Below are 144,179 nucleotides of genomic sequence, written 5' to 3'. Positions count from 1 at the left end.
ACCATCTGTCTCTTCACCACCTGCCAAATTGCCCAAGCAGTCTGAGAGCCCTGGACAGGATCCATCTCAATCTTTACTTCTGTTCTCAGAATCTGTTGGCTTGGAAAGAGGTGGCCAGCCAAGCAGCATTCTAGAGCGTGAAGAAGAGGGAGTATGCAGTGATGCGCAACTGCTTTGTCCCTCTGAATCTGAAGAGGCGGGTGGCCCAGTGCCTATTGTCAGCACACCTCAGTGCTCATCTGATGATGATGAGACTCAGTTGCCAATTTCTGGTGCGTACGGTGCTGGCGAGACAACCCAGGACCAGCCGGTGCTTGAAGAGGGGAGTGGAGATGATGAGGTCCTTGACCCATCATGGCGTCAGCCACAGGAAGGTGGTGGGAGCAGCTCTGAAGAAGAGATTCCCCGAACGGCCAAAAGAGGAGGGAGAGGGCGGGGGCAGACTTGGTTGCCTGTAGCCTCCACTTTGGCACCCGTGAGGAGCAATCCTCTTCCAAAACACAAAACGGGCGCTCCCAGGACTTGCAGTGCGTGGTCTTTTTTTGACACAGTTGCAGATGACATTTGCTTTGTCAAATGCAAGCTGTGTCATCAGAAAGTTAAACGAGGGAAAAATGTGAGCAACCTCAATACCATAAATATGTGGAAACATGTGCGTACAAAGCATGAGGTGGAGTTACAGACACACTGAAGATGTAGGCCAACCTTCAGCAGCACCTACCACCTCTTCAGCTCGTGTTGGGGCCTCTTCCTCCAGCTCACACACAGCTGGTTCGGCTTCCTCACTGGAACGCCATGGAAGAACCACTGCCACTGTTGTCCAGAGACCCAGTGAAATTCCACCCACTGAACCACGTTCTCAGTCATCAGCACACTCCCAGACCACTCACCAGCAATCGGTAGCACAGGCATGGGAGAAAAAGCGGCCATACTCGGCAAACCATCCCCGAGCACTGGCTCTGAATACCGGCATTGCCAAACTACTGGCCCTTGAGATGCTGTCATTCAGGCTGGTGGAGACTGACACCTTCCGGAACTTTATGTCATTGGCAGTTCCACAATACAATGTGCCCAGCCGCTTTTATTTCAGCAGGAAAGCCGTCCCTGCCCTGCAAAAGCATGTGGAGGGAAAAATTAAAAATGCGCTACTAAACGCCGTCAGTAGCAAGGTCCACCTGACCACCGATGCGTGGACCAGTAGCCATGGACAGGGACGATACCTTTCCCTCACTGCCCATTGGGTCAATGTTGTGGAGCCGGGTACAGATCTGGAGAGTGGCTCTGTACGTATTCTGCCAACTCCAAGGATTGCAGGAATGCAGTCTGTACATATTGAGTCCTCCTCCTACTCTAGTTCCTCGGAATCAGCACTGCATGAGCCTGTTAGGCCAGATATGAGCACAGGTGTGGCCAAACGTCAACAGGCCGTCCTTAAATTAATTTCTTTGGGGAATCGGAGCCACACAGCACAGGAGCGCTGGAATGCCATCAAGCAGGAGAGCGATGTGTGGTTTGTGCCAGCGAATCTCCAGCCAGGTTTGGTAGTGAGTGACAATGGCCGAAATCTAGTGGCAGCTCTGGGCCTAGGCAACCTCACTCACATACCATGTCTGGCACACGTGCTCAATTTGGTCGTGCAGAGCTTTCTGAGGGACTATCCGGATCTTGATGCACTGCCGCACAAGGTTCGCCGAGAGTGTGCACACTTGCGGCGTTCCAGCATGGCAAGATCGCGCATTGCATCTCTGCAACGCCGATTCCGCCTGCCAGAACATCGCATCATATGTGACCTCCCCACCAGGTGGAATTCAACGTTACATATGTTGGAGCGGTTGTGTGAGCAGCAGGCAGCAGTAATGGAGTACCAGCTGCATCAGGCGCAAACAAGTCGCACTGTGCGCCGGACAAACTTCACCACCACTGAGTGGACAACTATGAGGGACATCTGCCAAGTTTTGCGTGCCTTCGATGACTCCACGCGGATGGCCAGTGCAGATGATGCACTAGTCAGCATGACTGTCCCCCTTATCTGTCTGCTTCAAAAAACCTTACAAGCCCTAAGTGAGGAGGTTTTTGAAGAGGTCGAAGATGAGGAGTCAGAAATGCCATCTGCTTCTGGCAAGTCTGCGCAACGTGCTTCCACACAAAGGCCCAGGCAGGGGACACTTAGTGAGGAGGATGACGAGGAGTCAATGGAGGAGGAGGAACACATCTCTCCAGAGGAGGGAGGTACACAAGGCTCTAGTAGTCAGTGTGTACAGCGAGGGTGGGGTGATGCTGAGAAGGCTGAGATGCTGCCTCAAGCTGGGGACAGCGTTTCCAGTCCAGTTGGCAGTCTGCAGCACATGGTTGATTTCATGCTGCAGTGCTTGTTAAATGACCGCCGCATCGCCAACATTCTCCACACGGCTGATTATTGGGTGTACACCCTCCTAGATCCTCGCTACCGGGACAACTTACAAAGCCTCATACCACAGTTGAACCGGGAGCGTAAAATGCGGGAGTACCAAGAAACACTTGTGCAGGCCAACATGTTCTCCATTCCCCCCACAATTGTTGCTGGTAGTGCTTTTCAAAGCAGCCATGTGGGTAGAGGCAGTGGAGGAAGCTCTGCACAAAGAGGTAGCAGAGGCAGTGCCGCAGGACAAGGCAAGGCCAGTATGGCCCAAATGTGGAAAAGTTTTGTGGGACCGCCACAAACGGCTACACCATCACAGACGGCTCCAGTCAGCAGGAGGCAACGTTTCCGTCAGATGGTGACAGACTACTTGTCTTGCCCTGTTAGTGTACTCCCAGACGGCTCTTCCCCGTTCAAGTATTGGGTCTCTAAGCTGGATACATGGCCAGAGCTTAGCCAGTATGCATTGGAGGTGCTGGCTTGCCCTGCTGCCAGTGTATTATCGGAACGTGTCTTTAGTGCTGCAGGTGGTGTGGTAACAGACCGTCGCACGCGACTATCCGCCGATAATGTTGACCGGCTTACTTTTCTGAAAATGAACAAGGCCTGGATCTCACCTGAATTTGCCAGTCCTCTTCCAGAATAAATAATTGGCTGGCAACAGGATCCAGGTCTCCTGTTGTGTTCATGTTTCTATGACCTGAACTTTATTTCCTGGGCTACAGCAGCGCCCGTTGTTGCTCAGAAGTGCTGTCCGCACAGACAAAACACTCGCTTATGTGTAAGTGGGGTTCGGTAACGTCAGCTGATCCCCTGCTGTGTGTATGGCAAAGTGTCCTGCTCCCTCCAAACTCAAAGTACCTCAGATTTACACCTGGCTCCAAGTAGGCCTTGGCCTACTACCTGATTTTCCCTGGGCTCCGACACCGCCAGTTGGTGCTCAGAAGTGCTGTACGCACAGACAGAACACTCGCTCATGTGTAAGTGGGGTTCGGTAACGTCAGCTGATCCCCTGCTGTGTGTACGGCAAACTCTCCTGCTGCCTACAACTTCTGACTACCTCTGATTTAATATGTTCTCTGATTTGCCCTCTGTCTCCACTCTGTTTTGAGTATTTCCTCCGGCCTACAACACCGCCTGTTTCTGCTCTCAAGTGCCGTCTGCACAATCAACACTTGTTCCTGTGTTACCTGGGTCCTGTAACATCTGCTCATCTCCAGAGGTGAGTCCGGCAATGTCTCCTGCTTTGTCTACATTCCTACTACTTGTAGTGGAAAAGTGGACAGAGCAGGAGACATTGCCTGACTCACCTCTAGGGAGAAGCTGCTGTTACAGAACCCCAGTAACACAGGAACAAGTGTGGGTTGTGCAGACGGCATTTCAGAGCAGCAACTGGCGTGGTTGGAAGCCAGAGGAAATACTCGGAACAGAGTGAAGACAGAGGCCTAATTGGAGTACGTTGACAGTTAGTAGTCGTCTAGAAACAATCTAAAACTGCCACCAAGTAGGCCTCAGCCTACTACCTGATTTTCCCTGGGCTCCGACACCGTCAGTTGGTGCTCAGAAGTGCTGTACGCACAGACAAAACACTCGCTCATGTGTAAGTGGGGTTCGGTAACGTCAGCTGATCCCCTGCTGTGTGTATGGCAAAGTGTCCTGCTGCCTCCAAATTCAAACAACGTCTTATCTTAAACTTCCTCGAAGTAGGCCGCAGCCTACAAAATGACTATCCCTGGGCTCCAACATCGTCAGTTGTTGCTCGGAAGTGCTATCCACACAGAAAAAAACACTCGTTCATGTGAAAGTGGGGTTCGGTTACGTCAGCTGATCCCCTGCTGTGTGGAGGGCAAAGTGTCCTGCTCCCTCCAAAGTCAAAATACCTCCGATTTACACCTGGCTCCTAGTAGGCCTCGGCCTGCACCATGATTGTCCCTGGGCTCCAACAACGCCAGTTGGTGCTCGGAAGTGCTGTCCACACAAAAAAAACACTCGTTCATGTGAAAGTGGGGTTCGGTAACGTCAGCTGATCCCCTGCTGTGTGGAGGGCAAACTGCTGCCTCCAAATTGTAACTACTTCAGTTTTAAACATTCTCTGATTTGGCCTCTGTCTCCACTCTGTCTCTAGTATTTCCCCTGACCTCCAACACCACCAGTTCCTGCTCACAGTTGCCGTCCACGCATTCCACACTTGTTCCTGTGTTCCTGGTGTTCTGTTACGTGAGCAGATCACCCAATGTGTGTCCGACACTGTCTCCTGCGCTGTCCACCTTCCCACTGCAAGCGGAGGGAATGTGGACAAAGCAGGAGACAGTGGCAGACACACATCAGGGGATCTGCTGACATTACAGAACCCCAGTAACACAGGAACACGTGTGGATTGGGCAGACGGCTGCTGTACGCATAAACTGGCGGTGTTGGTGGTCACGTGAAATCCTGGAAACAGAGTGGAGACAGATGCCTAATTGGATCACGTTGACAGTCTGTTGTAGCCTACAAACAATCTAAAACTGCCACCAAGTAGGCATCGGCCTACACCATGATTGTCCCTGGGCTCCAACAACGCCAGTTGGTGCTCGGCAGTGCCGTCCACACAGAAAAAAACACTTGTTCATGTGAAAGTGGGGTTCGGTAACGTCTGCTGATCCCCTGCTCTGTGTATGGCAAACTCTCCTGCTGCCTCCAAATTCTAACGACGCCTTATCTTAAACTGCCTCCAAGTAGGCCTCAGCCTACAAAATGACTATCCCTGGGCTCCAACATCGTCAGTTGTTGCTCGGAAGTGCTGTCCACACAGAAAAAAACACTTGTTCATGTGAAAGTGGGGTTCGGTAACGTCTGCTGATCCCCTGCTGTGTGTACGGCAAACTCTCCTGCTTCCTCCAAATTCTAACAATGTCTTATCTTAAACTGCCTCCAAGTAGGCCTCAGCCTCCAAAATGACTATCCCTGGGCTCCAACATCGTCAGTTGTTGCTCAGAAGTGCTGTCCACACAGAAAAAAACACTCGTTCATGTGAAAGTGGGGATCAGTAACGTCAGCTGATCCCCTGCTGTGTGGAGGGCAAACTTCTGCTGCCTCCAAATTGTAACTACTTCAGATTTAAACATTCTCTGATTTGGTCTCTGTCTCCACTCTATCTCTAGTATTTCCCCTGACCTCCAACACCGCCAGTTCATGCTCACAGTTGCCTTCCACGCATTCCACGCTTGTTCCTGTGTTCCTGGTGTTCTGTTACGTGAGCTGATCCCCCAATGTGTGTCCGGCACTGTCTCCTGTGCTGTCCACCTTCCCACTGCAAGCGGTCGGAAGGTGGACAGAGCAGGAGACAGTGGCAGACACACATCAGGGGATCTGCTGACATTACAGAACCCCAGTAACACAGGAACACGTGTGGATTGGGCAGACGGCTACTGTACGCATAAACTGGCGGTGTTGGTGGTCACGTGAAATCCTGGAAACAGAGTGGAGACAGATGCCTAATTGGAGCACGTTGACAGTCTGTTGTAGCCTACAATCTAAAACTACCACCAAGTAGGCCTCGGACTTCACCATGATTGTCCCTGGGTTCCAACAACGCCAGTTGGTGCTCGGCAGTGTCTTTGGCACGGGTACTCCCTGTTGCCCAGCCTGGTTCCAGAACGCCAGCTGTTTCCGGGTAGTGTCAAGGTCACTATGCCACCAATCCGTTGTCCTGTCGTCTTGCGGCCGGGTTAGCCAACTCTACGGTGCCTGCAGTTTAGGTGACTCCTATGTGGGCTGCGGGAACTGGCACTGATGGCTGGATCCGTAGTGCCATTGGGACATGGACCCCCTGTAGGACTGTGGGTTTCGGTAACTGCGGCCGGCTTGCGGCCTGGCTACTTTGCTTTGGATGGGTACCTTCTGCTACCCACCCGGGTTCCAGCACTGTCAGCTGGTTCTCGCCAGAGCCTTTGGCCTAGGTGCCTCCATCTCGGTATCCGAAGGTCCAGCACCATCAGCTGGTCCTTGGTAGTGCTTTCTAGCACAGGTACCTCCTGCCTAGTAACCGTGGTCCAGCAACGTCAGCTGTTCCTCGGTAGTGCCATTGGCTCTTGTAGCTTTTGCTACTCATCTGGGTTCCAGCACCGTCAGCTGGTTCTCGGCAGTGTCTTTGGCACGGGTACTCCCTGTTGCCCAGCCTGGTTCCAGCATGCCAGCAGTTTCCGGGTAGTGTCAAGGTCACTATGCCACCAATCCGTTGTCCTGTCGTCTTGCGGCCGGGTTAGCCGACTCTACGGTGCCTGCAGTTTAGGTGACTCCTATGTGGGCTGCGGGAACTGGCACTGAAGGCTGGATCCGTAGTGCCAATGGGACATGGACCCCTGTAGGACTGTGGGTTTCGGTAACTGAGGCCGGCTTGCGGCCTGGCTACTTTGCTTTGGATGGGTACCTTCTGCTACCCACCCGGGTTCCAGCACTGTCAGCTGGTTCTCGCCAGAGCCTTTGGCCTAGGTGCCTCAATCTCGGTATCCGAAGGTCCAGCACCATCAGCTGGTCCTTGGTAGTGCTTTCTAGCACAGGTACCTCCTGCCTAGTAACCGTGGTCCAGCAACGTCAGCTGTTCCTCGGTAGTGCCATTGGTTCTTGTAGCTTTTGCTACTCATCTGGGTTCCAGCACCGTCAGCTGGTTCTTGGCAGTGTCTTTGGCACGCGTACTCCCTGTTGCCCAGCCTGGTTCCAGCACGCCAGCTGTTTCCGGGTAGTGTCAAGGTCACTATGCCACCAATCCGTTGTCCTGTCGTCTTGCGGCCGGGTTAGCCGACTCTACGGTGCCTGCAGTTTAGGTGACTCCTATGTGGGCTGCGGGAACTGGCACTGAAGGCTGGATCCGTAGTGCCAATGGGACATGGACCCCCTGTAGGACGGTGGGTTTCGGTAACTGCGGCCGGATTGCGGCCTGGCTACTTTGCTTTGGATGGGTACCTTCTGCTACCCACCCGGGTTCCAACACTGTCAGCTGGTTCTCGCCAGAGCCTTTGGCCTAGGTGCCTCCATCTCGGTATCCGAAGTCCAGCACCGTCAGCTGGTCCTTGGTAGTGCTTTTTAGCACAGGTACCTTCTGCTTAATAACCGTGGTCCAGCACCGTCAGTTGGTCCTCGGTAGTGCCATTGGCTCTTGTTCCTTCTGCTACCCATCCGGGTGCCAGCACTGTCAGCTGGTTCTCGCCAGAGCCTTTGGCCTAGGTGCCTCCATCTCGGTATCCGAGGTCCAGCACCGTCAGCTGGTCCTTGGTAGTGCTTTTTAGGACAGGTACCTTCTGCTTAGTAACCGTGGTCCAGCACCGTCAGTTGGTCCTCGGTAGTGCCATTGGCTCTTGTTCCTTCTGCTACCCATCCGGGTGCCAGCACTGTCAGCTGGTTCTCACCAGAGCCTTTGGCCTAGGTGCCTCCATCTCGGTATCCGAGGTCCAGCACAGTCAGCTGGTCCTTGGTAGTGCTTTTTAGCACAGGTACCTTCTGCTTAGTAACCGTGGTCCAGCACCGTCAGTTGGTCCTCGGTAGTGCCATTGGCTCTTGTTCCTTCTGCTACCCATCCGGGTGCCAGCACTGTCAGCTGGTTCTCGCCAGAGCCTTTGGCCTAGGTGCCTCCATCTCGGTATCCGAGGTCCAGCACCGTCAGCTGGTCCTTGGTAGTGCTTTTTAGCACAGGTACCTGCTGCTTAGTAACCGTGGTCCAGCACCGTCAGTTGGTCCTCGGTAGTGCCATTGGCTCTTGTTCCTTCTGCTACCCATCCGGGTGCCAGCACTGTCAGCTGGTTCTCGCCAGAGCCTTTGACCTAGGTGCCTCCCTCTCGGTTTCCGAAGTCCAGCACCGTCAGCTGGTCCTTGGTAGTGCTTTTTAGCACAGGTACCTTCTGCTTAGTAACCGTGGTCCATCACCGTCAGTTGGTCCTCGGTAGTGCCATTGGCTCTTGTTCCTTCTGCTACCCATCCGGGTTCCAGCACTGTCTGCTGGTTCTCGCCAGAGCCTTTGGCCTAGGTGCCTCCATCTCGATATCCGAGGTCCAGCACCGTCAGCTGGTCCTTGGTAGTGGTTTCTAGCACAGGTACCTCCTGCATAGTAACCGGGGTCCAGCACCGTCAGCTGTTCCTCAGTAGTGCCATTGGCTATTGTTCCTTCTGCTGCCACTAGGGGTTCCAGTACTGTCAGCTGGTTCTCGCCAGTTTCTCAGCCTTCTTGTACCTTCTGCTACATTTCCAACATCAAGCTTTTTGAAATTGTCTTTGGTAATCCTTATTGATCTCCATGACGACGACCCTGATGACGACGACCCTGAAGACCACACCAAAGAAGACCAGAAATATGACCCTAAATAATAAGACCAAGAGAACAAAGAACATGAAGACAACCACCAAGATACAGAAGAACAAAAAGCAGAAGAAGCAAAAGCAGAAGAACAGAAAGCAGAAGAACATTAAGCATAAGACTAAAAATCAGCATAGAAGAAATCAAAATTATAAGCAGAAGAAGACTAAGCAGTAAATGGGGGTGAGTCCGTTCCTCCTCGTGGTGCCCCTGGAAAATGCCTGCTGCTGCAGGCCAAACTGAACGCGGACAAATCCTATTGTAAATCTTTTGTGACAGGCAGAATGTAAGGTGTAATCTTATAACTTTTATAGATAAGTACTACAGGAATGCCTGTCACCATAAGAAAATGAAGAAAAAGAAGAATAGGAAGAAGATGAAGAAATAGCATATGAAAATTAATAATAGCTGAATAAGAAGAATATGAAGAATGGAAAAAAAAAATTAATGGGAAGAAGGTGAAGAAGATGAATAAGGTGAAGAAAAAGTTAATGAAAAAAATGCTACTGCTGCGGATCATGAAGGAGAAAGTGTGGGAGAAGTACAAAAGAAGGTGAAGAGCATGGAAGTTGTGAAACATACATATCTGACAAAATATAAAAAAGTTAACATAGTGAATATCTTTTTAACTCCGAACGTCTTGAAAAAAAAAAAATTGGAATTAATGCTATGCCATGTGATTTGAATAAACCACTATGCCTTTATTGTCTCCTCCACCTCCCACAATACATTCTACATGACTCTTATTTGTTTTCAATTACGTAGAATTAGCCAACAAGGAAATAAAGGGCTTTTTTAAATTCCGATACCGGAAGTCCCATTGACTTGAATGGGACTTCCGGTATCGGAATCGGCGATACCCGATATTTTTTTCGTATCGGGCGATACCATCCGATACAATATTTTTGGATATCGAACGGTATCGCTCAACACTACTAAGGAACATACAGACAGGTCCCCGACTCTTGCTGCACCATCTCGTCATAAAAGGTTGGGATGTAAGTGACATAAGGCCATGACAGCGCAGTTTATTCTCTGCTTCTGAAAAATAAAGAATTGAATCAGATTTGAAGAATTCAAGGGAGAAAATGGGAAAAAACGAAAAAGGAACATTCGGATATTATTTGTACTGTGCTGTGAGTCCACACAGAACTGGACAGAAGATCAAAACTGCCGGAGACTGAAGAACAGCGCCATCTGGTGGCTGGTTGTAAACACAAACTTTTGGAAGCCTAAATAGTGGCTAGATGCCATTCAGGTACTTGACCAAACCCCGAGGTAACTGCACCGATTGGGCACTGGGCTCACGTGACATAACCACTGCAGGACAGCCCCGGTAACATGAGTGCAGAAACCACTGGAATGGCACCAGAGGTGAGAATAACGTTTTCTATTTTACCAGAGCAAAACATTCAGATTGAGAAAGGGTTGTCCACTACTAGGAGTAACTAACTTCATTAGGGTCGCGGGGTATATGACGATGCGTGGCGGTAGGGGCGTCGGGCATATGACGATGCGTGGCGGTAGGGGCGTCGGGCATATGACGATGCGTGGCGGTAGGGGCGCCGGGCATATGACGATGCGTGGCGGTAGGGGCGCCGGGCATATGACGATGCGTGGCGGTAGGGGCGCCGGCCTTATGACGATGCGTGGCGGTAGAGGCGCCGGGCATATGACGAGCAGAAGAAGAAAGACACGCACTCTTGCTGTGGAGATAGGTGCTGACTGTACGTGGAGGGTCCACAAACAATAATCAGTAGATAAACAGTCGCACTCAAGTGTGGATTAATCTTGCCAAAAAATCTTGAAGATTTTGTGAAATTTTTGGATTTTTATTTTATTTCAAATACATCAAATAGTGTAACACTGCAGACAAAAGAAGTATCCAAAATGTGGGTATAATATCGTAATCCAGGATATGAGTATACTATGGTTACGTTTCGACCTACTAAGAGGCCTTTCTCAAACCATACTCAAGTAGTGTCAAGGAAAAGATTAATTAGAGCATTTTCAGAAGTCCCAAACAGGGGCTGATGGCATGGGAGCAGCCTGAACCTGCATATGACGATGCGTGGCAGTAGGGCCGCCGGGTATATAACGATGCGTGGCGGTAGGGCCGCCGGGTATATAACGATGCGTGGCGGTAGGGCTGCCGGGTATATGACGATGCGTGGAGGTAGGGCTGCCGGGTATATGACGATGCGTGGCGGTAGGGGCGCCAGGCATATGACAATGCGTGGCAGTAGGGGCGCCGGGCATATGACAATGCGTGGCGGTAGGGCAGCCTGGTATATGACGATGCGTGGCGGTAGGGCAGCCGGGCCTATGACGATGCGTGGCACTAGGGGCGCCAGGCATATGATGATGCGTGGCGGTAGGGCAGCCGGGTATATGACGATGCGTGGCGGTAGTGGCGCTGGGCATATAGCGATGCGTGTCGGTAGGGGTACCGGGTATATGAAGATGCGTGGCAGTAGTGGCACCGGGCATATGACGATGCGTGGCGGTAGGGGCGCCGGGCATATGAAGATGCGTGGCGGTAAGGCAGCCGCTCATGATATTTACCACTATTTAGAAACATGCGCCTGCCACTACAGCTGGTATGTTACGAGCAGCCCTTCACATTTTGTGACCCTGTAATGTATACACGGGACGACCTCTTGCCACCATTTAAAGGGATTGTGCAGACCTAGGGTACAAGTCTGCCACCACTCCTGTCAGTGTGCACACTGCCATTATTCTCAAATTGTGGGCGCGGCGGGCACGTGACCATAAGTGTGCAGTTTGCATAAATGCAGCCACTGCAGACTAGACGTATGTGGCCTTTCTCAATACAAGTGAATTGTGTGAGGCCAGACACGTCTAGTCGGAATGTGGCCGGGAGTATACAAATCACATACTTACAGTCATATGACCACCAGGTACCAGTGAATCCTGACAGTGCGCTCTTTTCCCTTCCATCAGAACGCAGATGAATGTTTGTTTTGTTTTTTTTTTAAATATTAACTGCAGTACAAAAAATCCTACTGGAGACCTGCGCAGTCCTCTTCAGTAAAGACGGACCACACTGGGCACGTCAGGACGAGGCACACAGCATGTGAACGAGCCCCTACAGTCACACACAGGACAGGGAGCAAAAGGGATGGAAACACGGCTGAGTTCTTCACACTCATTTAAGAGATTTCTTGTTTCCGTTTTTGATGTGTTTTTTTATTTTCTCATTCATTTGAATGGGTGGAAAAAAGCTTCAGAAAACACCGAACTGTTCCCCTATCCCATCAATGCGGGATAAGTTATTAACCCCTTTAATTTTCAGGTAGTGAACTGTTAGGCCTCCTAAAGGCATCCCTGTTTTTCACATAACCACTATAATGGGTTAAAAAAAAATAACAGATGGTTTATACAGAGAAACTGATCGAACATTGAGGAAAACGCTCCACGTTTTTCACATACAAGAAAAGTTGATGTCTGAATGAAGCCCAAAGATGTGTGCACCACCAAAACCAAAGTGATTGGCAGGAAACAGGACATGTACAATACTTGACTTTTTTTTTGGCTAAAATGAATAAACGAGTGAAAAAAAATTGTTAAAAACAAAGAATTTATGTGCAGCAGATTAAAAAAAACAAAAACCTCATGTGTAGGCATTGCAAGACCTTAGGTATCCATGGTTCTGATGACTAGCAACTAACCGTCACTATATGAGTGGTCGTTTCCTTAGATACCAAAGTTACTGCAACACCTGCACGTGAGGAAAGACAGAGCGAATCAGAAGAACTGTACTACATTACTAATTGGAGGTATTTGCTAATATTATTATTATTACACCTACTACATATTGGGAAAGGATCTTGGAGATGGGAGTACCCCTTTATTTAGCAGAGGTTAGGGTCGGGTAGCAGATTGTAAAGATACTGGAGCTCTGTTGCGCAGAAATTCGGATTACTATGCACATTTGACTCATAAGTAGATGGACGGGCGTACCAGCCAGGCCTCGGCTCCTTTTTGCTTCTCCCCACTGTCTTTGTATCTGGTTACATAGTGGAGACACAGTCTCTGCTGCAGGACGTCACCTCTGCTCACCACCGTCAGGCGAGAGCCGAGGCGGCACCAGAGGGCAGAAGTGAAGAGGAGCCAAGGACTGCGTGGGGGTGCCAGTATGTCTGTCCACCGGGGCACTTTCACACCCAATTTGTTTGTACAAGAATGAAACACAAATATTTGGAGTAACGGAGCGCTGGATAACAATGGATCCATGGAAATACAATCCTGTGGTGCCTCACATTGCCTAGGCACCTTCTTACGGACAGTTTCCCTTTAAAGTGGTTGTGTGGCACTTTAACCACTTCACCAGTTTCCATTTCTGCACCTTAATATTTTCCTCCCCTTCTTCCCAGAACCATAACTTTTTTATTTGTCCCTTCAATATGGCCATGTGAGGGCTTGTTTTTTGCGGGAAAAGTTGTAATTTTGAACGACACCAATGGTTTTACCATATAGTGTATTGGAAAACGGGAAAAAAATTCAAAGTTTAGTGAAATTGCAAAAAGTGCAATCCCACACTTACTTTTTTTTTTTGCTAGGCTCACTAAATGCTATATCTGACCTGCCATTATGATTCTCCAGGTCATTATGAGTTCACAGACACCAAACATGTCTAGGTTCCTTTTTTATTTAAGTGGTGAAAAAGAAAAATCCAAATTTGTAAGCGATCTTGTCATTTTCCTAGATCCGCAGCGTCTCCATTTTTCAGGTTCTGGCCCCGAGTGAGGGCTTATTTTTTGCGCCTTAGCTGACGTTTTTATTGATACCATTTTGATTTTTTTTCTCCTGACACCGTTTACCTATCGGATTAATTATTTTTATACTTTGATAGATCAGACGTTTCTGAATGAGGCGATACCAATTATGTGTATTTATTTGTTTTTATTGTTTTATTTTGAATGAGGAAAAAGAGTGGTTTCAGTTTGTGTTTTTTAATATATTTTAAAACTTTTTTTTTTCCTTGCTTCAATAGTCACCTTAAAAGACTTGAAGCTGCGATCATCTGATCTCCTGTGCTTCAGCCCTTCTATGTGTAGCATAAATCATGAGATTTTCATTGAGAGGCACAGGGGTCTTCTGCAGACCCCCCCGGCTGTCATGGCAACCCATCGGGGCCCCGAAATCAGGTGACAGGGGCGCCGATGGGCATGTTTTATGAAGTGTTTCTGGCTGGTGAGTGCTTGATGCCTCTGTCAGAGATTGTTAGAGTCACATGAAAACTTCTCAGATCAGCTGTCACCTACGGGGTGAGATGCAGGCTCGGCACCGGAGCCCGCATCAAGTGTGGGAACACAACTTTATACGTCCAAGGTCGTGAAGGGGTCAACATTGATGGCCTAAATTGATGGCCTACACTTAGGTCATCAATATCTGATTGGTGGTGGTGCGACACCCAGAAACCCCCGTCGATCAGCTGTTCCCGATGTGGTTGGCGGCCAGAACTGCTCAGTTGTGGAGCTGCACAGCACAGCTCTGCTGACGGTATAGTGGCCGCCGGTCGGGTACTGCACATGCACCACCCATTCAAATCAATAGCAGGTGGATGTGCAGTACCCGGCCACTATTCTGACGACGGATCTGTGCTGTGCAGCTCCACAACTGAGCAGTTCCAGCCGACACCGGGATCAGCTGATCAGCGGGGTGTGCCCAGTGTTGCACCATCACCAATCACACATCTATATTAAAGTCCCGGACAGCCCCTTCAAGAGAAGACACACTGGGATAGGCTTTATTGTTAGCATTTCCGCTGTGACATATTCACCGTCTCACTCTTCCTCCTTCGCCACATTATTTGGTACATAAGTGTTTGACTTCTTTTCCAGTCTTCTTCAGGGTCTCCAGCAATTGGTCCACGGAGTGACTACCGGACTCGATCACCACCTTCTTATTCGGCAAATCAATTTCATACTGAACATCTGAAGGAGAAACAACCTCAATCAATAAATGAATAGCGGTCGGGGGACGTACGATACATGGGCAGCAGCGACATTCACATAAAGGCAAGTTATGTGATTACGCAACACAATCCCCTTGAGATGTAAAGGGAATCCGTCAGCAGGTATTTGCTATGTAATCTGAGAGCAGCATGATGTAGGGGCTGAGACCCTGATACCAGCAATGTTTCACTTACTGGACTGCTTGCTGTAGTTTATGATAATCTAGAACAATTCTGTTACAGGAGGACTAGTGTCATGTAGTCCTCCATGTGTGTGACCTCTGTTTAACCCCGTTCCCACCACTGACTAGCAGCTGTGCACACTGTGCATAGGCAGAAAGCTGCCAATCAGTGGTATGGGTGGAGCTGTCTATTAAGTCGAGTGGGAGGAGATTTGGTTTATCTTTAAAAAAAAGCTAAAATATTGTACTGGAAAAATGACCTGAACTTTCAAAATAAGTACACCAGTTTGATCAGGTCCAATAGATCTTTTTAATATTGTATGCAGTTTGTATTGTGAAATCTGGCGACAGATCTACTTTGATCCTACCTTTTCATATTGCACTCAGAGCTTAGAAATATCAAGAAATCTCAGCATTCAGAGAACTGCTAGATCTGCAGCAGATAAAACAGTGATGATATCAAAACTGCAGCGAGTAGCTTAGTGATACATCGCTAGAATCAGAGTCTGACTTTACATCATGCTGCTCTTAGATGGGGTAGCAAAAATCTGGGGACGGATTCCCTTACAAAAAAAAAGTTGATGCCTGTAGTTGCCACTAGAGGGAGCTTGCTGTATAATGTGTATTCACTGAACTTAAAGGGGTTGTCCAGACTTCCAAAATTTATGACCCATCTACAGGACAGTTGGTGTCCAACGCTTAAAATCTGAATTACTCAACTGTTATTCGCTATTTAATTACCCAAAATTAGATTTGCAGGAAGCTCCTCTGTCCCTTGCAAACTTACTACAACGTTTCTTTTAGGAATTTGCAAAAAATCTTGCAGACTTGACTAGATGAGAGACTTAGGACTGGGATCTAAGCGGTAACATTTCTACTTGTGGAGAACGACGAGCCAGGACTAGCAGCTATTCCTGTCTTAAGCATCCTACTTAACCAAATCAGATCTCATACTTTGCTCTGATGAGGGGCAACACACAGAAACATGTGTCTGCAAATAGAGATTCCGGATTGGCTTTTAGAATCATAGAATCATAGAATCATAGAATCGTAGAGTTGGAAGGGACCTCCTGGGCCATCTGGTCCAACCCCCTGCTCAAAGCAGGATTCGCTAAATCATCCCAGTTAGATGTCTGTCCAGCCTCTGTTTGAAGACTTCCATTGAAGGAGAACTCACCACTTCTCGTGGCAGCCTGTTCCACTCATTGATCACTCTAACTGTCAAAAAGTTTTTTCTAATATCTAATCTGTGTCTCCTCCCATTTTGTCCTAAGTCATGTGACAAGGCTCATTATAGGGTCGATATTGACTTTTAGGATTGCTGCTTCCAATAGGTGGTGCTAAAGTTCAAGTCCTCCTCCTCTCTGAAGACTCAATTTGCATCACACACCAGACTGACCTCGCAATGGGGTATAACCACGCACCAGACTGGCGTATGTGCAAACAGCAAACATAAATACCTGGTGTACCTCTCTTGCCACTCCTACCTTGTGTATGAAAAAGCTCTGTCGTTAACCCCTTCACCCCCAAGGGTGGTTTGCACGTTCATGACCGGGCCAATTTTTACAATTCTGACCACTGTCCCTTTATGAGGTCATAACTCTGGAACGCTTCAATGGATCCCGGTGATTCTGACATTGTTGTCTCGTGACATATTGTACTTCATGATAGTGGTAAAATTTCAGTCAAATAACTTGCGATTATTTGTGAGAAAAATGAAAATTTGGCAATTTTCCAACTTTGAATTTTTATTCCCTGAAATCACAGAGATACGGCACACAAAAAACTTGATAACTAACATTTCCCACATGTTTACATCAGCACAATTTTGGAACCAACATTTTTTTTTTAGGAAGTTATAAGGGTTAAAAATTGACCAGCGATTTCTCATTTTTGCAACACCATTATATTTTTACGGACCACATCACATTTGAAGCCACTTTGAGGGGTCTATATGATAGAAAATACCCAAAAGTGACACCATTCTAAAAACTGCACCCCTTAAGGTGCTCAAAACCACATTCAAGACATTTATTAACCCTTTACGTGCGTCACAGGAATTTTTTTGAATATTTAAAAAAAAATGAACATCTAACTTTTTCACAAAAAAATTACTTCAGGTTCAATTTTTTTTATTTTACCAAGGGTAACAGGAGAAATTGGACTGCAAAAGTTATTGTTCAATTTGTCCTGAGTACGCTGATACCTGATATGTGGGGGGGAACGACTGTTTCGGCGCATGGCAGAGCTCAGAATGGAAGGAGCGCCGTTTGACTTTTTCAATGCAAAATTGGCTGGAATTCAGATCGGACGCCATGTCACGTTTGGAGAGTCCCTGATGTACCGAAACAGTGGAAACCCCCTACAAGTGACCCCATTTTGGAAACTAGACCCCTAAGGAACTTATCTATTTATGTGGTGAGAACTTTAAACCCACAAGGGCTTCACAGAAGTTTATCAAGTACAGCGGTACAATTAATAAATCATATTTTTTCCACAAAAATGATCTTTTCACCCCCAATTTTTATTTTCCCACGGGTAACAGGACCCTAAAAGTTATTGTGCAATTTGTCCTGAGTACGCTGATACCCCACATGTGGGGGTAAACCACTATTTGGGCGCATGGCAGAGCTCGGAAGGGAAGCAGCGCCATTTGACGTTTTTGGCTGGAATTGAGATCGGACACCATGTCGCGATTGGAGAAACCCTGATGTACCAAAACAGTGAAAACCCCCCACAAATGACACCATTTTGGAAACTAGACCCCCTAAGGAACTTATCTAGATATGTGGTAAGAACTTTGAACCCACAAGGGCTTCACAGAAGTTTATAACGCCCGGGCGTGAAAATAAAAAATTCATATTTTTTCCACAAACATGATCTTTTAGTCACCATTTTTTTTATTTTCCCAAGGGTACCAGGAGAAATTGGACCCCAAAAGTTGTTGTCCAATTTGTCCTGAGTATGCTGATACCCCATATGTGGGAGAAAACTACTGTATGGGCACACGTCGGGGCTCGGAAGGGAAGTAGTGACGTTTTGGAATGCAGACTTTGATGGAATGGTCTGCGGGTGTCATGTTGCCTTTGGAGAGCCCCTAATGTACCTAAACAGTGGAAACCCCCCACAAATGACCCCATTTTGAAAACTAGACCCCCTAAGGAACTTATCTAGATGTGAGGTGAGCATTTTGAACCCCCAAGGGCTTCACAGAAGTTTATAATGCCAGGGCATGAAAATGAAAAAATCGTATTTTTTCCACAAACATGATCAATTAGTCCCCAATTTTTTTTATTTTCCCAAGGGTAACAGTAGAAATTGACCCCCAAAAGTTGTTGTCCAATTTGTCATGAGTACGCTGACACCCCATATGTGGGAGAAAACTACTGTATGGACACACGTCGGGGCTCGGAAGGGAAGTAGTGACGTTTTGGAATGCAGACTTTGATGGAATGGTCTGCGGGTGTCATGTGCGTTTGGAGAGCCCCTGATGTACCTAAACTATTGAAACTCCCCATAAGTGACCCCATTTTGGACACTAGACCCCCCACGGAACTTATCTAGATGTGTGGTGAGCACTTTGAACCCCCAAGTGCTTCACAGAAGTTTATAACGCTCGGGCGTGAAAATAAAAAAATCATTTTTTTCCACAAAAATGATATTTTTGCCCCCAATTTTTTATTTTCCTAAGGGTAACAGGAGAAATTGGACCCCAAAAGTTGTTTTGCAATTTGTCCTGAGTAGGCTGATACCCTACGTGTGGGGGTAAAACACTGTTTGGGCACATGGCAGAGCTTGGAAGGGAAGGAGCACCATTTTACTTTTTCAACTCAGAAGTCGCATGCTAAAAGACGCTTTCTATTGTAAAAATAGTTTTTGCATCACCACATATTGAAAGCTATAATTTTTCCATATTTTGACCCACCGAGTCATGTGAGGTCTTATTTTTTGCGGGACAAGTTGACGTTTTTATTGGTACCATTTGATATTTTTTTGATCGTTTTTAATTCCGATTTTTGGGACGCAGAATGAACAAAAACCAGCGTTTATCGGTCGTCCATGACAGCACCACCTGAGAGAGGGGATCCGCTCTTCAGGAACAGGAAACCTACAGATACAAAAGGGCGGCACCTCTCCCATGCATCAGTTGGTTTCCTGTTCCTAGAGGACGGGACTTCCTTCAGATCGTCCATCATGGAGTCGCGGAGGGATTCCCAGGCCAGCTGACCGACCCAGGTAGCGAGGGGGTCTCCTACCTCGGTCAAGCTCGGGTCCCTGGAAGCGCCACGGTGGGGCCGGTTAGGTCGCCACGACGGTGGTAAGAGCAGGTGGAGCCAAGGGTCCGGTGGACAGCCGCCTCCATAATGCCGGCACCAGGAGGTATGTATGTCCCGGACCCCTCCTGGTGCGCTCTCCCCGTGGTCCGGTATCTCTTCCTGTCCGGGCCGGCGGTGGCGCCCGGTCGGTGGGCGCAGGTTGGCGCGCGTGGGGGCTGTGGCCTTGCCTGAGCTGGGGGTGCCGTGCCGGCTCCCTCTGCGCACTCCCCGCAGTCCTCAGACGGGCGGCGGAAGTGACGCGGTGGAAGGGGCGGGGCCGGGGACGCCGAAACCGGAAGTTGGGTGCCGGCCGGCTTCCAGCGTGCGCTGCGTGTGCACGGCGGTACTGGGCGGCGCGCTGTGCCCGGGGATGACCGGAGCATGCGGGGGGAGGTCGCGGGGGGTCCCGGGTGGGAGGTGCCGCGCCAGAACCCTGCTGACCCTGACAAGGAGGCCTTAAAAGGCAGGAGGTGACGCTGCTGGGGTGCTTCTGAAGGCCCAGCGATGGATACGACAGAAGCCCCCATAGAGCAGCTGGACAAGGTGCAGGAGCACCCACAGAAACAGGCCACAGTGAAACCGCATGCGAGTGGCCAGCAGAAGAAGAAACGGACGGGCGAACAAAGCCACAGAAGTTCCTCCAGGCTAAAGGACCCTCCTGCTTCCCTCCGTGATCCAGTACCTGCCTCATCTGCATGGGTAAGAGAACTCCGTGAATGTACCCTGATGCAGTGTTCCCTTATGGGTTTTTTTCGCAGGGGAGGAAAGCTACGGAAAAACAGAAGCACATGGAATGTGCTCTCTGTAGTTGCCCCTTGCCGGACGGCCACCCTAAAAAGTTGTGTCAGCCATGTGTGAGACAAACGGTAGGGGTGGTAGGGGACGTTGGCCCAGGGGTAGATTGACAGGCCCTTACACTCTCCCCCATCCATACAGGTAGCGGAAGAAACGCCGGACTTCACCACAAACCTGAGGGAGATAATCAGGACAGAGATAAAGGCCCTATCTAAAAAGGATTCTTCTAGGAGAAGATAATTTAGTTTCTCAGGTTCAGAGTCCTCGACCGCCCTAAAGATCGATGACTCCTCAGATTCCCCGGCCTCCACTTCGTCTTCTTCGGAGGAAGACTCGAGTCGATTCTGCTTCCCCTTAGACCAGATGGATAAGCTAGTTAAAGCAATAAGGTCCCCCATGGGGGTAGCAGACACAAAGCCGGAACTTTCAGCTCAGGACGTGATGTTCGGGGGTCTAGATCCCAGGAAGCGGAAGGCCTTTCCATTAAATGATAAGGTCCAGAGCCTAATAGATAGGGAATGGAAGAGACCTGAAAAAAGGGGCTCCTTACCTCCTGCCTTCAAGCGGAGGTACCCGTTTGACGACCCAGTGGTAAACAGATGGGATAAGGCCCCTAAGCTGGACGCGGCAGTAGCCAAAGCCTCCAAAAAATCCTCCATACCCTTCGACGACATGGCCTCCTTAAAAGACCCGCTAGATAAGAAAGCGGATTCTTTTTTGAAGGGAACATGGGAGATGTCAGCAGGTGCTCTAAGACCAGCGATAGCTGCCACATGTACGGCCAGATCCATGATGGTCTGGCTAGACCAATTGGATTCCCAACTAAAGGACGGAGTCTCAAGAGCATCTATCCGGAAAACTCTGCCAATCATCCAAAGTGCGGCAGCTTTTTTGGCTGATGCTTCAGCGGACTCTGTGAGGATGGCAGCTAGAACTGTGAGTTTATCTAACGCAGCTCGAAGGGCCCTTTGGTTAAAATGCTGGCCGGGAAATATCCAGGCCAGATCATGACTCTGCTCCATTCCATGTGAGGGTGAATATCTGTTTGGCCCCGTCTTGGATGAACTTTTAGAGAAAGCCGGGGATGATAAAAAGAAGTTCCCCAGTCTACCGAATCCTTCTTACAGACGTCCCTTTACCAGGAACGGCTATTTCCGTAGAAGGCCGTCCAGAGATCAGGGCAGATGGGATGACAAAAGGAGAGGTACAGGTTTCATGTTCGGAGGAGGGGGGCGCCAAGAAGGTCCAGCACGTGACACTAAAAAACCGCCCCAATGACTAGTTGCTGCGGTAGGGGGGAGACTAGCTGCCTTCTACCCAGCCTGGTCCATGATTTCTAATAGTAAATGGATACTGGGGGTGATAGCTGCGGGTCTACGCCTAGAATTCGCCCGGGTTCCCCAAGATCGATTTAAGGTCACCCTGCTCAGGTCTTCCACATCAGAACAAGCTGCCCTGGAGGCCGAGGTGCATGATCTTTGCCGCAAGAGAGTCCTAACGGTGGTCCCAGAGGGAGAAACAGGGAAAGGGTTTTACTCCCCCCTGTTCCTGGTCCGTAAACCAGACGGGTCCTTTAGGACTATAATAAATCTTAAATCCCTCAACGAATTCCTGGTCATACACCCGTTTAAGATGGAGACATTTAAATCAACAATAAAATTGCTGTTTGAAAACTGTTTTATGGTGGTGTTAGATTTAAAGGACGCTTACTACCATATTCCCATTCATGCAGCTCATCAGCGGTTTCTCAGGGTGGCGGTTCAGCTGGATGGATCAGTCCAACATTTCCAATATGCGGCCCTCCCCTTTGGGGTGGCAGTCGCTCCCCATGTGTTTACCAAAGTAGTAGCGGAAGTTATGGCCCATCTACGTGAATCAGACATTCTTGTCATCCCCTACTTAGATGACTTCCTGATCGTAGGGAAAACGGCAAAACATTGTTTGGAACAGCTACAAAGGGCAATGTCTGCCCTAGAGGGGTTAGGATGGCTGCTTAACATTAAAAAGTCTCGGTTACAGCCGGTGAGAGTCCAACAATTCTTGGGCCTGATCCTAGATTCTGAGAAACAGGAATGCCGTCTGCCCCCGGAGAAGCTTGTTCGCCTACACCATCAGGTCCTGAACGCTTGCAATAACCCCACCATGTCCCTCAGGAAATCCATGTCCCTTCTGGGTTCCCTTTCGGCCTGTATCCCGGCGGTCCAGTGGGCCCAGTTTCATTCAAGAACACTACAGGGCGAGGTCTTAAGGCATCAAAGAATCCTTGAGGGTTACTTAGAGGGCCAGCTAACCTTGTCCCGAAACACAAGGGAGTCCCTAGAGTGGTGGCTAGACAAGGATAATTTATCCAAAGGGGTCCCCTCTGGGAGTGTGACATATCCCGCACAATCACCATGGATGCTAGCCCTACCGGTTGGGGGGCTCATATGGGGGAGATCCTAGTCCAGGGCCTATGGGAGCATCATCAGATAGAAATGTCATCTAACCTGAAAGAGTTAACAGCAGTAGAGCAGGCAGCTAAGGAGCTACTTGTGTATCTACAGGGCCATCATGTGCGAGTGTTCTCCGACAATCAGGTCACCGTGGCTTATATCAACCACCAAGGTGGGACTCGTTCCAAACCCCTGATGAATGTGGCAGAATGGTTGTTCTGGCTAGCAGAGCAGCATTTTCAATCTTTAACAGCTCTACATATAAAAGGGAAGGAAAATATCACAGCAGATTTCCTAAGCCGCAATCCACTTAAACAAGGAGAATGGTCCCTAAGCACCTCCATCTTCGACCTGATTGTACAAAAATGGGGACAACCAGAGGTAGACCTCTTCGCTACCAGGGAAAGCAGAAAATTAAAATAATTTTGCTCCCTAAATCCCAGAGAGAACCCCCTGGCGGTATATGCCTTTCTGATAAAGTGGGACTTCAGACTAGCATACGCCTTCCCTCCCCTATCGCTACTACCCCTGGTGATGAAGAAAATCAGGAGAGACAAAGCAAGGGTGATAGTTGTCGCTCCATTTTGGCCCAGGAGGGCTTGGTTTTCTTGCCTCAGGACCATGTCGGTGTCCGACCCTTGGGTCCTTCCGGACATCCCGGATCTCCTATCCCAGGGCCCAGTGTTCCATCCTCAGGTGGCTGGCCTACATCTGACGGCGTGGAGTTTGAATGGACACTGCTGAGAGAAAAAGGCTTCTCCCCAGACCTGATTAACACCCTACTAAAAAGTAGAAAAGTCATCACTACCAAAATCTATGTCAGAATTTGGAAAAAATTCCTGCAGAACTCTGGAGTGGTCGCTGGCGGCTCGGCACCTGTAAACCAAATCTTAGAGTTTCTTCAGAAAGGTCTGGATATAGGGCTCTCCACTAGTACCCTTAAAGTACAAGTATCAGCCTTGGGGGCCCTCTTTAGCTGCAACATTGCGGGTAATTACTGGATCAGTAGATTCATTAAGGCAGCAGGTAGATCCAGGCCAATAGCGAAAGATAGATTCATGCCGTGGGACTTGAGCCTAGTCCTCACGGCTATGACAGAAGCCCCATTCGAACCTATCTCATCAGCTTCCGTAAAAAACCTGTCCCTCAAAGTAGCCTTCTTGGAGCTCTAACCTCAGCTCGTAGGGTAAGCGACAACCAGGCATTATCTAGACGTCCTCCTTATATACAGTTCAAGGACGATAGGGTAATACTCAGACCGGAGCCGGCGTATTTACCTAAGGTAGTTTCCAGCTTTCATAGGACACAGGAGATAGTCCTTCCATCTTTCCTCCCTAATCCAGCTAATGAGAAGGAAGAGAAACTTCACACCTTGGATGTTAGGAAATGCCTCATAGAATATCTTGCAGTTACCGATCCCTGGAAAAAAGATAATGCCCTGTTTGTCTCCCATCAAGGCCCTAGGAAAGGTTGTAGAGCGTCAAAAAATACACTAGCCAGGTGGATTAGAGAAGCGATCTCAATAGCATACACCTCAAAAGGCAGGTCGCCACCCCGGAAGCTGAGGGCGCATTCCACCAGAGCCATGGCGACCTCGTGGGCCGAGAGATCAGAAGTTTCCATTGACCAGATATGTAAGGCGGCTACTTGGTCCTCTCCGGGCACCTTTTATAGTCATTATAGGCTAGACTTGGGTGCTTCCACAGACCTCTCCTTTGGTATAAGGGTGCTGCAGGCTTTAGTCCCTCCCTAAATAGTTATTACTCTCTGTAAGTCTCTCAGGTGGTGCTGTCATGGACGGCCGATAAAGTCTTAGTTACTCACCGGTTAACGGTGTTTTTCGGAGTCCATGACAGCACCCGTATATTCCCTCCCTTTAGTTTGGGTGTGCACTTCTTCCTCTTGTATGTACACTGGTTTTATGTTTTGGTGGTTTTATGCAATGAAAACTATTTTATATAAAAAATAATTATTTTTGCATCGCTTTATTCTGCGAGCTATAACTTTTTTTTATTTTTTCGCTGATGATGCTGTATGGCGGCTCGTTTTTTGCGGAACAAGATGACGTTTTCAGCGGTACCATGGATATTTATATGCGTCTTTTTGATCGCGCGTTATTACACTTTTTGTTTGGCGGTATGATAATAAATCATTATTTTTTGCTTTGTTTTTTATTTTTATTTTTTAAGTGGTTCGCTAAAGGGGTTAACTAATGGGACAGTTTTATAGGGTGGGTTGTTACGGACGCGGCGATACCTAATATGTGTACTTTTATTGTTTTGGTTTTTTTTTATTTCCAAAAAATGGATTTATTGGGGGGAATATTTTTTTTTTTTTTCTAATTTATTTAGCAATTTTTTAAAATTATTTTAACACTTTTTTTATTTTTTTATTACTTTATTACATAGTCCCAGGTGGGACATCACTGTCCTGTGACAGATCACTGATCTGTCACATCACAGATCACTGTGACAGATCAGCGATCTGTCAAAGGCACTACTGCAGACTTCCTCATGCCTGCGCTTTGCAGGCACTGAGGAAGCCAGCTCCCCTGCAGGCCCCCGAAGGCCCCCGTCGCCATCTTGGTTTCGGGTGCCTGCAGGGAAAGAGCCGCCCGCAGCAGCGCTGCACATTGCGCTGCTGTGGGGGGCTCAGGGAAGCACGGAGGGAGCCCCCTCCCTGCCAATGCTTCCCTTTAACCCCTGGTACACCGCGATCATGTTTGATCACGGTGTGCAAGGGGTTAACATGTCGGAGGTGGTCCGTGACCGCCCCTGACACAGTGCCGGGTGTCAGCTGTATAATCAGCTGACACCTGGCCGCGATCACCGGCGCTCACCACGTGGGCACCGCTGATCGTGCTAGCGTACTATCCCGTCCAAGGGCATAGGGGCCCGGGTCCCATGGACGGGATAGTACGTCTGATGTTAGAAAGGGGTTAATACTGTTCAGGTAGAGCTATCCGATAGTGCTATCCATGAAGAAAGTGATCGGATAGAGCTATCCCATAGCTCTATTCCTAAAGGAAATGAACCGGTAGAGCTATCCGATAGCTCTATTCCTAAAGGAAATAAACGGGTAGAGCTATCCGATAGCGCTATCCCTCAGTGATCCTGAGCATAAGTTATTTCACATGGTTGAGCGCACTTGGGATCTGCCCCCAAGGCCCTGCCCATGCCCAATGTTTGGTCCGTAGACCGCGGCTAGGAGTTAGTCCCGCTTTTGACCTTCAGCACTCAGGAGAGGGAAAACCTCCAGTGGAGGAAACCTCTAGGGCACCATAGCTGAAAGGCTGCTCTTCCCTTAAGCTGTAGATGTTCATTGATGAGAACAGAGACCGAACCTGGAATCTGCCTCGATGTGCAGTAGGACACCCACTTGTTCAGTGAGTGCGCCTAGCTGCAGAAAGTCCAGTAAAGTCATATCCAATTGTGGAGAACAGAGACCGAGCCCGGAATCTGCCTCATTGTGCAGTAGGACACCCACTTGTTCATTGAGTGCGCCTAGCTGCAGAAAGTCCAGTAATGTCATATCCAGTGGTGGAGAACAGACACTGAGCCCGGAATCTGCCTCGTTGTGCAGTAGGACGCCCACCTGTTCAGTGAGTGCATCTAGCTGCAGAAAGTCCAGTAATGTCATATCCAATGGTGGAGAACAGAGACCGAGCCCGGAATCTGTCTCGTAGTGCAGTAGGACACCCACTTGTTCAGTGAGTGCATCTAGCTGCAGAAAGTCCAGTAATGTCGTATCCTGTTGTGGAGAACAGAGACCAAACCTGGAATCTGCCTCTTTTTGCTGATGTAAAGTTGTCGTCTCCAGCTGGATCCCATGTTCATTGTGGGTTCACAGCGAGACCCTGCTCTGCCTCACCTGCAATATAAGTGTCACAAAATTAGTAAAACAGTAAAGATTAATATATGTACAAGCAGACAGATTATAATGAGAGGGGCAACAGAAGACATTTACATGTCATCCTTTATCTATAGGTTATAATACTGTACTATGTAATACATAATGGGTATTATTTAATGTCTGTGTTCAGGTATGTTCTACATCCTATCAGTGCTGTGATATGAATAGCACCCTGCTTATTATTTTAGGATCTTCTATGTTTAGATTACAGCTTACTAGCAATCCCTCCCTCATGGTATATATACAGTACTGCACCTTGTTCCTATATCCCCATGAAAAAGCTGTGATTAATGGTGAAACAAGTGTCAGGGTTAGGTGGTGGAGTGGCAGTTTTGGTACTATAGCATGCTTAATTGTACTTAGTACTGACTTGAGTTTTTACTATTAGTTTTCTGTGTTACTAAGGCTTAGCATTTGTACAAGTATTTGCTTATGGCATCTGGTAGTACATTGGATATAGAGCACTTTTTATTCTGCCGTCAGCTCTTTTGATTTTTTACATTTGCACTTTAAGTCAGTATTGCTATGTATAAAATGTGATCATGATTAAATATTCATCTGTTTGCTTTTGCCATGACCACCCACTGTAGTTTGTGTTTTTTATTTGTAGTCATATACTCATCCAATATTGTTATGTATTGTGATTTATTAAAGATGATTTATATTATTCTTTATTGTATTTGTGATTTGAGAATGACAACTCCCATTCTCCTGTAGTCCAGCCAATCTTGGCTCACAGACTGATGATATAGCTTGCATAAAGAAAAGTAACGCATCGATATTTAGGCCATTAGTGCCCAATTCCTAATTATTTAGCCTATTGCCTGTTAATACTAATACATAACATAGATCATAAAACATATTTATAAAGCTCTAAAACCTTACATTCGGTTTTTGTTGGCATAGGCCAGAAGTTCCTGAAAAACAAACTTCATGACGACTTTATATTTCTCTCTGTCTTTGTCCAGGACAAGATGTTTCTCAAAATATTGAGGAGGCGGAGGAGTAGACAAAGGAGGAGTCAGAGGAGGAGGCGGAATAAGTCCTCTGCCCTCTTGTTTTGTAAATGATAGTGTATAAATAATGAGTTGTTCATTAATGGACATTGATTATACTCTGTCGCTCTGAGATTGAGGGCCGGGAAATTTTAAGAAATTGCTTGAACTGCAGTTCAATAATATATTGCTTAGGATGGCAGATTTTTAGTTTATGCAAGTTATGGAGATTAGAACAGATTATATTCATGGTAGTAAGCATTCTTCTTATCAACATGAAGAAAAAAGGAACTTACTGTCCGAGGCGGCGACCACAGTCTAATCTGGCATGTAGATGGTTACATAATCGGGGCCAGGCGTAGAGATGTCGGTGTTTTCGGCAGTGGGTCCATGAGCAACTTCGTCATTTACAATATTTCTATTATCCCAATGTTCTCCTGTAAGGTGTAACATTCAAATTAACATTACTAAAATAAAAGCTTCTATGTTTGTTAAAGAATATCAACATTTTACAGGTTTTATAACGACTAATTTGTAAAGTATGGAAACAGAAGGATCAAACAACCAGTTATCTCCTTATAGAGATTTTATATTAGGCTGCGGTTTTTCTATTACGCATATGTTAGAAAAGCCTGAGAACTTACTGTCAAAGATGATCACATCCTCATCTGAATCTATAGTGTACAACATATAATCAGGGCCTGTAACACAAAACATTGAAATCAGCATTTCAAAAGAAAAATATTCGATGTTTCTTCTAGATTGTTTCCTTTTTGTCTACAGTAAATTCACTGTCAAGATCTATTATGAGATTATTTTTAGTGTAAAATGTTGCTTTTGTGTTTTTTTATGCTAATTTTCAGTTGCGGTTTACATTACTAGGAAATTGTATGAGATTTCAGAAATCTCCTGCGCACATTGCTGATTAGTCATCGGTATTTTGTGCTTTGCAGGTTTCTTTGGACATAAAGCATGTCACTTCTTTTAGTGTTTTTTCATCCATTGACTTCAATGGGTGGTGAAAAACCCCAGAAAATCCGCACCAAAAATGCAAGTATCGTGTTTTGCTGTATTTTTTTTGTGCTAAAACCAGATTCTATGGAATAGGACTTTTTTTTAACACTAAACTTTATCAGCATGCTCAAGAGATAAATCGAGCACGCCAAAACCGCTGCCAGAAACACACAAAAAAGCATCAAAAATGCTGCAAAATGCATTAATGTCAGATTAGTGAGGCTGTATGTACCGTCAGGATCAGCCCTATTCTCTGTATCTGCCTTCGTGGAGTCTTTTCCTGTATCTTTTCTCCAGCATTTCTTTATCAGAAGTCTATAAAGTGATAAAACAGAAGTCATGTAGCAAATTGTAGAGTAAAGTCTATCTGTGTTCTGCAGAATGTTATGAAGACATTTATTTTTCGTCGTCTATTTTGTCTCTCCCGATCTGCAGTCATTTTTGTGATCTATGACAATCAGCATTTTTTTCAATTCTACAAAAAGTCCATTGTGCTCGGACCGGTCAGAGCCGGCTTATGACCCACTAAACATCTTCTCTAGATGTTTCCCTTTCCTGAATCGTGTGATGACCTGAAGATGGGATGTTTCTTCTATAGACTCCCGTGTAGCCCACAAATCAGTATAAGACTTACCCACAGATGATGGTACAGACGACACCGGAGAAGAATCCAAGGAAGAAGTAGACGGCAGGATGTAGAATAACCATAATGAAGTATTCTATTGGAAAAAAAGAATAGACGTCAGATATCTGGAGCTACTAATACAGACATTATATTTTGCACCTCATTTATGTAACCAGACCTAGGATCATTCCTATGAGTAAGGGGACACATACACAACACATAACTGTCGGCCCATGGTTCAGCTGATCTGTTCAGCCGGCAGATATTTCTCCTGACTCCTCCATACACAGGAGCGCTAAGTCTGCCGATCGCACCTGTGTTCAATGTAAGAAAGCCGCTGGTAGATTCCTCTGGCGGTGGCTTATTTAGCTGGGAACAAAAGGATCAACACTTGGACTGTCGGCAGAGCTGCTGATATTTGGGAATTGGTCTGTCACTGGTCTCATGTGTATGGGGGTCTGAACTCTAAGACTGAACAGATCAGGAAAATAGTAAATACCAACAAGTTGGATAAATTCCCCAATTACCTGTAATGCAACCACGGAGCACCACCACCGGGGGGAGCTGTTATGGGAAAAAAGTTTTGCACTTACTGTATACAGATAGGGTATACAGATCACTTGCTCAAACCAAGGACCAGAGCTATCACTGACAGAGGCTACCAAAAACAGCACCAATACATAGCCACCCAAGAACCAAAAAGAGGCAGGAAAAGTTAACCCCTCCATGACCAGGCCAGGGAAAGAAAAGCCAGAATCACACCCCGACCTGGATCATGACATTAATATAAATTTGTAATTATTTTCCCCTAAAGTATTGATGAAGTCACACATGTGAAGATCAGAGATACAGGTGACTTCCTTTTCTCTTACAGGGGATCTCCATTCAAGCTTACAATTTGAGCCTGGAATATGGAATATATCATGGGAGAAGGCTCCTGAAATTACAGCTAACACATGAAGAATCCTCCAAGAAATGCACCATGTGACTTACTAACAATAACCCCATGTTGGATAAATATCTGGGAAAACACTTACTTCCAGGGGCCAAAGCCCGGAATGCTGGCGGCGGATGTTGATAGGAGCGCCTTGTACAAATCTTATTAGCTCAGTCACAATCAGAAGAAATCAAAACAGCAGATTATCCCGGAGGAATATCGCTAGTTGTGTAACACACAGTGAGTCTTTCCAGACAAAGCCTCTTCCTGCAGTGTCATTCCGTATAACTCCTCAGTCCGTGAGGTCACAATGGTGATCTCATTGTGACATCACAGAGGAGCGGAACACGAGTGACATCACAGAGGAGCGGAACACGAGTGACATCACAGAGGAGCGGAACACGAGTGATGTCAGATACTTGTAGCCACTAAAGATTAAGCAGCTTCATTCATTTATATTATATGTGTTTCTTAACCCCTTTATCCCCAAGGGTGGTTTGCACGTTAATGACCGGGCCAATTTTTACAATTCTGACCACTGTCCCTTTATGAGGTCATAACTCTGGAACGCTTGCAAGGATCCTGGTGATTCTGACACTGTTTTCTCGTGACATATTGTGCTTAATGTTAGTGGTAAAATTTCATTCATGTAGCTTGCGTTTATTTGTGAAAATAATGGAAGTTTGGTAAAAATTTTGAAAATTTAGTAATTTTCCAACTTTGAATTTTTATGCCCTTAAATCACAGAGATTTGGCACCCAAATAACTTAATAAATAACATTTCCCACATGTTTACTTTACATAAGAACAATTTTGGAACAAAATTTTTTTTTTTTAGGAAGTTATAAGGGTTAAAATTTGACCAGCGATTTCTCATTTTTACAACACCATTTTTTTAAGGACCACATCACATTTGGAGTCACTTTAAGGGGTCTATATGATAGAGAATGCTGAAAAGTGACACCATTCTAAAAACTGCACCCCTCAAGGTGCTCAGAACCATATTTAAGAAGTTTATTATCCCTTCAGGTGCTTCACAGGAATTTTTTGAATGTTTTAAAAAAAAAAAAAAAAAAAAAAAGAGCATTTAACTTTTTTTCACAAAAAAAATTACTTCAGGTCCAATTTTTTTTTGATTTTACCAAGGGTAACAGGAGAAATTGGACTGCAACCGTTATTGTGCAATTTGTCCTGAGTACGCTGATACCTGAGATATTTGTAGACATCTATTAAATCTCCTCTCAGTCTTTTCTTTTGCAGGCTAAACATTCCCAAATCCTGTAACTGTTCCTCATAGGACAGGGTTTGCAGACCGGTCACCATTCTGGTCAGTCTTCTCTGAACTTGCTCCAGTTTGTTGATGTCTTTTTTAAAATGTGGTGCCTAAAACTGGACACAGTATTCCCGATGAGGTCTGACCAAAGAGGAGTAGAGGGGGATAATGACTTCACGTGATCTATGCTTCTGTTAATACATCCTAGAATTGCATTTGCCTTTTTTGCTGCTACATCACATTGTTGACTCATGTTCAGTCTTTTTCACATGTGCTGTTATTTAACCCTATTCATCCCATTCTGTAAATGTTTTTTTATTTTTTATTGCCCAGATGTAGTACTTTAAATTTTTCCCTGTTAAAATCAATTCTGTTAGTTGCTGCCCACTGCTCCAGTTTATTTATATCTTTTTGAATCCTCTCTCTCTCTTCTCTAGTATTAGCTATCCCTCCTAGCTTTGTGTCATCAGCAAATTTAATCAGTTTACCCTCAATCCCTTCATCTAAATCATTGCTAAAGATGTTGAACAATACAGGGCCCACGACAGAGTCCTGTGTTACCCCACTGGAGACATTCTTCCAACTGGATGTGCAGCCATTTACGACCACTCTTTGGGTCCGATCACTAAGCCAGTTATGAATCCACCTAACAGTTGCCTTGTCCATTCCATACTTAGTCATTTTTTCAATAAGGATTGTTTGAGATACTTTGTCAAATGCTTTGCTGAAGTAAAGATATACTATATCTACAGCATTTCCCTGATCCACCCAGTCAGTGATTCTGTCATAGAAGGAAGTTATTGCGTGTTGTGGCGGCTGGGCCATAACTGTAATGGGGCAGTTTGCAGTCAGACCCAAGCTCTGGAGACTGGGAGGGCCTAGAAGGTCCCTTTTTCACAACTGAGAAGTTCAGTACAAATAAAAACCTTGAGATAGTTCCAAATTCTGTTGAAGTTTTTTTATTGGGGCCATTCAAGTTTTGCCCAGGTTGGTAAAGAAGTAGATATGAGCTATTTAGCTAGCTAGATGATAGATTGATAATTGATAGATGATAGATAGATAGATTGATAATAGAAAGAGAGATAAATAGATAGATAATAGATAATAAATAGATAGAAAATAGATAGATAATAGTACAAAACAGAGAAAAAACGGAGCAAAAAAACACCATCCAGTAAAAAGCAATATATACTTTATTTATTCGCGTAAAAAGATATACGTGCCAGTAATAAGGCCTTTACAATAGAAGAGAAGGGAGAAATACTGCGGCCAATACAGGGGTACGCATGATGACACTGCGGCCAAAAATCATAAATGTGCACATCAGCATTAAAGTGTAACAGGGCAAGTCCTAAGCAATATTTTTACACAAAAGAATGAGCAAATATACAATGAGATGATGCATAACAATAATCAAATCAATATGCCCATGCATAGTATTGTAAGTATCGCTTACCCATAGTCGCTGGTGCGTCAGTGTACCTCCCTGTAACGACTATGGGTAAGGCCTGTTTCACACTTCAGTTTTTGTCCATCAATCAAGATCTGACGTTTTGCAAAAAAAAACGGATCCACCATTTTGTTTGGTGGATCCGTTTTTTTTCCCTATTGAGTTGAATTACCGGCGGATCTTGACGGATGGCCCCTGTAAAGGTAAGATGTCTTCCGGCTCATATATTCGTATGCCTTGGTCAAGCGGAGGTCGACGCACATTCCTCAAAATTATCTTATGTAAGAGAACAAACAGGAATTTGTCTTCGTATCTTAATAGACTCAACTGTAAGAACATTTTTCATACCATAGCTACTCATATATAATAAAACAAAATGTAAAAAGCGTCATTATGCTCAGTGTGTCCTCCAGTGCATTATCAGCATCCCTGATCAAATATAAGGAGATAATAATTGCGAACATACATAACGGCACCTTTGCTTGTAACCAATGGGAGTGCACTCCTAAGACAAAGAAAGAAAGAAGTTAAGAAGGGGAAAAGAAACTCACAGGAGAGGATGTGGGGGAAAAGGAAAAAGAAGAGAGGGGAAGGGGAGGGGTGAGGAAAGGAAAAGCGGGCCTCGGATTTCCGAGCCGACCATTAAGGAGCTTCCTCGAGCAATCGAGGGAGTTCAGAGGTTTCCTTGAATAAGATCCAAGGCTGCCACGCTCGGACCAACCGGGTGTTATCACCTTCCATTTCAGCCAATAATTCCTCCATACGGAAAATGTCTGCAAATTCCGCCAACCATTCTGCCATAGTTGGTGGTGTTGTCGTGCGCCAGTGACGTGGGATAACCATCCGCGCCGCGGTAATACAAAACCTAAGAAGGCTCTTCTTCTGAGTGGATATAGATCCCGGAAGAATTTATAGGATGGCAATCTGTGGGGAGGGGAGAACATATTTCCCGGTAATCTTTTGATAAGCCCGAAACACCTTTTCCCAGAAGGATCGTACAGCAGGGCACTGCCACCATATATGGAGCAGCGTACCCCTCTCAGCTCCACAACGCCAGCAGACATCGTCTACGGACGGGAAAATAGATTTTAGTCTGACGGGGGACAGATACCACCTGGTCAGTATCTTAAAGTTTTTCTCTTGTGCGCCCCCAGCCGGAGACATTTTATGCGTGAAGAGGTATGCTTTGTCAAGGTCTTCACCTGAAAATTTACATCCCATCTCATCCTCCCACGCTCGGATATAGCTCGGAGCCCTGTCCGAGTCTCCTGTGTGGAATTCTTGATATAAAAGAGAAATCAGATGAGAGGGAGGGCTCTGTTGTTGTAGTAAAGTTTCCAGTCGTGTCATGGGGGGAACAGAAGAACGATTGACCAAACGTCCCCGAAAAAATGATCTCAATTGATTGTATTCCATCCAGGAGAGAGCCCCATCGGGGAAATTCTCTCGTAAGGCATCCCAGGATGGAACACTCCCCCCCACTAGAACCTGTCCTAGTCTTAAGTCAGAACTACTATGCTAACCCAGAAATTGGTCTCTGTGACATCCTGGGGGAAAATCCGGGTTGCCAAATATTGGTGTCAGTGGATTTAGGGTGCTAATAAATTTCTTTTTATTTTTAAAACGATTCCATATCTGTAGGACTTCTCGAATCAAGAAGCCAGTGGATTCCTCAGATTCATTTGCACCTAAATCATAACGTCGGATCCATGGAAGATGGCGCAATGGGATACTAAAAGATGTTTGCTCCAATTGAACCCATTGTTTAGAACGGTAGTTGAATTGCCAGTCAAATAAACGTGCAAGTAAGGACGCCCTATGGTAAAGTTCCAGGTCAGGGAGACCCGCACCACCTCTGGATTTTGGAGCAGTTAGGATAGAATATTTTAAACGGGGTCTAGAAGCCTGCCAGATAAAGCGGATTAGCGCAGATCTGATGGTCTGGAAGAATGTCTTCGGCGGTACAACCGGAACCGCCTGGAACAGGTATAAAAACCTGGGAAGAATGTCCATCTTAAATGAATTCATCCTACCAAACCATGAGATAGTTTTCCGTCCGTATTCCCTCAGACGTTTCAGAGTCGATTCTAAGAGGGGCACATAGTTTAATTTGTATAGGTCAGTCATGTCAGTAGGAATTTGAACACCCAAATATTGAATGGCCCCAGTTTTCCATCGAAAGGGGAAGTTTCCCATTATGCTTGTAAGTTCTGCCTGTCCTAAGGAAATGTTGAGGGCTTCAGTTTTCTGAAAATTGATTTTAAAGTTACTGACTGCTCCATATTTTCGAAACTCTTCCATTAGTGATGGGAGAGTGATGTGTGGTTGGGATATATACAGTAAGAGATCATCTGCATAGAGAGGCCTTATAATGAACGCGGTCCACCCAGAGACCGTGCACACTGGAGTTCTTCCTAATCGCCACCTCCAAATGTTCCATAACTATCGCGTACAAGAGAGGCGACAGGGGGCAACCCTGTCGAGTCCCGTTCCCAATGGAAATAGGGTCTGATAAAGCCCCGTTAACCCTAACCCTCGCTGAAGGGCCAGAGTATAGGGCTGCGATTCTGTGTAGGAAACGATTTCCCAGGCCCAGTTGTTTTAGGGCCGAGAACATGAAGCCCCAGTGCACACGGTCAAAGGCCTTCTCCGCGTCAATCGATAACAAAGCCAGTGGCTTACATTTTGATTTAGCATGTGCAGTCAATATGAGAGTTTTACCTATGCCGTCTCTCGCTTCTCTCCCTCGCACAAATCCCACCTGGTCCGAATGTACTACTAAAGGTAGAAGAGGAGCCAGTCGATTTGCCAAGATTTTAGCGTACAATTTTAAGTCGATATTGATGAGAGATATTGGGCGGTAATTAGTTACTACTTTAGGATCTTTCCCTGGTTTCGGTATGACTGTGATAAAAGCCTCTAAGGATTGTGGGACAAACAGGGTGTCGAGTGCAATGGTATTGAACACCGACGTCATGATGGGGCTAAATTGTTCACGAAACATCTTGTAAAAATGAGGGGAAAAACGGTCCGGTCCTGGACTTCTACCAGTCGGAGTATTTCGAATGACGTCGTCAATCTCCTCTAGCGTAAAATCAGTGTCTAATGGCGTCGTCAGGTCTGTGGCCAATGTTGGAAGGGCTGTGTCCCGTATATAAGACTCTATATGTGATTGGGGGTCCAAAGGCGATTGAGGGGGGTAATCTCCATTAATATTATACAATGTATGGTAATACCGCCTCATTATGTCCAAAATTTCTGTCGGGTTCGACGTCGTCTGACCTCTATGTCGTTGGAGAGATGGAATGTATGCGGTTTGATTGCGTGGGTGTAGAAATCTAGCTAACAAACGCCCACATTTATTGGCCTGACCGTATAATATACTCTTAAAACGATTTCTATGGTGACGGTATTTCTCATTTAGTAGTGACTTCAGATCGTCTCTGCATTTAATCAGTCATCGTCTCCGCCTCCTTAGTCATCTTATGTTTCGTCTCCAACCTCAAAATTTTTCCGTCAGGTCTATAATTTCCCTACTTTTTATTTGTTTTAGGCGAGATCCATGTTTGATAAGTACCCCTCTGAGTATGCATTTGAGGGTTTCCCATTTGATAGGCATAGCAGTAGTGTCATGTGCGTGGTCTTGTAGGAATTCTGCTATGGTAGTCTTAATATCAGCCACGCAAGTAGCGTCCTTTAAAAGGTTATCGTTCAATCTCCACGTCCACGGTCGTACCCCTGAATCGGGAGGACTAATGTCTAGAAAGACTGGAGCATGATCCGACCATAAAAAACTGCCGAAGGACGGTTTTGGATCCCAGGCCAGTGCGCAATGACTAAGGAGGAAGAAGTCTATTCTGCCATAGGAGTTATGTGGTGTGGAGAAGAACGTATAATCTTTCCCGTTAGGGTTAATAACCAACAAACCAGACAAATACACATATTTTACCAATAAATTGCATCAATCATGTGCATATGGATTAAATACGCCTATCATCGATAATACATAGATAAAACTCAACAAAAAGATGATTATGAGGCAATGATTGTATCAAATATAACAAGATAAGTTTATTAGAAATTAGATTAAAAACATATGCCAAGATATGGGGAAAGAAGGGAGTGGGCTATGGGCTCACCGCTATGATCATACATCGACATGCATAGCCAGTCGGCAGACAGTACAATAATTGTAAAAGGAAATAGGAATATCTGCTATAAACAATCTAGCGATTATAATATCATAATGTCACAGACAATCCACATAACGATATTACCCGTGCACCCTTAGGTAACATATAGCCAAATGGCATAACAGAAAAAATTCCTTTTCTATAAGTAAAATTACCTCTAAGGGATATGCACAGTAGTACTGCTGTCAGCTGGGGCTGCAGATATTCCTATTTCCTTTTACAATTATTGTACTGTCTGCCGACTGGCTATGCATGTCGATGTATGATCATAGCGGTGAGCCCATAGCCCACTCCCTTCTTTCCCCATATCTTGGCATATGTTTTTAATCTAATTTCTAATAAACTTATCTTGTTATATTTGATACAATCATTGCCTCATAATCATCTTTTTGCTGAGTTTTATCTACCGTTAGGGTTAAGTAGTCTCCAGACATCAGTAAGACGTAAATCGTGTAGGTCTTTTTTCAAAGAGGACAGTTGACGAAGAGATAGGTAAGATTTTGCCGTTGTGGAGTCCAATGTCGGGTTAAGAGTCAAATTAAAGTCACCCCCTAGTATAACAACCCCTTCTGCAAAATCAGCCATTATCTTCAAGAAGGATCTAGCTGTCCGTATTTGGTCTCGGCTGGGGGCGTACCATCCTGCTATAGTATATATTGTTGAAAAAAATCTGAATTTTCAAAATTACGTATCTGCCCTCCGTGTCGACCAATGTGTCCAATATGGTATGTTGAAGGGATTTATGGAGCGCTATAGATACACCTCGGGATCGGGAGTTCGGGTTGGTACTATGAAACCAGGTTGTGTAATAACGATCGTGTATATTAGGAACATGTCCAGTTTTAAAATGTGTCTCTTGTAAAAGCAACACATTTACTCTTTTCTTATGCATGCCATAGAAGATATGTGACCGTTTCTGCGGAATGTTAAAGCCTCTAGTATTTAAGGAGCCCAATATGATCTTCTGCGTGGCAGTCTTACCCAGCATTGTGGATGTAGTCCGGGGTCAAGGAAGTGAATTTCACCTACAGGGATGAGTCGGCTTCGGGGTCCAGTGCCCGCTACTGAGAAGGAAGAGAAAGGCTAGGAAAAAGGGAGGGGTGGATGCAGCAAAAGGCAAAAAGAAAAGTAAATAAAGTTAACAAAGGACAAAGAATAAAAGAAATTAACAATACGAGTGCGGATAGTCACACTCCAATAGAAAATTTAACCAAGTGGAGGAAAACGTTAGTGGCTGCGTGCCTTAATGGCAAAGCAGCGTCTCCAGGGGGCACGTGTACGACAAAAGAGGAGTCGGAGATACCACCTCCCTCGACACCCGACCCCGTAATGATATAACAGTCGTGTTCTTTGCAAATCAAAAATGTAACGGGTAAAGACCATATGCATCCTATCAGAACTATAACACGTATGATACCTGTAACGACTCCCGACTAGCTTCAATATCATTGAGATGGACAGTATATAAAGGTACCCCACCTTGTAACTCTGAACTAGTGTAAATTTTTTAGAATCCACTTCTTTTTTCAAAAACAGGACATCCTAGATTAATAGTCCACTAAAGGACAAAGGACATTGCTAATTTAAGAAATATGAGCTATTTAAGAATATGAGGGGGAAACAGGGGAAGGGAGGTGGGGGGAGAAAAAAAAAAAGGGGGCGGGAGGGAAAAATAGAAGAGGAGGGTCAGTTAATAGCATGAACATACATGAACATTAATTCGGTATTACTTATAGATGTGACCCCTAAGATTTATCCTCTTCAAAAAAAAAAGGGGAAAAAAAAGGCCTGAATAATACAGGATAATCAATCAGCTTCTCCTTCTTCCGGGTGTATGCGTCCCTGTCCATTAGGCCATCTTCCGCGACGGCGCTGTTGTTGAGGATCCAGGCCTCTGCGGGGGTCCTCCATTCGATAAAATGATGGTAAGGATGGCCAATCAGGAATGTCCACCACAGGTATGTCGAGGGCAGCTGAAAAAGCTGGAATACCACTAGGGTGACTCAATCGATGCACTCTGCCTCTCTTCTGAACTTGAAGACAAAATGGAAATCCCCAGGTATAAAGAAGGTCACGCTGCCGCAGTTCATTCAAAAGGGGGCGAAGAGCTCTACGTCTCTGTAAGGTCCATCTGGACAGATCTGGAAAAAGCTGTATGCGAGAATCCAAATGGTGTATGGGCTTTGCTCTTCTGGCTGCTCCCATGACCGCATCTTTAAGTTGGTACTTGTGCACCCGGCATATCACATCTCTCGGTGGGTCTTGTTCGCCGGGACGTGGGCCTAGAGCCCTATGTGCACGGTCTATTTCCAATGGGGTGTCTTGAGGCCTGTCTAACACCGTGTTGAAAATGCCTCTCAGAGTGGTATTCAGCTCCCGGGGAGGTATAGATTCAGGTAACCCCCGTATTCTTATATTATTCCTGCGTCCCCTGTTCTCGGAGTCATCCAGCATTTCTGCTAGGGTCTGTAGTTGTCTAGCTTGGGCGGCTGTGACGTTTTCCTGAGCCTCCATTCTTTCATTCAGGGAGGATAGAAGCTGGTCATGGGATTCCACTTTCTCGCCACATTGTTGGATGTCATCTTTAAGCACAGAAAGTTCAGCCTTATAGGATGATTCCAGACGAGTAATGTACTGCTCCATATCCTGCTTAGTTGGAATATCCTTTAGTTTATTGTATAGTAAATTGAGATCAGCTCCTATGGGTGCTGCGGAGTATCCAGTCAATGGAGACACTGATGTCCCACATGGTGATATTATAGATGCATCTATTCGGTGGGCAGGTGGGGGAGCCGCGCCAGGCAGCTGTCTAGCCTGATATGCAGGTGATTCAGTGTTATCCTCCTGTTCTCCTATCATGGGGTCTGCAACCCCTAATGCTGGAGATCCACCAGTGGTGTCAAGATTGATATCTGGGGGGACACCGCCGTCTCCTCGTGAGTATGGTGTGGGGGGTTCTGTAGACATCCCACCCTGGTCACCTCCCGCAGCTGTGGAGCGTGGTTGTGCTGCTCTATCTACAGGGTTCCCCTGTGAGAGACAGGCCTCCAGGGGCTCAATGATTTTATCCTGGGGAGAGCATCCATTCACCCGTGGGGCTTCAGCGTTTACACAGGTAGGTCTCTGAGGGGTCTCCCCACGCTCCATTGTCCCACCAGGCCGCTCCCTCACCGCTTGTGCTCTGTCTCCTGCTGACAGCGGGGCCCGCTGTACTCCGCGTGCCTCCTCTGTCATGGCGCCCGCGGCCTTCTTCCTTCCCGCTGCTGTAAGGTAGCGGGATATGCTCTGAGAGGTCCTGTCGGGTGCTGCGGGGCCGGCGGATATGGTCCCCCTGCTCCTCCTGGTAGTCATCGGGTTAGAGGGCATTTATAAAGGGCGCTGTTCGGGTCGGGTATCTGTACGGGGATGGGATCTCTCCTGAACGCGTCTTCACTCCTCGCCTGCCATGTCACGCCTCCAGCCAGAAATTTAACCCTAAAGTCTGTTCTGGCGGCTGGAAAAAAAAAATTCTCTCTCTTTCTCTCTCTCCGGGCTGCGGTTCCTTTATGTGAATAAATAAAGTATATATTGCTTTTTACTGGATGGTGTTTTTTGCTCCGTTTTTTCTCTGTTTTGTACATTCGTAGTGGGAGCATTTCCATTTTTCCGCTTGTTGATAGGCACCATGCCTTAGTCTTCGGATTGAAGTTGTATCTTCAGTAATGATTATAGATAATTTGTGCTTATTTTGCCTTATTCGTTCTCATAGATAGATAATAGATAGATATTAAAAAAATGGAGGCAGCACACCATTCAAAGTGAAAAAAATAGAAGTGCTTCTGTTTAATAGCCCATCATGGTGACATTTCGGCTCACACTGAGCTTGTATAGACAGATAGAGATAGACAGATAGATAATAGATAGATCGTCAGATAGATAATAGATAGATGGTAGGTGATGTGCGCTGTAGTTGTGATCCCTCCACCTCAGCCAAAGTGCAAAAACCGACTGGAATGGAGAAGGTCAGTAATATCTGTGTTCAGTTTTGGATTGAGGTGCTAAGGGCCCACCAGAAATCAACTCCAGGGCCCCACGTTTCAGCTACATGTAAATGTGACATCATCCTCAATCACAAATTTGTACCACAATTAGTGACGAGGGAACGTGCTGGGATAAGGTGTTATCTGAGCATGCTCGGGTGCTAACCGAATGTCTCAGGCATGCTCAAATAATATGTTTGAGTCCCCGTGGCAGCATGTCTTGTGGTTGTTTGATAGCCGCAACACATGCAGGGATTGACTAACAAACAGGGAATCCCTGCATGTGTTGTGCCTGTCGAACAGCGACAAGACACAGCCATATTTTTTGAGCACGCCGAAGACACTCGGATAGCACCTGAGCATGCTCAGATAACACCTTATCCCAACACGTTCGCTCATCACTAATAACAATGAACTGAGTAGATTAAAGAAACAACAACCATAACAAAATGAATGGATTGTAACGCCTCGTAGCATTGTTAGAAGCTATCATTTACTGTCTTGTACAAGTCTATAAAAAGTCCCATAAAATGCAGACAGAACAAAATGTATTCATCTGATGCATTCCTCCAAAATGACTCATAGCAGAATAGGAAACTCAAGCGTTTTCAAGCTCAAGCTTCAGCCACGTCACATAATCTACAATCTGCATTCAGTGCACAGCTATAACGGGAGACAGAGTTTATAGGTTAGGTAGCATAAGATCCCATGTAGACCAAACAATGAGCCTGATTGTAGAATGACAGCAGTGACATCCTCAGTGTTAGGGCTCATGCAGACGAGCGTATAAATAGGACGTGTTCTGTCCGTTTTTTTATTATCTGCCCTGCTGAAGTCACGTTGACAGAGCGGCGGCTTCATTTCTGCTCTGCTCTGTTGACAGGGTGGGACTGCCAACATCATCCTGATTGACAGCTGGTTCCCTGCTTTCACACTCCGTCGACAGAGCAGGGCAGAAAAGAAGCCGCTGGCAGAGGCAGCTGAATTGCCGGCATTTGCGGTCTGTGACTGCTCTGTACCAGCTAAGAATGGCACCAGGACAACAGGCAGGTAGGTAGAAACTACTGCATGTGAAGCTGCTAATGCCCTTTAAAGGTGACTTGTCGTTTATAATAAATGTTTGGCTTTTCACCAAGTGTAAATCCCGCCGTTCTCCTGAATCCGGCGCTGTTTTTATTTTGTTCCTGCTCCTCTCCGATCCTGAGATATGGCCCTTTCTTTCCTTTATATAAATCTACTTTATGCAGTCCAGGGGGCGTGGTCCTCACCTCTTTCCTGTAGATGTCTACATGAGGACCACACCCCCTGGGCTACATAGAGTAGATTTATGTAAAGGAAAGAACGGACCATATCTCAGGAACGGAGAAGAACAGGAACAAAAGAAAAACAACACAGTATTCAGGACAACAGCGGCATTTACACCATGCAAAAAAATTACATATTTATAGCAAGTGATTAACTCCCTTGAAATGGAGCTAAACATCAATATCCTTTTAAAAAGGTTGCTAACTTATAGACCAGCCATCTACAGGTCACAGCAGCTAAGCTTCAGTGATTACCTCCTTATAAGAAACTAATCTGACTTTCTAACTAAAAATATTTCTGCCGTGCCGAGTGCTATCCGAGTTTTAATAGAGAGTACTAGGACCAATGTTTTACTATGGGGCAGTGCAAATCAGCGATTTGGCATATATAAGTAAATTTGACACCCGTTACAGGTAGCTTATGACTTTAGGGGTGCGGTTTACAGAGCAAGAGGAAAGTAACTATTACATTGTATATATATATATATATATATATATATAATCCGGAAAGGTAGGAAGTGTTTATAAAAAATATACAAAGATGATATAAAAATGGAACAAAACTATACGGTATATACAACCACACAAAATAAAAGAAATGACGAAAGAAAATTACTAAACCTAGTGTCACGGAAATGGCTCAGAGCTTAGCGGAGGGAGATACTCCTTAGGAAAATGGACAGAACCCACAGCAAGCTATACCTTCCTCATATGTGGGATGCTTGTGGGATGTGCTATGTCTGTTCGAATTTTAAGAGATCCCTAACTTCTAGAATATCTTTGCACCTGGGGGTCCTAGGAGGTAGAAATTGTCATCATGTTTCCTATTGCAATTTTACTATTCTGTAGATATGAAATATGGCATGGATAGCATCATCCATCCGAACAATATTAAGTTGAAGGGTTTAGAGTGGTCATACAGTAATGTGAATGTGTTGTGTTTATCCCCTCACTGCGACACCAAAATATATTTCCCATAAATATTAGATTGATGCAAACTGCAATATTCCTCACTGACCACTGGCTCCAAAGTATCACAGGCAAGCACTTTGAACAGAGGAAGCTTTTGCCTCAAAAGTGTACTTCACCTCTGAGTAAACAAATCCTTGTTCTAGTGACTGGTTCTCAGAGCAGATCTCTGCTGTAATTACCTGGTTGTTGCAGGAGGTCCCAACTTCAATGTAGGTTCAAGTGTCAGCTCTTTCTCACTTCCCAGCTATAATAATCCCATATCTTCAATGTGAGGTCCTACTTCATTGGAAGTTGAAGTGTCAGCTCTTTCTCACTTCCCCAGTTACATTTAATCCGATATGTTCAATGTGATTGGGGTACGTCTCCTCTCCGGAGATGTCTTTTTGAATTTTATTTTTTCTCTATGACAATTAAGCGTTCTGGATTCATGGGAAATCCAACGAGCCTTGCCAAAGTCTACTGGCAGTAAGATATTCCTGTAGGTTTATTGTATGAAAATAGGCAAAGAGATATGGAGGGACATAGTGCAGCAACAGAGGGTGAAGACGTATAATTTATAACTAGACCCTGGATTCTGGGGTCCAAAGAACCTTCTGTCAGATATAAAAATACAAGATTATACCTGCTATATGGTAGGTGGAGGTTCAGTTGCAAAACCAGCATTGGAGCCCAAGAGCTATGAAAGGGACTTATCACTTGCCACAGATAAATATTTTCCCCCCTGGTGTAAATGCTGCTGTTTTCCAGAATACGGCGTTGTTTTTCGTTTGTTCCTGCGATATTGCTCTCTCTACTCCCTGTATATTAACAGGCTTGTTAGTCAAGTGGGTGTAGGCATCAGCTCTTCTTTGTGAGTGCATTCCTGAAGATCACACCCACTTGTAACAAGACTAGATTTACATACAGGAAAGATAGGGCCATATCTCAGGAACGGAGAGGAGCAGGAACAAAGGAAAGACAGCGCCGGGAAAAACAGCTGCCAATGGGAAGAGACACCAGGTCGAGACCCATTACAGTCTACAGCCAGACTTGAAATCTCTTCTAATAAGTGAGGAAGAAGGAAGCTATAGGGGAACTTTTCCAAGGTTAGTGGGAGAGATTTGCATTTGCATGTATTACCATATGGATTTTCTTGCAGTTTTTTCAGTGGTACAAGTGTGAACAAAGCCTAACTATTCTGGACAGAATAGATAACAGGCTCATCAATAGCATTTTTCCTTGTCCATCCGGCAACGTTGTTGTGGTCCGCATGCCGCAGCGCTCCTCCTCCATACACAGAGCAGGAACTGCTGGTTAAATACAACACATTCTCAAATCCATTGTACAATTCCTGTCTTCACCTATGAAAAGAAGTGAAATCCAGCCTGTACCAGCAAACAGCGAGAACTGAACAGGCAGGGGGTGCAGCTATATGAGGCGTGGACAGCGTCGGACTGGCCCACCGGAGAACCGGTGGATTCTCCGGTGGGCCCTGGCACCTGCAGGCATACAGGGCCAGCAGTTGCCTAGGGCCCCCGCTGCTCCAGGGGCCCCCAGCCAGTGGTGTGTCGCACACCATGCAGCTGCTATGGGGGCCCCTGCCAGCGGAGCAGCAGCGGGTGTCAGGAGGCAGGAGCCACTGTCCCCGCTGCTAAAGAGAAATGAATATTCACTGCGAAGCAGTGAATATCATTTCCGGTCTCCACCCCCAGAGGCCCCGCCCCCAGCCCAGTGAGCCGCTCTGCAGACTACAGCTGTAAATCAGGGCCGGCGCCGCCCTCAGTCCTCTCTGCTCCTGGCTCACAGCCAGTGCGCGATGACGTCACTACATCGCGCACCCGCTGTGTGTCTGGCAGAGGGGGCAGCTCCTGACACTGAAGCCGGGATCAGCGTGGGAGCGAGGAGGAGAGGTGAGTATTGTGTTTTGTTTTGTTTTTTATATCTCTCGCTCTCTCTATCTGTCTCTATATATCTCTCTCTCTATCTCTCTTATATCTATCTATCTTTCTATCTCTATCTATTATCTATATCTATCTATTTCTATATCTATCTCTATCTATCGCTCTATCTTTATATCTATCTATCTCTACATCTATCTCTACATCTATCTCTATATCTTTCTATATATATCTCTATATCTATCTATTATGTCTATCTATCTATCTATCTCTATATCTATCTATCTTACTCTATCTATATCTATATCTATTATCTCTATATTTATTATCTATCTAGCTACCATCTATATCTATCTATCTTTATCTATATATATATATCTCTATCTAATATCTATATCTATCTATCTCTATACCTATCTATCTATTTATCTATCCGTTATCTATCTCTATATCTTTTCTCTGTATCTATCTATCTCTATATCTATATCTCTCGCTATCTATCGCTCTATCTCTATATCTATCTCTATATCTATCTTTATATCTATATCTATATATCTATCTCTATCTATCTCTATATCTATCTCTATATCTATATCTATTTCTCTCTATATCTATCTCTATATCTCTCTCTATAGCTATCTATCTATATATCTCTATCTATCTTTATAACTATCTCTCTGTATATCTATCGCTCTATCTCTATATCTATCTTTCTATCTCTATATCTATATATCTATCTTTATCTATTTATCTCTATCTTTTCTCTGTATCTATCTCTCTCTATATCTATATCTATCTATCTATATATATATATCTATTATCTCTATATCTATATCTATTTCTCTCTATATCTCTCTCTATATCTATCTATCTATTTATCTCTATCTCTATATCTATCTCTCTGTATATCTATCTATCTTTCTATCTCTATATCTATCTATCTTTCTCTATCTATCTATCTATCTATTTATCTCTATCTATTATCTATATCTATCTCTATCTATCTATCGCTCTATCTCTATATCTATCTTTCTATCTCTACATCTATCTCTATATCTATATTTCTATCTATCTCTATATCTATCTATATCTATCTATTATGTCTATCTATCTAGCTATCTCTATTATCTATATCTACCTATCTCTATATCTTTCTATCTTACTCTATCTCTATATCTATCTGTTATCTCTATATTTATTATCTATCTTTATCTATCTATCTCTATATATTATCTATATCTATCTCTCTATCTATTTATCGATCTCTGTAGCTATCTCTCTCTATATCTATCTCTATCTCTATCTATCTCTATCTCTATATCTATCTATCTTTATATCTATCTCTATCTCTATATCTATCTATTATCTCTATATCTATCTACCTATCTATCTCTATATCTATCTCTATATCTCTATCTTTCTCTCTATATCTATATCTCTCTCTCTATAGCTATCTATATATTATCTCTATATCTATCTATCTATATATTATCTCTATATCCATCTATCTATCTCTATATCTATCTATCTCTATATCTATCTATCTATCTCTATATCTATCTGTTATCTCTATATCCATATCTATCTCTATATCTATCTATCTCTATATCTATCTCTATATCTATCTTTCTATCTAACACTATATCTCTATATCTATCTCTATATCTCATTATCTATCTCTATCTCTCTCTGTATCTATCTATCCATCTATCTCTATATCTATCTCTATATCTATCTATTATATCTATCTATTATCTCTATTATCTATATCTATCTATCCATCTATCTATCTAGCTATCTCTATCTATCTCTATATCTCTCTCTATATCTATCTATCTTTCTAACTCTATATCTATCTATCTCTATACATATCTCTATATCTAGCTATTATCTCTATATCTATCTCTATATCTATCTTTCTATATCTATCTGTCTCTATATCTATCTCTATATCTATCTATCTATCTCTATATCTATTATCTCTATATCTATCTATCTATCTCTATATATATCTCTATATCTATTTTTATTTATAGCCATCTATCTATATATATTTATCTCTATATCTATCTATATATGTCTATATTATTATTATTATTATATCTGTATATCTCTATCTATTATCTATCTCTATCTATATATCTATCTCTCTATATCTTTCTATCTATAGCTATCTATCTATCTATCTATTTATCCATTATCTATTTTCTATCTATCTCTATATCTAGCTACCTATCGATCTATCTATCTATATTTCTTTCTATATCTATCTTTATATCTATCTCTATCTATCTCTATGAATCTTTCTATCTATATCTATCCATTATCTACTTTCTATCCATTATCTACTATCTATCTCTATATCTATTTCTACATCTATCTTTCTATCTATATCTATCTAACTCTATATCTATATATCTATATAGCATTATTCCCTATGAGGAGGCAGCATTATTCCCTATGAGGGGGCAGCATTATACCCTATGAGGAGGCAGCATTATACCCCATGAGGAGGCAGCATTATACCCTATAAGGAGGGCAGCATTATTCCCTATGACGGGGTGCATTATTCCCTATGAGGGGGGCAGTATTATACCCTATGAGGGGGGCAGTATTATACCCTATGAGGGGGGCAGTATTATACCCTATGAGGGGGCAGCATTATACCCTATGAGGGGGTGCATTATTCCCTATGAGGGGTTGCATTATTCCCTATGAGGGGGGCAGTATTATACCCTATGAGGGGGGCAGTATTATACCCTATGAGGGGGTGCATTATTCCCTATGAGGGGGGCAGTATTATACCCTATGAGGGGGCAGTATTATACCCTATGAGGGGGTGCATTATACCCGATGAGGGGGTGCATTATACCCTATGAGGGGTTGCATTATACCCTATGAGGGGGGCAGTATTATACCCTATGAGGGGGGCAGTATTATACCCTATGAGGGGGGCAGTATTATACCCTATGAGGGGGGCAGTATTATACCCTATGAGGGGGTGCATTATACCCTATGAGGGGGTGCATTATACCCTATGAGGGGGGCAGTATTATATTCTATGAGATGGCTGCATTATATTCTGAGATGGCTGCATTATATTCTATGAGGGGGCTACCACAACTCCTGCTACATAATTAAGACATGTACAACCTTATATTATACCCGGATATTAGCGTGTTTTACCGCATAATTGGTGGTCTGCTATTTAACTCTATGCAGCTACATAGTGGGCCCCAAGAATGATTTTCTCTGGTGGGCCCAAGGTGTTCCAGTCCGACGCTGGGCGTGGAGGTAAATGAAGTACCCGGCCCCGATGTGCAAGAGCCCCCAATGGCTTCTCTGCCATTTGAAAAGATGCCGGTGTTAAAAATGGTGTATAGTAAGAGTGCATAGTAGGTGGGGGCGCTGTAATTGTGCATAGTTGGGGGGCACTGTGAATGATACATAGTAGATGGGGACGATGAAATGGTACATAGTAAGTGGGGACTCTGTAATGGTACATTATAGGTGGGGGGCTCTGTAATGGTACACAGTAGGTGGGGTGCTCTGTAATTGTACATAGTAAGTGGGAACCCTGTACTGGTACATAGTAGGTGGGGGGCCCTGTAATGGTACATAGTAGGTGGGAGGCTCTGTAATGGCACTGTGAATGATACATAGTAGATGGGGACGATGAAATGGTACATAGTAAGTGGGAACCCTGTACTGGTACATAGTAGGTGGGGGGCCCTGTAATGGTACATAGTAGGTGGGAGGCTCTGTAATGGTACATAGTAGGTGGGGGGCCCTGTAATGGTACATAGTAGGTGGGAGGCTCTGTAATGGTACAAAGTAGGTGGGGGCCCTGTAATGGTACATAGTAGGTGGGGGGCCCTGTAATGGTACATAGTAGGTGGGGGCCCTGTAATGGTACATAGTAGGTGGGGGGCCCTGTAATGGTACATAGTAGGTGGGGGCCCTGTAATGGTACATAGTAGGTGGGGGCCCTGTAATGGTACATAGTAGGTGGGGGGCCCTGTAATGGTACATAGTAGGTGGGGGGCCTGTAATGGTACATAGTAGGTGGGGGGCCTTGTAATGTAATTCTATGGGGAGGTGGGCTGTATTATATTCTATTCGGGGCTACATTATATTCTATGGGGGGGCTGTATTATCTTTATTATATTCTATGGTGGTGATCGCATCATACTCTATGAAGGGGCTACATTATACTATATGAGGAGGCTACATTGTATTCTACGGGGGGCTGTATTATATTTTATGGGGGGCTAGATTATATTGTAGGGGGTCTTTATTATACTTCATGAGGGGGCTACATTATATGCTATTGGGGCTGCATTATACTATATGAGGAGGGCTACATTGTATTCTATGGAGGGGCTACATTACACTATATAAGAGGTTGCCATATATTCTATGGAGGGGCTGCATTATACTATATGAGGGGGGCTGCATTATATTTTATGCGGGGTTACATTGTATTCTGTGGGGTGGCTACATTATGCTCTAAGGGGTGGCTGCATTATACTGTACATACCACACTCTCAGCCTCTTAAAGAAACTATCTACCACACTAGACCGCACTATCATCCTTCTGTATGCCGTACATAGGCAGAGAGTGCGGTCTGTACAGTATCTAAGAGGCAACACTCAGTATGTTTTATAGGGGGCCTAATAGGAGGCCGACACTCAGTATGTCTTATAGGGGGCCTAATAGGAGGCCGACACTCAGTTTGTTTTATAGGGGGCCTAATAGGAGGCTAACAGTCTGCATGTCTCATAGGAGGCTTAATAGGAGGCCGACAGTCCTTAGCAGTAAATATGATTGCAGCCTCTGAACTCAATATTTAAATTACTTACGGTCAGGGTCGGACTGGGGTGCCTAGGGCCCACCAGGGGAATTGACTCTAGGGGCCCACCCTATGGCTACCATAAATGGTTTTATTATGTGTTCATTTTTTGGCCTCTCCCACTAAAACGTGTGCCATTTAGCAAGCTGTACAGTGTGCAAAAGAGAACACTCTCAGCCTCCTATATATCGTACACACTGTACTCTTGGCATCCTATATCACGTACAGACCGAACTCTCGGTCTCCTATAACAGATACTTTCTATAAGAGGCTGAGAGTGTGGTATGTACAGTATATAGGATGCCAATATGGCGGTATGTACGGCATATTGGCCTCGTATATGACATGCAGACTGTCGGCCTCCTATTATGCCCCCTATAAGACAGAGTGTCGTCCTCCTATTAGGCCCCCTATAAGACATACAGACTGTCGGCCTCCTGTTAGGCCCCCTTATAAAACATACTGAGTGTCGTCCTCCTATTAGGCCCCCTATAAGACATACAGACTGTCGGCCTCCTATTAAGCCTCCTATGAGACATGCAGACTGTTAGCCTCCTATTAGGCCCCCTATAAGACATACTGAGTGTCGGCCTCCTGTTAGGCCCCCCTATAAAACATACTGAGTGTCGGCCTCCTGTTAGGCCCCCTATAAGACATACTGAACGTTGGCCTCCTATTAGGCCCCCTATAAGACTTACAGACTGTTGGCCTCCTATTAGGCCCCCTATAAGACATACTGAGTGTCGGCCTCCTATTAGGCCCCCTATAAGACATACTGAGTGTCGGCCTCCTATTAGGCCCCCTATAAGACATACTGAGTGTCGGCCTCCTATTAGGCCCCCTATAAGACATACTGAGTGTCGGCCTCCTATTAGGCCCCCTATAAGACATACTGAGTGTCGGCCTCCTATTAGGCCCCCTATAAGACATACTGAGTGTCGGCCTCCTATTAGGCCCCCTATAAGACATACTGAGTGTCGGCCTCCTATTAGGCCCCCTATAAGACATACAGAGTGTTGCCTCTTAGATACTGTACAGACCGCACTCTCTGCCTATGTACGGCATACAGGAGGATGATAGTGCGGTCTGTACGGTCGGTATACAGGCCTCATATGACATATTAGGCCATATAAGAGTGTGGTGCGTGTGTATCTTATCTAGGAGGCACTGACTGAGATTGTGATCTGTGATGCTGCATAGAGTTGAGCGACTTTTGTTTTTTTAGGGTCGCGTTTCGTTTCGTGAAACCCGACTTTTCCAAAAGTCGGGTCGAGCAAGATCGTCCGATTATAGGGAAAAGTCGGGGTCGTCCCGAAACACGAAACTCAATGTAAGTCAATGGGGAATAAAAGTCGGCAGTGAGAGGAGGACAGGAAACACACCTACAGTGCCCATTTGAATGCCAAAAGCATCAATTCTTCTTACTTAAGCTTGTCAACCTTAATTAACTTCATAATACAAGTTACGCACTGAAAAATGGGGGTTATTTGGCTAAAGTTGTGGGGGGGAGGGCTGGCTGCAGGTTTTCATGTGCCCTGGGCGAAAGAGCGCCCCTTTAACACATACCACAACTCATCATGCTCCGATACGGCAGAGAAATAGCGGTATAGTACAATGAAAAATACCTCACTTTTTACATCTCATGACGAGGCCCATCTATTTCTCCATACAGAATCATTGGTCCCATATAATGTTTGAAACAGTATATGATGAGCTCCACATAATGCTACAGTATATGTTGGTCCCCATGGATGAAGCTCCACTGTCTTATGGGCCCAAATAATGCTCCAAACATAATGGGCCCCATTTCTAATGCTCTAGTGTATAATGGGCCCTGTAAATGCTGCTCCAGTGTCTGATGTCCACCTTTGGAATGTTCCAGTGTATGGTGGGCCCCATCTATCATTCTCCAGAGTATAGTGCTCCCCAAAAATTGCTGTCCCAACATTGAAAACAATCAAATTAGTCTCCTCGCTAGGGAATCCCTGTACTAGTCTGGACTCCTCGTCGTCCCCATCTTCCATCTCACTGCACAGTATTTCAACTTTGCAAGTGCTGTGATCCTGAGCAAGCAGGGGGGACCCACTCGTTGGCGACGGCACTGGCACAGGGCCCCTGATAGTACGGTGGTGTGTCTGATGGCGGGTGGGCCGAACCTGCACTTTCATCTGCAGCTTCCTCTTTGTCACCGTGTAAGATGGAACTGTATATGGGAAGGGTAACCTGAGTTTCATCAGGGTCAGATTCAGGTCGTGTAGCATGCGAGGGGAATGTAGTGGTCTGGGTCAATGTACCAGCAGATTCATCGAGCAGTGGTTGGGCATCAGTGCACTTGTGTCGCCCCCAGGAGTACAGTCGCCACAGTGGCATTACCTTCTTCATAGGGAGTGTGATGTCATGCTTGGGAGCAACGAACGATCTCTCTAGCAGGTTAACTGATTGGGCGGCGTTATTCCCACGAGTCATGACCCTCCAAACAGCGTTCATGAAGGCAAAGTGTTTGTTTTACGTAGGCAGTATGGTTGCAAAGCTGAACCTTAAAGGAATGTCCAGAAGGGCACCACCAGGAGTGGAGCCTACGGTTAAATTCGACTCCACCTGGGAAACCTCAAACATGCCAGCTACAGAACAGATGCACACATTGCAAGCTTAATTCCGTTAGCGAACGAGACTCCGTCATGCCCCGCGGTCCGAGTCCGGCTTACTAGAGGGACACGTGAGGCTCTGGCACATGAGATTGGCCAATAACTGGTGTGTCATGCCCTTACATGTCCGTGGCTGCATGTGCGCTACACTGAAAAGGCCAGTGTTTGTCGCTTACAGGTGCAGATAACCCGCTGAACAACGTTAGTGATGGGGATCACTGATTACAATTATTACCCGCGAACAATGATTTCCCAGTAAGTGCAGGTCAACCGCAGTTCCGGAATTAGGCCTAACCGTCATTCCTGAAAAAATGAAAAACTTACGTGTGCAAACCACAGGTGCTGTAGCTTGCTTAACAGCTCGCCAGCCGTTCTCACGCCCAGTATGGATTACACGTGATTGCACAAAGGTGAGAAAGGGTACCGTATCCCCAGATAACATGTATGGATAGCGTACACATTCAAAATATATGTCTATACATCAGGAGGCAGGCTCAGACGGTGTTAGGCCCAGTATGGATTGCACGTGATTGCACAAAGGTTAGAAAGGGTACCGTTTCCCCGGATAACATGTATGGATAGCGTACACATTCAAAATATATGTCTATACATCAGGAGGCAGGCTCAGACGGTGTTAGGCCCAGTATGGATTGCACGTGATTGCACAAAGGTTAGAAAGGGTACCGTATCCCCAGATAACATGTAGAAGGAGAGATACAGGGCGCATCCACTGTGTGAAATCCGTATAAAACAATTAAAATTGTGGAACAGTAAGGAAGGTGCTCACCTATTGGGGTTGTGAGGAAGTCACAACACCCATGAACGCTTAAGAAGCAGCAGCAAGTCTGCACAGGGTCCTAGGACAGAATTGCAGAAATGACGTGGAAGTGCAATAAGGACTGCGCTTGCTTCTGGTAGAGTAAAGGGTTCTTTATTCAGCCAACGCGTTTCCTGAGCCTGCTGGCTCACTTCATCAGGGCAGATTACATTGGAAGACAGTGAAACATACTTATAGACAAAAAAGGCGCCAATACAGGGTCAAACAGAATCAGCAAAGGTAAAAAAAAAACAAAAAACAAACAAACAATGAAACTTTATTACAAGCATATAAAACACAACAATAAGAGTATATATAGAAAAGAAAAAATAAAAATATGTAAAAGTACAAAAAATTAAAATATAAAACAGAGTGCTATGGATCACGGGGTTAAAACATGGCTATAGTTAAAAAAGGTGAGTCCTCAAGGGGTATTAGAACCTGGCTCATAAAATGCAAATGGAAGGTATTAGTCCACTAGACAATAAAGCTTGACTGTGGTGGTGTGAAGAATAAATTGAGGGGTGGTTTGTCACTTTATTTAGAAAAAAAAAAAACAATATAAGCAAAGGTCAAAAATGGTAAAGAATAAAAACAATGAAATTTAATCACAAACATAGAAAACACAACAATAAGAGTCTATATAGAAAAGAAAAAATAAAATTATGTAAAAGTACAAAAAATATGAAACAGAGTGCTAAGGATCACGAGGTTGAAACATGGCTATAGTTAAAAAAAGTGAGTCCTCAAGGGGTATTAGAACCTGGCTCATGAAGTGCAAGTGCAGACTATAAAGTGCAAATGTAAGGTATTAGTCGACTAGACCATTAAGCTTGACTGCAGCGGTGTGAAGAATAAATATTTTCCCCCTCTTCTATCAAATAAAAGCATCATTGATAATATTGAGGCCATAGGGACCAATTGTCTTTAATTTATAAATCCAATAGACCTCTTTTCTATTCAGTGCTTGGGTTCTATTGGAAACGTGTTCAGGGATGTGTTCTATAGGAAAAATGATGGCTTTAGAAAAATCTCTTTCGTGAAATAAATCAAAGTGACGTGACAAACCGTGTTTTTGATACCCAGTTTTAGTGTTGTGTCTATGAGAGTTCATTCTACAGTGAAGGGGTTGTGTGGTTCTGCCAACATACAATTTAGGACAAGGACAAAGGATGACATACACTCACTGGCCACTTTATTAGGTACACCATGCTAGTAAGGGGTTGGACCCCCTTTTGCCTTCAGAACTGCCTCAATTCTTCGTGGCAGAGATTCAACAAGGTGCTGGAAGCATTCCTCAGAGATTTTGGACCATATTGACATGATGGCATCACACAGTTGGCGCAGATTTGTCGGCTGCACATCCCTGATGCGAATCTCCCGTTCCACCACATCCCAAAGATGCTCTATTGGATTGAGATCTGGTGACTGAGGAGGCCATTTGAGTACAGTAAACTCATTGTCATGTTCAAGAAACCAATCTGAGATGATTCGAGCTTTATGACATGGCGCATTATCCTGCTGAAAGTAGCCATCAGATGTTGGGTACATTGTGGTCATAAAGGGATGGACATGGTCAGCAACAATACTCAGGTAGGCTGTGGCGTTGCAACGATGCTCAATTGGTACCAAGGGGCCCAAAGAGTGCCAAGAAAAAATTCCCCACACCATGACACCACCACCACCAGCCTGAACCGTTGATACAAGGCAGGATGGATCCATGCTTTCATGTTGTTTACGCCAAATTCTGACCCTACCATCCGAATGTCGCAGCAGAAATCGAGACTCATCAGACCAGGCAACGTTTTTCCAATCTTCTACTGTCCAATTTCGATGAGCTTGTGCAAATTGTAGCCTCAGTTTCCTGTTCTTAGCTGAGAGGAGTGGTACCCAGTGTGGTCTTCTGCTGCTGTAGCCCATCTGCCTCAAAGTTCGACGCACTGTGCGTTCAGAGATGCTCTTCTGCCTACCTTGGTTGTAACGGGTGGCAATTTGAGTCACTGTTGCCTTTCTATCAGCTCGAACCAGTCTGCCCATTCTCCTCTGACCTCTGGCATCAACATGGCATTTCCGGCCACAGAACTGCCGCTCACTGGATTTTTTTTCTTTTTCGGACCATTCTCTGTAAACCCTAGAGATGGTTGTGCGTGAAAATCCCAGTAGATCAGCAGTTTCTGAAATTCTCAGACCAGCCCTTCTGGCACCAACAATCATGCCACGTTCAAAGGCACTCAAATCACCTTTCTTCCCCATACTGATGCTCGGTTTGAACTGCAGGAGATTGTCTTGACCATGTCTACATGCCTAAATGCACTGAGTTGCCGCCATGTGATTGGCTGATTAGAAATTAAGTCTTAACACACAGTTGGACAGGTGTACCTAATAAAGTGGCCAGTGAGTGTAGATGACAAAGGAAGACACACAGGACAGGTGGTTAGTGATGGTGAATTTTTCTGAGGTGAATGGATGTGAAAAGATGAATGTATTATGAGCAATATTACTGCATAGGCTGCACCTGGGTTTCAGGCATCTGAAAATGCCTGGTGTCAAGCCAGTGCAGTTATCAGGAGTACACTGGGTCAATCTGCTAGGGGCCAGATGGTTTTTTAGTGATCTGGCCTTCCTAAAAGTGACAGTAGGTCTATCAGGCAGAACTTTATTGAGTATTGGATCTTTTTTGATAATATACCAGAGGTCACCTAACATATTTTTTATCTCTTTATGTTGGGAGTTATAAGTAGTGATGAAGTTGGCCTGATAGTTATCATGTGCATCCTTTTCTTTAGATCTCTCACTTAAAAGAGTTTGCTGATTAAAATTTTGAAAAACATTATTAAAAGTAGAATGAACCAATTGGGAGGGGTATTTTTGAGCAAGGAATCTTCCCTTGAGGACCTCAGCTTGATTATTAAAATCCTCGTCCTCTGTGCAATTCTTTCGGATTCTCTGAAATTGATTATGAGGGATGTTAAAAAGCCATTTGGAATAGTGGCTACTCTTAAAATGGACATAACTATTGGAGTCAACTTTCTTAAAAAAGGTTTTGGTATGAATTTTGGAATTTTTTATAAAAAAAGTGATATCAAGAAAGTCCATCTGGGTATTACTAATGTGGGGGGTAAATTCCAAACCCCATGTGTTATTTTGTATAAAAGAAATAAAAGCATCAACTGAAACGTGACTGGTGTCCAGGATTAAGAATAAATCATCAATGTATCTTCTATATAAAACAATACCCTCTAAAAATGAATCAATAGTAATAAAAGCATTCTCAAAGACCCCCATAAAAAGATTAGCATAAGTTGGCGCGACCCGTGATCCCATAGCGGTGCCTCTGATCTGATGATAAAAATCCCCCAAGAAAGTAAAAAAATTATTATGTAAAATAAAATCCATCCCATTAAAAATAAATTCCTTTTGAGGGTCAGACAGTCGACTGTCAGTTAAAAGAAATTTTTTAAAACAGCTCAAACCCAGTTGGTGATCAATGTTGGAATACAAAGCAGATACGTCAAAAGAAATAAAAACATAAGAATCTTTCCCCTTTCCCCTTGAGGACTCACCTTTTTTAACTATAGCCATGTTTCAACCTCGTGATCCTTAGCACTCTGTTTCATATTTTTTGTACTTTTACATAATTTTATTTTTTCTTTTCTATATAGACTCTTATTGTTGTGTTTTCTATGTTTGTGATTAAATTTCATTGTTTTTATTCTTTACCATTTTTGACCTTTGCTTATATTGGTTTTTTTTTTTTTTTCTAAATAAAGTGACAAACAACCCCACAATTTATTCTTCACACCACCACAGTCAAGCTTTATGGTCTAGTGGACTAATACCTTCCATTTGCATTTTATGAGCCAGGTTCTAATACCCTTTGAGGACTCACCTTTTTTAACTATAGCCATGTTTTAACCCCGTGATCCATAGCACTCTGTTTTATATTTTAATTTTTTGTACTTTTACATATTTTTATTTTTTCTTTTCTATATATACTCTTATTGTTGTGTTTTTTATGCTTGTAATAAAGTTTCATTGTTTGTTTGTTTTTTTTTGTTTTTTTTTTACCTTTGCTGATTCTATTTGACCCTGTATTGGCGCCTTTTTTGTCTTTAAGTATGTTTCACTGTCTTCCAATGTAATCTGCCCTGATGAAGTGAGCCAGCAAGCTCAGGAAACGCGTTGGCTGAATAAAGAACCCTTTACTCTACCAGAAGCAAGCGCAGTCCTTATTGCACTTCCACGTCATTTCTGCAGATAACATGTATGGATAGCGTACACATTCAAAATATATGTCTATACATCAGGAGGCAGGCTCAGACGGTGTTATGCCCAGTATGGATTGCACGTGATTGCACAAAGGTTAGAAAGGGTACCGTATCCCCAGATAACATGTATGGATAGCGTACACATTCAAAATATATGTCTATACATCAGGAGGCAGGCTCAGACAGTGTTAGGCCCAGTATGGATTGCACATGATTGCACAAAGGTTAGAAAGGGTACCGTTTCCCCGGATAACATGTATGGATAGCGTACACATTCAAAATATATGTCTATACATCAGGAGGCAGGCTCAGACGGTGTTAGGCCCAGTATGGATTGCACGTGATTGCACAAAGGTTAGAAAGGGTACCGTATCCCCGGATAACATGTATGGATAGCGTACACATTCAAAATATATGTCTATACATCAGGAGGCAGGCTCAGACGGTGTTAGGCCCAGTATGGATCGCACGTGATTGCACAAAGGTTAGAAAGGGTACCGTTTCCCCGGATAACATGTATGGATAGCGTACACATTCAAAATATATGTCTATACATCAGGAGGCAGGCTCAGACGGTGTTAGGCCCAGTATGGATTGCACGTGATTGCACAAAGGTTAGAAAGGGTACCGTTTCCCCGGATAACATGTATGGATAGCGTACACATTCAAAATATATGTCTATACATCAGGAGGCAGGCTCAGACGGTGTTAGGCCCAGTATGGATTGCACGTGATTGCACAAAGGTTAGAAAGGGTACCGTTTCCCCGGATAACATGTATGGATAGCGTACACCTTCAAAATATATGTCTATACATCAGGAGGCAGGCTCAGACAGTGTTAGGCCCAGTATGGATTGCACGTGATTGCACAAAGGTTAGAAAGGGTACCGTTTCCCCGGATAACATGTATGGATAGCGTACACATTCAAAATATATGTCTATACATCAGGAGGCAGGCTCAGACGGTGTTAGGCCCAGTATGGATTGCACGTGATTGCACAAAGGTTAGAAAGGGTACCGTTTCCCCGGATAACATGTATGGATAGCGTACACATTCAAAATATATGTCTATACATCAGGAGGCAGGCTCAGACGGTGTTAGGCCCAGTATGGATTGCACGTGATTGCACAAAGGTTAGAAAGGGTACCGTTTCCCCGGATAACATGTATGGATAGCGTACACATTCAAAATATATGTCTATACATCAGGAGGCAGGCTCAGACGGTGTCAGGCACAGTATGGATTTAACGGCCCAGACTACACAGCGGAGGAGCAGGGAGAGGTAAAGATTGCAAATGCTGGGGCCCTGCCCAAGCAAGGGGGGCCCACTCGTGGGCGTCGGTACTGGCACTGGGCCCCTCATAGTACGGCGGTGTGTCTGACGGCGGGTGCGCACCACCACCGTCAGAGACACTTGATTGCACTATGAAGGACCCTGTACCAGTGCCCGCGCCCAAAAGTCGGCCTACCCACCTGTCCAGGGCAACGGCACTCGCACGGTGTCGTGCGCTAGGTGGTGACCCCGGCCATGGGGGGGGGAGGCAGCACAGTTAGGGAGTTTTAGAAAGTGGCATATGTTGATGTTGGACATTCAGCTGATGCAAAAGGTGAAATAGGTCAAGTCCCAGGAAGAGGTGGACCAAAGCAAGCCATTTTTCTGTCACCCTATGTGTCATCAGAGGAAGGTGGGACAAAATCCTTGGAAACCCATGTGTGGTTCATTTTAATGAAGGTTAGATCATCCACATTTTGGGTTGACAGACGGGTCCTTTTTTCTGTCAGGATTGATCCAGCTGCACTGAAGACTCTTTCCGATAGCACACTTGCAGCTGGGCAAGCGAGCTCCTGTAAGGCATATTGTGCCAATTCAGGCCAGGTGTCCAGTTTAGCGGCCCAATAGTCAAAGGGGAATGACCTGTGTGGGAGAACATCGATATGGGAGGAAAAGTAGTTTGTAACCATAGTTGACAACTGCTGTCTCCTGTCACTTTCCATAGATGCAGTATTACCAGTTGTGTGAGCGGTACTTGAAAAATCAGTCCACAACATTGTCATGAAACCCCTGTCTCCAACGCCACTTCTGCTGTGTGCACCACGAACACCTCTGCCAAGCTTCCCCCGGCCCGTACGGCTCGTGTGAGAACAATCACCGCTGCTGTGTGCTGGGAATGCCTCAAGCAACCGATTTACCAGAGTTGCTTGTTTATTAGCCAATATTAGGTCAAGGTTCTCCTGTGGCATGATGTTTTGTAATTTGCCTTTATAGCGTGGATCCAGGATGCTGGCCAACCAGTAGTCGTCATCGTTCATCATTTTGGCAATGCGTGGGTCCCTTTTTAGGATCTGCAAGGCATAATCTGACATGTGGGCCAATGTTCCCGGTGTCAATGATGCACTGCGAGTGCTGGTTGGAGGAGCACTTTCTGGCAAATCCACATCCCTCCAGTCACGCACAAACCCTGTACCAGACCTTGCCACGCCAACATTTTCACTTGCCCCACGAGATGCATCCTCCTCCCCTAAGTAATCATCCCCATCATCCTCCTCCTCCTCTTCTTCCTCCACCTCGTCCAGGAGAGGTCCCTGAGCAGACAATGGCTGAATGTCATCAAGGATTCCCTCCTCCTCTTCCTCCTCATCAACATTGGCTGCAGACGCCTGCTCCTTAAGGTGCGTCAAAGTTTGCATGAGCAGACGCATAAGTGGGATGCTTATGCTTAGGATGGCGTCGTCTGCGCTTACCAGCCGTGTGCATTCCTCAAAACACTGAAGGACTTTACAAAGGTCTTTCAGCTTCGACCACTGCACACCTGTCAACTCCATGTCTGCTCTCAAAGTGCCTGGCCGTGTATCCTCCCACAAATGCATTATGGCCTGCCTCTGCTCGCACAGCCGCTCCACCATGTGCAGGGTGGAGTTCCACCTTGTTACAATGTCGATAATGAGGCGGTGGTTGGGAAGGTGGAGCAATCGCTGCAGCTTCTGCATACGAACGGAGTGTACAGGCGACCGGCGGATGTGCGCGCACAGTCTTCGCACCTTCTGGAGCAGGGCTGTTAACTCCGGATAATTTTTGAGGAAGCACTGCACCACCAGGTTCAAGGTGTGAGCCAAGCAAGGTATGTGGCTGAGTTTTGAAAGGGCTATGGCTGCCACAAAATTACGGCCGTTATCACTAACTACCTTGCCTGCCTCAAGATGTACACTGCCCAGCCATGACTCAGTTTGTCGCTTCAAGTACTCGGCCAGCACCTCGGCAGTGTGTCTGTTGCCCAAACACATCATCTGCAACACAGCCTGTTGACGCTTTCCACTAGCTGATCGATAGGGGGACACATCGTGTGCAACAGTGGCAGCTGCAGATGGAGTGCTCGTACGACTGCGCTCTGTGGACGAGCTTTCGCTTCTGGAGGAGGTGGAGGAGGAGGAGGGTCGAACGCCTACAGCCAACTGTTTCCTATACCGTGGGCTAGGCAGCACTGTCTCACCACCGCTGTCCCCTGTGGACCCTGCATCCACCACATTAACCCAGTGCGCAGTGATGGACATGTAACGGCCCTGGCCATGCCGACTGGACCATGCATCAGTTGTGAGGTGCACCTTTCCGCTCACTGACTGCTTGAGTGCATGGACAATGCGGTCTTTCACATGATGGTGGAGGGCTGGGATGGCTTTGCGAGAGAAGAAGTGGCGACTGGGTAGGTCATAGCGTGGTACTGCATAGGCCATGAGTTCGCGGAAAGCTGTGCTTTCCACCAACCGAAAGGGCATCATCTCAAACGAGATTAGTTTGGCAATGTGGGCGTTCAAACCCAGTGTACGCGGATGAGAGACTGAGTACTTTCTTGACCTACTCATAGTGTCTGGGAGGGTGAGCTGGACTTGAGAGCTGCATATGGTGGAAGTAGCGGTGGACAGGGCGGACTGAGAGAGGGTTGATGATGGTGATGGAGTTGGTGTTCTTTCTGATGGCCTAGAATCAGTCTTTCGTTGATATAACAGTGGGATTCCCTGACTGCTGTGGCCTTGCAACGACACCTCAACATTTGCTGCTGTGCTAACCGGTGGGCTTACAGTGGGGGAAACAATGTAGCGTTGCTGACTACCTTCGTTGTGATCAGTTGCACATGTGGCACTTGAGGTTTGGTGTTGTGTCCACGCTTGCAAGTGCATGCTGGTTAAATGTCTAAGCATGCAACTGGTATTCAAATTTTTCAGATTTTTCCCTCAGCTAAAGGTCTTTGCGCACTTCTTACAGATAACCTTGGCCTGATCATGAGGATTTTGGTCAAAAAAGTGCCACACTGCACTCTTCTTACTTTGGCAGACATTTTGCGGCCTAGCACGCTGTGATATTTTGACCCTCTGGACAAGCTGTCCAGCAACTCTTTTGATGTTTGGAACCTGTCTTTGGAGTGCTCCGGGCCTGCCAGATAACAGCTGTTGCGATGTCGATGTCTGCTGTGGATGCTCCTCATCTGAGCTATTGGAAGCAGCACCCTCTTCCCCCAATGGATGCCAATCTGGGTCAACAACTGGGTCATCCATCACCATAGCGCTCAGATATTCATTGGGCCTCACACAATCCAAAAGTGTCCAGTGTCCACAAGTGTGTGCAGAAATTCAAAATCTCCCTCGATGGCACAGCTGTGACCAAAGTGACTAGAGGATAAGGGAGATTTTGAATTTCTGCACACACTTGTGGACACTGGACACTTTTGGATTGTGTGAGGCCCAATGAATATCTGAGCGCTATGTGACAGGCTCGATGGCACAGCTGTGACCAAAGTGACTAGAGGATAAGGGAGATTTTGAATTTCTGCAGACACTTGTGGACACTGGACACTTTTGGATTGTGTGAGGGCCACTGATATCTGAGCGCTATGTCACAGGCTCGATGGCACAGCTGTGACAAAAGTGACGAGAGTAGAGTTGAGCGAAACGGGTCGAAAAAATTCAAAAGTCGCCGACTTTTGGCAAAGTCGGGTTTCATGAAACGAAACCCGACCCTAGGATGAGGTCGGCCACGAGGTCGGCGACTTACGCGCCAAAGTCGCGTTTCAAAAGTTTGTTTTGCGCTCTTTTTCAGCCAATCAGGATCCACGGACACTGTGGGCAACGTGATGACATAGGCACGGGTCTCCACCATCTTTCAGAAGGGCATGCAAGTGATTGGCTTGCTTTGGTGGGCGTCACAGGGGGTATAAAAGGGCGTGCACGCCGACCGCCATCTTACTTCTGCCGATCTCAGTATAGGGAGAGGTTGCTGCTGATTCTGTAGGGAGAGCGTTAGGCAGGGAAGAAGACCAAAAAACTGCTTCTGCTGCTAGCGATTTGGCCTGCACAACACACCAGTCACTGTGTGTGCAGTGCAAGGGGAGGCTATATAGTGGTGTATCAGTGGTGTTGGTTGTTGGGCTGCCTTCTAAGGCTTCCTGACAGGCTGGCATTGCTGTTTACCCACTGCTCCGCAAACTGCTTTTTTAAAAGCAATCCAATCTCCCTTATCCTCTAGTCACTTAGGTCACAGCTGTGCCATCGAGCTTGTCACATAGCGCTCAGATATTCATTGGGCCTCACACAATCCAAAAGTGTCCAGTGTCCAAAAGTGTGTGCAGAGATTCAAACTCTCACTTATCCTCTAGTCACTTAGGTCACAGCTGTGCCATCGAGCTTGTCACATAGCGCTCAGATATTCATTGGGCCTCACACAATCCAAAAGTGTCCAGTGTCCAAAAGTGTGTGCAGAGATTCAAACTCTCACTTATCCTCTAGTCACTTAGGTCACAGCTGTGCCATCGAGCTTGTCACATAGCGCTCAGATATTCATTGGGCCTCACACAATCCAAAAGTGTCCAGTGTCCAAAAGTGTGTGCAGAGATTCAAACTCTCACTTATCCTCTAGTCACTTAGGTCACAGCTGTGCCATCGAGCTTGTCACATAGCGCTCAGATATTCATTGGGCCTCACACAATCCAAAAGTGTCCAGTGTCCAAAAGTGTGTGCAGAGATTCAAACTCTCACTTATCCTCTAGTCACTTAGGTCACAGCTGTGCCATCGAGCTTGTCACATAGCGCTCAGATATTCATTGGGCCTCACACAATCCAAAAGTGTCCAGTGTCCAAAAGTGTGTGCAGAGTTTCAAACTCTCACTTATCCTCTAGTCACTTAGGTCACAGCTGTGCCATCGAGCTTGTCACATAGCGCTCAGATATTCATTGGGCCTCACACAATCCAAAAGTGTCCAGTGTCCAAAAGTGTGTGCAGAGATTCAAACTCTCACTTATCCTCTAGTCACTTAGGTCACAGCTGTGCCATCGAGCTTGTCACATAGCGCTCAGATATTCATTGGGCCTCACACAATCCAAAAGTGTCCAGTGTCCAAAAGTGTGTGCAGAGATTCAAACTCTCACTTATCCTCTAGTCACTTAGGTCACAGCTGTGCCATCGAGCTTGTCACATAGCGCTCAGATATTCATTGGGCCTCACACAATCCAAAAGTGTCCAGTGTCCAAAAGTGTGTGCAGAGATTCAAACTCTCACTTATCCTCTAGTCACTTAGGTCACAGCTGTGCCATCGAGCTTGTCACATAGCGCTCAGATATTCATTGGGCCTCACACAATCCAAAAGTGTCCAGTGTCCAAAAGTGTGTGCAGAGATTCAAACTCTCACTTATCCTCTAGTCACTTAGGTCACAGCTGTGCCATCGAGCTTGTCACATAGCGCTCAGATATTCATTGGGCCTCACACAATCCAAAAGTGTCCAGTGTCCAAAAGTGTGTGCAGAGATTCAAACTCTCACTTATCCTCTAGTCACTTAGGTCACAGCTGTGCCATCGAGCTTGTCACATAGCGCTCAGATATTCATTGGGCCTCACACAATCCAAAAGTGTCCAGTGTCCAAAAGTGTGTGCAGAGATTCAAACTCTCACTTATCCTCTAGTCACTTAGGTCACAGCTGTGCCATCGAGCTTGTCACATAGCGCTCAGATATTCATTGGGCCTCACACAATCCAAAAGTGTCCAGTGTCCAAAAGTGTGTGCAGAGATTCAAACTCTCACTTATCCTCTAGTCACTTAGGTCACAGCTGTGCCATCGAGCCTGTCACATAGCGCTCAGATATTAATTGGGCCTCACACAATCCAAAAGTGTCCAGTGTCCAAAAGTGTGTGCAGAGATTCAAACTCTCACTTATCCTCTAGTCACTTAGGTCACAGCTGTGCCATCGAGCTTGTCACATAGCGCTCAGATATTCATTGGGCCTCACACAATCCAAAAGTGTCCAGTGTCCAAAAGTGTGTGCAGAGATTCAAACTCTCACTTATCCTCTAGTCACTTAGGTCACAGCTGTGCCATCGAGCTTGTCACATAGCGCTCAGATATTCATTGGGCCTCACACAATCCAAAAGTGTCCAGTGTCCAAAAGTGTGTGCAGAGATTCAAACTCTCACTTATCCTCTAGTCACTTAGGTCACAGCTGTGCCATCGAGCTTGTCACATAGCGCTCAGATATTCATTGGGCCTCACACAATCCAAAAGTGTCCAGTGTCCAAAAGTGTGTGCAGAGATTCAAACTCTCACTTATCCTCTAGTCACTTAGGTCACAGCTGTGCCATCGAGCTTGTCACATAGCGCTCAGATATTCATTGGGCCTCACACAATCCAAAAGTGTCCAGTGTCCAAAAGTGTGTGCAAAGATTCAAACTCTCACTTATCCTCTAGTCACTTAGGTCACAGCTGTGCCATCGAGCTTGTCACATAGCGCTCAGATATTCATTGGGCCTCACACAATCCAAAAGTGTCCAGTGTCCAAAAGTGTGTGCAGAGATTCAAAATCTCACTTATTCTCTAGTCACTTAGGTCACAGCTGTGCCATCGAGCCTGTCACATAGCGCTCAGATATCAGTGGGCCTCACACAATCCAAAAGTGTCCAGTGTACAAAAGTGTGTGCTGAGATTGAAAATCTCACTTATTCTCTAGTCACTTAGGTCACAGCTGTGCCATCGAGCCTGTCACATAGCGCTCAGATATCAGTGGGCCTCACACAATCCAAAAGTGTCCAGTGTCCAAAAGTGTGTGCAGAAATTCAAAATCTCCCCTGTCCTATAGACACCTTGTTTTACATACTATATAGTTTGTTGGATGGTGGTAATGATGGTGTTGGTGGTGGATCTGATGGTAGTGGCAAGAGCAAAATAGGACCGAATGCAGGAGGTGTTGAGCCTGCGTCATCGTCTGGCTACATAAGGCCTCGAACGCTTAGTTTTCTAGGAGTTGGCAAACCGCTTTTAAAGCCAGAGCATCAGGAAAAAGTTTTGTCTTACATTGCTGACTCAGCCTCCAGCTCTATCGCCTCCTCTTCTTCAGTTGTAAAAAGTAAAAGCACTAAGTCGTCATTGGAGGCTCATGTTCATGAACCACACCTTTCCTTGTGTCCTTCACCCCAACCAAGATTGAAGGATGATGCAGGCCATACTACTGATTACTCCATGGAGCTGTTTTCACATACCATGCCTGGATTATCAAGTCAAATGGTGAATTACCCAGGCCAAGATGAATCTGACATGGAGTGCACTGATGCACATCCGCTGATGGATGATCCTGCTGGTACATTCACTCAGAGCACTACATTGTCCTCGCAGTGTTCAGAGCCAGATTCTGACCCTGATGAGACTCAGGTGCCCCTTCCCGCACACTATACCACCATACACGGTGACACAGAGGAAGGTGCACATGACATAGAAGAGGAGGTGATGGATGACCCAGTTGTTGACCCAGATTGGCATCCATTGGGGGAAGAGGGTGCTGCTTCCAATAGCTCAGATGAGGAGCATCCACAGCAGACATCGACATCGCAACAGCTGTTATCTGGCAGGCCCGGAGCACTCCAAAGACAGGTTCCAAACATCAAAAGAGTTGCTGGACAGCTTGTCCAGAGGGTCAAAATATCACAGCGTGCTAGGCCGCAAAATGTCTGCCAAAGTAGGAAGAGTGCAGTGTGGCACTTTTTTGACCAAAATCCTCATGATCAGGCCAAGGTTATCTGTAAGAAGTGCGCAAAGACCTTTAGCCGAGGGAAAAATCTGAAAAATTTGAATACCAGTTGCATGCTTAGACATTTAACCAGCATGCACTTGCAAGCGTGGACACAACACCAAACCTCAAGTGCCACATGTGCAACTGATCACAACGAAGGTAGTCAGCAACGCTACATTGTTTCCCCCACTGTAAGCCCACCGGTTAGCACAGCAGCAAATGTTGAGGTGTCGTTGCAAGGCCACAGCAGTCAGGGAATCCCACTGTTATATCAACGAAAGACTGATTCTAGGCCATCAGAAAGAACACCAACTCCATCACCATCATCAACCCTCTCTCAGTCCGCCCTGTCCACCGCTACTTCCACCATATGCAGCTCTCAAGTCCAGCTCACCCTCCCAGACACTATGAGTAGGTCAAGAAAGTACTCAGTCTCTCATCCGCGTACACTGGGTTTGAACGCCCACATTGCCAAACTAATCTCGTTTGAGATGATGCCCTTTCGGTTGGTGGAAAGCACAGCTTTCCGCGAACTCATGGCCTATGCAGTACCACGCTATGACCTACCCAGTCGCCACTTCTTCTCTCGCAAAGCCATCCCAGCCCTCCACCATCATGTGAAAGACCGCATTGTCCATGCACTCAAGCAGTCAGTGAGCGGAAAGGTGCACCTCACAACTGATGCATGGTCCAGTCGGCATGGCCAGGGCCGTTACGTGTCCATCACTGCGCACTGGGTTAATGTGGTGGATGCAGGGTCCACAGGGGACAGCGGTGGTGGGACAGTGCTGCCTAGCCCACGGTATGGGAAACAGTTGGCTGTAGGCGTTCGACCCTCCTCCTCCTCCACCTCCTCCAGAAGCGAAAGCTCGTCCACAGAGCGCAGTCGTACGAGCACTCCATCTGCAGCTGCCACTGTTGCACACGATGTGTCCCCCTATCGAGCAGCTAGTGGAAAGCGTCAGCAGGCTGTGTTGCAGATGATGTGTTTGGGCGACAGACACACCGCCGAGGTGCTGGCCGAGTACTTGAAGCGACAAACTGAGTCATGGCTGGGCAGTGTACATCTTGAGGCAGGCAAGGTAGTTAGTGATAACGGCCGTAATTTTGTGGCAGCCATAGCCCTTTCAAAACTCAGCCACATACCTTGCTTGGCTCACACCTTGAACCTGGTGGTGCAGTGCTTCCTCAAAAATTATCCGGAGTTAACAGCCCTGCTCCAGAAGGTGCGAAGACTGTGCGCGCACATCCGCCGGTCGCCTGTACACTCCGTTCGTATGCAGAAGCTGCAGCGATTGCTCCACCTTCCCAACCACCGCCTCATTATCGACATTGTAACAAGGTGGAACTCCACCCTGCACATGGTGGAGCGGCTGTGCGAGCAGAGGCAGGCCATAATGCATTTGTGGGAGGATACACGGCCAGGCACTTTGAGAGCAGACATGGAGTTGACAGGTGTGCAGTGGTCGAAGCTGAAAGACCTTTGTAAAGTCCTTCAGTGTTTTGAGGAATGCACACGGCTGGTAAGCGCAGACGACGCCATCCTAAGCATGAGCATCCCACTTATGCGTCTGCTCATGCAAACTTTGACGCACCTTAAGGAGCAGGCGTCTGCAGCCAATGTTGATGAGGAGGAAGAGGAGGAGGGAATCCTTGATGACATTCAGCCATTGTCTGCTCAGGGACCTCTCCTGGACGAGGTGGAGGAAGAAGAGGAGGAGGAGGAGGATGATGGGGATGATTACTTAGGGGAGGAGGATGCATCTCGTGGGGCAAGTGAAAATGTTGGCGTGGCAAGGTCTGGTACAGGGTTTGTGCGTGACTGGAGGGATGTGGATTTGCCAGAAAGTGCTCCTCCACCCAGCACTCGCAGTGCATCATTGACACCGGGAACATTGGCCCACATGTCAGATTATGCCTTGCAGATCCTAAAAAGGGACCCCCGCATTGCCAAAATGATGAACGATGACGACTACTGGTTGGCCAGCATCCTGGATCCACGCTATAAAGGCAAATTACAAAACATCATGCCACAGGAGAACCTTGACCTAATATTGGCTAATAAACAAGCAACTCTGGTAAATCGGTTGCTTGAGGCATTCCCAGCACACAGCAGCGGTGATGGTTCTCACACGAGCCGTACGGGCCGGGGGAAGCTTGGCAGAGGTGTTCGTGGTGCACACAGCAGAAGTGGCGTTGGAGACAGGGGTTTCATGACAATGTTGTGGACTGATTTTTCAAATACCGCTCACACAACTGGTAATACTGCATCGATGGAAAGTGACAGGAGACAGCAGTTGTCAACTATGGTACCAAACTACTTTTCCTCCCATATCGATGTTCTCCCACACAGGTCATTCCCCTTTGACTATTGGGCCGCTAAACTGGACACCTGGCCTGAATTGGCCCAATATGCCTTACAGGAGCTCGCTTGCCCAGCTACAAGTGTGCTATCGGAAAGAGTCTTCAGTGCAGCTGGATCAATCCTGACAGAAAAAAGGACCCGTCTGTCAACCCAAAATGTGGATGATCTAACCTTCATTAAAATGAACCACGCATGGGTTTCCAAGGATTTTGTCCCACCTTCCCCTGATGACACATAGGGTGACAGAAAAATGGCTTGCTTTGGTCCACCTCTTCCTGGTACTTCACCTATTTCGCCTTTTGCATCAGCTGAATGTCCAACATCAACATATGCCACTTTCTAAAACTCCCTAACTGTGCTGCCTCCCCCCCCATGGCCGGGGTCACCACCTACCGCACGACACCGTGCGAGTGCCGTTGCCCTGGACAGGTGGGTAGGCTGACTCTTGGGCGCGGGCACTGGCACAGGGTCCCTCATAGTGCAATCAAGTGTCTCTGACGGTGGTGGTGCACACCCGCTGTCAGACACACCGCTGTACTATGAGGAGCCCAGTGCCAGTACCGACGCCCACGAGTGGGCCCCCCTTGCTTGGGCAGGGCCCCAGCATTTGCAATCTTTACCTCTCCCGGCTCCTCCGCTGTGTAATCTGGGCCGTCAAATCCATACTGTGCCTGACACCGTCTGAGCCTGCCTCCTGAGACATATATTTTGAATGTGTACGCTATCCATACATGTTATCCAGGGATACGGTACCCTTTCTAACCTTTGTGCAATCACGTGCAATCCATACTGGGCCTAACACCGTCTGAGCCTGCCTCCTGAGACATATATTTTGAATGTGTACGCTATCCATACATGTTATCCAGGGATACGGTACCCTTTCTAACCTTTGTGCAATCACGTGCAATCCATACTGGGCCTAACACCGTCTGAGCCTGCCTCATGCTGTATAGACATATATTTTGAATGTGTACGCTATCCATACATGTTATCCAGGGATACGGTACCCTTTCTAACCTTTGTGCAATCACGTGCAATCCATACTGGGCCTAACACCGTCTGAGCCTGCCTCCTGAGACATATATTTTGAATGTGTACGCTATCCATACATGTTATCCGGGGATACGGTACCCTTTCTAACCTTTGTGCAATCACGTGCAATCCATACTGGGCCTAACACCGTCTGAGCCTGCCTCCTGAGACATATATTTTGAATGTGTACGCTATCCATACTTGTTATCCAGGGATACGGTACCCTTTCTAACCTTTGTGCAATCACGTGCGATCCATACTGGGCCTAACACCGTCTGAGCCTGCCTCCTGAGACATATATTTTGAATGTGTACGCTATCCATACATGTTATCCAGGGATACGGTACCCTTTCTAACCTTTGTGCAATCACGTGCAATCCATACTGGGCCTAACACCGTCTGAGCCTGCCTCATGCTGTATAGACATATATTTTGAATGTGTACGCTATCCATACATGTTATCCAGGGATACGGTACCCTTTCTAACCTTTGTGCAATCACGTGCAATCCATACTGGGCCTAACACCGTCTGAGCCTGCCTCATGCTGTATAGACATATATTTTGAATGTGTACGCTATCCATACATGTTATCCGGGGATACGGTACCCTTTCTAACCTTTGTGCAATCACGTGCAATCCATACTGGGCCTAACACCGTCTGAGCCTGCCTCCTGAGACATATATTTTGAATGTGTACGCTATCCATACATGTTATCCGGGGATACGGTACCCTTTCTAACCTTTGTGCAATCACGTGCAATCCATACTGGGCCTAACACCGTCTGAGCCTGCCTCCTGAGACATATATTTTGAATGTGTACGCTATCCATACTTGTTATCCAGGGATACGGTACCCTTTCTAACCTTTGTGCAATCACGTGCAATCCATACTGGGCCTAACACCGTCTGAGCCTGCCTCATGCTGTATAGACATATATTTTGAATGTGTACGCTATCCATACATGTTATCCGGGGATACGGTACCCTTTCTAACCTTTGTGCAATCACGTGCAATCCATACTGGGCCTAACACCGTCTGAGCCTGCCTCCTGAGACATATATTTTGAATGTGTACGCTATCCATACATGTTATCCAGTGATACGGTACCCTTTCTAACCTTTGTGCAATCACGTGCAATCCATACTGGGCCTAACACCGTCTGAGCCTGCCTCCTGAGACATATATTTTGAATGTGTACGCTATCCATACTTGTTATCCAGGGATACGGTACCCTTTCTAACCTTTGTGCAATCACGTGCGATCCATACTGGGCCTAACACCGTCTGAGCCTGCCTCATGCTGTATAGACATATATTTTGAATGTGTACGCTATCCATACATGTTATCCGGGGATACGGTACCCTTTCTAACCTTTGTGCAATCACGTGCAATCCATACTGGGCCTAACACCGTCTGAGCCTGCCTCCTGAGACATATATTTTGAATGTGTACGCTATCCATACATGTTATCCAGGGATACGGTACCCTTTCTAACCTTTGTGCAATCACGTGCAATCCATACTGGGCCTAACACCGTCTGAGCCTGCCTCATGCTGTATAGACATATATTTTGAATGTGTACGCTATCCATACATGTTATCCGGGGATACGGTACCCTTTCTAACCTTTGTGCAATCACGTGCAATCCATACTGGGCCTAACACCGTCTGAGCCTGCCTCCTGAGACATATATTTTGAATGTGTACGCTATCCATACATGTTATCCAGGGATACGGTACCCTTTCTAACCTTTGTGCAATCACGTGCAATCCATACTGGGCCTAACACCGTCTGAGCCTGCCTCATGCTGTATAGACATATATTTTGAATGTGTACGCTATCCATACATGTTATCCAGGGATACGGTACCCTTTCTAACCTTTGTGCAATTACGTGCAATCCATACTGGGCCTAACACCGTCTGAGCCTGCCTCATGCTGTATAGACATATATTTTGAATGTGTACGCTATCCATACATGTTATCTGGGGATACGGTACCCTTTCTAACCTTTGTGCAATCACGTGCAATCCATACTGGGCATAACACCGTCTGAGCCTGCCTCCTGAGACATATATTTTGAATGTGTACGTTATCCATACATGTTATCCAGGGATACGGTACCCTTTCTAACCTTTGTGCAATCACGTGCAATCCATACTGGGCCTAACACCGTCTGAGCCTGCCTCATGCTGTATAGACATATATTTTGAATGTGTACGCTATCCATACATGTTATCCAGGGATACGGTACCCTTTCTAACCTTTGTGCAATCACGTGCAATCCATACTGGGCCTAACACCGTCTGAGCCTGCCTCATGCTGTATAGACATATATTTTGAATGTGTACGCTATCCATACATGTTATCCGGGGATACGGTACCCTTTCTAACCTTTGTGCAATCACGTGCAATCCATACTGGGCCTAACACCGTCTGAGCCTGCCTCCTGAGACATATATTTTGAATGTGTACGCTATCCATACATGTTATCTGGGGATACGGTACCCTTTCTCACCTTTGTGCAATCACTTGTAATCCATACTGGGCGTGAGAATGGCTGGCGAGCTGTTAAGCAAGCTACAGCACCTGTCCAGACAAGTACAGGGATTCCCTAGCGAGGAGACTTATTTGATTGTTTTCAATGTTGGGACAGCAATTTTTGGGGAGCACTATACTCTGGAGAATGATAGATGGGGCCCACCATACACTGGAACATTCCAAAGGTGGACATCAGACACTGGAGCAGCATTTACAGGGCCCATTATACACTAGAGCATTAGAAATGGGGCCCATTATGTTTGGAGCATTATTTGGGCCCATAAGACAGTGGAGCTTCATCCATGGGGACCAACATATACTGTAGCATTATGTGGAGCTCATCATATACTGTTTCAAACATTATATGGGACCAATGATTCTGTATGGAGAAATAGATGGGCCTCGTCATGAGATGTAAAAAGTGAGGTATTTTTCATTGTACTATACCGCTATTTCTCTGCCGTATCGGAGCATGATGAGTTGTGGTATGTGTTAAAGGGGCGCCCTTTCGCCCAGGGCACATGAAAACCTGGAGCCAGCCCTCCCCCGCCACAGTTTGTAGCCAAATAACCCCCATTTTTCAGTGCGTAACTTGTATTATGAAGTTAATTAAGGTTGACAAGCTTAAGAAAGAAGAATTGATGCTTTTGGCATTCAAATGGGCACTGTAGGTGTGTTTCCTGTCCTCCTCTCACTGCCGACTTTTATTCCCCATTGACTTACATTGGGTTTCGTGTTTCGGGACGACCCCGACTTTTCCCTATAATCGGACGATCTTGCTCGACCCGACTTTTGGAAAAGTCGGGTTTCACGAAACGAAACGCGACCCTAAGAAACCAAAAGTCGCTCAACTCTAGACGAGAGGATAAGGGAGATTTTGAATTTCTGCAGATACTTGTGGACACTGGACAATTTGGATTGTGTGAGGCCCACTGATATCTGAGCGCTATGTGACAGGCTCGATGGCACAGCTGTGACCAAAGTGACTAGAGGATAAGGGAGATTTTGAATTTCTGCACACACTTGTGGACACTGGACGCTTTTGGATTGTGTGAGGCCCAATGAATATCTGAGCGCTATGTGACAGGCTCGATGGCACAGCTGTGACCAAAGTGACTAGAGGATAAGGGAGATTTTGAATTTCTGCACACACTTGTGGACACTGGACACTTTTGGATTGTGTGAGGCCCAATGAATATCTGAGCGCTATGTGACAGGCTCGATGGCACAGCTGTGACCAAAGTGACTAGAGGATAAGGGAGATTTTGAATTTCTGCACACACTTGTGGACACTGGACACTTTTGGATTGTGTGAGGCCCAATGAATATCTGAGCGCTATGTGACAGGCTCGATGGCACAGCTGTGACCAAAGTGACTAGAGGATAAGGGAGATTTTGAATTTCTGCACACACTTGTGGACACTGGACACTTTTGGATTGTGTGAGGCCCAATGAATATCTGAGCGCTATGTGACAGGCTCGATGGCACAGCTGTGACCAAAGTGACTAGAGGATAAGGGAGATTTTGAATTTCTGCACACACTTGTGGACACTGGACACTTTTGGATTGTGTGAGGCCCAATGAATATCTGAGCGCTGTGTGACAGGCTCGATGGCACAGCTGTGACCAAAGTGACTAGAGGATAAGGGAGATTTTGAATTTCTGCACACACTTGTGGACACTGGACACTTTTGGATTGTGTGAGGCCCAATGAATATCTGAGCGCTATGTGACAGGCTCGATGGCACAGCTGTGACCAAAGTGACTAGAGGATAAGGGAGATTTTGAATTTCTGCAGACACTTGTGGACACTGGACACTTTTGGATTGTGTGAGGGCCACTGATATCTGAGCGCTATGTCACAGGCTCGATGGCACAGCTCTGACAAAAGTGACGAGAGGATAAGGGAGATTTTGAATTTCTGCAGACACTTGTGGACACTGGACACTTTTGGATTGTGTGAGGCCCACTGATATCTGAGCGCTATGTCACAGGCTAGATGGCACAGCTGTGACAAAAGTGACTAGAGGATAAGGGAGATTGGATTGCTTTTAAAAAAGCAGTTTGCAGAGCAGTGGGTAAACAGCAATGCCAGCCTGTCAGGAAGCCTTAAAAGGCAGCCCAACAACCAACTCCACTGATACACCACAATATAGCCTCCCCTTGCACTGCACACACAGTGACTGGTGTGTTGTGCAGGCCAAATCGCTAGCAGCAGAAGCAGTTTTTTTTTCTTCTCAGCAGGAGAAAAAAAAAAATTGGGATTGCTTTTAAAAAAGCAGTTTGCGGAGCAGTGGGTAAACAGCAATGCAGGAATGTCAGGAAGCCTTAGAAGGCAGCCCAACAACCAACACCACTGATACACCACTATATATCCTCCCCTTGCACTGCACACACAGTGACTGGTGTGTTGTACAGGCCAAATCGCTAGCAGCAGAAGCAGTTTTTTTTTCTTCTCAGGACAAAAAAAAAAATTGGGATTGCTTTTAAAAAAGCAGTTTGCGGAGCAGTGGGTAAACAGCAATGCAGGAATGTCAGGAAGCCTTAGAAGGCAGCCCAACAACCAACACCACTGATACACCACTATATAGCCTCCCCTTGCACTGCACACACAGTGACTGGTGTGTTGTGCAGGCCAAATCGCTAGCAGCAGAAGCAGTTTTTTTGTCTTCTTCCCTGCCTAACGCTCTCCCTACAGAATCAGCAGCAACCTCTCCCTATACTGAGATCGGCAGAAGTAAGATGGCGGTCGGCGTGCACACCCTTTTATACCCCCTGTGACGCCCACCAAAGCAAGCCAATCACTTGCATGCCCTTCTGAAAGATGGTGGTGACCCCTGCCTATGTCATCACGTTGCCCACAGTGTCCGTGGATCCTGATTGGCTGAAAAAGAGCGCTAAACAAACTTTTGAAACGCGACTTTGGCGCGTAAGTCGCCGACCTCGTGGCCGACCTCATCCTAGGGTCGGGTTTCGTTTCATGAAACCCGACTTTGCCAAAAGTCGGCGACTTTTGAAATTTTTCGACCCGTTTCGCTCAACTCTAATGCTGCATCATGTCATGTGTATGAGCAGGGACAGATTTAGGCAAAGTGGGGCCCTAGGCCATTTTTAAAATGGGGCCCCAAATGCTAACTTATTGCACATCACACAGGAGCATTTCAGTTGTAGTTACATGCGCTGAGTTCAGGACGCTGAATCACTGTGATCGACAATATTGAAGTCGTTCAACACTTGTTTCCTGGCCTCTTTCCACCGTCTGAGAAAGAATGATGGGGACAGAACAATCACTAATGGATTAATCTGTCCCCATACAGTATCATGTTATCAGCAGCACATCTACAGTTTCCATATAATATAATGTCCCCCATAGTCCTCCATATAATATATTCTGCCCCATAGTCCTCCATATAGTATAATACACTCCTCAGTCCTTCCTATATTAAAATACACTGCTCAGTCCTCCATATAGTTTAATACACTCCTCATAGTGCTCCATATAGTATAATAGACTGACAGTCATCCATGTAGTACAATTCACTTCCCATAGTATAATGCACCCCATAGTTCTTCATATAGTATAATGTATTCCCCATAGTCCTCGATACAGTATAATGCAGCCCACATATAACATAATGCAGCCACCCCTTAGAGCATAATGTAGCCACCCCACAGAATACAATGTAACCCCGCATAGAATATAATGCAGCCCCCCTCATATAGTATAATGCAGCCCCTCCATAGAATATATGGCAGGCCCTTATATAGTGTAATGTAGCCCCTCCATATATACAATGTAGCCCTCCTCATATAGTATAATGCAGCCCCAATAGAATATAATGTAGCCTCCTCATGTAGTATAAAGCCCCCCTACAATATAATCTAGCCCCCCATAAAATATAATGCAGCCCCCGTAGAATACAATGTAGTCTCCTCATATAGTATAATGTAGCCCCTTCATAGAATATGATGTGATCACCACCATAGAATATAGTAAAGATAATACAGCCCGCCCATAGAATATAATGTAGCCCCGAATAGAATATAATACAGCCCACCTCCCCATAGAATATAATGTATCCCCCCCATATTATATAACACAGCCTCCCCCATAGAATATAATGTATAATGTACTCCCCATGGTATATAACACAGCCTCATAGTATATAACACAGCTCCACATGGTATATAGCACAGCCCCACATGGAATATAGCACAGCCCCACATGGTATACAGCACAGCACCATGGCATACAGCACAGCCCCCCATTGGTATACAGCACAGCGCCATGGTATACCGCACAGGCCCACATGGTATAAAGCACAGCCCCATATGGTATAAAGCACAGCCCCACATGGTATACAGCATAGCCCCCATTGGTATACAGCACATCCCCCCATTGGTATACAGCACAGCCTGCCATTGGTATACAGCACAGCCCCACATGGTATAAAGCACAGCCCCACATGGTATAAAGCACAGGCCCACATGTTATAAAGCACAGCCCAACATGGTATATATCACATCATCACATGGTTTACAGCACAGCCCCCATTGGTATACAGCACAGCCCATTGGTATACAGCACAGCCCCATGGTATACAGCACAGTCCCGCATGGTATAATGCACAGACCCACATGGTATAAAGCACAGCATCACATGGTATGCAGCACAGCAGCACATGGTATACAGCACCATGGTATACAGCACAGCCCCACATGATATACAGCACAGGCCTCTTCCTCCTCTGGACCCCTCTTCCCTCCTCTTCCTCCTCCGGACCTCTCTGGCCTCCTCTTACTTCTCCAGACCCCTCTTCCCTCCTCCTGACCCCTCTGGCCTCCTCTTCCTGCTCCAGACCCCTCTGCCCTCCTCTTCCTCCTCCAGACCCCTCTGGCCTCCTCTGGACCCCTCTGGCCTCCTCTTTCTCCTCCGGACCCCTCTTCCCTCCTCTACCTCCTCTGGACCCCTCTGGCCTCTACCATGGAGACTTTGTTCCCCCTCCTCTCCAGTGACACATACCACCCTTCACCCACTCACTCTAGACTCTACTCACCGGACCAGAGTAGAGTAGGAGCGGGAGCAGCAGCAGCAGCAGGGAGAGCAGAGCTCGGCGGCGTCCTCTTGTCTCACACGCTGGCTGCTATGCTATTAGTCAGCCAGCTACAGAGCCGGAAAGCAGAGCGCGGGGCGTTTCACCGCCCATCAAGAACAGCGCTGACGTCATGTGGCAAGGTCCTGGGGCTGGGTGAGTCATCAGAGAGACCCAGAGGCAGCAAGGGGGTCGCCCGACGCCGCGTCAACGCCTCAGACGGGGGTATGCTGGGCCCGCGCCGCCTCGCGCTATGGTATGTGCACGCGCGCGTCCCTTCAAATCATGGGACACGCTTTTAAAGGGCCCACGCACTTAAAGGGACAGCATTTTTAAAAGGGCCCCCAGCGACCCTCGGGGCCCACCGGGCATTTACCCGGTACCTCGCCAGGCCAGACCGAGCCTGCTCATGGTAATTAGCAATTGCGCAGGTAAAAAAATTTTTTATTAAAAAAAAAAAAACAGGGTGTAATTACTCTTATGTACTGATCTCGAAGGGACATCTTAAATAAAAGTCAAATAACAAGCATTTATCAGGTATTATACTCCAGAGCTGCACTCATAATTCTGCAGTGTTCATTCTGCATGGAGGTAGAAGTACACTACCGGGCTAATAAAGTAAGCTATTGGTCTGCATTCTAGGAATTGTTAGGAATATGTGATAAGGTTGTATGTTCACTGTTCCCAATGATAGCAGCAGAACTGTGAATGCAGCTTTGGAGATCAGTAACTCAATGTTCTCACATAAAAGCGGCTTCCCTGCTCCCCCACTATTGGCCAGTTTGCCCACTTAGCTTTTGTTGGCAGAGGTCACAGCAGCTGCTGAATTACTGGGTGGATTTATTGTAGCAGTTTATACATAGTCTTAGCGGTGGTTGCCAGCGACCTTCTTGTGTCTGGTTTCTTTCAGTCTACCATTGCCCAGAAGGTTTGAGACTGCTCAGGAAATTGCATGTACAGCAGTTTTTTTTTTTAATTGGAAAAGCCCAAATTCGCCACTTCACTCCAGAGCGGCATTCATAATTCTACAGTCTTTGCAGCGGCACTTTTTTTTTAGTATCTTACATATGATGTATTATTGAATTAGAAATTTAGCGAACGGTATTTATTCTATTTCCACATAGGCAGAATAACATTTTTCCAAACACCTGTCTCCGTGAGATACATCTGGACTCTGCGTGCAAAACATAACCTGCTGGTTCACAGGTGGACAGTCAGCGAAATATTTCCTGTTCTGTAGAAGATGGTTCACTTACCTTATATACTGTATGAGCGCCATCTGGTGGTTGTTTTTTTAAATACTTTTAAAAGGGTAATCGCGGTCTTGGAACCATTTTTATTTCTAACTAGCTGAAGAGCCCGGAGTTGGTACATAGGTGGGGGGCCCTGTAATGGTACATAGTAGGTGGGGGCCCTGTAATGGTACATAGTAGGTGGGGGGCCTTGTAATGGTACTACATAGTAGGTGGGGGGGCCTTGTAATGGCGCATAGTAGGTGGGGGGCTCTGTAATGGTGCATAGTAGGTGGGGGTCCCTGTAATTGTACTACATAGTAGGTGGGGGCCCTGTAATGGTACTACATAGTAGGTGGGGGGGCCCTGTAATGGTACATAATGTAGTAGGTGGGGGGCCCGTAATAGTACATAGTAAGTGGGGGGCTCGGTAATGGTACATAGTAGGTGGGGGGCTCTGTAGTGGTACATAGTAGGTGAAGATCATGTAATTGTAGATAGTAGGTTGGGGCCCTGTATTTTGTGTATAGTAGGTGGGGGCCCTGTATATTGTGTATAGTAGGTGGGGGCCCTGTATATTGTGTATAGTAGGTGGGGGCCCTGTATATTGTGTATAGTAGGTGGGGGCCCTGTATATTGTGTATAGTAGGTGGGGGCCCTGTATACTGTGTATAGTAGGTGGGGGCCCTGTATATTGTGTATAGTAGGTGGGGACCCTGTATATTGTGTATAGTAGGAGGGGAGGGTCATGTAACAGATTTTGTCTCAGGGCATCAGGTATGTTGCTTACATCTGACCGCCTTTAAGGATGACCATAAATATGGTTATAACCAGCATACAGTATTTTTCGCAGTGTGGCATCGGATGTTTTTCGCCTCCTTAGGCCTGTTTCACACTTACGTTTTTTCTGTCAGTTGCAATCCGTGAAAAAGGCGGAGAACGCATCCGTGGCTGTTGAGACACCAACAGGTGCCACCGGACCGTTGTTTTCATGGATCCGCCGAAGTCTGCATTTTAAAGGAACCGCAGCCAAGAGAGAGAGATTTTCTCCGCTCCCGGAACGGCATTTCATGGTTAAAATGCTTCCCGGAGTAAAGCTTCCGGGCATGCGCACTTAAAAATAGCGGACCGTCAAGGCAAAAAAACGTTGCATTGTCCGTCTCATCCGCCCGGGAGCCGCTAAAATCTTGGCGGATCTGTCAAAAAATGGGTGGGACGGACGACCGTCAGTCAAGATCCGCCACTAATGTAAGTCTATGGGGGAAAAAACGGATCCGCCCCTTTTTTGGCGGATCCGTTTTTTTCTAAAAGTGGCGTTTTTTGACTGACGACAAAAAACAGAAGTGTGAAACAGCCCATAGCTGTAAATATGACTGCAGCCTCTGAACTCATTTAAATTACTTACGGTAATTAGCAATTGCGCAGGAAAAAAAAAAACTATATTAAAAAAACAGAGTGTAATTACTCTTCTGTACTGATCTCGAAGGGACATCTTAAATATAAGTCAAATAACATGCATTTATTTATCAGGTGTTATACTCCAGAGCTGCACTCATAATTCTGCATATAGGTAGAAGTACACTACCGGGCTAATAAAGTAAGCTATATCTAACTAGCTGAAGAGCCCGGCGTTGCCTGGGCATAGTAACTAACTGTGGTTAGTTACAACAAATTATAATGATTATATTGCACATAAAAACATTTCACATCATATATTCAACACTACAGATTTGCAACACAATTTAACTAAACGATTACCCAAGTTTTGATAGTATTTTATTTTCAACTCATTCAAGAGCCTTTTGATAAACAACATTTTTGGTTTTTCCTTTTGGTGCAAAGATGAACAGATTTTTGGCAGTTCCAACTTTTGAACAGGCCATGTAAAGTTGACCATGAGAAAAGCATGGAGATTGCAAATCGATCCCTACTCCTTTCAAGGCCTGTCCCTGAGCCTTGTTAATGGACATTGCAAATGCCAATCGAACTGGAAACTGGAGGCACTTAAAATCAAAAGGCAAATCAGATGGAATGAGTGGAATTCTTGTAATGAAAAAAAATGTCCTCTCCTTTGGTACATCCTGTTGCTGAGCTGTGTATCTAATCCTATCCTGTGTGATACTATCTGCTGAGCTGTCTATCCTGTGTGATACTGACTGCTGATCCATGTATCTAATCCTCTCCTGTGTGATACAGTCTGCTACTCCGAGTATCTAATCATATCCTGTGTGATACTGGGTTCCCCCTGCAGTCTGTGTCAGAGGGTGGTCTGTGTCGGCATGATAATAAATTGTGTTATTTCCAGCTTTAAAGAAGGACGGTAACACCATAGACATAAGAATAATAGGCCTCAGTTACCACAACTGTCTACAAGGAAAACTGTTGCTCATATCAACCAATCACAGCTCAGGTTTCACCTTTTAAACAGCTCTGGTGAAATGAAAGATGCTTAGTTACTGGTTAGTATGTGGAGTGGGCGTGGCTTGATACATACATATACTCAGTTTTATATACGGTATATAGATTTCAATGCATAAATATAATTAGGCAATTTTGGAAAGTCACTTAAAAGTTGTTAAAGGGGATTCCCAGGACTTTAACCTCTTCAGCACCAGGCAATTTTTTTTTGTTTATGCATTTTTTTTCCCCTTCTATCGAGATATTTTTTTAAAATTTTTATGCTGATATAGTCACATGAGGGTTTGTTTTTAGCGGGTGAGAATGATACTATTCATTTTACAGTATAATCTGAAAAATAGGGGAGAACATAACTACATTGGGTAAAAGGGTGAAGAAAAAAACTTTCTCCAATTTTTTTTTTTGGGGGGGGGGTGCTTGTTTTTTTATTTTCATTTATTCATTGAGCAATAATAAAACGATCTGGTAAAGGTCGGTACAATTACTAAACTTTAGTTTTGTTTAATACTCCTGGGGCTTAAAAAAAAAATATTCCAAGCTATGTAATATATATATATATATATATATATATATATATATTTTTTTTTTTTTAAGGGAAGATGTGGCAACCAAATCCCAGAAATGTTTAGGTTTCAAATATGTTTCCTTGTTTACCTTATGGTTAAAATAATTTTCGATTTTGATTGATTTTACACCTTTGTGGGCATTGGTGTTTTTTAAAAAAAAAAAAACAACACTTTTTATTGGCGCTGTAAGTTACTGATAGCAGTATCTAAGGGGGTAAACAGGAGCGAACATAACCAACTCCGATCGCTGCTGTTAGAGGCAGGCACTCACATGAGCCGTGAGCTGTGCGATATTTTTCTCACTCCCATTGGCAAGTCTCGGCCGATATACAGTGGGTATGGAAAGTATTCAGACCCCTTTAAATTTTTCACTCTGTTTCTTTGCAGCCATTTGGTAAATTCAAAAAGTTTTTTTCATTAATGTACACTCTGCACCCCATCTTGACTGAAAACAAAAGAACTTTCTGCAAATTTATCAAAAAAGAAAAACTGAAACATCACATGATCATAAATATTCAGACCCTTTGCTCTGACATTCATATTTAAGTCACATGCTGTCCATTTCCTTGTGATTCTCCTTGAGATGGTTCTACTCTTTCATTGGAGTCCTGCTGTGTTTAATTAAACTGATAGGACTTGATTTGTAAAGGCGCACACCTGTCTATATAAGACCTCACAGCTCACAGAGCATGTCAGACCAAATGAGAATCATGAGGTCAAAGGAACTGTCCAAGGAGCTCAGAGGCAGAATTGTGGCAAGGCACAGATCTGGACAAGGTTAAAAAAGAATTTCTGCAGTGCTCAAGGTTCCTAAGAGCACAGTGGCCTCCATAATCCTTAAATGAAAGAAGTTTGGGACCACCAGAAGTCTTCCTAGACCTGGCCGTCCAGCCAAACTGGGCAATCGTGGGAGAAGAGTCTTGGTTAGAGAGGTAAAGAATAACCCCAAGATCACTGTGGCTGAGCACAGATGCAGTAGGGAGATAGGAGAAAGTTGACTTTGTGGAACTATCACTGCAGCCCTCCACCAGTCGGGCCTTTATGGCAGAGAGACCTGATGGAAGCCTCTCCTCAGTGAAAGACATATGAAAGCCCGCATAGAGTTTGCTAAAGAACACATGAAGGACTCTCAAACTATGAGAAATAAGATTCTCTGGTCTGATGAGGCAAAGATAGAACTTTTTGGTGATAATTCTAAGCGGTATTTGTAAAGAAAATCAGGCACTGCTCATCACCTGCCCAATACAATCCCAACAGTGAAACATGGTGGTGGCAGCATCATGCTATGGGGTGTTTTTCAGCTGCAGGGACAGGACAACTAGTTGCAATTGAAAGAAACATGAATGTGGCCAAGTACAGAGATATCCTGGATGAAAACCTCTTCCAGAGTGCTCTGGACCTCAGACTTGGCCGAAGGTTCACCTTCCAATAAGACAATGACCCTAATCCGACAGCTAAAATAACAAAGGAGTGGCTTCAGAACAACTCTGTGACTATTCTCGACTGGCCCAGCCAGAGCCCTGACCTAAACCCAAATGAGCATCTCTGGACAGAAGTGAAAATGGCTGTCCACCAACGTTCACCATCCAACCTGACGGAACTGGAAATGATCTGCAAGGAAGAATGGCAGAGGATCCCCAAATCCAGGGGTGAAAACTTGTTGCATGATTCCCAAGACGACTCATGGCTGTACTAGCTCAAAAGGTGCTTCTACTCAATACTGAGCAAAGGGGATAAATACTTATGACCATGTGATGTTTCAGTTTTTATTTTTTAATAAATTTGCAAAAATGTCTACATTTCTGTTTTTTTCAGTGAAGATGGGGTGCAGAGTGTGCATTAATGAGAAAAAATGAACTTTTTTGAATTTAGTAAAAGGCTGCAATGAAATAAAGAGTGAAAAATGTAAAGGGGTCTGAATACTTTCCATACCCACTGTATGTGGCCAATTGCAGGATGCTGTGATTTTTCTCAGTCCGTTCTAAGCTGAAGAAAATAAAGAAAATTAAAAAAAAAAATGAGCAGGTAAGTAATCGTGATGAGCAAGCGTGCTTGGATAAAGCGTTATCTGAGCATGCCTGTGCGCTAAGAGTGCCTTCAGCGTGCTCGAATAATGTATAATAATGCATGTCTTGTGGCAGTTTGACAGCTGCAACATATGTAGGGATTGTCTGTTAGGAAATCCCTGCATGTGTTGCGGCTGTCGAACAGCCGCGGGGACTCAGGCAATGTACGTGGCCCCGGCATCTTCACCTTCAGAAGTAACTCGGGGAACATATTATTCGAGCACGCTGAAGACACTCGGTTAGCACCCGAGCATGCTTGGGTAATATCTTATCCCAGCACGCTCGCTCATCACTAGTAGTAAGCCTGAAAAGTTCCAGTTTTGTTTCATCGCTCTGAATCCCAAATCTTCCGTGACGTATTTATATGGTTTTGTGCTTACTGAAGGCGACTTCCCTTGTGCTTTTGGGTCTGAAGAAATTATGTCTTGTTTGGGCACGAAGACCTTCAGCATTTACTGTGCAACCTGAATCCTCAGTGCCAGCTGCAACCACATTCTGCACCAGGTCTTTTGCCTTCACTCCAGTTTTTGATCACCTGCTGCCTCTGGGATCTGGGGGAAGCTTCCACGTTCAGTTACTGCACCTCTATCTTTTTTGGGCCAATTTCTTAACAACCCAAGAATATTAGTAACCTGGATGCCATTGCCCTTGAGGAATAGACTAAAATGCCTTAGGAAGGTTGCCAGAAGTCTGCCTGTGCGTCACAATTACAGCAGGTTACAACAGCCAGAGGGGCTCCTCTAAGTACTAAAGATGCTCGAAGCCTTACTAAGTATCTAAGCATTTTCTCTCTTATATCTGCATCCCAGAAATCCCTTACAGATGGGTTCTCCGACCTGGAAATGAATCACGTAAGACCTAGGGATTCATGGTGTTACTTTTATTACAACAAACTACAGGCTTTCTATGCATTTTTTAGACAATAACAGAGGCACTTCAAACAGCAAATTCATTTCAACTGTGCGGAACTCCATATAATCAGATACCCCCGACGACTAAGGAACATACAGACAGGTCCCCGACTGTTGCTCCACCGTCTCGTCATAAAAGGTTGGGATGTAAGTGACATAAGTCCATGACAGCGCAGGTTATTCTCTGATCTGAAAATAAAGAATTGAATCAGATTTGAAGAATTCAAGGGAGAAAATGGGGAAAAAACAAAAAAGGAACATTCGGATATTATTTGTACTGTGCTGCGAGTCCACACAGAACTGGACAGAAGATCAAAACTGCCGGAGGCTGAAGAACAGCGCCATCTGGTGGCTGGTTGTAAACACAAACTTTTGGAAGCCTGAATAGTGGCTAGATGCCATTCAGGTACTTGGACAAACCCTTGTAAATCCCCGTGTTCCCTCCCCACAAGTAAAATAAAACAGAAACTTATACTCCTCTCTGGTACCAGCCCTGTTCCCGCAGCATTGGCACTGCCTCTCCCAAGGATCACGTAACATTTATGTCACATAATCCCTAACACCAATCAGCATTGCCATCATTCTCCCTTCCAGGTGATGTGATTTGACATCCCAAGGAAATCAGAGCTGCGGCTGCTGTCACTACCTGCAGATGTCTTGATTTGTCCAAAGGTGGAGAGAATGAAGCCAACGCCGACTGGCCTCAGGGATTGTGTGACATAACAGTGATACGTGATCCCTGGGAAAGCCAGTGCCAACGCCGCGGGAACAGCACCGATTGGGCACTGGGCTCACGTGACATAACCACTGCAGGACAGCCCTGGGAACGTGAGTGCAGAAACCACTGGAATAGCACCAGAGGTGAGAATAATGTTTTCTATTTTAATCAGAGCAAAACATTCAGATTGAGAAAGGGTTGTCCACTACTAGGAGTAACTAACTTCGTTAAGGTTGCGGGGTATATGACGATGCGTGGCGGTAGGGGCGCTGGGCTTATAACGATGCGTGGCGGTAGGGGCGTCGTGCATATGACGATGCGTGGCAGTAGAGGCACCGGGCATATGACGATGCGTGGCGGTTGAGGCGTCGGGCATTTGACGATGCGTGGCGGTAGGGCAGCCGCACATGATATTTACCACTATTTAGAAACATGCGCCTGCCACTACAGCTGGTATGTTACGAGCAGCCCTTCACATTTTGTGACCCTGTAATGTATACACGGGACGACCTCTTGCCACCATTTAAAGGGATTGTCCAGACCTAGGGTACAAGTCTGCAACCACTCCTGTCAGTGTGCACACTGCCATTATTCTCAAATTGTGGGCGCGGCGGGCACGTGACCATAAGTGTGCAGTTTGCATAAATGCAGCCACTGCAGACTAGACGTATGTGGCCTTTCTCAATACAAGTGAATTGAGTGAGGCCAGACACGTCTAGTTGGAATGTGGCCGGGAGTATACAAATCACATACTTACAGTCATATGACCAGTGAATCCTGACAGTGCGCTCTTTTCCCTTCCATCAGAACGCAGTAAAGACGGACCACACTGGGCACGTCAGGACGACGCACACAGCATGTGAACGAGCCCCTACAGTCACACACAGGACAGGGAGCAAAAGGGATGGAAACACGGCTGAGTTCTTCACACTCATTTAGGAGATTTCTTGTTTCCGTTTTTGATGTGTTTTTTTATTTTCTCATTCATTTGAATGGGTGGAAAAAAGCTTCAGAAAACACCGAACTGTTCCCCTCTCCCATCAGTGGGGGATAAGTTATTAACCCCTTTAATTTTCAGGTAGTGAACTGTTAGGCCTCATAAAGGCAACCCTGTTTTCACATAACCACTATAATGGGTTAAAAAAAAAAATAACAGATGGTTTATACAGAGAAACTGATCAAACATTGAGGAAAACGCTCCATGTTTTTCACATACAAGAAAAGTTGATGTCTGAATGAAGCCCAAAGATGTGTTCACCACGAAAACCAAAGTAATTGGCAGGAAACAGGACATGTACAATACTTGACTTTTTTGGCTAAAATGAATAAACGAGTGAAAAAAAAATTGTTAGAAAAAAAGAATTTATGTGCAGCAGATTAAAAAAAACAAAAAAACAAAGCCTCATGTGTAGGCATTGCAAGACCTTAGGTATCCATGGTTCTGACGACTAGCAACTAACCATCACTATATGAGTGGTCGTATCCCTGGATACCCAAGTTACTGCAACGCCTGCACGTGAGGAAAGACAGAGCGAATCAGAAGAACTATACATTACTAATTGGAGGTATTTGCTAATATTATTATTATTACACCTACTACATATTGGGAAAGGATCTTGAAGATGGGAGTACCCCTTTAAGCAGCAGAGGTTAGGGTCGGGTAGCAGATTGTAAAGATACTGGAGCTCTGTTGCGCAGAAATTCGGATTACTATGCACATTTGACTCATAAGTAGATGGACGGGCGTACCAGCGCAGGCCTCGGCTCCCCTTTTTGCTTCTCCCCACTGTCTTCGTATCTGGTTACATAGTGGAGACACAGGCTCTGCTGCAGGACGTCACCTCTGCTCACCACCGTCAGGCGAGAGCCGGGGCGGCACCAGAGGGCAGAAGTGAAGAGGAGCCAAGGACTGCGTGGGGGCGCCAGTATGTCTGTCCACCGGGGCACTTTCACACCCAATTTGTTTGTACAAGAAAGAAACACAAAAATTTTGAGTAACGGAGCGCTGGATAACAATGGATCCATGGAAATACAATCCTGTGGTGCCTCACATTGCCTAGGCACCTTCTTACGGACACTTTCCCTTTAAAGTGGTTGTGTGGCACTTTAACCACTTCACCAGTTTCCATTTCTGCACCTTAATATTTTCCTCCCCTTCTTCCCAGAGCCATAACTTTTTTATTTGTCCTTCAATATGGCCATGTGAGGGCTTGTTTTTTGCGGGAAAAGTTGTATTTTGAACGACACCAATGGTTTTACCATATAGTGTATTGGAAAACTGGAAAAAAAATTCAAAGTCCTGTGAAATTGCAAAAAGTGCCATCCCACACTTACTTGTTTGTTTTGCATTTTTTTTTTACTAGGTTCACTAAATGCTACAACTGACCAGCCATTAGGTTTCTCCGGGTTATTACGAGTTCACAAGAAAGTCATAATTCCCCGCACACTCTTTATCACTTCTGAAAAATTACACATCATTTTTTATGGGATGATTTAGCGGATCCTGCTTTGAGCAGGGGGTTGGACCAGATGGCCCAGGAGGTCCCTTCCAACTCTACGATTCTATGATTCTATTCTAGAAGTAAAAAAAAAAAAACAAAAACAAAATAATACAGTGAAGCCAGCAAGATTTCATGATAATATAGTCTTGATAAAAACACGCAACGTTTCGACCCTCCCGGGTCTTAGTCATGGAGTTGCTTAGTTGTCTGTCTAGCGTAAATGCAAGGCAGGAAAGAATAGGGGTCCCTGAAGAAGTCAACAAAATTCTTTAAAGGGGTTGTCCGGGCTTTTGACATAATCTCAGTGCATATCTGGGCTGCAGAATGCTGACAATAAGTAATTTACCTTCTGTGGCCAGTTTGCAGGGTTTGCTAGAGATCATCTCTTGCTTGTAAGATAAACGTCCGTGGGGGGGGTGTTCTGGCATTGAAATGAGAACTGGTCGTTTCCTCCTCACTAGTTTCACTTTCCATAGATCACTGTTCAGCGTGTGTCTGGGGGAAGAGCAGCTGGGTGGTCCTGCTCTCTGCACTGAGGCTGCTAGAGGGTGAGGATTTGTTACTGTGTGAGGAGGGATAGGCTTGTTCATGTGGTCGGGGAGGGCCTGTTGCTATGGAGGGTGGGGTTGTTGCTATAGAGGGCATGTTTTTAGTAGAGTAGGAGGAAACAACCAGTTCTCATTTCAATGCCAGAACACCCCCCCCCCCCATGGACGTTTTTCTTAGAAGCAAGAGATGATCTCTAGCAAACCCTGCAAACTGGCCACAGAAGGTAAATTACTTATTGTCAGCATTCTGCAGCCCAGATATGCACTGAGATTATGTGAAAAGCCCGGTCAACCCCTTTAAGAGATCATAGGTACCTAGCATTGGTGGCAGTCTGGATTGTGGAAGACCTTATTTTTTGGTAATGTGTCAAGTGGCGCTCCTGCGCCTTGCTGGCTACGCTGGCCTAGCTTGGAAAAAAAAAAAAATAAAAAATTTCCTAGATCCGCAGCATCTCCATTTTTCAGGTTCTGGCCCCGAGTGAGGGCTTATTTTTTGCGCCCATTTAGATTTTTTTTCTCGTTACACCGTTTACCTATCAGATTAATTATTTTTATACTTTGATAGATCAGACGTTTCTGAATGTGGCGATACGAAATATGTACTTGTTTTTATTGTTTTATTTTGAATGGGGAAAAATAATGGTTTGAGTTTGTGTTTTTTTTAAATTATTTTAAAACTTTTTTTTTTTTTGCTTGCTTCAATAGTCACTTTAAAAGACTTGAAGCTGCGATCATCCGATCTCCTGTGCTTCAGCCCTGCTATGTGTACCATAAATCATGAGATTTTCATTGAGAGGCACAGGGGTCTTCTGCAGACCCCCCGGCTGTCATGGCAACCCATCGGGGCCCCGCAATCAGGTGACAGGGGCGCCGATGGGCATGTTTTATGAAGTGTTTCCGCCTGGCGAGTGCTTAATGCCTCTGTCAGAGATTATTAGAGTTACATGAAAACATCCCAGATCAGCTGTCACCTACAGGTTAAGATGCAGGCTCGGCGCCGGAGCCCACATCAATTGTGGGAACAGAAACTTATATGTCCAAGGTCGTGAAGGGGTCAATATTGATGGCCTACACTTAGTGCCCCCTGGAACTTTTCAACCTTTTCCCACATATCACGCTTCAAACATAAAGATATCAAATGCAAATTTTTGGTGAAGACTCAACAACAAGTGGGACACAATTGTAAAGTTCAACGAAATTTATTGGTTATTTTAAATTTTTTTGGAAATTCAAAAACTGAAAAGTGGGGCGTGCAATATTATTCGGCTCCTTTACTTTCAGTGCAGCAAACTCACTCCAGAAGATCATTGTGGATCTCTGAATGATCCAATGTTGTCCTAAATGACTAATGATGATAAATATAATCCACCTGTGTGTAATCAAGTCTCCGTATAAATGCACCTGCTCTGTGATAGCCACAGGGTTCTGTTTGATGCACAGAGAGCATCATGAAGACCCAGGAACACAACAGGCAGGTCCGCGATACTGTTGTGGAGAAGTTTAAAGCCGGATTTGGATACAAAATGATTTCCAAAACTTTAAACATCCCAAGGAGCACTGTGCAAGTGATCATATTGAAATGGAAGGATTATCATACCACTGCAAGTCTACCAAGACCCGGCCGTCTCTCTAGACTTTCATCTCAAACAAGAAGACTGATCAGAGATGCAGCCAAGAGGCCCATGATCACTCTGGATGAACTGCAGAGATCTACAGCTGAGGTGGGACAGTCTGTCCATAGGACAACAATCAGTCGTACACTGCACAAATCTAGCCTTTATGGAAGAGTGGCAAGAAGAAAGCCATTTCTCAAAGACATCCATAAAAAAAAAAAGTGTTGTTTAAAGTTTGCAACAAGCCACCTGGGAGACACACCAAACATGTGGAAGAAGGTGCTCTGGTCAGATGAAACAAAAATCGAACTTTTTGGCAACAATGCCAAATGATATGTTTGGCGTAAAGGCAACACAGCTCATCACCCTGAACACACCATCCCCACTGTCAAACATGGTGGTGGCAGCATCATGGCTTGGGCCTGCTTTTCTTCAGCAGGGACAGGGAAGATGGTTAAAATTGATGGGAAGATGGATGGAGCCAAATACAGGACCACTCTTGAAGAAAATCTGTTGGAGTCTGCAAAAGACCTGAGACTGGGACGGAGATTTGTTTTCCAACAAGACAATGATCCCAAACATAAAGCAAAATCTACAATGGAATGGTTCACAAATAAACATATCCAGGTGTTGGAATGGCCAAGTCAAAGTCCAGACCTGAATCCAATCGAGAATCTGTGGAAAGAGCTGAAAACTGCTGTTCACAAACGATCTCCATCAAACCTCACTGAGCTCGAGCTGTTTGCCAAGGAAGAATGGGCAAGAATTTCAGTCTCTTGATGTACAAAACTGATAGACATACCCCAAGCGACTTGCAGCTGTAATCGCACCAAAAGGTGGCGCAACAAAGTATTAAGTTAAAGGGGCCGAATAATATTGCACGCCCCACTTTTCAGTTTTTGAATTTCCACAAAAATTTTAAATAACCAATAAACTTCAACTTCACAATTGTGTCCCACTTGTTGATTCTTCACCAAAAATTTACATTTGGTATCTTTATGTTTGAAGCATGATATGTGGGAAAAGGTTGAAAAGTTACAGGGGGCCAAATACTTTCGCAAGGCACTGTAGGTCATCAATGTCTGATTGGTGATGGTGTGACACCCAGCAACCCCCGATCAGCTGTTCCCGATGTGGTTGGCGGCCAGAACTGCTCAGTTGTGGAGCTGCACAACACAGCTCTGCTGACGGTATAGTGGCCGCCGGTCGGGTACTGCACATGCACCACCCATTCAAATCAATAGCAGGTGGATGTGCAGTACCCGGCCACTATTCTGACGACGGATCTGTGCTGTGCAGCTCCACAACTGAGCAGTTCCAGCCGACACCGGGATCAGCTGATCAGCGGGGTGTGCCCAGTGTTGCACCATCACCAATCAGACATCTATATTAAAGTCCCGGACAGCCCCTTCAAGAGAAGACACACTGGGATAGGCTTTATTGTTAGCATTTCCGCTGTGACATATTCACCGTCTCACTCTTCCTCCTTCGCCACATTATTTGGTACATAAGTGTTTGACTTCTTTTCCAGTCTTCTTCAGGGTCTCCAGCAATTGGTCCACGGAGTGACTACCGGACTCGATCACCACCTTCTTATTCGGCAAATCAATTTCATACTGAACATCTGAAGGAGAAACAACCTCAATCAATAAATGAATAGCGGTCGGGGGACGTACGATACATGGGCAGCAGCGACATTCACATAAAGGCAAGTTATGTGATTACGTCTCAAGGGGATTGTGTTGCGTAAAGGGAATCTGTCAGCAGGTATTTGCTATGTCATCTGAGAGCAGCATGATGTAGGGGCTGAGACCCTGATACCAGCAATGTTTCACTTACTGGACTGCTTGCTGTAGTTTTGATAATCTAGAACAATTTTGTTACAGCAAGACTAGTGTCATGTAGTCCTCCATGTGTGTGACCTCTGTTTAACCCCGTTCCCACCACTGACTAGCAGCTGTGCATAGGCAGAAAGCTGCCAATCAGTGGTTTAGGTGGACCTGTCTATTAAGTCGAGTGGGAGGAGATTTGGTTTATCCCTAAAGAAAAAAAAATAAATACATTTTGTACTGGAAAACTGACCTGAATTATCAAAATAAGTACACCAGTTTGATCAGGTTCAATAGATCTTTTTAATATTGTATGCAGTTTGTAATGTATGCAGTTTGTATTGTGAAATCTGGCAACAGATCTACTTTGATCCTACCTTGTCTTATATTGCACTCAGAGCTAGCTCAAAAAAATATATGAAGAAATCTCAGCATTCAGAGAACTGCTAGATTTGCAGCGAGTTGCCCAGTAAGTGATACATCGCTAGAATCAGACTCTGATGTTACATCATGCTGCTCTTAGATGAGGTAGCAAAAATCTGGGGACGGATTCCCTTGAAGAAAAAAAAAAAAAAATAGATGATGCCTGTAGTTGCCACTAGAGGGAGCTTGCTGTATAATGTGTATACAGTGAACTTAAAGGGGTTGTCCAGACTTCCAATATTTATGACCCATCTACAGGACAGTTGGTGTTCAACACTTAAAATCTAAATTACTCAACTGTTATTGGCTATTTAATCACCCAAAATCAGATTTGCAGGAAGCTCCTCTGTCCCTTGTAAGGCTAGTTTCACACTAGCGTTTTTGAGCGCAGCGACGGCCTGCGCACGGCCGCCGCTAAGCCCCGCCCCCTGCCGCGCCTCCGCCGGTAGCTCCGCCTACCGGCGCATGACGCTGCATGCGCCCTCTATCTTTATCACTGGGGGCGCAGGCCGTGCGCAGTATGCGTTTGGCGGCGCATGCGTCCTTTTGACGGTGCGCCGACCTGCGCCAAACGCAACCTGCTGCAGTTTGGTTGCGCCGTGCGCAGGCCGTCGCTGCGCTCAAAAACGCTAGTGTGAAACTAGCCTGAGTTTACTACAACGTTTCTTTTATGAATGTGCAAAAAATCTTGCAGACTTGACTAGATGAGAGGCTTAGGACTGGGATCTAAGCAGTAACATTTCTACTTGAGGAGAACGACGAGCCAGGACTAGCAGCTATTCCGGTCTTAAGCCTCCTACCTAACCAACCAAATCATACTTTGCACTGATGAGGGGCAACACACCGAAACATGTCTGCAAATAGAAATTCTGGTTTGGCTTTTGTCCTAAGTCATGTGACAAGGCTCCTTAAAGGGTCGATATTTACTTTTAGGATTGCTGCTTCCAATAGGTGGTGCTAAAGTTCAAGTCCTCCTCCTCCTCTCTGAAGACTTAATTTGCATATTTAAATTTCCCAGAGAAGCATGCATGGCCTATAAGTCTCCTCACATGCCAGACCTGGCTTGTCACCTTACCCCTTAGATTCTAGAATAATAGTGTGCCTTTAATTTTTTTCTTTTAATACTAATTTTCCTGTTATATCTTTCTGACGGGACCCGATTGTCTTCACTCTCTAGGCTAATGGCGCACCAAAATCATTTCCTGTAGTTTTAATGTGGCGCCCCTGAAGCTCAGTCGCCACAGAGGTACTGCACCTCCTCCTGAGGTGTGGTGCCCCACCATCCAGGTAGGTTGGAGGCTCCTGACCACGCTCCAACACTCGCACCCCACACAACAGAGGAGTTCAGCAAAGCCACATTGCGGCTCCCTGCTTGGAGTGTAGCAGAGCACCTTTGGTGGCTCCCTGCTTGGAACACGAAACGTGCTGGGAGGTGGGTGGAGTTGAGAATACATAAAAGAGTGGGATGGTTTAGAACTACAGGTCAGTCAGACAGTAGGGAGTCAGAGAGGAAGCCACTCGGAGAGGAGTGAGGAAAGAAGATCTCTGAGAGAGGGATGGAGGAAGGAGGTGCTGCAGCAGCAGATCTCAGTGACCTGGGTCTGCTGGCACGGGAAAGGAAAGAAGGAGAAAGACATTGAACAGAAAAACCTGATCTTTTAAGAGGAGAGATTAGTACGGAACGAAGAAGTAAAAGGGAACAGAGGATGTGGGTTAGGAGAGAACCCTGCCTAGAAGTTCTAAGCGCAAGGCCGAGGCCCGGTCCCCGAGGTTGTATGGATGCCAATGGTTCTGCAGCAGACACCGGTGGAGTAGTGGGCTGTAAATGCACTACTCCCATCTAAGGCTTGGTGGCACAACAGCAACTTGGATAGTGAGCCGGGACTCAGGAGTAAGGAATCCCCGAAGCAGGCTACAGCTGTCTGCCGTACAAGTAGAGTTCTTGGGAACATCTGTCAGGAGGAAATCCAGTGTAACTCAGTACTAGGAGTACTTCACACTTAAAGGCGCTATAAGAGGAGACGTTCAGAAAGGTACATGTTGGCGGAGTGTTGGAAGGGAGCATTCCATCTGACCTGGAGGTTGACCGAGTCCCTGACCCGGAGGACACGGCACGGAGGCAGGCACCTGTGTGTACTACAGACTGTGAGTAAAGCTTTGGAACTACAAGCCCTGGTGTCCTCCATTGATTCTTGCACCAGCGCACCCAGCACTGCTACATCTGGGTACCCACTTCCACACCGCTTGTGCCTCTCCTCTAACTCCACATCTACACTGCCCTGAGGCTACAGCTCCACCTGTGGGGAGCTTCACCATCTTGGCTGCAACACACCACCAGCCCCAGCGGATCTGCATGCAGTGTCGGCCTAACATCTCACTTGCCGAACACCACAGGTGGCATCACGAACTATTCCATTAACTACATGCCACCATTCAAACTCCCCCTATTAATTGAGCGCCCAGGGCCAAGAACTGGGTCAACCCTGCTGTGACACATCCCGCCGACACCAGCCCGGTACGAGTACCCCACAGCCCTGGGAGGGCGACCCATTATTGCTTTGTGACATTCGGCAGGGAGTCATTTCCTTGTCTTTTCATTTCATTTTTGGCAGCGAGCGCAGAGTTGAATTTTAAGATTTGGCAATGCTAAACTTTTAAAACTTTCTGCCATAACATTAAAATCAATGTTGGGTAAGGCGAAGAACAGCGATTTCCTTTTGATAACGGTGTCAGTCAGGTGGTGGGATAGAAGGATTTGAGGAACAGAAGTTCCAAATTCCACCTTTTGCCTTTTTTTTTATTTTATTTTTTTTTTTTACGGTATTCATTGTACGGTAAAAATGACCCGCCGACACCATTTCCCAGTTCAATATGATTTCGAAAACTTGTATAATAACAAACCAAAAAAAAATTAAAAAAAATTGTAAAAAAAAAATAAAACTGTCGACATTTTTTGAGGCCTTGATTTTTTTTTTTTATTCTTTAGTTTTCTAGTCGAAAAAATAAAACTAAATCAATTCTGGTGTTTACATTTTTTTTTTTTCTTTACAGCATTTACCATATGGGTGGGTTGATTTTTTTTTCTTTCTAAATTTTTACATTTGTAATATTAAAAAAAAAAAAAAATTTTAGTCCCACTATGAGACTCCAACCTGCGATGGTTTGAATATATATTCTATATACTGCAATACTACTGTATTTATTATTTTTTAAATGACATTCTCCTATGGGAGCCCAACCACAGGTTGGGCTTTACAGAACAAAGAAGGCAGCCATGGAAGAGGGGGTCCTAATCAAGACCCTGACTGCTATGACATCCCATCAGCACCTGCGATCACATTGTAGGTGGCAGATTCAACGCCAGCTCTGGGTATGGTGCGGGCTCCGCTCTTGAGACAGCTCCATACTTGAGGATGAAACGCAACATGTTGGGAGCCGTTCTGACCTTTCCTTAGGAGAGGTTATCAATCAGGTCAACATCAGGAAACCCCTCAATGAGCTGCTTACGGGTCCTCCATACACTTTGTAGTGGCCATTCTGGGGTACTGCAGCTCAACTGCATTTCACTTAAATTGAAGTTAAGCTGCAATGCCCGAGAGTGACCACTATGGTGTGTATGGAGCTGTACTGTCCCGGCTCCTTATCCTATTGGCCTGCAATCAGCGGATCGGTTTGGGTCCCGAGTGTTGAGCCCCATCGATCTGGTAGTGATAACTTATGATCCTGGCAATCCCTTTAAAGTGTTTTTTAATTAGGGGCAGTTTTTTTTTTTTTTTTTTTTTTTTAATTATTACCCCTTTAAAACACATCAGTCATCATGGTGGTTAGCAGAGGTCACATGTAATGGAGGGCAGCTTTACACATTATTAAACATTTAAGAATCCTTACCTCCGAGCCGTGAAAGTACCCGGATCACAGCGTTTGAACAACCCTCGCAGGTCATGTCCACGAAAAACTCTTCCCTCTGGAAAAGAAATTAGAAATTGCTTTGTCAAACCGTGTAATATTCAACCACTTAGAGTATTTTTTCCTTTTCCCCGATGTTGGCGGCGGTCGGAACTGCTTAGCTACGAAGCTGCACAGAACAGCGCCATTGACTGTACAGTGGCCGCGGCTGGTACTGCGCATCCGGACCCTATTCAAATCAATAAGGCTTTTTATTTATCCTGCGGGATTCGTTGATATTTTATTTTACGTCAAATAATTCAAAATTTAGTACACGATTCATTAATACTGTGCAAAATCAAAAATATTCTTTACTTTGTGCATTTTACCTTTTTAGAGCCAAAAGTAGCACATGCTCTGCTAAAATGTGCAAAAAAATCAGTCCAGGGAAGGGGACTGGAGAGGAGACTAGAGTGGATTTGGGGACTCTCGTAACACCGGTCACATTTTAGCAAAACCTGGACGTTCTCTACACGACCCTACGGGCCATGGACATTAAAGGGATATTCCCATCAAGGGCATGTATGGCAGATCGCCAGCATATTCTGTAAAACACTGATTGTATGGGCCCTGTCTCACATCGTGGGGAACGGAAACATCACCTTTCCATCCTGGTGGGGCTCCAGAGATAGGGTGTGCATCAGACAAATGTGTGGTCGTATTAGAACTCTTCCTGCTAATATATGGCGCATGGATGAAGCACAAGTTCAATTCTATCTCGTGCCTGCCTCAGCAGTAGGAAACTCTACGACTTAAAGGGTTTCTGTCAATAAATTTTCCATATGGAAGTAATGGCATGGCTGTAAAGGTGCTTGTCCCCCAATAAAAACGATACCTTTCTTGTGGAGATCCGATGTGCCAGTCATGAGAAATCTAGAGTAGAATCCGTATGCAAATCAGTCAGGAAGGGCCCTGGGGGCGTGTCCTTAGAGTGGAACAGCTGCGCTTCACGTCCAACTTACATTTGACATCTACACTAGGTTTCTCATGAGTCACACATCTATAAACACAATTTTTAGAGGAAGAGCGCCTACACGCCATACAAAGAATTCCATTGAACACCTGTTCTTAAAGGGACTGTCCCAGAAACGTATTTTTTGTCTAAAATGCTCTCTAAAGTAACCCGACCCTTCAGATCATCACGGTCTAATTTCTTGCATCTTTTTCTGGCTCCTGCTCCTTCATATGGATACCTCTCTGCTCAGTGTCAAGTGGGCGGGCCTTCAGTACAGCCCATGTGACCACTGTAAACTACATTTCCCACAACCACTTGCACCTCAACTACTCTTTCTGTGCAAATACGTTCGCAAAGCAGAAAGAGGATAACTATGGCAGAAGAATGGGAGACATTCACTGAGTGTGTGCGACCACTCAGGAAAAGACTACAGGACGTATCCAAGGGCAACCAGCTCAGGTAAAACTTCCGACGAGAGGATTTTCAGGAGCAGATATACCCGAAGTGGCGTCCAATCAGCGCTGGCGTCACTGGCCCCGCCTTACGACAAATCTAACAGAAAGAGGAAGTGAGGTCAGCCGCGGCCCAGACTTCCTGTTGATGTTCGATTTGTCCGAAGGCGGAGACAGTGACGCCAGCAGCGATGATTGGGCGCCTGGGGTCACATGTCAGAACCACACGAGAGTGAGTGCCGCCACCACAGGAATGACGCCGGCATGGGAGCGGAGTATAAGCTTTGTTATTTTATCGGGGCCAAACGTGGGGTATGAGAAGCGACTGTCCTAGTAGTAGACAACAAAATTGGAAGTGGTTTCCAACCCCCTGCTTTTCCTTAGTCTGTTTTCCTGTCTTCAACTGCACTGATAGAACGATGTATTCATTTGGGAGTACAGATGATGGCAGTGATGGGTCAGCTCAGCACCTGTGTGCAGGAGATCGCACTGATAAGGCCATGTTCACACGTTCAGTATTTTACCTCAGTATCTGTAAGCCAAAACCAGGAGGCTGACCCATCACTGCCATCATCTGTACTCCAAATGAGTACATCCTGATATCTGTGCAGCTGAAGACGAATAAAATGGGGAAAATCAGGGGTTTGGAAGCCATTTACATGCTTTTTTTTCATTACAGGAATGAAGACGAATCCCCTAGTAAAGTGCTTTGCAAAGTTTCATAACCTTCTATACTGGACAAAATAAAAACAAACAAAAAAAGCTAATTACTCTACAAATGCCATCTCTACAGGGTTCAAAGTTCTAAAACCAGGTAATTAGGGATGAACGGACCCGAGAAAGTTTGGTTACCAGGACGCTCTCTCTCCCTCTGGGTTGGCTCATGTCTACAGGTAACGCATAGTGCCCTACCAGAGTAAGGGCCAGTCACATACTGCAGCCATTATAGTGTCGTCCGGTAATGGTCATAGGGATGAGAATATCCCAGGAATATTCCACCGGAGAGTTTTCTCACGGATAGAACTACCTAGTGTAATCTATGAGGCTGTTCACATCTAATTTTTTTTGCAGATTGGGCAGACAGCGCAAAATCACAGAGACAGTCTGATAGTCTATGGAAAGAAAAAGAAATAAAGTACTGGACTGGCCGGGAAAAAAAAAAAAAAAAAGACAATCTCCATCACAGCTCACTAGTCAGGGCACGGCCTAGCTCTATACAAGTGTATGGAGAGGAAGGCTGCGCACACTGGCCGGGGGTATAACTCGTACATGCCCTCCGATCCCGGCTGACAAACCAGCAAATCCCCAAGAGCACAGTGTGAGCTGGGGGGATACATAAGTCTGCAGTCACACAGAGTGACTGCAGACTTATCGGTTTGGACCAGACAACCCCTTTAAGGAAATAGCACAGAATTTCAACACATAGATGACCTGGTAAAACATTTCGGATTGTTCCCTGCGGGTAAAATACAGCTGTGTGTGCAGGGCCGGCAGACCAGGTAGCTGCCTAGGGCCCCCGCTCCCCCAGGGCCCCCCAGCTAGCGGCACATCATGCCGCCGCTATGGGGCCCCTGTGAGGCAGGGGAGCCCGCCTGCCCCCGGCGCCGACTCCCCCCGCCGCCGCATTGAACTATACTGGCGTCAGACGCCGGTACAGTTCACAGCAATGATGGAGGAGAGAGCGTCAGCTGACGCTCCCTCTCCCATCATTCCCCTCTCTCCCTCTGACACAGCGGGTGTGCGATGACATCATCACGCTCTCACTGTGTACCAGGCTGAGCAGGAGACGAGAGCAGAGCGGGCATGGGGAGTGGGGTTTTTTTTTTTTTTTTAAATAAATCGTTGTGTTTGCTGGACTGTGGGGCTACTCCCGGGGGGGTATTCTATGTGCGGCTGGGCTGTACAGTTAGGTCCACACATATTTGTACAGAGACAACATTTTTCTAATTTTGGTTCTAGACATTACCACAATGAATTTTTAAACAAAACAATTCAGATGCAGTTGAAGTTCAGCCTTTCAGCTTTCATTTGAGGGTATCCACATTAAAACTGGATGAAGGGTTTAGGAGTTTCAGCTCCTTAACATGTGCCACCCTGTTTTTAAAGGGACCAAAAGTAATTGGACAATTGACTCCAAGGCTATTTCACGGACAGGTGTGGGCAATCCCTTCGTTATGTCATTCTCAATCAAGCAGATAAAAGGCCTGGAGTTGATTTGAGGTGTGGTGCTTGCATTTGGAAGGTTTTGCTGTGAAGGAAACACACGGTCAAAGGAGCTCTCCATGCAGGTGAAACAAGCCATCCTTAAGCTACAAAAACAGAAAAAACCCATCTGAGAAATTGCTACAACATTAGGAGTGGGAAAATCTACAGTTTGGTACATCCTGAGAAAGAAAGCAAGCACTGGTGAACTCATCAATGCAAAAAGACCTGGGCGCCCACGGAAGACAACAGTGGTGGATGATCGCAGAATAGTCTCCATGGTGAAGAGAAACCCCTTCACAACAGCCAACCAAGTGACCAACACTCTCCAGGAGGTAGGCGTATCAATATCCAAATCTACCATAAAGAGAAGACTGCATGAAAGTAAATACAGAGGGTTCACTGCACGGTGCAAGCCACTCATAAGGATCAAGAATAAAAGGGCTACACTGGACTTTGCTAAAAAACATCTAAAAAAGCCAGCACAGTTCTGGAAGAACATTCTTTGGACAGATGAAACCAAGATCAACCTCTACCAGAATGATGGAAAGAGAAAAGTATGGCGAAGGCGTGGTACAGCTCATGATCCAAAGCATACCACATCATCTGTAAAACACGGCGGAGGCAGTGTGATGGCTTGGGCATGCATGGCTGCCAGTGGCACTGGGTCACTAGTGTTTATTGATGATGTGACACAGGACAGAAGCAGCCGAATGAATTCTGAGGTATTCAGAGCCATACTGTGTGCTCAGATCCAGCCAAATGCAGCCAAACTGATTGTCCATCTGTAGTATGAAACGACGACCAATGACCCAAAACATAAAGCAAAAGCAACCCAGGAGTTTATTAAAGCAAAGAAGTGGAATATTCTTGAATGGCCAAGTCAGTCACCTGATCTCACCCCAATTGAGCATTCATTTCACTTGTTAAAGACTAAACTTCAGACAGAAAGGCCCACAAACAAACAGCAACTGGAAACCACCGCAGTGAAGGCCTGGCAGAGCATCAAAAAGGAGGAAACACAGCGTCTGGTGATGTCCATGAGTTCAAGAATTCAGGCAGTCATTGCCAACAAAGGGTTTTCAACCAAGTACTAGAAATGAACATTTTATTTACAATTATTTAATCTGTCCAATTACTTTTGGTCCCTTTAAAAACAGGGTGGCACATGTTAGGACTCTTTCACACATCAGTTTTTCGCCGTCAGGCGCGATCCGGCTTTTTTTTGTAAAACCGGATCCAGCGAAATGCAATGCCGGATCCAGTTTTTCCCCATTGACTTGCAATAGTGCCGGATCGCGCCGGATGGCATTGCGTTTCATCCGTTTTTTGCCGGATCCGGCTACTTGTCTCATTCCGGCGTCTGGAAAAAACGGCTACTGTAACGTTTTTTGTCTCTGGCGAAAAAGCCGGAAGCGCCGGATCTGACACTTCCGACTTTTTGCCACAATGAAAGTCTATGGGCGCCGGATCCAGAAAAAGACGGATCCAGCCACCGAATCCGTTTTTTTAAGTCTGCGCATGCTCAGATCCAATTGGCCAGCCCCCAGGAAACAGATATAACCTGCTAGACGGATCCGGCAGAAAAACGGATCCGTTTCTACAGTTCTCCAAAATTTATGCCGGATCCGTTTTTTCTAAAAATAGCTGGATCCTGCCTGACGGCAAAAAACTGATGTGTGAAAGTAGCCTTAAGGAGCTGAAACTCCTAAACCCTTCATCCAATTTTAATGTGGATACCCTCAAATGAAAGCTGAAAGTCTGAACTTCAACTGCATCTGAATTGTTTTGTTTAAAATTCATTGTGGTAATGTCTAGAACCAAAATTAGAAAAATGTCTCTGTCCAAATATATATATATAGACCTAACTGTATATACCATGTGCGGCTGGGCTGTATACTATGCGACTGTGTTATATACCATGGGGGGTACATTTTAGATTATATTCTATGGGGGGCTGCATTATATTCTATGAGGAGATGGGATGTATTCTATTTGGGGCTGTATTATATTCTATGGGGGGTGATTGCATCATACTCTGAGGGGGCTACATTATACTATATGAGGCTACATTGTATTCTGTGGGGGGACTACATTATACTATATAAGGGGCTGCCATATATTCTATGGAGGGGCTGCATTAACTATATGAGGGGGCTGCATTATATTCTATGGGGGGGTTACATTATATTCTGTGGAGTGGCTGCCTTATACTATATCGAGGACTATGGGGAATACATTATACTATATGAAGAACTATGGGGTGCATTATACTATGGGAAGTGAATTGTACTACATGCATGACTATAGCGGTGCATTATACTATATGGAGCACTATGAGTGTATTATACTATATGAAGGACTGAGGAGTGTATTATACTATATGGAGGACTACGGGGCAGAATATATTATATGGAGGACTATGGGGGACATTATATTGTATGGAGGACTATGGGGTGTAAACTGTAGATGTGCTGCTGATAACATGATACTGTATGGGGACAGATTAATCCATTAGTGATTGTTCTGTCCCCATCATTCTTTCTCAGACGGTGGAAAGAGGCCAGGAAACAAGTGTTGAACGACTTCAATATTGTCGATCACACTGATTCAGCGTCCTGAACTCAGCGCATGTAACTACAACCGAAATGCTTCTGTGTGATGTGCAATATGTTAGCATTTGGGGCCCCATTTTAAACTTTGCCTAGAACCGGCCCTGTGTGTGTGTAGAAGCTATGGGCAAAGACAGCACTTTGCAGCGTTAGATCCATGTTTAAGGCTGTTTCTCTTACTGATCCATAAAACACGTTCTTTTATGAGAAGTGTGGCTTATGTCAAACAATGAAAGTCAGGGCGGTGAGACGCCATCCGAGATAACAGAGGCGAGGATTTTGTTAGAAGGTAAATCTTAGTAAGGTTAAACTAAAAGTCACCTTAAAGGGGTATTTCCATCTGTAAGGTCCTAACTACTGATGAGCGAACATGCTGGGATAAGGTGTTAGCTGGGCATGCTCGTCATCACTAGATCTTACCTGTTTTACATAGGACTGCAAGAAAACCTACTACATTACCCTAACTCTGTTCCATTTGGTCACATGGTGAGGGCAAATAACCAATATGGCCGGCAGCCGGCTGTACACAGACATGGTGAGGGCAAATAACCAATATGGCCGGCAGCCGGCTGTACACAGACATGGTGAGGGCAAATAACCAATATGGCCGGCAGCCGGCTGTACACAGACATGGTGAGGGCAACTAACCAATATGGCCGGCAGCCGGCTGTACACAGACATGGTGAGGGCAAATAACCAATATGGCAGGCAGCCGGCCGTACACAGACATGGTGAGGGCAACTAACCAATATGGCCGGCAGCCGGCTGTACACAGACATGGTGAGGGCAACTAACCAATATGGCCGGCAGCCGGCTGTACACAGACATGGTGAGGGCAACTAACCAATATGGCCGGCAGCCGGCTGTACACAGACATGGTGAGGGCAAATAACCAATATGGCCGGCAGCCGGCTGTACACAGACATGGTGAGGGCAAATAACCAATATGGCCGGCAGCCGGCTGTACACAGACATGGTGAGGGCTGACTTACCGGCATGGCCGGCTGCAGGCTGGTCTCCGGCCCTCTGACAGCTCAGCTCTTCTGCTGGAAGGGAAGCCGTGTGAAGCCCGGCCCTGCTTCCTGTCTCCCCATAGGAGGAGCTGCTCTCTCTCTCTCCAGGCCTGCTGCTGGGAAGCCGCACACAGGACACGATGCTGCTGCCATCTTCTGGCGTGCATGGTCAAAGTGAGGACAACACAGTTCTCATCATGGGAGAACCCGGCACAAAGTATGTACCCCGCTCCTCACTAATAAAGGCCTGCTGGGAGTCATGGCCGCGGTCACCGCAGCAGCACATGGCGCCTCGTCCTGTTTGGTTGTGGCAAATCTAACCCTGCTGTAACAGTATGTCCGCCGGGCACAGACACTGAGCTGTGGGGACAGGGGAGACTGAGGGGCGTATCTATAGGGGGTGCAGAAGTCACCGTCCCCCCAGCTAGAGGAGCAGACTGAGGGACGTATCTATAGGGGGTGCAGAGGTCACCGTCCCCCCCAGCTATAGGAGCAGACTGAGGGGTGTATCTATAGGGGGTGCAGAGGTCACCGTCCCCCCAGCTAGAGGGGCAGACTGAGGGGCGTATCTATAGGGGGTGCAGAGGTCACCGTCCCCCCAGCTAGAGGAGCAGACTGAGGGGCGTATCTATAGGGGGTGCAGAGGTCACCGTCCCCCCAGCTAGAGGGGCAGACTGAGGGGCGTATCTATAGGGGGTGCAGAGGTCACCGTCCCCCCAGCTAGAGGAGCAGACTGAGGGACGTATCTATAGGGGGTGCAGAGGTCACCGTCCCCCCAGCTAGAGGAGCAGACTGAGGGGCGTATCTATAGGGGGTGCAGAGGTCACCGTCCCCCCAGCTAGAGGAGCAGACTGAGGGGCGTATCTATAGGGGGTGCAGAGGTCACCGTCCCCCCAGCTAGAGGAGCAGACTGAGGGGCGTATCTATAGGGGGTGCAGAGGTCACCGTCCCCCCAGCTAGAGGAGCAGACTGAGGGACGTATCTATAGGGGGTGCAGAGGTCACCGTCCCCCCAGCTAGAGGGGCAGACTGAGGGGCGTATCTATAGGGGGTGCAGAGGTCACCGTCCCCCCAGCTAGAGGAGCAGACTGAGGGGCGTATCTATAGGGGGTGCAGAGGTCACCGTCCCCCCAGCTAGAGGGGCAGACTGAGGGGCGTATCTATAGGGGGTGCAGAGGTCACCGTCCCCCCAGCTAGAGGAGCAGACTGAGGGACGTATCTATAGGGGGTGCAGAGGTCACCGTCCCCCCAGCTAGAGGGGCAGACTGAGGGGCGTATCTATAGGGGGTGCAGAGGTCACCGTCCCCCCAGCTAGAGGGGCAGACTGAGGGGCGTATCTATAGGGGGTGCAGAGGTCACCGTCCCCCCAGCTAGAGGGGCAGACTGAGGGGCGTATCTATAGGGGGTGCAGAGGTCACCGTCCCCCCAGCTAGAGGAGCAGACTGAGGGACGTATCTATAGGGGGTGCAGAGGTCACCGTCCCCCCAGCTAGAGGAGCAGACTGAGGGACGTATCTATAGGGGGTGCAGAGGTCACCGTCCCCCCAGCTAGAGGGGCAGACTGAGGGGCGTATCTATAGGGGGTGCAGAGGTCACCGTCCCCCCAGCTAGAGGAGCAGACTGAGGGGTGTATCTATAGGGGGTGCAGAGGTCACCGTCCCCCCTGCTAGAGGGGCAGACTGAGGGGCGTATCTATAGGGGGTGCAGAGGTCACCGTCCCCCCAGCTAGAGGGGCAGACTGAGGGGCGTATCTATAGGGGGTGCAGAGGGCACCGTCCCCCCAGCTAGAGGAGCAGACTGAGGGACGTATCTATAGGGGGTGCAGAGGTCACCGTCCCCCCAGCTAGAGGAGCAGACTGAGGGACGTATCTATAGGGGGTGCAGAGGTCACCGTCCCCCCAGCTAGAGGGGCAGACTGAGGGGCGTATCTATAGGGGGTACAGAGGTCACCGTCCCCCCAGCTAGAGGAGCAGACTGAGGGGTGTATCTATAGGGGGTGCAGAAGTCACCGTCCCCCCAGCTAGAGGAGCAGACTGAGGGACGTATCTATAGGGGGTGCAGAGGTCACCGTCCCCCCAGCTAGAGGGGCAGACTGAGGGACGTATCTATAGGGGGTGCAGAGGTCACCGTCCCCCCAGCTAGAGGAGCAGACTGAGGGATGTATCTATAGGGGGTGCAGAGGTCACCGTCCCCCCAGCTAGAAGAGCAGACTGAGGGGTGTATCTATAGGGGGTGCAGAGGTCACCGTCCCCCCAGCTAGAGGGGCAGACTGAGGGACGTATCTATAGGGGGTGCAGAGGTCACCGTCCCCCCAGCTAGAGGAGCAGACTGAGGGACGTATCTATAGGGGGTGCAGAGGTCACCGTCCCCCCAGCTAGAGGAGCAGACTGAGGGACGTATCTATAGGGGGTGCAGAGGTCACCGTCCCCCCCGCTAGAGGGGCAGACTGAGGGGTGTATCTATAGGGGGTGCAGAGGTCACCGTCCCCCCAGCTAGAGGGGCAGACTGAGGGACGTATCTATAGGGGGTGCAGAGGTCACCGTCCCCCCAGCTAGAGGGGCAGACTGAGGGGCATATCTATAGGGGGTGCAGAGGTCACCGTCCCCCCAGCTAGAGGAGCAGACTGAGGGACGTATCTATAGGGGGTGCAGAGGTCACCGTCCCCCCAGCTAGAGGGGCAGACTGAGGGGCGTATCTGTAGGGGGTGCAGAGGTCACCGTCCCCCCAGCTAGAGGAGCAGACTGAGGGACGTATCTATAGGGGGTGCAGAGGTCACCGTCCCCCCAGCTAGAGGAGCAGACTGAGGGACGTATCTATAGGGGGTGCAGAGGTCACCGTCCCCCCAGCTAGAGGGGCAGACTGAGGGGCGTATCTATAGGGGGTGCAGAGGTCACCGTCCCCCCAGCTAGAGGGGCAGACTGAGGGGCGTATCTATAGGGGGTGCAGAGGGCACCGTCCCCCCAGCTAGAGGAGCAGACTGAGGGGCGTATCTATAGGGGGTGCAGAGGTCACCGTCCCCCCAGCTAGAGGAGCAGACTGAGGGACGTATCTATAGGGGGTGCAGAGGTCACCGTCCCCCCAGCTAGAGGGGCAGACTGAGGGGCGTATCTATAGGGGGTGCAGAGGTCACCGTCCCCCCAGCTAGAGGAGCAGACTGAGGGGTGTATCTATAGGGGGTGCAGAGGTCACCGTCCCCCCAGCTAGAGGGGCAGACTGAGGGGCGTATCTATAGGGGGTGCAGAGGTCACCGTCCCCCCAGCTAGAGGGGCAGACTGAGGGGCGTATCTATAGGGGGTGCAGAGGGCACCGTCCCCCCAGCTAGAGGAGCAGACTGAGGGACGTATCTATAGGGGGTGCAGAGGTCACCGTCCCCCCAGCTAGAGGAGCAGACTGAGGGACGTATCTATAGGGGGTGCAGAGGTCACCGTCCCCCCAGCTAGAGGGGCAGACTGAGGGGCGTATCTATAGGGGGTGCAGAGGTCACCGTCCCCCCAGCTAGAGGAGCAGACTGAGGGGTGTATCTATAGGGGGTGCAGAAGTCACCGTCCCCCCAGCTAGAGGAGCAGACTGAGGGACGTATCTATAGGGGGTGCAGAGGTCACCGTCCCCCCAGCTAGAGGGGCAGACTGAGGGACGTATCTATAGGGGGTGCAGAGGTCACCGTCCCCCCAGCTAGAGGAGCAGACTGAGGGATGTATCTATAGGGGGTGCAGAGGTCACCGTCCCCCCAGCTAGAGGAGCAGACTGAGGGGTGTATCTATAGGGGGTGCAGAGGTCACCGTCCCCCCAGCTAGAGGGGCAGACTGAGGGACGTATCTATAGGGGGTGCAGAGGTCACCGTCCCCCCAGCTAGAGGAGCAGACTGAGGGACGTATCTATAGGGGGTGCAGAGGTCACCGTCCCCCCAGCTAGAGGAGCAGACTGAGGGACGTATCTATAGGGGGTGCAGAGGTCACCGTCCCCCCCGCTAGAGGGGCAGACTGAGGGGTGTATCTATAGGGGGTGCAGAGGTCACCGTCCCCCCAGCTAGAGGGGCAGACTGAGGGACGTATCTATAGGGGGTGCAGAGGTCACCGTCCCCCCAGCTAGAGGGGCAGACTGAGGGACGTATCTATAGGGGGTGCAGAGGTCACCGTCCCCCCAGCTAGAGGAGCAGACTGAGGGATGTATCTATAGGGGGTGCAGAGGTCACCGTCCCCCCAGCTAGAGGAGCAGACTGAGGGGTGTATCTATAGGGGGTGCAGAGGTCACCGTCCCCCCAGCTAGAGGGGCAGACTGAGGGACGTATCTATAGGGGGTGCAGAGGTCACCGTCCCCCCAGCTAGAGGAGCAGACTGAGGGACGTATCTATAGGGGGTGCAGAGGTCACCGTCCCCCCAGCTAGAGGAGCAGACTGAGGGACGTATCTATAGGGGGTGCAGAGGTCACCGTCCCCCCCGCTAGAGGGGCAGACTGAGGGGTGTATCTATAGGGGGTGCAGAGGTCACCGTCCCCCCAGCTAGAGGGGCAGACTGAGGGACGTATCTATAGGGGGTGCAGAGGTCACCGTCCCCCCAGCTAGAGGGGCAGACTGAGGGACGTATCTATAGGGGGTGCAGAGGTCACCGTCCCCCCAGCTAGAGGGGCAGACTGAGGGGCGTATCTATAGGGGGTGCAGAGGTCACCGTCCCCCCAGCTAGAGGAGCAGACTGAGGGACGTATCTATAGGGGGTGCAGAGGTCACCGTCCCCCCAGCTAGAGGGGCAGACTGAGGGGCGTATCTATAGGGGGTGCAGAGGTCACCGTCCCCCCAGCTACAGGAGCAGACTGAGGGACGTATCTATAGGGGGTGCAGAGGTCACCGTCCCCCCAGCTAGAGGAGCAGACTGAGGGACGTATCTATAGGGGGTGCAGAGGTCACCGTCCCCCCAGCTAGAGGGGCAGACTGAGGGGCGTATCTATAGGGGGTGCAGAGGTCACCGTCCCCCCAGCTAGAGGAGCAGACTGAGGGGTGTATCTATAGGGGGTGCAGAAGTCACCGTCCCCCCAGCTAGAGGAGCAGACTGAGGGACGTATCTATAGGGGGTGCAGAGGTCACCGTCCCCCCAGCTAGAGGGGCAGACTGAGGGACGTATCTATAGGGGGTGCAGAGGTCACCGTCCCCCCAGCTAGAGGAGCAGACTGAGGGACGTATCTATAGGGGGTGCAGAGGTCACCGTCCCCCCAGCTAGAGGAGCAGACTGAGGGACGTATCTATAGGGGGTGCAGAGGTCACCGTCCCCCCCGCTAGAGGGGCAGACTGAGGGGTGTATCTATAGGGGGTGCAGAGGTCACCGTCCCCCCAGCTAGAGGGGCAGACTGAGGGACGTATCTATAGGGGGTGCAGAGGTCACCGTCCCCCCAGCTAGAGGGGCAGACTGAGGGACGTATCTATAGGGGGTGCAGAGGTCACCGTCCCCCCAGCTAGAGGGGCAGACTGAGGGACGTATCTATAGGGGGTGCAGAGGTCACCGTCCCCCCAGCTAGAGGAGCAGACTGAGGGACGTATCTATAGGGGGTGCAGAAGTCACCGTCCCCCCAGCTAGAGGAGCAGACTGAGGGGCGTATCTATAGGGGGTGCAGAAGTCACCGTCCCCCCAGCTAGAGGAGCAGACTGAGGGGCGTATCTATAGGGGGTGCAGATGTCACCGTCCCCCCAGCTAGAGGAGAAGACTGAGGGGCGTATCTATAGGGGGTGCAGAGGTCACCGTCCCCCCAGCTAGAGGAGCAGACAGAGGGACGTATCTATAGGGGGTGCAGAAGTCACCGTCCCCCCAGCTAGAGGAGCAGACTGAGGGACGTATCTATAGGGGGTGCAGAGGTCACCGTCCCCCCAGCTAGAGGGGCAGACTGAGGGACGTATCTATAGGGGGTGCAGAGGTCACCGTCCCCCCAGCTAGAGGAGCAGACTGAGGGACGTATCTATAGGGGGTGCAGAAGTCACCGTCCCCCCAGCTAGAGGAGCACACTGAGGGGCGTATCTATAGGGGGTGCAGAAGTCACCGTCCCCCCAGCTAGAGGAGCAGACTGAGGGGCGTATCTATAGGGGGTGCAGATGTCACCGTCCCCCCAGCTAGAGGAGAAGACTGAGGGGCGTATCTATAGGGGGTGCAGAGGTCACCGTCCCCCCAGCTAGAGGAGCAGACTGAGGGACGTATCTATAGGGGGTGCAGAGGTCACCGTCCCCCCAGCTAGAGGGGCAGACTGAGGGACGTATCTATAGGGGGTGCAGAGGTCACCGTCCCCCCAGCTAGAGGAGCAGACTGAGGGACGTATCTATAGGGGGTGCAGAAGTCACCGTCCCCCCAGCTAGAGGAGCAGACTGAGGGGCGTATCTATAGGGGGTGCAGAAGTCACCGTCCCCCCAGCTAGAGGAGCAGACTGAGGGGCGTATCTATAGGGGGTGCAGATGTCACCGTCCCCCCAGCTAGTGGAGAAGACTGAGGGGCGTATCTATAGGGGGTGCAGAGGTCACCGTCCCCCCAGCTAGAGGAGCAGACAGAGGGACGTATCTATAGGGGGTGCAGAAGTCACCGTCCCCCCAGCTAGAGGAGCAGACTGAGGGACGTATCTATAGGGGGTGCAGAGGTCACCGTCCCCCCAGCTAGAGGGCAGACTGAGGGATGTATCTATAGGGGGTGCAGAGTTTACCGTCCCCCCCAGCTAGAGGAGCAGACTGAGGGGCGTATCTATAGGGGGTGCAGAGGTCACCGTCCCCCCAGCTAGAGGAGCAGACTGAGGGACATATCTATAGGGGGTGCAGAGGTCACCGTCCCCGCAGCTAGAGGAGCAGACTGAGGGACATATCTATAGGGGGTGCAGAGGTCACCGTCCCCCCAGCTAGAGGGGCAGACTGAGGGACGTATCTATAGGGGGTGCAGAGGTCACCGTCCCCCCAGCTAGAGGGCAGACTGAGGGATGTATCTATAGGGGGTGCAGAGTTTACCGTCCCCCCCAGCTAGAGGAGCAGACTGAGGGGCGTATCTATAGGGGGTGCAGAGGTCACCGTCCCCCCAGCTAGAGGAGCAGACTGAGGGACGTATCTATAGGGGGTGCAGAGGTCACCGTCCCCCCAGCTAGAGGGGCAGACTGAGGGACGTATCTATAGGGGGTGCAGAGGTCACCGTCCCCCCAGCTAGAGGGGCAGACTGAGGGACGTATCTATAGGGGGTGCAGAGGTCACCGTCCCCCCAGCTAGAGGGGCAGACTGAGGGGCGTATCTATAGGGGGTGCAGAGGTCACCGTCCCCCCAGCTAGAGGGGCAGACTGAGGGGCGTATCTATAGGGGGTGCAGAGGTCACCGTCCCCCCAGCTAGAGGGGCAGACTGAGGGGCGTATCTATAGGGGGTGCAGAGGTCACCGTCCCCCCAGCTAGAGGAGCAGACTGAGGGACGTATCTATAGGGGGTGCAGAAGTCACCGTCCCCCCAGCTAGAGGGGCAGACTGAGGGGTGTATCTATAGGGGGTGCAGAGGTCACCGTCCCCCCAGCTAGAGGGGCAGACTGAAGGGACGTATCTATAGGGGGTGCAGAGGTCACCGTCCCCCCAGCTAGAGGGGCAGACTGAAGACGTATCTATAGGGGGTGCAGAGGAATAAAATTCCAAGTTGGATGAAAAAATGTAATTTCGCCTTTGTAGGTTTTTTTTTTTACGCTGGTCAGTATGTGGTAATGGTAACTCTTATTACACGATTACGGCGATATCAGACTTTGTAATTTTTTTATTGATTTTTTTCTAAATTCAGAAATTTGCAAAAACCATCGGTTTGTGGCGCCATGATCTGAGATCTGTAACTTTTCCATTTTTCTGTTGATGCAGCTGTGTGTCGGGGCCTTTTTTCCGCAGGATGAGATGTAGTCTGTGTTTTTGCCAGTTTGGGGTTAATATGACTTTCTGACCGCTTTGTATGGCATTTTTTTGTTGGGGGGGGGGGAGACCACAAATGGCAATTATAGTGGGTTTTTTTTTTGTTTTACCATTTTTACTGTACAGGTGAAATAATTGTGTATTTTGGTAGATCAGGCTTTCACGGACACGACCATAACAAATGTGCGCTTCTTTCTTTCTTATTTTATTTTTTATTTTTTTTATCAATTTATTTTTTTCTAAGCTTTCCGTTTGTTTTTTTTTGTTTTTTTTGTTTTTTTTAGATGGTGAGGATGATGTGGGGCCTAAATTACACCCTCATCTACCATCGTAACCCATGAACACCTATTTCGGGATGTGTTAAGGGGGTCTTGATGGACCCCAGTTCCCCAGATATAAACACTTAAATGCGGCAGTCAGGGAGAAATATCCCATGATGCACTGTTCAAGTCACCTGACCGCTGCAGTCAATCACAAGGGCTGCAGCAGTCCCAGAGGGTCATCACTCCTAGTGGAGAGCACAGAGCAGCCAGCGCTAGATACACAAGGGTGACAGCAGGTGAGTACGGCAGGTTTTATTTTAACGGGTCTCATTAAAAATTTGGCAGCGTTTGCCTTCCATAGCCTTTCTCTGTTGCTGGATAGGTTAACTGATAATCATTCAGTGAGCTCATAGTGACAGAAAAATATAAAAAGAGTTTGTAACTCATCTGTCTGTCTTTTTCTGAGCTCCTCTCAGTTGATTTATGACCTCAGACCACATCAATATTAAATGTTCCCGGGAAACAAAAAGCCTGGAAAAAAGAAGTCGTGCAAAATTTTTAAAGACCACCCAATTGCAAAAAGGTGATCAACCCCTTTAATTGTAAACAGGCGGCAAACATATAGTAGACTACGCTTAAAAGATGGAAACGTTCAAAAAGGAGTCCAAACTCAGTAAAGTCCTGTATTGTACCTGCTATATATACCCATCAGGGCACGGGGTGTACGTGGCAGGAACACGAGTCGAGATCGCTCCAAGTAGGGCAGATGCCGACTGTGTTGTACAGAGAGCACCTGCCTTCAACAGCAGCTACTGGAGCAAGTTCTGATTGCTGCTGTCAATCTCTGACAGTGACATTTAAAGGGACTCTATTGTCAGCACAGGATGACTGTTGAAACCAAGCACAGGCGGCTGGGTGCTTCATGGTGGGGCCAGTGATTTATATACCTCCTCCCATCGGCTTGTTTTCCCTCCATGTCCACCCACACTTCTTTGATTGACAGCTCTGCCTTCATAGAGCCAGAAAATGGTGGAGATAGATGGAGAACAAGCAGGTGAGAAGGTGTATATAAATGATGATTCACCAGCGCTTGCGCTCGGTTTGAACAGTCATTCTGTGCTGACAGACTCCCTTTAAGTGTCACTGTCAGAGATTGACAGCAGAACTCCCCAGAGTCCCTTTAAGTCGCATGATCCTACTTGGAGGTCTGTTCAGGTGCCTTTTGACATGCCACCCACCCTCCATCCTGTGTGAGATGGGACGACGGGTTAGGCTAAGTGCACACGTACCGGAACTCTCGCGGAAATTACCGCGAGAATTCCGGAATTCCTGTCCGCGGGAAAATCGCATTTTAAATTCCCGCGATTTTCCCGCGGAAAAACTAGCATTTTGCAAGCGTATTTAGCTTGCAAAATGCTAGCGTTTTCCAAGCGATCTGTAGCATCGCTTGGAGAACTGATTGACAGGTTGGTCACACTCGTCAAACATAGTGTTTGACGAGTGTAACCAACTTTTTACTACTGAGGCTGCCTATGCAGCATCAGTAGTAAAAGATAGAATGTAAAAAAAAATAGTGTTATTCTCACCCTCCGACGTCCCGCGCATCCGTTCCCAGTAATCCTTTGCGAAAATGCCCGCAATGACGTCCGTTCTCGCGGGATCGCGATGTCTCGCGGTAATTCGCGATGACGTCGCGCGAATGACCGCGAGACTTCGCGATCCCGCGAGAACGGACGTCATCGTGAGCATTTTCGCAAAGGATTACTGGGAACGGGAGCGTGGAGAGAGGCGGGAAGACTGCGCGGGACACCGGAGGGTGAGAATAACAATATTTTTTATTTTTAAATTCTATGTTTTACAGGGATATGGTACCCAAAGCCCGGAGGACAGTCTCCTCTCCTCCGGACCATGGGTACCATCCGCAATTGTTCTGCTTACTTTCCGCATGGTGTGCACAGCCACATGCGGGAAGTAAGCGGAACAATGCATTCCTATGGGTGCGGGATCGCCGCGATTCCGCAAATTAATGAGCACAGCATTGCGGAATCCCATAGGAATGCATGGGATGCTTATTTTTCGCGTTTTCGCGGCAAAATCGCGCGGTTAAAACCGCCGCAGAAACGCGAAAAAAACGCCACATGTGAACTCAGCCTTAACATTTCAGAATCCTGCTGAATTCCCCCATTGCCTCAATTTTGGAATAGGGTATACTGTAAGTCTGCAGTCGCTCTGTGTGACTGCAGACTTCTGAATCCTCGCATCACGCTGTGAGGAGTCTACGGCGTAAGGAGCGGGCGGTCATGTCTCCACAACGATACGATTTGCATACGTCTGGCCACAGTCAGTCTAGACTGTATCCAGCCTCATTCAATACAGTTGCATTGAGTAAGTCCACGTCTAGTTGGCATATAATTACGGTCACGTGCCCACTGCTGGCTCCGGAGGATCCTCGCAGTACTCACGCTGCGAGGAGTCACAAGTCTGCAGTCACCTAGTGTAAGGTAGACTTGTAGCCTAGGCCCGGACAACCACTCTAATCCCAGCCGGAGCCTGCGATTCTTACTAGATCTACTATTCCATTCTATAAAATAATTATTTTCACTAAAGGGTTGAAACAAAAGCGCAATAGGGTCTTATCCGGGTAAAATGTACAAATACTGAAAGTATTAAACTCACCTTCTCAAAGAGAAAATAAAGCTTGTATAGTAAGTCAGCCTGCTGCACGTCCAACGGTCCACAGCGGAACCGTACCACAGTTCAATAAGGAATAAATTCTTGGACTTAGAGTGCGCTGCCAGACAGATTCAATATCCACACAAGGTTAAAAAAGTTAACCCTTTAATCCCTACGCGTTTCGAAGCATAACGCTTCTGGGTATCAACCCCTGAAGAAGAAGCGTTATGCTTCGAAACGCGTAGGGATTAAAGGGTTAACTTTTTTAACCTTGTGTGGATATTGAATCTGTCTGGCAGCGCACTCTAAGTCCAAGAATTTATTCCTTATTGAATTCTATAAAATAAGAAATAGTGATGAGTGAAGGTGTTGGGATAAGGTGTTATCTGAGCATGCTCAGGTGCTAACCGAGTATCTTCGCCATGCTCGAATAATATGTTCCAATGTCCGCGGCTGCAGATCTCGTGGCTGTTCAACAGCAGCAACACATCTATCTAACAAACAGGAAATCCATGTATATATTAGGGCTGTCCAACAGCCACGAGACATGCAGCCGCAGGGACTGGAACATATTATTCAAGCATGGTGAAGACACTCGGTTAGCACCCGAGCATGCTCAGAATAACACCTTATCCCAGCACCTTCACTCATCATTAATACGCAATCAAATGATTACAGGTTCGAGTCCCCTATGGGGAAGAAATATAGATATACATATACAGCTCTGGCAAAAATTAAGAGACCACTGCAAAATGTTCATTTCGTCTGACTTTTCTCTTTATAGGTATATTTGAGTAAAATGTAAATTGCTCTTTTATTCTATAAACTACAAGTTTCCAAGCAGTAAATTTTGTATTTATTTTCAGAAAATGAGAAATGGTCAAAATAACAAAAAAATGCAGTGCTTGCAGACCTCAAATAATGCTAAGAAAACAAGTTCATAATCATTTAGAAACAAAAATATTAATATTTTAACTCGGGAAGAGTTCAGAAATCAATATTTTGTGGAATAACCATGATTGTTAATCACAGAGTTTCATGCGTCTTGGCTGCTTTCCACCAGCCTTTCACTCTGTTTTTGGTTGACCTTATGTCACTCCTGGTACAATAATGTAAGCAGTTCTTCTTAGTTTGATGGCTTGTGACTATCAAACTTCCTCTTGATTACATTCCAGAGGTTTTCAATGGGGTTCAGGTCTGGAGATTGGGCTGGTCCTTCATCCACACATTGATTGACCTAGCTGTGTGGCATGGAGCATTGTCCTGCTGGAAACACCAGTCCTCAGAGTTGGGGAACATTGCCTGAGCAGAAGGCATCAACTGTTTTCCAGGATAACCTTGTATGATGCTTGATTCATACGTCCTTCACAAAGATTAACCTGCCCAATTCCAGCCTTGCTGAAGCATCCCCAGATCATCACCGATCCTCCACCAAATTTCACAGTGGGTGCAAGGCACTGTGAATTGTACGCCTCTCCAGGTCTCCGTCTAACCATTAGAAGACAGGTGTTGGGCAAAGCTGAAAATTATACTCATCAGAGAAGGTTACCTTACTCCAGTCCTCTATGGTCCAATCCTTATGGTCTTTGGCAAATTTCAGCCTTGCTCTCCTTTGCTTCTCATTGAGGAAAGGCTTTTTTCTACCTTTACATGACTTGAGCCCTGCCTCTAGGAGCCTGTTACAAACTGTTCTGGCCGTGCACTTCACCCCAGCTGCCATTTGCCATTCCTTTTGTAGGTCAGTTGATGTCATCCTGCGGTTGCTGAGTGACATTCGAATAAAATGACGGTCATCCCGGTCAGTGGAGAGTCGTTTTCGCCCTCTGCTGGTCTGCAGCTTTGTTGTCCCCAATGTCTGCTGCTTGACCTTGTTGTAATGGACTGCCGTCTTAGAAATGTTAAGGATGGAGGTAACATGACGCTCACTGTATCCCTCTGCTAGTAAAGACAGAATTGAGCCCTTCTTTTCCTCACTCAAGACTTTTCATTTCAACTCCTTTGGCACGGTTAATAGTTATTTTGTCATTCCTGTTACTTTTGGGAAATTACTAGCACTTGTTTTGCCATCCAGCTTGTCCTATTGCAGCAGGATTGTGAACACCACAGCAGGGTTGTTTATACTTTCTGTCGTTCAAGCTATGTGCCCACGTTGCGTGTTAAAACGCACACTGAAAATGCACGTTTTTTTCCGCGCGATTTTGCCACGATTTTCTCAAGCACTTTCCAAGCGATTTGAAGCATCGCTTGGAAAGTGATTGACAGGTTGGTCACACTCGTCATAGTGTTTGACAAGTGTGAGCAGCTTTTTACTATTGAGGCCGCCTATGCGGCATCTATAGTAAAAGATAGAATGTTAAAAAAAATTAAAAATCGGGGTATGTTTACCTTCCGGCGTCCCGCGCTGCATTCCCAGGCCTCAGCGTTCCCAGCGATGCCTTGCGAGACCTGTGATGACGTTGGTCTCGCGTTACTATAGCGATCTCGCGAGACTACGTCATCACAAGACCTTGCCGCAAGGCATTACTGGGAACGCTTAGGCCGGGAATGCAGCGCGGGACGTCGGAAGGTAAATATACCCCGATTCTTTATTTATTTTTTTTACATGGGTATGGTACCCAGGGCCTGGAGGACAGTCTCCTCTCCTCCACACCGTGGGTACCAACCGCACATGAGACGCTTAAGTTCCCGCATGGTGGGCATAGCCACATGCGGGAAGTAAGCGATTCTCATGCATTCCTATGGCTGCGGAATCGCGGCAATTCTTTGCAATTCCGCACAAAAGAATGAGCATGCTGCAATTTTTTTCCACGATGCGATTCCGCCACGGCAAAAAGCGCAGCATTAGCACAGCATGTGCGGAATGCCATAGGAATGCATGGGGGCGTTCTGTACACGATTTCTTAAACGTTTTCGCGTCGAAAATTGCTGCAAAAACGCTTGAAAATCGCATTGTGGGCACACAGCCTTAATAAGATTTGGTTCAGGTGATCACCTAATCAGAAGCACATTAAGTAGAATGAAGTCAGAATTCAACTGACGCTGGAATGGCTGTCAGGCATGGAGAGGAGCTGATCTTTATAACACTGGGCAGTGGGCTCTTCATTTTTGCCAGAGTTGTATGTGTGTGTATATATATATATATTTTTTTTTTTTTTTTTGTAGGGGGTGTTATTTTTTTGGGGATATATCTTTGATATATAAAACATTGGTTTTGAAATAGTAGTATATCACCGGGATAACAAAAAGCCGCTCTATGAAAATATAAAAACTATAGTTGCCATTGGGAGAGGAAAAAAAAAATCCTGAAATGTCAAAATTGCACCACACAAAAAAAGCAATAGAAATACATTAATATAAGTCCCCGAAAACGGCCCAAATCCAGACGTCACGGGACAAAGCCCCCGACAGAACGATGCCGCCGACACCGGCCACACGAAGCAACGGTTCTTTACGCTCCCACCACATGGGAAGGCCCAGCAGCCGGCCGCCCAGCAATGGGACACTCTCTCTTTAAGACCCTTTCTTTTTCACTCTCCTGTCTCTCTCTTTTTTATTGGTCTACTCTTCCTTTTTTTTTTTCTCCGCCTCCCTTTATGGCCGCCCAGGGTTTCCCGCCCAATATCACAGGGGCACCTAGTTCCCCACAACCACACTAGCTCCGGGAATTTGCGCCAATCACGGACCAGCTCTTTCCTTTGTTACAAAGGTCCCGCCCATCTTTATGTATCCCGCTTTGCTATAGAGTGCCTGTTGGCGATCACGGAAAGCAATGTGGAATCTTATTAGCTAGCGAACAAGTCAGTCATGTGGTTACCCCGCCCACTGTATAACTGATGACCAATCGGCCTTTACAGTCGTAGAGTCGCTCGCAGCAATTGGGTAACGTTGATCAGCGGGTTAGGTTGCACACTCAGTATATGTAGCCGGCAGCTGAGCACGCCGTTGCTTGAGCCGACGCGGTGTGAAGATAAACCGAGGCTGCATCGGAGCGCAGAGCCCGCCCCAAGCCGGACCGTCAGCAGGTGAGCCCGCGCCGGGTGCTTTACGTTCCCCTTAGCAGCAGGAGCGATTTGCCGTTCCCGCCTCTTAAAGCCGGGCCGCATCCTCTTTCTCCTTGAATGTCCCGGCCTACGCCATTACCCCCGGCGCGCCTCGCCGTGAGTTGTACGGCGGCTTCTTCGTATTCCTTGCAGTTTCGGCTTTTTGCGTCGCTCGTCAAATTATCAGCTCCGTTCGCGTCTCCCGAGGCGTCAGCCGAGATGGCTGATAACGGAGAACAATAGCCTTTACGGGAAGTGGCCGGGTCCCAATCAATCCCTCCGCGTGTCTCGTGTCGTCCGCTGCCCGCCCGCCGCAGGCGCTGTGTGCTGTGAATGGTTTCTCCCACTCCCCCATTTTGTGGGAGAGTTTGGTACAGGCCAGGTATAACGCTGCCGTACGGTGGCCCACTTGGCTCATGCAGTGACACTTTATTGGTCCTTGTTCACATCTCATTTGGCTTTTCCTCTTTACTGTTTTGGGATCAAAGCAAAAAAAAAGTGAAAATTTTTGTAAGTACCTGATCAGGGGTCTGGCAGGCACCCCTAACCATTAGAGGGTTAATTAGAGGGGCATTCTTAATTTTGGAAGTTAACCCCTTATCCCATGAATAGGAGCCGACAGTTAAGACCTCATACCGTTCCCATGCGAATGAAGCAGAGGCCATCAGGCGCACTGCCACTCCGTTCGTTCTTGGACCGGTCAACCGCATCGTTCGTTTTGGTGGTCTGATTAAGAATGAATGGAGTGTGGCCGACCTCTGCGGGACTCGGTGTGAGACCCCCCCCCCCAGCAATCAGTAAGTTATTTATTCCCTATTCTTTGAGAATACCCCTTGAGTTATTCTCAAGATGGGCAACATACTGGTTACTGGGGGTCCGACAATCAATAGTCGAGGTCTAACAAGCGCCCCGCCTCTCCATTCACGATGAGGCGCCACAGAATAATTCTTCAGATCGCTGGCAGCCAGACCTCCTTCCCTGTGATCAGTAGGCTACTCCCTATAGCACCTGTCACCTCTATATTTGGCTACGTTCTCACTGAGGTTTTGGTTCCTGATTATATGCTGACGTAACTGGAAAAAAAAAAATGTGGACCCCCCCCCAGCCAGATATTACACTGATCTAAGGTTAAAAGGAATCTGTCACCCTTTTGGCTTTGCAGCTGCTGGCATAGACATCGGGGGCTTATCTACAGCATTCTGTAATGCTGTAGATAAGCCTCCGATGTAACCTGAAAGAGAAGAAAAACACGTTATATTATACTCACCGAGGTGGGGGGTCCGGTCCAATGGGTGTTGCCGTCCCGTCCTGCACCTCCCTTCTTCATGCGATGACGTCCTCTTCTCCCGTCCTGTAATGGCTCGGCGCAGGCGCACTGCTCTGCCCTGTTGAGGGCAGAGCAGAGTCCTGCAGTGCGCAGTTGTCGGGAGAGGTCTGGCGCCTGCGCACTGCAGAATTCTGCTCTGCCCTCAACAGGGCAGAGCAGTGCGCCTGCGCCGGAGCCATTACAGGACGGGAGAAGAGGATGTCATCGCATAAAAAGGGTGACAGATCCCGAATCCGTCCCAAGTCATCTCTCTGGGTGCACAGTTCACGGGAAGCTGAATGCTATGATTCCTTCATATCTGCGATCCAGTGTTATTCCAGAGAAATCCATGGTTTTCTCAATAAGTAGATGAGAGATTAATATTGTAACTTATTTCATAATTCAATAGTTCACGTGAAAATAAGAAACGTAATAAATCTTATGAAAGAAATCTGCCTCTTTCGCCTCCCGGACTGTCTGTTCTCTGTCTGTTCTTTCTCGAAATTCTCAATTAATGGGTAAAATGTGTTTTTAGAGGGGTTGTGCAGTCACTCTGCGTGACTGCAGACTTGTGAATCCTGCTGAGGGTTTGCCGGTGTTGGGATCAGGGACCACTGTCAAGTGACCAAGTGTGAGATGCGCGTGCTCCTGGCCAGAATGCGAATAGGCTTTTTCCGGTCTTTATTGCTCAAGTCCTGAAACGGACTGCTCTGTTGCGGCCAGGAGTTTGCGTATCACATACATGTCGTGCTCTACACGTTGGGGCACGCTACATGCAATCTGTAGAGCAGTAATCACACCGCCATTAAGTGGTTCTGGTCACATCGTCTTTCATCTGTCGGGCGCTTCTGATATGGGCACCTGAAGATGGATGCGTTTTATTAGATTGGTGTCACCCAGGTGTTGGGAGAGTATAGAAGGATCATACATGTCTCGTGTCTGTGATGGGAGGACAGCTGTGCTGGCTGTATGGCCACTATGGTCTATGATTTGGGATTCGGTCTGTTCTGCTAATTGTATTGGGGAATTTGCTTGGCCTTTCTTTCCCGTGACCATAAACCGCTATAGTAGACCAGTCTGCCCTGATTTTCATGTGCTCATCCTGCATTGATGCCACTTTTTTGGCAATAGTAATACTGCATGCAGCACCATTCTCATCAAAACCTCAGCGTAACCCTGGTAGACCCTACTATAAGTCTGGATGGGTCGTACCGGGACTCGGCAGAGTCCTGGCTTTCATAGTGCCATATGCTGACGGCTGTAGTCACATCTCTCTTGTGGCACTGTCGGATCTTTGCCGTGCAACATGATGGTCCCATATGTATTAATCATACAACTAGTCGGGAAGCCGCTTGGTAGCCAGGGCTGTGGACTTGGTGAGCCAAATCTCAGACTCCAACTCCTCAACTACCATGACTCCGACTCCACCAAAATGGGCTACGACTCCATAGGCCTGCAGTAGCACCATTAACTCTAGATTTAGCGCAAATGAGACTCCATTGCTAACGTGGTCCTAAGCTCAGAAAGGGGCTCTATATTGCACAACATTACCTCGCCTTAGATGGAGTCTACTAAGTGTGAATTTAGCAAATGCCCAAACAGTTTGGCGCTGTGGATGCCGACCTGTGTGCCTTTACATTGGGTCCGTCCATGCAGAGCTGTTACTAAAGGCCCCAATACGTGTTAGATACGTTGTGACCACCTGTCTTCCCGGCTCTCCCTGCCGCTGAAAATGTTGGTTGACAGAAGGAGCCAGCCTCCTGAATTTCAGGGCCGCTCCTTTTCTTCAATGGCAGATGAGCCACTGGCAAAGGAGTCCGGTAGCAACACTCTCATGGGGGAGACTCTGGACAGGTAGCGGTCGGACGATCGATCGAATGTATATAGGGGGCTTTAGGCCTCTGCTCGGGACGGGGGACAGCGACTCAATACTGAAGGTGGATTAACTGAATTGCCCTCGTGTCCTGTCCCTATGTTACCCCTGCCCGGTTACTGCCGGTTCGGTTTTCAGTTGCCTTGGACGCTCCCATGTGTAGCCGTCCTCTGTCATGGTGACTGTTTGGAGCACCGGTCTGTGTAGGACGCGGTTGCCGGGCTCTTGTGTCGAGATGATCACTTCCTCCTTCTCTCCCGGTTGTCCCTTCCTCTGTGTATGCCCAGGCAGCTCTTACTTTTGAGGTTTCCATGCTAATGTTGCATCTGCTTCTTGCACTTGCCATGAATAGTGGAGCTGCCTTTAGTAATGTGAGTACAAGTTATTTCCAGGTGCCATAAATAGCAGCAGCAGAAAATCAAGTTACAGCCGGCGCTGCTAATATCTGTCGACATGAATTTTTTTTCTTTTCTCTATTGTCCTTGCACATGAGACTGAGTCTGAGCTCTTGGCACAGTGCGAGTGGTCATTCTTGTGATAAGGTTCTCTGAAAACCTGGATTCTTGCACCTGTGTCCCCTCTCCTGTCATGTTAGTAACTACATGTACGGTATCCTCCACTCCTGAAGCATGTCGTCTTATAGATGTAGGTTCTCAAAGACACCAGCGCAGCTAGACTTAAAGGGGTTCCACCCAGGTACAGGTAGAACATAACAAATCGCACCATAGTCTCCTTCATTGGGCCCACCGACGAGTCTCCACCGCGGCGTCTAGTGTCTGACATTGCTGTATCGCTGACATCTCGTACGGTGTGCCCCCTGCGGAGCTCACTGGCCACCATGCTATCCAGGGCTATGGAGTCGATAAGTCAGACCTCTGACTCCGACCCCTCAATTTCCATGACACTGACTACACCAAAATGGGCTCCGACTCCACAGCCCTGACATTGCTATTGAATTGAGACTTGCGGATGGACCCAAGGAAGGGGAGTGAGGCACTGGGTTTTGAGCATTCTGAAACGGAACTACCAGTTTTGATAGTGTCAGTGTGCCGCTAATATGGGTGTTATGAAGAGGCGGCTCAATAGATTTTTATATTACTCTGATTTTTACAGTCTTGAGTATGGACGAAGACATGTGGACTGGACCGTCGGCATCCTAACTTGAACCCAACCCAAATGCCTGTGAGACTGAGTTCTGGGCAAGGCTAGATTCATATGTCTGTGGGTCATGGTCTAGGCCTGGAGCTGCCGCGGTCCTCCTGACCCAAACTCTGCCACTTCCTAGATTTCAGGTCAGGAGACTTGTGACCTCTTTGTGCATCACAATCTATGCTCATGACACATGTCTCTAGTCCAACAAGAAGCATGGCCACAATGACTGTGAATGTCGGCTTTGTGAAGCCTGCCTTCAAGGACTTTCAAGGGGTTGAAGACCAAATAGCTGATTGGCAGGAAAGTCTGACCCCACAGATGTAGTAGTAATAATGCCATTACCAAGGACAGGCCGTCGGCATTGAAAATCTCTAAAAAGGAGGTTTTCTCATGGTTAATCGTCAGGAGACTCTGCCTGCTGGATTCCTGATTGAAGCCAATCTGTGCCGTTACCCATGGAGCAGTGAACCTGCACCTTTCTCGTATTTTGGAGGCGACCCTCTACTTGCCTTGATGCCCCCAGTATTGGTTTTCTGAAGTGTAGGGTGCAGTAAAAATTTTCACCAGTCTTCTATAAATGTCCCTTTTGTGGGTGCTAAACGGATCACATTACAGAAACCTCGTGCTAACCTGTGATGTATAATGCAAATTGCTCCCTTTGTTGTATTTTGGCCACAATTTCATAGAGTAGTTCCTGCTGGGATGTAGCTTGGTGTGGGTGCAAGTCCCTGTGGTGCTGGACTGTTCGTCTTCTCCAGCTTTGTTTGCTATGTACATGCTTTGTTGCTTAGCAGCTGTTCTTTGGTCGCTGGGTGTGTAAGGTCTGGGCACACGAGCGTCACAGGTAGGGGAATGTCAGTCTGCATCCACCGCACAGGAGCCTGCGTCAAGGTAATGGGTGGCAGCTCTCCCGAGAGAACAGATGGGGAAAGCTCCAGTAGCAGCAGGTGCAGACTGGCGTCCATGTCCTATCGTCCAGACGTTCACTTCAGTCCGAAATTGCTCCTCTGCTTAGTAGTCGCTTTTCTGTATCTGGAAGAAGTTTTGGATTTGGAATCGCAAGACTAAAGTTCTTTATAAATTCTGGGTTGAACTTCTGCTTGTGGTCGCGGGCGGCCGGTGATGCGTTGGGCGATTTATCGCCGTCTTCCTTTGCTTTAGTTCTGATCGTAGATTGTGTATGTGCAGATGGCACAGGGACATCATCCACTTGTATCTAACTGCACCAATATCACATGCACCGAATAGTTATATAATTTTTAGGGTTTTTTTTTTTTTTCCATAGAAAATTGTAAACGTTCTGGATAATTGTGTTCAGACATATTGACAATTTTGTTTCCGGAAGTCAAAACCAATGAGTGATTTGATTTACATTGTCCTGCTCCAGTGTCCGGGCTGCCGTGGCGGGGCGGTCCCGGGCTGCCGCAGCGGGGCGTGTGTAAATCTGTTTACTTTTTTTTTTTTTTTTTATATATAAAGTAAATTGCCAATTGGAAACATTGATGTGGTCCTGAAGCTGGATGGTGACTGAACTGGGCTATATATTTTTTTTTTTTTTTGGGGGGGGGGGTTTGAGGTGCGCCATATGGTAGATAAGTAGCTAAAAGCTCAAAGATTAATAGAATGGAAGAAAGGCGGGCAGTGTAATGTGTATGCAGGACATTGACAGACCAGTCTGTTGGTGCTTCATCGTGTCAAGGCCTTTTGAATTTTGTTTGGGTTAATTTTTGTTCTTTCTCATTAGATTTCAGTTGACCAAAGAAATGGTGATGGAGAAGCCAAGTCCCCTGCTTGTCGGGCGGGAGTTTGTGAGGCAGTATTACACCCTGCTTAACCAGGCACCAGACTTCCTGCACAGGTAAGACGTCTGCACCAATATGGACGCCTCCAGGTTCCTTGTGGGGGGCGTCTCTGCTTACGTATAGCTGGACATATACGTTACATGGCTGACTGCTGAGCATGCATGATATGGTCATTGTGCTGTGCCAGTTCAGCTCTGCTACTTCACTATTGAGTATGTGTTTGATATTTGTGGATCTAGGATTGCAGAAAATCTCCACTAACTTATTCTTTTTTTTTTTTTTCAGTAAATATATTTATTGAAGTTTTTTTTTTTTTTTTTTTTTAAACAGTAAAAGCAGTACAGAGAGCCATTTACCATGTCCAAGGCTAAACATTAAATCTCTGTAAAAGCAGCACACTTATAGCCAAACAAGGACTCTGGCATATTATAGGATACATGCTTGCTATCCTGAAAAACATCTCCAGATATGAACCTTATAAACAAAGTAAATAACCTGTAAGAAAAGCAGTTATAGAGATATAAGAAGGAAAGCAAGATAAAAAGAGAGAGTGAAGGAAGGAAAGAAAAAAAAAAAAAAAAAGGGGGGTGGAATAGGAAGAAAGGGGGGGAGGAGGGAGAGGGTTAAAGGGGACCCAATAGCATCAGTGTCCACGTATTGAGGGTTGTGAATATGTACGTAGCCAGTTCAGGAACCCCCGTGCTCTCCTTGAAGGATTGCCAGAGGAACCAGGTGCGCCCCTGTTCACATGCAACATCACCACCGCCACCATTGACTCCAGACGATGAAGTCTCTCCATTTCAGATATCCATTCCTCTGTGGAGGGAACCTCAGTGGACCTCCAATGCCGAGGAATAACCGCTCTGCAGCTGTTAAACAGAATCTTAGAATCCCCTTTTTAACCGAAGCTATCGAATTGGGAATCAGGGACAGTAGGGCAATTTGGGGGGAGGGCTCATGGTGGACCCCAGTCATCAGTTGAAAGACATCAAACACTGAGCTCCAGAAGGGTTGCAGGAGACCACAGGACCACCAAACATGAAGCATAGAGCCTGCGGCGGATCCACATCTCCAACAGGTATCCGGGGTCTCCGGGTTAATTCTATGGAGAAGTGTGGGACATCTATACCAGCGCGTCAGCAATTTATAATTCCTCTCCTTCGACTGACTGGACATTGTCATCTTGTGCGCGAGAGTGAAAATTTTTAAACTATCCGCTTCAGAAAAGGTGATCCCCAGGTCCCTCTCCCAAGCCTCCATGAAGCCGAGCGTAGTAGAGGGAAGTGAGTTCAAGACCAGGCCATAGAGCGCGAAACTACATGATAGGGACCCTCAGTAGGGAGCATCAGAGACTCAAATGGCGTTGCCACCCCTAATGGTATACTGAGAAGGAAGCTCCGCAATTGCAGAAACTCCAGCCAGGACAGCGGCGTCGCTTGACCAGGGCCCCGCAACCCCCTCACATCGGAGAGCCCCGCAAGTTTATCCCTCACCTGACCCAGTACCACCTCGTCAGGTCGCGTCCAACACAAAAACGTAGATCTATTCATTGCTGGGGGAAAGGCCGGATTGTCAAAAAGGGGACTCAATCTGCTCAATCGAGAGGTCAGGCGCAATTTCCCGTAGGCTCTGTCCCAGAACCTAAGAACAACCTGTGTGAGTGGAGCATAACTTGACACAGGCGGGCGTCCGATCCCCCCCACAGCCAATACAAAGAAGAGGGCGATAAAAGTTTCTCCAAGAACACCCACTGTTTTTGAGCATCGCCAAACCTCCAATCGACTATCCTAGAGAGCAAGACTGCCTGATAATAACGTTTAAAATCAGGGAGGCCTACCCCCCCTTTAGTCTTGGGTCTCACTAGTACCGAGAACCGAGTCCGCGGCTTCCTAGTTCCCCAAATAAAACTATTGATAGCCGATTGCAGGCGCCTGAAAAAGCAATCCGGGACCTGCACAGGAGCCGTCTGAAAAAGATAGAGGAATCGGGGCAAGATTTCTATCTTGATCACTCCTACCCGTCCGAACCAAGATAGCTGAGGTCTGTTATATCGTTTAAGGTCCAAGATAGTTTTCTGCAGGAGCGGGACATAGTTCAGAGCATATGTTGCGTTAATGTCAGCAGGTATTAAGACTCCTAAATATTTCAAGGCGGCCGTCTTCCACTTAAAAGAAAAGGACGTCTGGAGCTGAGAAACCAGATCATTAGGCAAGGAGATATTGAGCACCTCCGTCTTGGAGTAGTTGACTTTAAAATTTGAGACCTCCCCGAACCTACGGAACTCTCGGAGAAGTACGGGAAAGGCCACAGTCGGGTTGGTAATATATAGCAGTAAGTCATCCGCATATAGGGATATCTTAAACCAGGGCTGTGGAGTCTGAGTCGTGGAGTCGGAGTAGGTGCTCATTTTGGTGGAGTTGGAGTCGGTATAAAATGGAGCGACTCCGACTCCTAAAATATATAATAAATTGGGTACAGTAATTCAATGCAGGATGTGCTGAATATTTTTTCATAGGAGTTTGGGAAAGTTATGAAATGTCCTATAAATGGCTGTTCTGTTCCTGATCTAAGGCTACATTCACACACAGCGTTTTTCCTGTGTTTTTTGAGGATACGTTTTTCAGCTGCAAAAGCTGATCATCTTTTTAAAAAACCGCATCACCTGAAAGGTTTTTGAGCTCATAGATAATGTTTTCAATAGCAAAAGCAGATTAGAAATCTGCTCTATCTATATATCCATTTATCCATATCTGTCTATCCATATCGTATCTGTACCAAAAAGAATGAAAACCGGGTAGTACACCAATATATATTCTGTTCTATCTAAATATCTTGATTATTGGATCATAAAAATGATTAAATGTCTGAGGTTCACATTGTACTACAATAAATTTTTCACTCAAATATAAGCAATATGTGTGGGAGTCGGAGTCGTGGAGTCGGTGTAAGGGAAATTGAGGAGTCGGAGTCGCAGGTTTGGCTTACCGACTCCACAGCCCTGTCTTAAACTCATGTTGACCAATCCGCAAACCCTCAATATCGGGTGTCTTCCGTAATGCCACTGCTAGGTGCTCCATCGCGAGGATATAGAGTAAAGGAGAGAGGGGGCAACCCTGTCGGGTCCCGTTCCTTATATTAATGGGCAGGGAGAGGGTGCCATTAACTCTGAGACGGGCTGTAGGTCTATGATATAGAGAAAAAATCCTCTCCATCATGTTAGGACCCACTCCTAGTTGCTGCAGAGAAGCACGTAGAAAGGGCCAACCTAGGCGGTCAAACGCCTTCTCAGCGTCAATAGATAATAAGCATGCTGGTAACCTTCCTGTGCGCATGTATGAAGTCAGGAGCAACGTCTTCACCGTGATATCCCTGGCCTCCCTGTGAGGCACAAAGCCTGCCTGATCACTATGGATGGACCCAGGGAGAACAGGGTTCAGTCTACCAGCTAACACTTTCGTGAACACCTTCACATCTACATTAATAAGGGATATGGGCCTATAACTTGCACATAATAGGGGATCTTTACCCAGTTTAGGAATCACGGTGATTGTAGCCATCAGCGTTTGGGGGCAAAGGGACAGCTGGCCGAGATAGAGTTAAACAGTTTGATCATGAAGGGGACTAGGGAGTTTGCAAACAATTTATAAAAGGCAGCAGAAAATCCATCAGGGCCAGGACTCTTACCATTAGCTAAGGATTTTATTGTGTCGAGAACCTCCTGCTCTGAAAGAGGGCTCTCCAGGGTCTCAGACTCCTCCACCGACATAGGCGGGAGCCCAGTATCCCGGATGCAATCATCCACCCGTGCTTGAAACTCGAGGGGGGTCATATCAGACAACGGGCCATTTAAATTATAAAGAGAGTCGTAATATGCTCTGAACGAGTCCACAATCTCCCCAGGAAAATGGACCAGTTCACCCGTAGCAGATCTCATGGTAGGAATATAAGAGGTAGGGACACGGGGATGCAGAAACCTCGCCAGGGCCCTCCCAGGTTTATCAGAATATTTGTACATAAATTTACGGAAGCGGTCCCTCTGTCGTGCTAACGTCGCGTCTAACAAGGTGCTCAACTCGCAGCGCGTCCGGAGGAGATCAGTCAGCACACAAGCATCTCTAGACCGTTTATGGTCCGTCTCCAAAGCTTGGACACGAGTCAACAAACCCATTATATCAGTCTCCCTCTCTCTTTTCAGTCTGGCCCCTTGTTGTATAAATACCCCCCGTATGACTCCTTTCAAAGCTTCCCATTGATACGGAATAGCCGTAGGGTCGTGTTTGTGAAAATCTAGAAAGTCCGAGATTGCTGTTCGCACGGCCGCCTGACACGTTAGATCTCCAAGGAGACCAGGGTTTAAGGACCAGGTCCATTCCTTCGGAACGAGACTTGGCAACCGCAGCGAGAGCAAGACCGGGGCATGGTCCGACCATAACATCGTGTCGATGTCGGACCTAGGGTCAAAAGACAGGAGCCCGTGGCTGATCAAAAAATAATCTAATCTACTGTAGGAATTGTGTATTGTGGAAAAACAGGTATAATCCCGGGCAGTGGGGTGCAGTAACCTCCAGACATCCACCAACCTTGAGTCCGTCAGGGCCCGACGAAGTCTCTCCATCTGGGAAGAGACAGAGATAGTAAAAGTAAAGCACCAAGGAAAGAGTAGTTCAGAACCGACCGAAAAGAAAAAAATAAATGGAAGACCAAGAGGCCACTAGGCCTCTGGTGTAGAGAACAATATCAGAGAAAACTCTGAGAAGTAGTGTCACAGACACACCCTAGTGGGGAGGTGATTGGGCATAGAGCAAGCAGCCAACAGCCAAGCCCCTGCAGCAAAAAAAAGGAAATCCAAACTCCACCCCGTAGGTCTGTAGACCTGTCAGTATAAACAATATTAACAAATACAACAGGACGAGTCATAAACCAGATACATTTGCAGAAGTGAACACAATCGGAACGGGTCTCCGAAGGGGCATCTCCGAGTGCTAAATTTAGAAGAAAAAGTAGCGTTAGTCAGCCTAGGGTATAATTAGTGGAATTATAAAGTAATACAACAGGTAAGCACATCATTTGGGGTGCCCATCGGAGTAGGGAACCATTCTTAAACAGTGTAGAATAGGCTATGCTGGGAGCTCCGTTCAAGAGTCCCAGATAGAATCTGATGAAAATGAAACCGCTACCAAACATGGCTCCAGTCCCCCTGCATTAATCAAACTTGACCAAAGTTACGACCAGACTCCTCTTGGGAGCCCGACAGTATGCAGGGGTACCGCAGGCGGAACAAAAGAGACAATAGAAAACACATAATCTAGGATAGATGATCAAGTGTCGTTGGTCTGAGTGACGGATCCATGTCTCCGGCGGGAGCTCCAATTCCTCTTTCCCATAGTCCCAGCAGGAGGTCCTCCATCGTGGCGCAGTCCCCATAAGTCAGACGCAGTGAGGCGAGGCCAGTACCCCAGCGCAACCATGGGTAAGCCCAGAGCAGTGGTGAAGTTCTGGAGATCCGACGGGGATCTCAAAGTTGTCAGACCCTTATCACTGCGTACTTGCAATTGGAATGGGTAGCCCCAACTATAGGGGATCCTATTTTCCCGCAACATCTCCAAGAGGGGACGTAGAGCCCTCCGTTTGGCCAGGGTGAAGCGTGAGAGATCAGACAGAAGATCAGATCCATTAAAGTCTATAGCATCGTGGTCCCTCGCCTTACGCATGATGTCATCCTTAGTTTGGAAGTAGTGGATCCTGCATATGACGTCCCTCGGCTTAGATGTGTCGGGGTTCCTGGGCCCTAGCGAGCGATGAGCTCGATCAATTTCAATGTGTTCAGTGGATGGTTTCCCTAAGAGCGAATTAAAAATGCCGTGAAGGGCCGAGGAAAGGTCACGTGAGGCCACAGACTCTGGGATCCCACGGAGCCTGATGTTGTTCCTCCGGTTCCTGTTCTCAGAGTCCTCCAGCATATCTAGTACCATATTAAAAGACTCCGAGTGTAGATCCAGAAGTTGTTGCTGGCTCTGTAATTGTGAGGAAAGCGACTCCACTCTCGCCTCCAATGCAGAGACGTTAGTAAGGTGGGACACGTCCTCCTTAAGGGACCCTATTTCACCCCTGCACACTGCTTCCAGGCGCTGAATATAGCCCTCCATATCGGCCCTGGTGGGGATGGCACTCAGCTGCGCTCTCAGCTCTGAAGCATTTATGGAATCATCAGGGCCCACAGGTCTAGAAGGAGCTTGTGCAGGGGGGCCATGAGATGTAGTGGTGGGGGGGACACTGTCCTGGGACACCAGACAGGGAGAAGCCCCACTTTCATATCCCCCTGATGATAGTGAAGGGACCACTTCTGTTATCTGGGTCTGGTAGGGCTGTAATATAGGAGGAGACCTGCACTAACTTATTCTAACAGAACGCCTAGTAAATGGTTGACAAACTTGACACTACATCCATGTATAGTGTGGTTTTATCCAAGACTGCAACATAAGCGCAGTTCTGCACATGTTTGTGCATGAGTCCTGTGTAATACTACAGGTAAAGTTAAAGTGCATTGATGTAGCAGAGATGAGCGTGCGCTATAGTCCTCTTGAGTTTCTTTTTATTTTCGTGCCATCTTCCATGCATGGTGGCGTAGTTAGTGAAGGGCACTGTGACCTAGCGGAGGAAAGGTGTTCCTCACGTGATGAGGAGTTTACATGGTGGCAGCTACCTGATTAGTTATCACTACACATGACACTCTTCCCAAAGCGTAAAATCGCCCACACAGCCATCGGTGACCGTCATTGCGGCCTCTGGCCTGAGCCTTAGTCAGTTTGCATGTTGCATTTCACAGTAGTCTTTAGTTTTGTGTATTTTCTCCTAGGTTCTACGGCAAAAGTTCTTCCTATGTTCATGGTGGCTTAGACGGCAATGGAAAACCAGTCGATGCTGTATATGGGCAAACTGTAAGTGTTCAGACGGCGCACTCCTTATTTCTTATTTTTCGCTAAGGTTTTGTGCCCTGCAAGCTGATGTGTGCCCTCTCCTGTAGGATATCCACAAGAAAGTAATGTCCTTGAATTTCAAGGATTGCCGAACAAAAATCCGGCACGTTGATGCCCATGCCACACTGAATGATGGGGTTGTGGTCCAAGTGATGGGTGAGCTTTCCAACAACAGGCAACCCATGCGGCGCTTCATGCAGACCTTCGTGTTAGCACCGGAGGTAGGTTATCACTCCTGTAGGACTATTCCTCTACTATCCCTAGGATTCCCCACTGATAACAGAGGGTCCACAGTCCCCCGTTTGACTGGTTATGACCACTGCTGCTATATTGAAATTCAGTGAAACGTATGGAAATGGCGCGGTACAGTACTCGACTGTGCCTTAGACGGTGAAGCATTCAGCCATGTTTGGGTAAACTCTCTACAGATTTTGTTGCAGACATTCCTACGACCGTTCTGAATGGGATCGTTTCAGAATTTTTAGGGAATAAAATAAGCTTGTGTGTTTGCTCTTAATGTATTTACATGGTTGTGTTTCTCGCATGATAAACTTCCCCATCGAAATGTAAGAGGATTTTCACTACCCTTTTGCCATAAATACTTCAGGATAGTGACCCATAAGATCCCCATATACATTTTCTGACAGTGTCCTGTTCTATGCCTTTTTGCTTCACTTCCTGTGCCCTCTGCTGTTGCAGCCATCACTTCCTTTTTAGAATTCCCTGCTCCTTTCTGACTACATTTCCCATCATCCCTTGTGCTTGGTTACAAGGCAGCAGTGAGCACAGACCTGGAACTCTGCCTTCACCCCGCCAGCATCACTCACAATTTCCTGTGCGGGACACTGTTACAGAGAAAAGTAATGCACAAAGCACCAGAACAGCTGCGCTGATAATAAAGATTATTCTCTTCTCTCCATCACTGTCAGAAGATGAATGTTTTTAGTGCAGCAGGGTGTCAATTCATTACACAGGATGTATAGCACTCTGCTGAATACACAGACACCAGGGAGAGCTGTCGGCGGCCACGTGCACAGGCGTCCAGTGAGCTTTGCTGACTAGAAGACAGAAACAATAGGGGCGTTCCAGCTGATAACGTTTCTTGCTTTATTGAAAAATTAAAATAGTACAGCGGCTTTCTCCTCAAGAGTAGATGGATGTGCAATGAGGCACTGAGACACCAGCTACGCGTTTCGACCCCACATGGGTCTTTATCACAGCTGCAAATTACTAACATAATGCAAACCTTATACTTAGTGCTGACCAATGAGAACTGCAATGTAGATCACATGAGAAAGCCAAAGGTCCTGTGAGCATTACTACAATGCCTATGTTCCATAGGGACCAATGACGAGATCACCTTCTATCTCATGTTCTAATAGAAAGGTCCTGTGTGCAAATCTCCACATTCTCTAGGTTTGCATAATAATACCACATAAAACAAATTAGTTGCCATATATACAAATGCTTAAAATATAGCAATAACCAGCAATAGTGATACATGATCTGTTCTTTTGTTTAACCCATTTGGATATCTAGTCCCCAGACAGAATATCCAAAAAGCCTCTTGTAAGAAGACGTCTTTTTCCATCTCCACCACGCTTTCAATCTTTAACCCTTTCAATTCTTGCAACTGACATCGCCTCCAAATCCCCATTATGCTGTATTAGAAAATGTTTAGACACCATGGAAATATTACATGTATTGCTGCTATTATTCTCTACATCCCTAATGTGCTCCAGGATGCGAGTTTTCAGTTTCCTTGTTGTGCAGCCTACATAGGATAAATTGCATATTTTACAATGTATCCTAGAGACCACATTTTCTGTATTACAGTTAATAAATTGTTTGATGTAATACCTCTGGATATTACCGGAGTCATTAAATGTCTTTGCTTTTTGTGCATATCTGCACATTTACTGGAACCGCATTTATAAAAGCCGGTGGTTTTTAGCCAATTTTCCGAAGATGCTGCAGATTTAAAGAAACTAGGGGAAACTATATCTTCAATAGTGGGAGCTCGTCTGGCAACAACATTGGTGCCAGAATCTGATATTTTTGCTAATGTTTCATCCTCATAGAGGATTGGTAGGCACTTAAAAAAAATGCTCTTTATTTTATCAAATTGCAGACTATATTCAAGACTGACAAATATTTCTTTATTCATGTCTTTTTTTTTTTTTTTTTTTTTTTTTTTTTTTTGGGATTCACATTGTTTTTTTTGGTTCCATTAAATCTTTTCTGTCCGTATTATCTGCCCTGATTTTGGCTCTTTCTAGCATCCAATTTGCATAGCCCCGTTTTTTCAATTTTTTTTTTGTGCAGCGCATCAAATTCTTTGTTTTTCACCTGTTCCTCCGGGCAATTTCTTTTTAACCTTATATGTTCTCCAACGGGAAAGAAATTGAGGAGATTCAAAAAGCTATGGAGAAACACAAAACCCTGCCACAATATGACCAATCACTGAAAAACCTAAAAGAAAATCTCTCTGCTCTAGAGGAAGATATTATGAGCCGGAAAAAAAGAAAATTTTCTAGAGATTTAAAAGATTATGTAACCGGTAAAACATATGAATGGGCCCAATGGGAGAAAACACTGCGCAGACCCAATTCTATTTTAAAACCTAGCCAGACTCATAGCACCCCAACCAGAAAATCGCATGTTGCTTTTTCTATCTCATCAGGTCCTGATTCATCTGATTCCAATTGCAGTACTTCTGATTTTTCCTTTGGTAACAGTGCCAATAGAAACAAAAGGAATTTTTTGGGACATTCAAAAAACGTAGGAGGCGTGTCGGTAGGAAACACCGGAGAAGCGCAAGGAGCAATCACCGGGCACAGGAAGAAAATTCAGCACATTTTTTATCTTCACGGACTCTTACACAAGATCATCTGGACATTTTGGCTCTAGGATTAAATTATGCACCTGATCAAAAATTTGACCTTTTTTTGACAATTTTCGATTTCAATAAATTTATTAGAAATCTGACAATCAAAAAAACATTTTTATGCTGAGACTGATAAAAAAAAGAAATAAAAGAATGTGAAATTTCACAGGAAACAAATATTTATCAGAAACTGGACTATAGAGAACAATTATCTATCCTAAATGTACAGTCTTTAGAATCTGAAAAATGGTGTAGGTGACACAATCACTCAGCATTTAAATGTTAAAAATCCTTATTTTTACCCGATACAGAGTAGAGGGGAGTGTATGGATAAATTTCAGGAAGTTCTAGAAAGAGAACTAAAACAACTGAAAGACGAAATCTCTATTGATGCTCGGTTTAAAAAAAAAAACTTCAGCAAAAAACAAAAAGCTGCACTGACAGACCTCGATATAGTAATCAAACACAGTGATAAGGGAGGTATGGTGGTAGTCCTTAACGCTGAAGATTACAAAAATCAAATGTTGAAACTTTTATCTGACAATGAGGTTTATGAAAAATTAATCTCTAATCCAACAAAAACCTACAACAAAATAGCTGAAGATAGTCATGGAAGGTCTTAATATGGGCATAGTAAATAAACAAGCTGAATATTTGATAGTTCAGAATCCGATTTTTGCCAATCATATATGGCTTGCCTAAAATTGACAAAATTGCAGACATCCCTCCTATGAGACCAATTGTATTGGGTCTTCAAATGAGCACCTTTGTGAATGGGCTGATTCTCTTCTTCAGCCAATGGTACGGAGTTTACCAGGCTACCTCAAAGATTCTAGGGATGTTTTAGCCACTTTTTCTGATTAAAATATGGCGAGAAAACTTTGTATGGCTGAGTTGCGATGTTATATTGCTGTACACATGCATCCCGCACAATTTGGCTATGGAAGCTTTGCAGTATTTTTTACGGAGTTGCAATGAATATTCAGAAGATTTGATCAATTTTCTGTTGCAGGTTGTGTTTTTTCTTAAACATAATTTTTTTGCTTTTGATGGTAGATGGTACTATCTATTTACAGAAGTCTGGAGTCCCAGTGGGAGCCAAGTACTCCCATCCTTGGCTAATTTGACCATGGCATTTTGGGGAAAACCATTTATACAGTGAATAATCCCTATGTGCTGGTATGGTAGCTACATCGATGATACCCTCACTATCTGGGAGGGTGATGTATCTACCATACCAGCATTTATGGATTACATTAACTCCAATACTTATAACATCAGATTCACTCACAAATCCAATAAAAACCCAAATATAATTTTTAGATCTAGAACTACGGGGAAATGTAGGACAGGAAATTATGTCCAATACTTACTGTAAACCTATATTGCATGCCCGAAGTGGACATCCTAGGCATGTAATCAAATTTATTCCTGTTGGAGAACATACAAGGTTAAAAAGAAACTGCCCGGAGGAACAGGTGAAAAACAAAGAATTTGATGCGCTGCACAAAAAAATTGAAAAAACGGGGCTATGCAAATTGGATGTTAGAGCCAAAATCAGGGCAGATAATACGGACAGAAAAGATTTATTGGAACCAAAAAAACAATGTGAATCCCACAAAAAAGACATGAATAAAAAGTCAGTCTTGATTATAGTCTGCAATTTGATAAAATAAAGGTTTTTTGTTTTTTTTTTAAGTGCCTACCAATCCTCTACCGGGATGAAACATTAGCAAAAATATTAGATTCTGGCACTAATGTTGTTGCCAGACGAGCTCCCACTATTGGAGATATAGTTTCCCCTAGTTTCTTTAAATCTGCAGCATCTTCGGAAAATTGGCTAAAAACCACCGGCTTTTATAAATGCGGTTCCAGTAAATGTGCAGATATGCACAAAAAGCAAAGACATTTAATGACTCCGGTAATATTCAGAGGTATTACAGCAAACAATTTATTGCAATACAGAAAATGTGGTCTCTAGGATACATTGTAAAATATGCAATTTATCCTATGTAGGCTGCACAACAAGGAAACTGAAAACTCGCATCCTGGAGCACATTAGGGATGTAGAGAATAATAGCAGCAATACATGTAATATTTCCATGGTGTCTAAACATTTTCTAATGCAGCATAATGGGGATTTGGAGGCGATGTCAGTTGCAGGAATTGAATGGGTTAAAAATTCAAAGCGTGGTGGGGATGGAAAGACGTCTTCTTACAAGAGGCTTTTTGGATATTCTGTCTGGGGACTAGATATCCAAATGGGTTAAACAAAAGAACAGAGATCATGTATCACTATTGCTGGTTATTGCTATATTTTAAGTATTTGTATATATGGCAACTAATTTGTTTTATGTGGTATTATTATGCAAACCTAGAGAATGTGGAGATTTGCACACAGGACCTTTCTATTAGAACATGAGATAGAAGGTGATCTCGTCATTGGTCTCTATGGAACATAGGCATTGTAGTAATGCTCACAGGACCTTTGGCTTTCTCATGTGATCTACATTGCAGTTCTCATTGGTCAGCACTAAGTATAAGGTTTGCACTATGTTCGTAATTTGCAGCTGTGATAAAGACCCATGTGGGGTCGAAACGCGTAGCTGGTGTCTCAGTGCCTCATTGCACATCCATCTACTCTTGAGGAGAAAGCCGCTGTACTATTTTAATTTTTCAAAAAAGCAAGAAATGTTATCAGCTGGAACGCCCCTATTGTTTCTGTCTACTATCAACTATCGTTTGGTCCAGACGAGGTTCCGTGCTGTGGTTGGTGAGCTGGCTAGGGCTTTTTTAGCCCATTTTTTTGTGCTATTTGCTGACTAAAACCCTGCCCACTCTTCAGTTTCCAAAGCCAAGAAGTAGCTGGCTGGCTGACCTCACAGGAAACAAGTTGGGGTTCTTGGCCAGAGACCATGTGACTAGGAGGATTTCAGAAAGCTAGGTATTAAAGTGCTTGTCTATGCACTTAGTTCACATGAAAGGGACTTAAAAAGTAGTGTCCAACCCCCTTTAACAAAGTATCTAGTTTTAAAAATTTGTAGTATTCCTTTAAAAATGATGTGAATTCTTACTTTTTTTTTTTTTCTTTCCCTTTTTTAAGGGCTCTGTGGCAAATAAGTTTTATGTCCATAACGACATATTCCGTTACCAAGATGAAGTTTTTGGTGACTCTGACACAGAACCTCCTGAAGGTATGTATATGCTCAATTTGATCCCTTAATGCTGCACCTCCACAGCATAGATCGAAACGCAGTTCACGGACCGGCGGTCGGATCTCCCCACCCGAGCGTGACGGTTTAAAGTATTTCTGTGCAGCCGTCCCGTTCAGGTCCGGAGAGCCGCCGGCCAGTCCGTACACTGCGTCCCTATCTCGCTCCGATTTATATGGCCGTCTGACTGCATCCTTACTATGGCAGCCCTTTTTGTGAAATTATTTCAGCCCTGCAAGCTTCAATTGTTTCCAGCTGTCATTTTTCCCACAGAGGGCCATAGGTAGTATTTCTTTATTCCTCCAGGCACCCTTTAAATACTGTGGGTAATTTTCTTTATGATAAATGGAACTATTTCCTGCACATGTGGATTCCAGAAGCTTCTGTTTTACCAATGTGTTTGCTATAAAGGTCAATTGCCCTTTAAATTATACTTTTGCAATAAGAAGCGCTGAGGGAAGATCACCTCTACAGAATGGAGTGTTTTATAAGGCATCGAAACAAGAGGGAGCATGTTTGTTGTGTTATTCATCTGGTCAAATTTTTTTAATTCTTTTTAAGAATCCGATGAGGATGTAGATGAGCCCGAGGAAAGGCAGCAAACTCCAGAAGTAGTTGCCGCGGATGACAGCGCATACTACGATCAAACTGGGAAGTAAGTAACATTCCTGTGCTTCTGTCGGCCAGCAGGACTGGAAATCTTGTCCTAAACAACTATTAGTTCATGTAATTTTAGTAGTAATGACTTGGATGAACCACTGGAAGAGCAGATCGTAGAGGCTGAACCCGAGCCTGAGCCTGAACCGGAGCAAGATCCTGAGCCAGAGCTGACGGAAGAAAAATGTGAACAAGCTGTGTCTGAGGATGCGGCTCCAGAAGAGGAAGAAGTGGTGGAGAAGAGCCTGTCTCCTCTCCCTGCAGATCCAGCACCGGCTGTACAAGAAGACTCCAAGGTAAGTGGCCTGAGAAGGAATTCAGATCACTGACCTGGTGAGGTCTTATGATTTTCCAGTAATCTTTTTTTTTTTTTTTTTTTTTTTTTCTGTTTTCTTAGGCGTTCTCATGGGCATCTGTAACGAGCAAAAATCTCCCACCCAGTGGGGCTGTCCCAGTGTCAGGAATACCCCCACATGTTGTCAAAGTACAGCCATCACAGGTAGGCAGTGTGTCCATAACTGACCGCTCTTCTCCCACCCCACATTTCTCTTCTATCGAAGTGCCTAGTCAGCCTGGTGGTGACCACATTGGTCGTATGAAATTCTGTCATGTACGACTTTCTTTTAGCCCCGGCCTGAAGTGAAGTCTGAAAACCAGACGTCACAGAGACCTCCACAGAGAGATCAAAGAGTCAGAGAACAGAGGACTACAACAGTTCCTCCAAGAGGAGGACCAAGGCCTGGTGAGTATACAGATTAATGACAATGGGGCTTGTAAGAACAACATTTTACATGTGGCAACACAGTGTTAAAAGCAGCAGGTACTGCGATGTGTATATGTTGTCAGTCAGTGCCATTGCATGCTCACTGCTCTAGTAATTGCTCTGGGCGGCCCTGCATGACGGGGAGCTGGCGGCTCCTGCTAGAAATACAGGTTTTTCTCCCTGGTCCCGCACTTTCAGTACTGCAGCATGGCACCTTCGTGACACTATTAGCTTGCAGATTTACTCTAGATCTACAGGGTAATGGCCTTATTGGTGGTGGATGCCAGTATTGTAAGATTATAGTGATAAGCAACACAAATGCTACTATGCAAAAAAGGGAATAAAAATGTTGCATAACTCACTGAGTAGCACAGGTGTACATACACAGCAGTAATCTGTTGGCAGAATTCCATTTATTTGCCTTGTCGCTAACTTTGTCAAGGTTCACCATCGAGGCTATAGCTTCCCTGTACACCATTACCCCCCTCCCTAATGCAGGGATGTCAAACTCAAACACACAGAGGGGCAACATTTTAAAACTTAAGTGTCCGGCCAACTTTGCTATTTATTTCTCTGGTTTTGGCAGCGAGTGCTCTGAAGCTGTTGACTGCTCGGTACCAGCAGGTGGCGTCAGACGCTTAGGGAGAATAATGTTGGATGGCGTGTCAGCTGATGCTCCCTCTTCAATCATTGCTTTTAACTGTATCAATACAATACACAGGATGGCCGATACAGTGTGTGTGTGTGTGTGTGGGGGGGGGTGACGGGCAAGATTTGACCTGTATTTGCATCAGAAATTTCTGCTCCTCTTGGCAGGAAAATGCTGTGTAAGCTAGGCATGTTTTTGTTGCAGATTTTTCCCACTTAATAGTATGGTTGAAATCAGCAGCAAAAAAAATTCTAAAAGGATTTACACACTGCAAATCTGCAAGTAAAAAAAAAAAAAAAAGCAACGGGTGCACGAGACTTCAGATATCTCACTTAGCTGTCATGAGGAAATCCTTCATGTTTTGTGACATCTGCACAGAAATGCAACCAAACTGCAACATGCGCACAGACCCAAAGGCCTGATTTCCATGTAAAGATTTACTATTTACACCGAATACGGATTTTCCAGTTTATCCTGGAATTGAGAGTAGAGGATCAGCCCAAGAGGAGAAAGAAGCAGATTTCTCTTATAAAATATTGTAGAGGGTTGCTTATATATTTTTGCGTACTATTGATTTATGAAATAAAATCCACTGTTACATAAGCAAATTCACCTAAATGCATGAATAGGAATGATCCAAGGTAGAAACTTTGGTTCGGCTACCACCTCACTTTCACTCCGGTGTATCTGTGTCCTGCTGGAAGGGGGGGGGGGAATCTGGATGGCTAGGAAAAAATGGAAATGATGCCAATCATGTAAATCAAAAATCACAAACTTTTAGGTTTCTACTATCCAGGTTTTGAGAGCTTCGTGTCCATAAATCTGACCCTCTGTTTTCAGAAGTGAATTTGTTACATTAGTTTATATAGACTTAATTTTTATTTTCCCTTCAGTGCGAGAAGGTGAGCAGGGAGAATTGGAAACCCGACGCATGAACAGGTATCCGGACAGCCATCAGTTGTTTGTGGGCAATCTGCCACATGACGTAGACAGAAACGAGCTCAGGGAGTTCTTTCAGAGTAAGTATGTGCAGATGCCTCCTGTATGCTCTCTAGCTGGGCATATAATTTATTAGCGATGATGCCACCATTTTTTTACTCCTTTTCAGCTTACGGCACCGTTGTTGAGCTACGTATAAACAGCGGTGGAAAGCTTCCAAACTTTGGCTTTGTGGTATTTGATGATGCAGAACCAGTACAGAAGATCCTTGGCAGCAGAGTAAGTGTCATTATATACTTTAACTCCTTCAAAGCTCTGTCTTGGATATCTGGCATGGAGCAGGCTCAGAAGCTGATTCGCACCACACAGGACATTGCTGGCTGTGGTTTACAGTCAGCAACTGCCTCTAATGGTTGGCTCCGATCACTGCTGGTTAAAGGGAACCTGTTACCTCCAGAAATGCTATAGTAGTAATCTGAAGATAAATGGAGCTTCAGTTACATGTGGCTGCCTTAAGGGAAAACACTAATTTTAGATTTTTCTCTGCAGCCGCTCTCTTCCAGTCATCAGGGTGGTGCAGGGGGCTGTTAGTCACTGCTCGCTATACAGTGAGTGTGCTGTACTCTCTCCTCGGCACATTTACAGCCAGTGTGTATGGAGCAAGCTGTCAATGTGTCGGGGAGGGAATGAGTGGCTGCAGGGAGAATATAACTTTTTTTTTTTTTTTTTCTCCTTTGTAACCTGAAGGTAAAGCCCCCGTCACACACAGCGAGATCGCTACTGAATCTCACAAGTTTTGTGACGCAACAGCGATCTTACCAGCGAGATCGCTGTGTGTGACACTTATCAGCGACCGGCTCCCCTGCCGGGTATCGCTGATCGTCCTGGAATGGCCAGGACATTTTTTTGATCGTTGGTCTCCCGCTGGCCAGCACGCATCGCTGCATATGAGAGGGGAGACCAGCGAGTAGGAGCTGGTTACTAAGGTACACATCGGGTTTCTAAGCGGCGTGCAGCGCTTAGAAACCCGGTGTGTACGTTGGATACCAGCGCGCTGGTGCAGGGAGCTGGTAACCAAGGTACACATCGGGTTTCTAAGTGCCACGCGCCGCTTAGAAACCCGATGTGTACCTTGGTTACCAGCGCACTGGTAACTAAGGTACACAGTGGGTAACTAAGCGACGTACGTCGCTTGTTACCCGCTTGTCGCTGGTGCTGATCGCTGGTGAAGCTGCCTGTTTGGCAGTTCACCATCGATCATGTAGCCACACACCAGCGATCCTGACAAGGTCGTATCGTTGTCGGGATCGCTGGTGCGTTGCTGGCCAACATCTGCTAGCTCCTGGGCTTCAAAGAAGGTTTTTCATCAAAACTTCTGGCTTTTGCAAGCCAGAAATGTTACTCCAGTAATTGACTGGGGCATGCTACAAGTTCATGGTCATGCGCTTCTTTATGGATTTGGCGCATTCTACTCTTTTCAAACTGGCGTAGCGTGATTGTGCGTTACACCAGTCTTGATGAATCTCCCTCTATAAGTTTAGTATTGCTGTACTATTGCACATCACTACTGCAGCCTATCGCTAGGTCAGCGGCTCTGTGAATGTAGATGGCACGCTCCACTGTGCTCAGTGATTGGCTGTAGAGATGTTCGTGGTCACCGCTGCAGCCAATACATAAAGACCGGAACAGAGGTGGAGAGTGACTGCTGGACCAGGAGAGTGGACGTAATTCTATTTATTTTAAGAACCACTTTTCATAAAGTGGAAAACCGCTATGTTGAATTGTGTTTTTGATGAAGGTGAAGCAGTGGTCTGAACTGTTCTCTTTCTGACTTGTTTAATTTATCCACACAGCCCATCATGTTCCGTGGAGATGTCCGCCTAAACGTGGAAGAGAAGAAGACCCGGGCGGCCAGAGAGGGAGACCGTCGTGGAGAGAGGCCCCGTGGCCCTGGAGGACCACGTGGAGGTCTTGGAGGCGGTCTGAGGGGACCACCACGCGGTGCAATGTCACAGAAGCCTGGTTTTGGGGCTGGAAGGGGTATTCAAGGTCCACGCCAGTGATTTTGTTTTTCCTGGCTTTTTGTTTTTTCTTTGAGTGGCTTCTAAACATCAAATTTGGGTACAGCCCTCTTCTGTCCTGCAGCCTTCTGAAACTTGGGTCTTGGATGTCCTGGCAAACGTGTCCCAATGTGACGGACTGCTACACTTCACATCTCCCATCCCAATTATGTTGCAATTTTACAGATTACCCCCCACCCCACCTTCTTGGTCCTCTTCCAGAATTTGTTGGACAATTTCTTTTTAGGGGATTAAAGGAAAATTAAGTATAATCCTGTTTTTCAGGAGTCAAATTTAACGGAACATTTCCCTGATTTTAGGCAAATCCACAGTGTGATTTTTGAACACTGGTCTAGCAATCTGGGTTTCTGACTGATGGCAAATTTGACACTTTACTCAATGCCCTTTCTAGTAAAGGCTAGCCCTTGGCACAGTATTCAGGTGTTGAGAGTAGTATATATCCTTTTGAAGCTGTGAGTAGTGGTGAAGACGCGAGCAGCTCCGAGCGGCCGCTTCCAATCTCCATCCATGCTGTTTTACTTCAGAATAAAGGGTGATCATTGGAATTTCTGTACTAACATTTATTAATTTTTTTATATATATCTACGTCATCATCCTGGATAATAAAACAAAAATTACAGAAACTGCTGTTTTTTACCACTCAAATTTTGGATCATGGGATGGGTTTTAAATGTCTAGCTACTTGACTTTTAAAACACATTTGGATTTGTGAATATCTTTTTTTGGTTTTTTTTTGATAGGGGAATTTTTTTTCTTCCATGGTTTTTAGTTTGTATTTGTAAAAAACAAAAATTTCAAAAAGAGCAAATTTGTTGTGCCTTCTATTTATCTCTCATTCCAGTCTCAGCAAGTTATTAAAAAGAAATGCATAAAAAAAAAAATGACGTCTGTGTTCACAATCCCAACACTCCAATTCTGTGGCTATTGGTTATTCCAATGGGTTAAAAAAAGATAACGTGACCCTTCTTTTTCCTTTATTTTTTGTGTTAACTCCTTTTTAAGGTGGTCATACATATAAATATAATATCTTCTGAACCAGCTGACCCCTGTAATGTGTATGGGGCCCTTCTGACTGTCGGAGATAAGAATTGGGCTCTGTTCAGACAGTGTTTCCCTTCCCATATATTGAACGAATGCAGTGTCTGGACTTACCGCTAGTTATGTGCCGGAGGCTGTAAGTTAGGCCTGGATTGACCACATGTCTGAGCCAATCGGAGTGTAATTACTAGAGCATTTAGCGGTTGATAATTGGGTGCTGTGTGATCATTGTATTGGGCCCCCTTATGTGAGAGCAGCAAGATGTAGAAGCCGAGACCGTGATTCTAAAGATATGATATCGCTTACTGGGCTGCTTGATGTC

At 46.3% G+C, this 144,179-nt stretch overlaps 2 protein-coding genes across 4 annotated transcripts; one reads left to right on the top strand and one right to left on the bottom strand.

Moving 5' to 3' along the window:
- Nucleotides 1-84,806: 84,806 nt before the first annotated feature.
- On the bottom strand, nt 84,807-103,782 carry ATOX1 (antioxidant 1 copper chaperone). The gene is made up of 4 exons (XM_073567929.1): nt 103,643-103,782; nt 96,373-96,448; nt 91,703-91,856; nt 84,807-85,041 (listed from the first exon to the last, which is right to left on the bottom strand). Exons 1-3 carry the CDS (start codon nt 103,646-103,648, stop codon nt 91,729-91,731), a joined length of 210 nt encoding a protein of 69 aa, XP_073424030.1. The 5' UTR covers nt 103,649-103,782; the 3' UTR covers nt 84,807-85,041; nt 91,703-91,728.
- On the top strand, nt 103,748-143,627 carry G3BP1 (G3BP stress granule assembly factor 1). 3 transcript variants are annotated; one of them, XM_073567927.1, is made up of 12 exons: nt 103,748-103,880; nt 124,597-124,710; nt 131,511-131,592; nt 131,679-131,852; nt 137,622-137,712; nt 138,292-138,385; nt 138,467-138,683; nt 138,785-138,886; nt 139,015-139,129; nt 140,693-140,818; nt 140,908-141,017; nt 142,592-143,627. In XM_073567927.1, exons 1-12 carry the CDS (start codon nt 103,804-103,806, stop codon nt 142,799-142,801), a joined length of 1,512 nt encoding a protein of 503 aa, XP_073424028.1. In that variant the 5' UTR covers nt 103,748-103,803; the 3' UTR covers nt 142,802-143,627. The 3 variants fall into 3 exon arrangements, with proteins under 3 accessions (XP_073424028.1, XP_073424027.1, XP_073424029.1); XM_073567926.1 differs by having other exon boundaries at nt 138,452-138,683; XM_073567928.1 differs by lacking the exon at nt 103,748-103,880 and adding an exon at nt 118,222-118,503 and having other exon boundaries at nt 138,452-138,683.
- The last annotated feature ends 552 nt before the right edge of the window (nt 143,628-144,179 follow it).

The sequence above is a fragment of the Dendrobates tinctorius genome, unplaced genomic scaffold (genome assembly GCF_039654945.1).
Source record: "Dendrobates tinctorius isolate UK_male_01 unplaced genomic scaffold, ASM3965494v1 ptg000020l, whole genome shotgun sequence".
NCBI classification, from domain to species: Eukaryota; Metazoa; Chordata; class Amphibia; order Anura; family Dendrobatidae; genus Dendrobates; species Dendrobates tinctorius.
This window is presented reverse-complemented; position numbering and strand designations above follow the sequence as displayed.

Excerpts from the sequence above, each read along its gene's own strand:
- ATOX1 (XM_073567929.1), bottom strand. Across the intron at positions 91,857-96,372 it reads GGTACTTTCACGGCTCGGAG|ATGTTCAGTATGAAATTGAT; the intron begins GTAAGGATTCTT and ends TTTCTCCTTCAG.
- G3BP1 (XM_073567926.1), top strand. The coding sequence starts at position 103,804 with ATGCTGCTGCCATCTTCTGGCGTGCATGGTCAAAGTGAGGACAACACA. Across the intron at positions 138,887-139,014 it reads TCAAAGTACAGCCATCACAG|CCCCGGCCTGAAGTGAAGTC; the intron begins GTAGGCAGTGTG and ends ACTTTCTTTTAG. Across the intron at positions 139,130-140,692 it reads AAGAGGAGGACCAAGGCCTG|TGCGAGAAGGTGAGCAGGGA; the intron begins GTGAGTATACAG and ends TTTTCCCTTCAG.